Source organism: Protopterus annectens, chromosome 5.part0 (assembly GCF_019279795.1).
Source record: "Protopterus annectens isolate FY-2018-M chromosome 5.part0, PAN1.0, whole genome shotgun sequence".
Taxonomy (NCBI): domain Eukaryota; kingdom Metazoa; phylum Chordata; order Ceratodontiformes; family Protopteridae; genus Protopterus; species Protopterus annectens.
Window position 1 is genome coordinate 1,100,381,935 of NC_056735.1, and position 144,179 is coordinate 1,100,526,113.

Below are 144,179 nucleotides of genomic sequence, written 5' to 3' on the forward strand. Positions count from 1 at the left end.
GGACGGAACCCTGTGGTACTCCACTTGTCACTGCTTTGAGGTCAGATTTGGAGTCTGCAACTTTTACAGAGTGGGTTCTGTCAGTGAGCCAGTTGGCAACCCATCTTGTGACATAGGGATTTATACCTAGTTTAGTGAGTTTAGCTATAATTCCAGAATGGGGGATGGTGTTGAAAGCCTTGGCGAGGTCAAGATAGGCTGTGTGAACCACCTTACCCTCATCTATGGCTTTGGTGACTGCCTCAAAGAAGTTGATTAGGTTCAGGAGGCATGATCTGCCTTTCACAAACCCGAACTGGGTGGGATCCAGAGTTTGGAGGTTACCAATGTCTTTGTTTATGAGTTCCATGATGATACGTTCCATGGTCTTGCAGACCAGGCTCGTCCGGCTAATAGGTCGATAGTTCCCGGGATCAGTGGTGGCTCCCCCTTTGTGAAGTGGGATAACTGTTGCTGTGTGCCATTCAGTGGGCACAAAGCCTGATGTGAGGCTATTATTGAACATGGTGCTTAAGTGGGGAGCCAGTTTGTTCTGAAGTTCATGTAAAACGCAGCCTGGGATGTTGTCCAGTCCCATGGATGCTGTGTTTTTAACTTTAGAGAGTGCAGCTTTAAACTGCGTAGTTGTGATTACAGGGACTCTGCATTCTTCCTGTATAGATATGGGCCTTTTAGGGGTGAGAGGGTGGTAAAGTTAGCACTGAACCTATCTGCCAGGATGTTGGCAATATCAGTTGGTTCTGTAATTTTCGTGCCTTTGTGCTGTAACTCAGAGCAGATCTGGGTGTTGCCATTGAAATTCTTGACATAGCTATAGAATGCTTTGTGGTTGTTCTTGGAATAAGTGGCGATTTTGTTTTCATAGCTAGCTTTGGAGGATCTTATAAGGGATCTCATTTTCTTATTGAGGCTGACCAGTGAGCTCCTCCACTCATGGGATTTTACTCTATTTTGCAACAATTTCTTCCTTCTGTTGTACAGTTTGTTTATGGCAGGGGACCACCAGATTGGCTTCTTTTTTTTGGAGGATAGCGTCTTGGTTCTGTTTGGGATAGCATGATCCATGCACTCGTGTAAGTGCTTATAGAGTGCATTTGTGTAGGATTCAGCAGTTGTAACTGTATTGTCCATCTGCATGGGCATCATGAAGTTCACCACTTCTGTCTTAAGAAGCATAAAGTTGACTTTGGAGGAATTTTTTACTGTGGATTCCTTAATGGGGGGTGGGGGCGGGATGTCGATATTAAGGACATAGCCGGCCTTAGGCATAGGCCAACTAGGTGGCTGCCTATGGCGCCGTTCTGGTAGAGGTGCTTTTCCAGCAGTTATTTTGTGTAGATAGACCAGGATGGGGGCACCAGGTAGTGTGGTGGGGGGCGCCGTGGAGCCCTTTTGCCTAGGGCACCAGTTGACCTAAGGCCACTCCTGATTAAGGGTGATTAGCTTATTGTCGGATTGGACCAACGAGGAGTTGACTTCAGGTGTGGAACACTGGTCACTCATGTTGGTAATGACTAGGTCTAGGATATTGTTGTCCCTGGTGGGGGTGTGGATAAGTTGATCCAGGGCATTGGAGTTTATGAATTCCAGAAAGCGTTGAGCTAAGGAGTTGGTACATGAGTAGTTTTCCAAGTTAATGGTGGGGTAGTTGAAGTCACCCATTATTAGGGTGTTTGGTTGAACCCTAATATTTTCCAGTACATCAAGAAAAGAAGAGTGGGAATCCTGGGGCATGGTGGGAGATCTGTAGCAAGCTATAATGTGGATTGCAGTTTTGCCCAGAGTTAGTTGCACTTGGATAACCTCGGATGCATTATGCTGAGCAACTAGCCTGGAGGTGTGGATATCCTTATTGAATATGGATACACCTCCACCTTTGGTGTTTCGGTCCAGGTTACATGGCTGAAAAGTGTGGTATGAGTTATAGCCTGGTAGTGCAGGGGTGCTCTCTGGAGCCTTGAACCAGGTTTCAGTCACTGCACAGATATCGATGTTCTCCATTTTAAGGAGCGCCTGGAGTGAGTGCATTTTGAGATTTAGACTTCTAGCATTGAGTAGCATTACCCTCAGTTTTTGCTTGCCTGTTCCTGTTATGGTGGTGAATTTGTTATTTGAACCTTGCCTAAAAAGGCACTATAGGAGTAGCAAGAGCCAGTATCCGGAATCCCAGGGGTGACAGGTACAGGCCATCTGTGGCAAAGCATCGTGGTCTGTCAACCATGTCATCCCAAGCAGACAGATACTGGATCCCCTTAGAATGACACCAGAAGCTTAGCCAATTGTTGAAGTCAATCATTTTGTCCTTGTACTGCGGTATCATTCTGGGTGATAGCAGAATGCTACTCAGGGCTAGGGTCATACCTGCCTGGACTACAAGATCGGAGAGCTCTTCCATGTCTCTTTTCATGTAGTCCAGGGAGGTACGTCTCAGGTCATTCACACCAACATGGACAATGACAGAGTCATGTTTGTACTTGTTGTGGAGTGACCTGAGTGCGTGGGTTATGTGGTGGACCCTGGCACCTGACAGACAGCTGACAGTAACCTTCTCCTTGTTTAGCCTGGTGAGTGGGACATCAGTGTGCCTGACTATAGAGTCACCTATGACTAGTGTGTTGGGTACGTTGTTTTGCCTTATTGGCTGTGGTTGAGTGGCACACTGAGTCTGTGGGCTATGTGTCATTTGGGTTGTGTTGGGGGATGGAGGTTGCTTGCATTTCTGCTTTGGAGGTCTCTGTTGCTTAGACAGATTATTATTGAGAGCCTCCATGAATGTTTTTGAGTTACTATGTGTGGATTTTGGTGGTGTAGATTTAGTGTGACTATGTGATGAGTGTGGTGTGGTGCAAATGTTTACCTTCTTCTCATGACTGTCAAGTTCAGTCTTGGTTGGAGAGAGCTTTACCTCCAGTTTGGCTAGATAAGTGCATCTCTCACAGGTTGAAGTGTTGGGTGGTAGGAGGAGAGGGTTGTCTGTGTAAGAGGCAATTTCTACATTGCCTCAAGATGCCCAGATTCATCAGATAGACAGGAGAGAACACTGAGAGCTGACCCTTGGACATGCCTGAATAAAAAACTATTTTCCTCTAGATAAGTGAGGAAAGTGAGTACAAGAGCTGTTTTTCTCTAAGCAAGTGTGAAAAGTAAGTACAAAACCTGTTTTCCTCTAGGTAATGAGGAAGACTGAGTGCTATAGTAATTAGTAGCTTATTTAGTGCTTACAAGTTCTGAACAAGTGCTGAGCATGAATAAGCAAATTTAAGTGCTAAAACTAAGAATCTGTATCTGCACTAGACGAGTTACAGGACAGAAACAAGTGCAAATGCAGGCTTTCAAATCAGAAAGTTGGGAGAGATGGAACAGATTGCCCAAACTGCCAATAACTACAATTTCTGGGCCAGAGCCACTCCTTATGTGGTAGACAGGTTACCTAGTGCTTACCACTCCCACTGATAACTAGAAGGCTTCCCTCCAACACAGAAAGGCTTGGGGGGCTCAGAAGCTTACATACAGTCCTGGATACAGCAAATCTGTATCTGGAACACTAGTTACAGGAAAGGTAGGAAACAGACTTATAATTGTTTTTTTTTTACAGAAAAGTAGCAAAAACAGTAGTAAAAACAATTCACATGCAGTGCAAGCTAGCACACTTGAGTATGTAGCAATATTAGACCAAACACAGTTTAAAAAATGCAATTAAAGTAAAAAGGACTAAAAGCAAGTGCAGAAAGAGTTTATTAGGTAGAATGTGGTAAAGAGATGGGACTGGGGGAGTGTCCCAGATCAAATCTACAGTGGGGCGGGCAACTGCAAAAGCCACCAAATTTAAACTACAAACCAAAAATAGGGAGGGTGGGTGGAACAAAAAGTTTCAACAGAGATCTAAGCAACAACTAATGGTACAAACTTTAAAACCCAAAAAAATATACTCAGCTCTGTATATTTGCAGATCAGTCTCTCAGAACAGTGAGACAACAGTTTCCTACAGAGATCTAAGCAAGAATTAACAAACTCTATAACCAAAAAAATATATACTCCACTCTGTATATTTGCAGATAGTCTGGAAGGCAGTCTCTTAGGGTTGCCACCTTTCAACAAGGGCAAAGTGGGGCATGGGGGTGTGGCCAATAGGATAGGGTGTGTGGCCAACATGACACTGGCCACACGACACCACCAGAGTTGTTAAAGGAGATGCAGTATTAGTTATGGATACAACATTGTGACATTACAGCATACTGAAAACTCAAACCATTTAAATGAAGTGAACTATTACTGCAAACACACACATTAATCAGTTGTAAAACACAAAATACAAACTTTGCTACTTATAAAAGCAAACTACCCTGTAACAACGACATGGTTTAGCACAATCTCAAATACATTGCATTAACTTCTGAGCATCCATCCACAAAAAAAAATAAACAGGAAAAAAGTCTGTAAACATTTTAACTTTTAAAAATACTTCTTGCAAGAGAAGTAATATAAACTACAGTGTACAGCAGACTCCATGGGCTCCTTTTACCTCAAAACATAGCAATTAAGAGTAATTTACCAAGCACAGCAATGCAATAAACAGGCCCAAGTAAAAGCAGCACACCCATATTCACATTACAAGCAAAGCAGTACATTTTAACCTTATTAAAAATGCATAATAAATTAAATGCACACATTTACAAGTATAAATGAAAACAATCTTGAAACAGCTTCGGCAAATTGGCAACATGTACCTACTAGAATAATAAATGAATTACATTAACTGTTAACATTCCCCCTCAAAGGGTAGACTTGTACCACATACACATTGACTCGCAGGAACTAACAGGAAAAATTACCCAAACAGTATATCGTAACTTCCTGAAAACAGCATTAAATTGCACACATTTCCATACAAAAAAGTGCAAACTATGCTCGAACATTTTCTATCTGCAAACAGACAATACCCAGAAAAAGCTACGACGATAGAAATACATCACACTAAATTTATATTTCACTGCCCCCCACCAGAAATAAATAACTTCTATACACAGTTCAGCCTTTTAAAAGTAATGCTTCTAAATCATACCCCCTAGAATAATAACAATTACATATACATTCAGGTTTTATATCTTTAAAAACTACTACTCAAAAATATCAAAATAACCACTGCACAGATTTAAATGCTGCATACTGCACTCCCATCTACCTCTAAACATTAAAAAAATTAAACCACAATATATTCCCATTTTAAACTAGTACTCAAAAATCTCAAAATAACCACTGCACAGATTTAAATACTGCATACTACATCCCCATCTACCTCTAAACATTAAAAATTTAAATAAAGCACAATATTCCCATTTTAAATAACTAAAGCCACAAAATGCTATTATGTACTTACCACTATCACAGTTATTGTTGGGCTAGCTTGCTTCCTTCCTGCTGGAATGGCTAGTTGGATGCTCAAGTGGTGGCTGGGCTGGCTGGCAGGCTCCCTTGCTGGCTAGCAGGCTCCCTTGCAGGCTGGCTGTCTGTCTTCTTTGCTGGCTGGCTGGCTGGCTGGCTTCTTTGCTGGCTTCTTGGCTGGTTGGCTGGCTGGCTGGGCTGGCTTCAGAAATAGAAATCTCAGATCTTTTTCGTTCGCAGCTGTAGAGCTTAGTGCTCTACAGCTGCGACCTTTATTGGGCTCTTCTTAGTAAGTCCCCACCCCCTCCAATCCCTGCAGCCAATTACTGTGTTGCATTACCACCCGGACCTAGCAGGGAATCCCTCTAACTGCAGGTCCAGGTGGTGACGTAGCCGCATTGCCGTGGAAAAAACGGAAGTATTTTCGGCTTTTCCATGGCAATTGAATTCGCAATCGCGAAAAGGGGAAAAACGGGACTTTTAAAGTCCCACGCTTGGTGACTGTGGGAAGCGGGATGAGAGGGCTCAACCCGTGAGTGTCCCGCTGACAAGGGGATGGGTGGCAACCGTACAGTCTCCCAGAACACAGGTTCCAGCAATTAACTGCAGGCTGATACTAACAGGTCAAATTAAGTGATCCTTGAGTTAGATAACACACAAGCTGTAAAAAAACAGTTATACCAACTGAAGACATGGCAGAAAATGGGGGTGGGGTGGGGAAACAGTTTCAACAGAGATCTAAGCAACAACTAACAGTACAAACTTTAAAACCAAAAAAATATACTCAGCTTTGTATTGCAGATCAGTCTCAGAACAGTGAGACAACAGTTTCAACAGAGATCTAAGCAACAATTAATAAACTCTATAACCAAAAAAATATACTCAGCTCTGTATATTTGCAGATAGTCTGGAAGGAAGTATCTCAGAACACAGGTTCCAGCAATTAAATGCAGGCTGTTACTAACGTGATTTCTCAGTCCATGGTAGTCCACAGTTATTTCTGACAACAGTTCTCAGTTTACCAGTCAATTGTTTCAGAGATTTGCTAAAGAGTGGGACTTTATCCATGTTACTAACAATCCTGAATATCCACAGTCAAATAGCCTTGCTGAACATGCAGTAGAGATTGCAAAGCAATTACTAGAAAGGTCAAAGCATGACAATACCAATATCTTCTTGAATTTACTTAATCTCAGAAATATATCCCGTGACAACCTACTTGGCTCACCTGCTTAGAGACTTCTATCTAGGCAAACCAGAACAACCTTGTCTATCAGTTCTAGTTTGTTGGTGCATAATGCTAAAAAAAAAAAAAAAAAAAAAAAAAAGAGCAATCAAAGCCCAACTTTTTAAGAAACATTCCTTTCAGAAGTCCAGCTATGATAAAACAAGTAGATTTCTTCATCCGTTAAAAGAAGGAGAGACAGTGAGGATGCAAACGATGAAAGGCTTTTATCAAATTGGTCAAGTGAGAGGTATATGTACCAAGCTGAAATCTACTTAGTGGAATCTGAGGGTATAGAGTATAGGAGAAACAGCAGACATCTTCTTCCTGCATCAGAAACCATATTGCAGTATCATACCTTTGTTACAGACTCTAGATCTCAGAGCAACCTTGACAATGTTCGTACCAAAGAAATGTATCCATTCCCATTCCTGATGATGTCCCAGGTGTCCCCAAAGTTGAACATTCCTTGAAGACAGTCCCTGTTGCTAGATCCAATTCTGACTTTTATGTAACACGACCGCGTCGTATTTCTAGACGTAGTGTAAAATACATAGCAACCTGGACATAATTGTTTTATATGTGTCTAATTTTGTATGATTGCATGTCAGATAATTAGTTCTGTATAATTGCATGTCAAAAGATCATTTCTGTAAATTGCATGTCATTCAATACTGTAATTTCATATATGGACTATTTCTCAAAGAGGGAGGATGTAGATCAGAGTGTGTGCATGTACCTTTAAGAAGCATTTCCAGATGTAAGCATGTGCATATAGATACTGAGCATGTGCAGGCAGCCGTGCCATTTTGAGAGAACAGCCAGAGCATTAACATGTATGAGTGTGGTAGTCAGTCTGTTTATAAGTTTATTTAAGTTTAAGTTACAAAGCCTCATTTCTGATGTGTTTGTGTGTAATAAAGCTGCTTGAACTGAACCCATGAATATTCGTCTGTTTTATCCTGACCAGACGAGCGACATCAGCCTTGCCATTCTTTTAGCCATTATAGACATGCACACTGTTAAATTATGTTTTAGGATTAAAATGGGTCTTTATGAAGATGGCTTTGATAGGTCTTTACCCTCTTTAGGTATTACAGCCACCACCTTTTTCTTCCAGGATCTTGGTGCTTCTCCACCTCTTAAAATACTGCCAAACAAAACATTCCAAATCATTATCTGTTTTTCCCTCCTAGCTTTCAAACTTGCACACGAATACCATCTGTGCCTGGGGACTTTCCTGTGGATTGGTTATCCACCATTTTTATCTCATATCCTCCTATACAAACTGTTAATAATTCAACCTCATCTACCTTTAACCTTAACATATTTAATTCTTCCATAAACATTTTCATTTGTACCTTTTCTTGATCTCCATATTTCTCTGCTTTATACAGACTTTCATAAAATTTCCAAAATATTTCTAGTTCCTCTACAGGATCTCTCTTGTTATCTTCCTTGTTATATGCTCCCTAAGCTTAGCAAAAACCCTTTCTAGTTTCTGTTGCCTGAGTCATTGCACTAAAAGTCTTTGTGCTGCTCTGGTGTTATCAGAAACAGTTGCTTAACAGCAATCTTTCTGAACTTATGCATATTATCAAGGTAATCCTTTATTTTCTGCTTAGCATTCTGCAATTGCTCCTCTTCTTGTTTTGTGAGATTCTCCTTATTCTGCAATATTTTAACATTTATCAGTCCCTCTCAATAATTCTTTTTACTTCTTAACCATATGTCTTTCTTTATTTCCACATTATTTTTAAACTCCACTTTAATTTTATCCTGCTCCTTAGCTACACTTTCAAAACAAATTTCTATCTTGTCTAATAACTCACAAATAATTTCCACTACCCATTCCTTAAATTCCTCTCTTTTCAACAGATAGGTGGGATAGCATCAGTGTCTCATTTTTATTTCATTACCCTGCATTTTTATTTTAGTTATTATTGGCGCGTGATCTGAAATAGTTATTTGAATGTGTATCAAAACTCAATTAAATGCACACATTTCTTTGAAATGTAAGTTCTGTCTAGCCTTGCCCATGTTTTGTATCTTGGGGAGTTGTGTGTAAATTCACTCCAAGCTCCTACTATGGAAATCACATCTTCCATGCCAAATGTTTTCATAAACATATTTAAAAAATCTACCCACCTTTGTTATATTTTCCTTCTGGACCCCTGACCCATCTTTACCGCTGCAAATCAAATTCCAGTCCCCACCTACAAGTAATATTCCCTGTCGAAAAACTGATATTTCTCCCAGAATTTTCTTAAGTTCCATTATAACAGTTTTAGGTGGAATATAAATACATGCCAGTGTAATCCTCTGCCCTTGCCAGTAGCCCCTTAGTACTACCAATCTACCATTATCTTTTTTATCCTGTTCTATCACTATTGGAGATCCTCTTGCAGTTAATATAAATACTCCTCTTTTTCTTTGTCCCAGGTATTCCTCTGAATCACTGTCCTAAAAACCTTTCTTTATCAAATTTGCATGTTCATTTCTTTCCAAATGTGTCACCTGTAGCATAGCTATTTGCACTCTACATTTTTAATATAGTTCACTAATCTTTATTTTTTGTATATATTTGTGAGACCATTAATATTTAAAGATAATGTAGAAAGTGATGTTACATTAAAGAGTTATTCCCAACTTTTATTTGTAACAGATTTTTTAAGTATCTAGTTCCAGCTTCTGTGTTACATTCTAACACTAATGTTTGGCAGGTTGATCTTTTATACAGTTGTTTTTTGTCATATTCATTTGACCCTATGTCACAGCTTACAAAACATTTTGATCTGATCTTAATTTTCAGTCTTCCTCGACGCATGGGTTCGTATCCGATACTTGGATCCAACTCAGCTGTTACTGTAGCTCATGGTCACCAACAAACTGTCAAGCTCCTTTCCTACCCACAATGCATCATGGCTAACTTCCCCCAGATCTCGTTTACCACTTTCATGACTAGATGTGGTTGACTGCAGCTCTCAGGCTAAATCTTTCAGATAATTTGATACTCTTTAAAATATTAATTTTTCTAGTCTTGAACTTTGATAAATCCTCCTCTGCTAGAATTTTGATTCTATCTCTTGACTATTAGAATTCCCTTGTTAACTTTTACACTTCCTTATACACTTGTTAGTGTATTCTAAACTACCATTGTTGGTAGGCCTTTCCTATCCCTTAATTCATGTCCTTTCTGCAGTGTTTTTGCCTTCTAGTTTATTGCTGGTTAATTCATTTCTTTCCTTACAGTTAATCTATTTAAAAAAAATACTCTAATTTTTATTACTCCTTCTTCCACTGACTGTTGCTGTTGTTAGTGTTGTTGGCTGTTGTGAACTTCCTGTACTATGTCTGAAAAGGGATTCAAGAATTGTGAGAGATATGGGCATAACATGCCTTTCTCTGATGCCCACTCTGTGTGTCTCATGCTTAGGTGCAGAACACTTAGATCAGGATTTCAACATTTGTCATGGCTTTAATCCTCGTGCTATAACTGAGAGGAAGAACAAGTTAATATTAAATGGTATGTTGCCAACCCCTTTTCTGTATGCTTTATCTGGAGTTCAACCTCCAAAAGTGAAAGTTAGGGACCCTTCAAAAATGTCCAGATCTGTGGAATCTTCACCTTCTACATCCTTGGAGCCAAAGAAGAAGAGAGAACAATTAGATCCTAAGTCTTCTGTGATCTGACCTTCTTCAGATCCGAGCAAATAACTTTCTAGTCCTACTAACTCAGATCCAGCAAGATGCACTTTGGATCCGAAGTCCCCAGATCTGAAGCTTTTGCCTTGCTTTGTTTATTCACCCTCAGTGGATCTCATACCGTCCAAGGTACCCTCACTTTTCTTGAGCAGCACTCTAAGCCCCCTTCAGTGGTGTCCTCTTGTTCCTCCAGAAGTCTCACAGAGGCCAATGTGGAAAGGATGGTGAGGAGATTGTTCACCAGCAATTTCAGAAGGGAGTCTTCATGGTTCCTACACCCTTGGGTCAGGAACATTGTCCATCACCAGTTGCTACTCCTCCTCTGACCCAATCTGTGGGCTTACAGTCCTTGGATCTGAGCGTTCCAGGCCTTTCTGTGTCAGCTCCAACAGTTACTCTGAGCACACTGGCTCTGACATCTCTGGATCTGGATGACTGTCAGAGCCAAAGCCTCCAGGTCAGATCTGAGGGGATAGGATAAAATCTGAGATTTTCAGAGATGTGTCTTCCTCTCAGAGCTTTGACATTAGATAGCTCAGCTCTGGCTTCTGCCTCAAGCGGATGACTCTTGGAGCAGAGGGATCTGGTGGGACAGAAACTCATTTTCTCAGCTCCACTGACTTCGCTCTCTCTGGAGCGGTTGGCTTTTGAGAGTGTGAAGAGGGATTTCTTTGCTCCGGCAGATCCGCTGGGTCTTTCCCCATTGGATCCACCCTTGATGTCTCAGCTGACTTTGCACCATGATCTTCAGCATTCTATGCCACAGAGACAGCCAGATCAAAGCTTCCAGATCACCCAGCTGGGTATTGTCATCTCTTCCGATATTTGTCCGGATCATTCTCACCAAAGAAGTCCCTAGGAAGACAATGTGCAGAAGAAGGCACTTGGACTCCCCCCAGGAGTCTGTCACCAAAAATACTGACTTTGATGAGGGAGAAGGGTCTCCCAAATCACCACCCAATGAAGTCTCATTTGGAGACATCCTTGAGATCCTTAAACAGAAGTGTGGTTGATTTGCCCAAAACCCAGCTCCTGAAGACTCAGTATTTCTGGAAGCTTTTGGGACTGGTCTGTCTACCTCCTGGGTTATTCTTCCCACTGATGAACTTATTGATTTGGTTTCTAAGCAGGTGTGGAAGGAACATGATATGACTGAGCTGATCTCCAAGAGACCAGATAGGATCCTGGCTCCACCAGTAGGTATGGAACATTGGAGTAAGGGAGTCCTGGTTGATGCAAAGATCATGGTGGCAGCTACAAAGAAGGAACTTGTGGAACAGACTTCCACTATCCATCCCCCTAATAAAGAATCTAGCACACTGGACATATATTTGAGACGAGTTTATGCTTCAGCAACATTTGATCTCCAGTTGCTGAACTACTTGGCACACTCCACGAGATTACAAAGGGACTTGATTAAGGAAATTTCAAACTCCCTTTCAGGGGCCACTACTGCAGAGGCTCAATCTTCTGTGGCTTCACAGTTGGATACCCTTCAATCCTTCACAAATTCATCTGTGAGGCTCATCTTGCATGCTGCAAAAGGTGCCTCTAGGGTTGTAGGTTCAGGCATTTTCATCAGGAGGCATGCCTGGATGCACCTGTGTGATTTTTGCAGAGCCATTCAAGTCATCTTTTGTCAGTGCTCCCTTTGACATTTCTTCTTTGTTTGACCTCACAATAAAAAACACACTCTTCAGGTGTGAGAAGGATGGAAAGACCCTTTCTGCAGTGGCTGTACATTTTTTGACTCCTTAATGCACCTTTTCCAGGAATCAAAAGGGAGGTTGAAAGATGTGGTTCAGGAAGTCTCAGGGTCCTTTCCAGGACATGTATGGAGGTAGTTCCCCCAGAGGCAGAGTGGGGAACGATAACAATAGAAGATATCACTTTGGCAGTGGAGGCCTGCAAAGCTGAGGTTCTAGAGATGCATTTTCTGAGAGGTCCTTTCAGTGCTCCTGAAAGGAGGCCTGATTGTCTTCCTCTTGATACAGTTGGGAGTCACTTATCTCTGCACCATGAAGCCTGGCTAAACATAACAAAGGATACGTGGGTGCAGAGAATTATTTCTATAGGTTATATTATTTTCTGTTTCTCTTCTACCCCAGTTACTAAGGAAAATCTCTGATGTTCCACCCAATAGGAGGGAGACAGCAGCACTGGAAATACAAAAGACACTAGAAAAACAGAGTAATCCAAGAGGTCCCACCAGACTAAATAGAATCCGGAACTCACTCAAGATTCTTTTTAGTGCCAAAGAAAACAGGGGACTGGAGACTGATTTTTAGATCTCAGTGTGTTGAACAAATTGGTTCAGCACACCAAGTTCCAGATGGTCATGGTTCAGTCCATTCTGCCCTTTCTGAACAAGAATGAGTGGATTTGCTCAATAGACTTTCAGGATGCGTACAATCACATAAAAATGAACAAACAATCCAGACAGTACTTACGCTTCCGGTTGTGAGCCAGTCATTACCAGTTCAGAGCACTGCCCTTTGGCCTCACCACAGCCCCCAAGATTTTATGTTTATTAAGTGCATAGCAGTAGTAGCAGCAGCTCACTTGAGACTCCAGGGATTCTGAGTATTTCCATATTTAGAGGACTGGCTCATTACCATCCTAACCAGGCATCAACTGGTACAAGTTGGAGACCAAGTGTTGCAGACTTGTTCAAATCTTGGAATAACCATCAATTGCAAGTCTCATTTATAACGTATTCAGACATTGGAATTCATAGACACAATGTTCGACACAGTGTCTTTGGTAACATCTCTTTCCCCTTTCAAGAGTACAAACAATAAGACATCAGGTCAAGAAAATAATTTGCTGTACCAAAATTTCAGCCTGGCTGATCCTGCAAGCCCTAGGATCAATGTCGGCGGCAATAGGTTTGGTTCCTTTAGCAGCATGCCACATAAGAATTCTGCAATGGGTGCTACAAACACAATGGTCAATTCTATCTCAACCCATGTTGACAAAGATAAGAATATCTCAGGTATGCAAATGGTATCTTTACTGGTGGATGCAGTCAGAACAACTGTTGCAAGGTCATTCTTTCATTCTCCCCCTAGCCCAAGGCCATAGTGACCACTAATGCTTCCCAGACTGGGGGGGGGGTGTACATTTGCTGGGGAAGACAGTCCAAGACTCTTAGTCCTCCAAGGAGGCCAACCTGCATATCAATGTCTTGGAGATGGGAGCAGTGCTTTTGCCATTGCAAGCCATTTCAAGACTCTCTTCCTCTCAAAACAATTGCAATCCACATGAACAACATGTCAATGGTTTGCTACATCAACAAACAAGGGAGAACCAAATCTTAGCCCCTGTGTTGACAAGCCATGAGGGTGTGGCAATGGGTGATTTCCTCCAACTGCTTTTTAATTGCAATGCACATTCCAAGGAAGTACAATGTGATAGCAGAAAAAATGAGCAGGGTTGTCTTGCTTCCTCATGAGCGGTCTTTCAACAACAAAGTGATGGACATAATTTTCCATCAGTTGGGCCAGCCTTGCTGCAACCTTTTTGCTTCTCCCCTAAACTACAAGTGCAACAGCAGCTTTGCCCTAATTCCCCCCATCAGGGGAGTCGCCGAGGTGTTCTACTCCTCGATTGCCCCCCCGGTCTTCTGTATGCTTATCCTCTGACTCTCTTAATTCCAAAATTCCTTCAGAAATAAGCCAGATTGAAGAGCAAATCATCCTCATTGCACCCTACTGGCCTCAACAAATTTGGTTCCCCTTCATTTGACCTCATCTTCTGTACCCACCTTGGATTCTGGATCCAAATCCAGACCTTCTGTCTTACCAACAGGCATGATTCACCCAGATATCTCAAATGTCAAGCTAACTGTGTGGTTTCTTCAATTCCATTAAAAGCCAGGCAACCTTTACTCTCTTCACTTGTCCACTCTATTCTGTTATTGTCCCATAAACCCTCTATAAGAAAACTCTACAGAAGTAAATGGAGAAGATTTGTTTAATATGCAGAGCAGAATCAGATAGAACCTTTCTCAGCCCCAGTATATTCTGTTCTTGAATTTTAGCAAGTTTATTTAATGAGGGTGCTAGCTCATTGGCTATTAAAGTTCAAATCTCAATGGTTTTGAATTTCCTTGTGAGGTTTCAGAATTTTTCACTGGCTTCCTCCAAACTATGCAAAGCATTGTTGAAAGGAACTCTTCTACTTAGACCACCATACCACCGTGAGATTTAAATTAGGTACTGCAAGCCTTGGTACAGTCTCCCTTTGAGCCTGCAGCTAAAGATGATGTAAAATTCTTGACCTGGCAGACTATCTTTTTGGTTGCAATTACATCTGCTAGAATTTCAGAACTTCAAGCATTATTTCCAAGCCCCCATATTTGATTTTTCAGAAGGACAGTCACCTTTCGTACCAGTTCTTCCTTCCAACTTAAGGTGGTGTCATAATCCAATATTATCCAAACCATTAACTTACCAGTATTCTTCCCAAATTTTACAAATAAAAGAGAATATATGCTACACTTACTGGATGTTCATACAGTTGTGTTTCTACCTGCACAGAACAAAACAAATTAGAAAGACAGACCAACTTTTTGATTCCTTTGCACATCACAAGATGGGCAAGTCAGTCACCAAAGCAACTATAGCCAGATGGTTGACGGATTGTATCTCCTTTGTTTACACTACATTGAATCTCCTCCTACCAAAACCATTAAAGGCTCATTCAACTATATCTATGGCTACTTCCACTGTATTCCAGTCTACAGCATCCATGGACAGTATTTGTGTGGCTTCTACTTGGTCAAATCCTACCTTTATCTCTCATTACAAACTAGATCTGGTCTTGAGAGGAATAGCAATGTTTGGCTCAACAGTACCCAGGAATATCTTTCTTTAGATTCCACCCAGGAATTTAGGTAGCTGGGGACTCTCCTATGCATTGAGGAATGAATTAAAATTGACAACATGAGATAAAGAAGTTATGTACTTACCATAACTTTCCATCTGTGTTGTCCATTTTCATTCCTCCTCAACTTTCCACCCTCCATCCCCCTCCATTTCTCTCTGATGACTTCTGGAGGAATGAGCACTTTAAGGATACCAATGTCACCATATGTCCCTTGTGTTAAACTCTAGTTATAACAATTATTTTATAACCCCCCTCTCTCAAGCTGTAAACAGGATCTGAGGGAAGTTAAGCATGGTGCTTTATGGGTAGGGAAGGAGCTTGAAAGTTTATTGGTGACCACGAGCTGGAGTAGTGGCCAAGTCTGATCCAAGTATCGGATCCAAACCATGCATTGAGGAAGAATGAAAATGGACAACACAGATGAAACATTATGGTAAGTACATAACTTCTTTTGTTATGGAAAGTCCTCAAACAAGAAAACAAATACACCCCCAAATACCCCTAAAACCTATTAACTTAATAATAACACACAAAACTGTGTACATCTTCAAATACTGGAGTTTTACCTTCCCAATAGAAGCAATTGTCCCAAACTGACAGCCACACTCACAGACTTGGGTTGTTCTATAAAAATATTACTTTTAAGAACATTTTGTTTTACTTACAGTTAACTATCTCCCTCTTCTTCTCCTCTCCCAAGAGTTCCTCCAAACATTATTGACATGAACTAGGGCATATGCTTTAGAGTATGCTACAATTTTAACAAAGTCAAAAAAGTTCAATATTTCCAGGTTTTATTGTTTTGCCGTGTTTCACAAATATAATTAATGTTTTCTAATTTCACATTTATATGTTAATTTTTGCTGGTTTTATTCCTATTATCTTCATTTCCCAAGTCCAGTCTCTGCTTCATTTTCAGTATAGTCTTTGTTCTTCTAGTCAACTCTTGTTCTTTTTTTCTCTCTCTCAATCATTTTCCATAGAACATTGGAAAAGGTTTCACTGGCACAGTCTCTCTGTGATCTTTTTTACCAGAACAACAAGAAGCAGAATCTACTTCTGTTTCACAGCTCACTTTTATATTTCCTACTTTCTGCATCAAAAATGATTTTGTCTCTCCAGAAAAGAATACTCTGAAGATAGCTGGGTACAGCAGGTTGAATCTTATGCCTGCCTCTCAACATTCCCTGTTTAGTGGAATAAATTTACTCCTGTTCTGTCTGGTGTACAGTGAGTAATCATTCTCCACAGTCTGCTGTATCCCGCTTTTAGTACTTTGTCCTTCTGCCACAGTTTTGTCAGAATCAACTCCCTCTGCTTGGTAGGATTGCATCTTTACTATTAAAGGTCTGGGTTGCTTTCTCATGGCCAGGTTTGGATCATACACACAATGTGCCCTTTCGATTAATGACTCTTGCTGTGGAATACTAGTCCAGTTGCTTATTTGTACTCTCATAAAATTAATGCAGTCTGCTTCTTCTAGCTTCTCTGGTACAGCAGAACATCTCAGGTTTTCTCTACATGCTCTGGCCTCTAATTCTATTATTTTTTGAAACATCTCTTCTTGAGCAGTCTGATATTCAGCCAGACTTTTTTTCATTTCAATCTCTGATTTTTGCACTTTTATGATCTCATCCAAATATCTGTTTAAAGCTTCTTCCATTTCTTCCAGCCTTTTGTTATTTGAGTTGACATACTCCATCAGTGTTTCATCTATTTTAATTATCTCTGAGTACATTTGACTTATTTTTTCCTTTAGTTTACTAGAAGTTATGTATTGCACCAAAGCTGGAGCCTGCAATGTTTTGCTGAACAGCTGCAGAATTCTTCCCAGCCATTGCTTTTTCCTCAGCTTTTGTGATTGATTTTCTTTCAGGTTCTCTAAATTTACTTTTTGCTGGCATCCAAGCAGTGCACTTACTAACCAGTTGCTGAAATTTACCGAAAAATATGAGTTTACTGGCTCTTTCTTTTGAGTTTGTGTTTTCACAGTGGGAGAGCTGAAGTTAAGCTGTTACTCAATGTGCAGCCATCTTGGAAGTCAACAATGAAGGAAATAGTTGGGGTAAACCAGGACTATGGGGCCACTAGTGCTTTAGAAGTCATCAGATCTTAGGTATAATCTAAATTGCATTTTAATTTTTTTAAACATTTTCATCTAGTAATGGTGTGAACAAAATCAGGATCAGAGAAAGATACTTAATCTTATTCTTTTACTTTATCCTGGCAACCTTTCAACATAACCTAACTTGTTAGGACTGCACTGTAACAATTGTGGAGAAACTATAAACCAAGTGGGTTATGCATGTTCCATTGTGTATTTCAGAGCTATTTTTCCCAATCTTTTGTTCCAATGATGGCCTAAACAAAAATCATAAGTAAGGAAAGAAATTGTTTTTTTTAATGAAAGGAATTAAGTTGTTTTCAAGGCTTAAAGATAGTCCCCAGGATTCACTAATCTTCCGTGTAAGACGAAATTAGTCTTACACGGAAGAGCCAGTCTAAGAGTAAGATGGCAGCGCACCATGCATATTAATGAGGGCACAATGCCTCAACTCTAAAACTAACATGGAGCGTGGATGAGTGTAGGGGGTGTGTCGGACTGCCGATCAGTCCAAAAATCCACGCCCCTGCAAGTTTGAAACACGGGAAATGTCTAGTTACATGAACGAATCCACTCACATGTGTACATTCTAACACTAAACTCCCCCATATAGTAAACCCTGTACAAATATAAAAAGTAAAAGAAATATATATATTTTTTTCATTTCCGATATAGCTACCCGTACTTGCGTGTGTTTGTGCAGGTTTGCCCATTGCTTAGCTACAGTTAGCAGTTTCGACACCGAAGAGGATAATAAGAAAAATATATGCAAATTAAGTGAAATAGCGATAGTGTAGGGGTTAGAGGCTTCACACAAAGAGGAGGCATTCCCAGTTCGAGTCCCACCATTACACTTTTCATTTTCTGTTGGAAATCTGTATATAAAAATATTTCCTGACATGTATTATTTAAAGTTTTGTAAAAAGCATTGAAATGTTATATGTAGTAGTGAACGAATGTTTTATATATATATATATATATATATATATATATATATATAGGAAGGTGAAATGGTTATGCATACGGATGCATGACTAAATTATTTTATGCAATGTAAAGCACTGCTAAGCACATTTTACCAGTATTGAGCATATTTATATTTAATTGCTCATAGCTGAGCACTGCGTTAACTAGCGCAATGTCTTTGCGCGGAGCTGCGCATCACGCAAACTAGCGCAAACAGAACATGTTTGCATGTAGCTGCGCACTGCGCTAACCAGCACAACATCGGGCAACGTCAAGCAATGCTGAGCAATGTCGGGCAAAGTTGAGCAAAGTCGGCTAAACATGGCCACACCTTCTTCACTGTACCTTAACCATTGAGGTCTGGCCAGTAGGAAAATAAAAAAACAGTGACAGGGCTCAAACTCGGGATACTGTGCACTATAGTCACAGTACATAACCACTAAGCCATGACAGCATTTCATAACCATGCACTTTCAACAGACACATATCTATCAAAGGAATATCAAACATTACTGACATCAGCTAAGCAGGAGTGCCTACAGCTGAGTTTTTTCCAAACTGGCCAATCACAAATAAGTGCGGGAAATGAGGCATATTTAAGCTCCACAGGCGGGAATACTTGCTATAACTGGTTGTAGCTCCCTTCTGCAGTCAGCATGGCCGGGGTTGGAGAAGGCACTAGTGCATCGTTGGTGGATTGAGGAGACCAAAGTAATGGTTTGGCTCCTTGTTCACAGTCACGAGGAAAGACTCCTGCGGGGCCAGTACCAGGGCACCCAATACAAAATGTAGGCCTGGAACTGTCTAGCTCATGATCTCACCAGTGCCACTAGTGTTCCTCGGACTGGTGAGCAGGTCAGGCACCATTACTCTGACCTGAAGCGATGCAAGGAGAATCAACTGGACCAGTGGATCCAGGAGGCCAGTGGGATGGCAAATGCCCCAGTACTGAGTAAGTAGCCATTGTATTAGGTATTTAAGAATTGCTATTCTTGTCTATACTATGGATAGGTATGTCTCATTATCACTGCATTTACTTCACAGCTGCAGGTGTCCGGGCTATGAATCAGCAAGCCCATGAAGATAGGCTGCAAAGGCTGCATCACCAGGCAGGTTAGTAATTATTCTGCATGTACTGTTATATAAAATAAATGAGAGAGCCTTCAAAAAAGTGTTTTAACCCAATAAATAAAGGTATAATAATTCTTTAATAATTATTCTGCATGTACTGTTATATAAAATAAATGAGAGAGCCTTCAAAAAAGTGTTTTAACCCAATAAATAAAGGTATAATAATTCTTTAATAATTATTCTGCATGTACTGTTATATAAAATAAATGAGAGAGCCTTCAAAAAAGTGTTTTAACCCAATAAATAAAGGTGTAATAATTCTTTAATAAAGGTATAATTCCTGGAGTGCGTCTGTGTGATTTTCTTTGATATGTTGTTGTACTGTTGCATTTTAGAAATAGTACTGTTGTATTAAGCAGTGTTAGTGAACCCACACTTGGGTAGGCCCATATAAAGTGGACGAAGGGAGTGCCAGTAGCTTTTATGCATATTTACAGCCCTTAACTGTTGGTTCATGCCCAGCATGTACAGGTTAATCTGGCACATGAGTAGTTTGGTATTGTGTTCCCCAGAAATGTCAGTGTGCTGCCAAAAATGTAGGGAGCTGTTAACATATAACTGATAATTTCACCTGAACATATCTAGATAATTATATGAAAGTAGAGCTGTCAGTGTACCATCACAGCAGTAGTGTGTGTGAGCAGCTCTCAAAATATGTAGCAGTAACATCTGCATCCTGGACAGTTTGTACGTCAGATACAGCTCATTTATATAATGATCTAGCAAAATCCAGTTGCACAATAGAAGGACATTGGGTAGTGTAATAATACATGTAAGGGACATATACCTGCAGTTAATAAGAATGTAGTGTAAACTAGAAGGATATATAAGTTGTTAATTGACCTACCTTTTCCACCCTACTGTATGTGCATAAAAAATGCAATTCCACACCTCAATGGGCATGTCTAATCTCAAAACATTTGTTGGGACATATGTCCTATTGGTTTATAAATATTTGCATTAATTTCTTTGCATGTGCCCTGTTCAAATACCACAATATTGGTGGCCTGTTGCCATCAATTACACCTGCATGCTGTTGTAATGTCCACTATTGTTCTATATATGCATGTGTTATGCTTGCTTTTCAACTGTTGAAACTCTGGTGTGTTGGGTTAATGGGAATACTTCTGTATGGTGTTATAACTAACTGGGAATGCTGTTGACTGTTACTAGCCCATATCTTTATTAAATTCTCCAAAACATAGTTTGTATGGGAAGGCCGGTCCCAGCGGACCCACCTGTCCCACCACAGCTGGCCATGGCACCTGGCACCAGCAGGTCCGGTGCCCAGCCTGGGACCTCCTCCTCTGTTGGCCCTGTGCCACCTTCGGGCGGAAGCTCTGCAGGGGATGGGGCTCAGTCCCCCGTGCAAGCATGGGCAGAGGAGGGCCACCTATCACTCTTCGAATCGTCTGGGATGTGGTGCATAGAGAGCTTGAGCGTTCTGTTGCAGAACCTATACGCCAGCTTGAGGCACGAGTGGCGCAACTCCCGGGTCAGCCTGCCCCTCCTACACAGCTCCCAGCACAGCCAACCTCTGGGCTGTGAAGGTGCAGTGGTGACTGCCCATGGGTGGGGATTTCAGTTCCACTGTTGCCATCTGTTGGCTCATGGGCTTGCAGTTTCCAAACATCCCTCCCCATCAATGGTGTTCACCCACCACATGTCATATTCCGCCCCTGTATGCATCTTGTTTGTCTTGTCTGTTTACCTCCCTGACCTACCTCCCCAAATATACCTACTTCCCCTACCCCACATTCCACTCTCACCTGAAAAAAAAAGGGCTATCTGCTCCCAAAAAAAAATTATGCCCCATACATAGCTACTTATTTTGCACACATGTCCCCTGGACACATAAAATGTAATTTAATTGGCATTACAACATACTTTGTTGTCCTCACCCCTCTCTCAGGGGTTGAAGGTTTCATATTTACCTCCAAATGTATTCCATATGCACAGCTGTTGCTGTTAAAGAAATGGGCAGCTGTGGACCTTCCCTACACCCGCCCTGCACATCCCAAGCTATTTTCCCTACTGTCTTTCCCTCTTTATGCCCCTTTTTCACCACTTTCCTATCTCCCCATTTTCTTTTCTTTCAAAGAAATGAGCACGGGGGTTAGCGGGAGTAAGCACTATTAAGCAGTAGTTAGCGGGTTTGTGCGAGTGTGCACTTGTTTGCACTTAGCTAAGCATTGCTAAGCATCGCACAAACCCGCACAAACCTGCTTACAACTGCTTAAAAGTGCCTTAGTCACTCTGTATATGAGGGCCCTTGTTCTGCTCAGCAGCAAAATAAAACACCTCTGTCAGTATCGAGCCCGGGACCTTGTACACACTACACTGCATGAAGTACCACTAAGCCAAGGTAGATATACAACAAGTTGGTGCTAAAATAAATATATCATGCATCAGAATGAGTGAATGTAAAGGAAAAATAGGAATGCCATACCACACAACTTGTTCTGTGGATCTTTACCAACAGTTGTTGTGGAATTACATTACATGACTGTGATAAGAGAAGCAGCCATTCTAGCAGGAAATAATGTTACACCATCACTTTACAAACCCCACACAATATCACAGCAGGACAAACACTGGCATATCTGTTTAGGACAGAGGCCATACCTCCCAACTGTCCCTAATTTTCAGGGATGTCCCTGATTTTGAAACAAATTTTAGCTCTGTCCCTCTGAATCCCTCTGAAAACTACTGACTTTGGCCAGAAAGGTGGTGAATTACATTTAATGAGTAATGACAATAATTAAGAGTTAGACACTTTTACTTCAGAAAAGGTGTATTAATCCATATGCTCTGGTTTTCTCAAAGTCTCAACTTAATGGCACTAATATTTTAAAGGTGTCCCTGACTTTTTCTCTACTTTTCCCCGAGTCTGTTCAAATATGTACCTGAGTGTTTGAGAGGTCCGGCAGAGGCAGAAACACAGAGGCATAGCAGCCTTTCTGTTGTTACACATTGTGCAAATAGCTTTGGAAGGAGTTCCGGAAGCATACCCTTATGTAGGAATACAACACTGAAATACAAAAGGATGTAGCCATGCACTGGTAGCAACCAACTGTAACAATGCCATTGCTCTAGTGCTGAAAAGACCTGTGTGGTGCACAGACAAAGAATAACAGGCTAATCTCTGGCTACCATGTGGATAGGTCCAGAGTTGGGAGTTATGCAGACAGACTGCTTGCCTTAAACTAACATGTACACAGCAACCCTGTAAGTCCAGCAAGATAAAATTCATGCAATACGTACACTCTCTGTACTTCTGCACCCCTACCCAAATGTAGAATATACCTGTGTGTGCAGGGTCTACCAAGGATGTAGGTAAGCATAGTCACAGTACTGAAATGTGTCCAGTTTTCTTGAGCAACTTGTGCTAATGTTAACACTAAAAAAGCACAAACTGTTTAGAACTGAGTAAATGAATATTCACAGTATAGCAGTTCTCAAACAATTCTTGTGCCAAAGGAATACATCTCAATAACTAGCTTTGTATGGCAGTTAATTGTAAAATTTGAAAATAAAATACATCCTCCCATGTATCTTGTGTTAGCATTTTGAGGGGTGAGTACATTTCTACACTGACAAGTGTGTACTGGAAGCAGCAACATTTAGGTCTGAGTACAAAATGTAAATCACTGGCTACACCCCTGGCTTCTGATATAAGAACTATACCAACCTTCTGTCTTAAACAATGATGTCCACAGCAAACAAAGATGATCTCCAATTTATAGTACTGGGGTGCTATGACAGTGATTACTGCAATTACTACACAGCAGGCTGCATGTAATTAGCAAATGGTGGCCACTAATTGGTGCAGAGGCCATCACATCTTCATGTGCAAATACCTACAATAGCAGGCTGCAGTCGCTGCCAACAAACTCAATCACTCTATTGCAGAGACTGACAGAGAGAGAGAGAGAGAGACACAGAGAAAAAGAAAAAGAAATAATACCAAATCATACAAAGGAAAGGTATGTGACACATGTATTTTCTGGCATGTAGTAGATGTTTTGGAAGAGTAGTCTACATAATGTGAACCATTCATATGTGGCAGCAGTACTTATCTATGCACAGATGTCCTGCTTAACTACTGCTATGGACAATACAGTGTGTACCTGTGGGCAGTGGGACATATCTGTGAAATGTGTAGCTCAGCATTAAATGTCAAAAATCTGAGCCATGTTATCTGTGTTCTGTACAGTAGTGTGGCCAATGGCTGTTGGGGGATTAGTGCTGCCATTATATAAACATGGGTGTGACAGAGCAACACATGCATGATAGTCATATTAAAGTGTAGCTTAGCATTGGCAACTGCTGTAGCAGTCTAGTATGCTTATCTAGCATTTGTAGCTATATATACCTCCTCTAATGTTAGTGTGTGTTCACATGTAACACCAGTTTGTGTTGCAGCAAGGCCCAACAGTTCAGCTGTGAGGTCCAGAGACTTACAACAGTGTGGACCTTGTGTGCGTATGCCACACTTATACGGAGAAATATATGTGTGTCATATATATTCACATCTGTATATGTGCATAGAGCAGGGGACATATTGCAACTGTTTGTGAAGGGTGGAAATATATATGTTGGTGAAGGTTAGTATGCGCATATTTGTATTTAGGTTTAAGTGTGTGATGAACAAGACAGCATACAGTGCTGGTATATGACATGTGGTGGTTAAACAGTGTGGGTGGTTTATTCAGTTTGCAATATTGAAGCCAGTGAGGCCTGCTAACCTGGGCTGTGAACACTTTCAGTGGATTTATCACAAGACTGTGCAATATTATTACATTACTGTACACCTCACATCATTTGTATAATTGATATTCCCACTATGAAAGGTGAAATGTATATGTGCCTACATATATATGTATATGTACACCAGTGGATGTGTGTGTATATATATATATATATATATATATATATATATATATATATATATATATACATGCAAACACATATATATATATATATATATATATATATATATATATATACACATATAGATATATATATATATATATATATATATATATATATATATATATATATATATATATATATATATATATATATATATATATATATATATATGTGTATATATATATATATATATATATACAGAGAGAGAGAGTCATATATACTCATACACACCTACATCTACTTGTTGCAATAGATTCTCTGTACTGTTGACTGACTGTGGTGGTCAATGTGTTTGTGAATACGTCAAAGATATGTATTTGTGGGATAGCTTAGTGGGAAACTGTTTATGTCATGGTATTATGGGTCCTTGGTTTGATCCCAGAAAAAGGTGTGCATTCTGTTGCTAGGCAGAAAAAGTGCTGTGGCATACAGTGTGATTAAGTCCCTTGGTTTTAACTGGAGTGTGTCATTGGAGGCTAAAGCACTACATCTAAGATGTCCTGTTCGATTCTCAGCTAGAGCGTCTTCTGTGTGGAGACATGCGTGAATGGGCGTACCTTCGTTGAAGGTTGTGCGTCAGGGCTGGCAACTCGGCATGTAAAAATCTACTGCCAATCATTAGCAGACCGGAGTTCTGCTGTGGCGACCCCCTAACTAGGAAAAGCCGAAAGACACAAACAAACTGATATTGAATCCAAATCCTGTGTGTACTGTAATACTACTTGAAGCTCTGGGCCTGTACAGCAAAGTATGGTGTATGTCCACATTGCTTGCATCCACTGTTTTGTGTGGTCCCTGTATTCATCACAGATTACATTCCCCAAGATTAATGTTTTGTAGTACTGACACACAGTACTGTATAGTACACACGTAAAGCTTATCTGAGTTGCCATACCTTTATGTCCTGTAATTATGTCTGATGTGTGTGTGGGTATGTCTGTAACATGTCCTCTGTCATATGTGTGGTAAAACATATAACTGCATATCTAGCAACATTTATAGTGGACTACAGCAGTATGCAACCTATATTCCCAATTGTGCACATATTTTGGCCACGAGTTTGCCATTAACAAGTTGTGTGGTATAATAGTAATACACTTACTGGACCTTACACTCATTGTGATGTATGACATATTTCTTTACACATCAGCTTGATGTATATCTGCTGTGGCTAGGTGGTGCATTGTGTTGCATACAGTGTGCCAGGTACTCTTGTATAGTCTTATATAGTGATTTTATGTTGTTGCTGTGCAGAACATGGTTCATTAGATAGAGTGAGCCAGGCACTTTCAAGCAGTTGTGGGGTGAGCAGTGATAAGTGGTATTCAAAGTGTTTCACTCTCAGTTAGCTAATAGGTTGCTATATATGGCAGTTCAGTGATATCTGTACTGTATAATGTTAAATGTGCCATATGACTTGCTCAGACATATTTTTTCTTTATGTCTTCCAGGGATCATGGCACATCACAGAAATCCCAGCTATAGTAGTGCTGAAGATGAGATCATTACTAGCTGTATGATTCAGCACTACAGTCTTATGTTCTCACGAACCAGCCAGAACCAGCAGGAGCACACTGCAATGTGGCAAGATGTCCGGAGGGTCAATGAGGTAGGCCTGCATAACCGGACATATGAGCAGTTATGCCACCACTGCAGTGATCTACTCAGACATGTCTGTCAGCGTGCTTTTGATGTGCGGAGACAACAGCTTGCAACAGGAGGTGGTGTTAATATCCACCCCCCCCTCACCAGAGTGGAGGAGCTGCTCCTGAGCCTTGTGGCACCTGCCCAACAACAACAGCAGCAGACATACACCATGATGGAAGTTGGAGCCACCCAGCAACCACACATGGAGCATGCAGGTAACATGGCATATCTGTAGATTACTGTTATCTGTATTGGTAGATCATGCATATGTCAGATGTGGAGTGTGTAGTTAGAAGATGTGGAGCCTGTTGTTGTGCAGTACTGATCATTTGGAACATAATCTATAGGCCTGTGAATGTAAACTGTTGTTCTACTGTAAGATTGCAAACACACAGTAGCAATGCCACAGTTGTGGCCACTGACAAACTGTCTCATCTCTATGTAGGTCCCCCTGGGGTGGCATTAAGGCAGCGGACAGATGCTGTTGAGTGTGTTCTACATTTATTATTGTAAATAAAAAGTGCATGTCATAGTTAAGGTGTAGGCCATGTACAGATGTAACACCCCTACCCATAATGCATGCTGTGCATGTTTGGTGTAAGACCACGCACATCCCACTAGTGTGATTAGCTGCCTCAAACACGTGCAATACCCAGATCATCTCAAACAAATGTGGCTACACTGTAGTGACCATTGGATAGGCAAAGTTGATACTCAACATGCACATAACATACACAACTATGTCATACACAGACCATTTTAACATGCTACACATAAAGGATTCACAAACCCTCTGTAAAGACACACTCCAGTATCCAAAATCTCATCCACACATTACACATAATATACCTGAGGGGTAGAGGCCTATCATGGGGCATTTAAACACTCTGCAACACACTACACATTCATGTCAGGGAATGCTCCTTATTGACCTCCTTACATACCCATGTACCAACTGGTTGTGAAATGGTGAATGTAGCCAAGATAGTACAATTCCAGTACAGCATGGTTAGTGCTGGTTTGGGAAATATTTGTAGCCTTGAGTGACCACATGATGCTTCATGATGATGGCCTATGGTACAATACCCCATCCAGTTATTGTAACCACAGTACTACACATAGCTTTCATTACTATCACCTCAATGTTGTGTGTGTGCAAACATATGCACCTCTAAACAATATGCATACCAGTCACCATTTGCACAACTGACACATATATGTCTTGTGATGCTATTGAGTGGCTAGGTCATATGACACACATTGGGTATGTGTGATGTTTAAATATGCAGTTGTGTTTTAGCATGCCATGTCATGGATGATACTGGCATGTCCACAATATGATCTACACTCACCATAACTACTGTACATTGGGTATGTGGATGAATGGTATTCCATCAATTATACATGCACCACTGGTGATGTTGTGTGAATACTCATCATACATGTGCTAAAACTGTGTCCACAATTATTTGCTAAAGACACAGAGGGTGTAATCAGCATTGGATACCTATCTGACACACAGATACACATCCAGCCATGGTATGTAGACCTGTGAGTTATGGTGCACAGTACATTGCAGAGTTTTGAATACTTGCACAGCAATGTTTTGTCCATGAATGCATTGTGTTCCAGGGGGAGGCTAATCACCTAATAAAACACATGCATCAAAGCCATGTATAGTGTTAGTAACAAGGACTGTATACACTTGCACTGCATGCTGTTGAGCAACACATGTCCTGCATGCTGACATGTGTGATATGACTGTTTTTCTTGTGATACTGTACCCCACCATCACCTGCTATTGTGTTTGTTCTGAGATTGCTGGTGTTGTGTGTGTGTGTTTGTCTGCTTTAGGGAGGAGTGTATTTGTGTGTGTGCATGTGTGCATGTGGTCTGACATCATGTTCAGGTCTTAAAGTGTGTTTCCTGTTTTCCTCTCACAGGTGCTGAGGTGGGGCTGGTTCAGTACAACAGGGAACCTGATGTCACTGAGACCGACAGTGATCATAAGGATAGGTGTGTTGAGGCACAGGCAGGTTTGTTAGGGTCTGTTGTTGGGCCACCAATTGGCAGCACACAAGTCTCCACCCCATCCATGCACACAGTCATACTGCCTGTACATTCATCATCACCATTGCCCTTAGCTGAAGGAAAGTGTACGGTTGGCACTGGCCAGGACAGTGCGGTATCTATGGCACATATATCAGGACACAGCAGCCATAGCCAGATGTCTGGAATGGTACCACATAGGCAGATGCCCAGGGGTTCTCGTCAGAGCACTGCTGGTCATCATGCCCCTGGCAGACGTGCCACAACTCTTTCAACCACACGCATGTTCCAGGCTGTCATGGAGGCACAGGCACGAATGGAGTGGTACACCAGACAGGGACAAAAGGCACAGAGGGCTCATAACACCACTGTAAATGACAGTATCCGTGACCTAGAAGGTGCCATATGTAATTACATTGAGGTCATTGATAGACATTGGGGTGAGACATTGGATGCCTTACACAATATCATGTCCATGTGTCAGGACAGTGCGGGATGGTTGAGACGTGGATGTATGCCAGCAACATCAGCAGCTGGAGGTTGCCGTGGATGTTCAGCAAGTCACAGCTGCTCCCGAGGTGCCAGTACCAGCCCCAGCAATGTTGGGGGGCTGTCCATAGACCATCCTAGAAGACCACGTGCACGTGGCTCTGGCCAGTCCCAGCAGGGACCTGGATCCAGTGGACATATGTCAACCTCTGAGGATAGCACCCAGTCTGGATTAGTACCTGATACTGTCTGTAGCACCCCTGCCAGGCACAGGTCCCATATCCGTGGCCAGAGATGGTGATCTGTAAAGCCTGCCAGGTACAGTCTGTAGCTGTCCCACAAATCCCCGTATATGGCAGCCACATGGCGGAACTGTGTGCATGCAGACACACACACATAAACCAGAAACCTCGGGCAAACACATACCTGCACACATTACATCAACATTGGCCCATAACAGTACTCATGGCCCTCACACACACACTCACACACACACACATGTCGATTGTATGGCTCAGTGTAGGCCTCTGGCAAACCAACAACTCACCCTGTGCATATGATGAAACCTGTGCCACCTCCTTTCATCTGTAACATTGATGCAGGAACAGGCTAACATGGTGCTGATGCACAGGGTGACTTTGATAAAGTATAGCAATTGTTGAATGTGTAGCATGTTGTCAGCAGCAAAGTGTAATGATATCCTTGAAGGTGTAACTGAGCAAGCATGATGCATTAAAGCTGTAATTAGCAATGTTGTATTGTTTCCACCAATGTTTATTCCAATTGTGTTTTGTTTGCCCATGTGCCACTTGGCTGATGTGTGTAGTTGTGTCAGCATGTGTTATAGAGTGGACAGTAAGTGTGGGGTGTGTGCAGCACAGGTTTGCAGGTGTACATTTGTGAACATGGTGGAGGTGCACTGTCTGCATGTACGTGCATATTGGACACATGGACAGGGTGACATGCCCTGTATTGGCCAGTGTTAACACTCCATAGTTTCTATTGGTGGTCAGTATGCATTGTACTACACACGGTTCGGAATTTGAGTACGCATGTGTGTGTATGACACGGGTTGACACTGTGCTGTGGGTGATGCTGTTGTTCCTATCTGTCATTGGTTTGCATTACTAAGGTTAGCAGTGTCCCAGCTGCATAATCCTGTATTAATGCACACTGTTCACCTACAGGGTTGCATGGACTGTGCTATCACAAACACAAGAAATTCTCACTTATACAGTAAAAGTGCATTAGTCTCATGGACCCCTGCCAGAAACTAAATATATAATAGAAGGTGTGATGTTATACCAATAAAGAGTTACATACCAACAAGGGATAACCTCTCTGGTCAGTATCATTTGGAAAATTCAATCCCTCAGTAAACATACAAGGCAAGCTTCAAAATACAAAATGCAACGATTCCAAAGACAACACTAAAGCTGTCTTTACTGTTGTTCATAATCTACAGGGGAAATCTCAGATTGGGTCACAATTAATATAAATGGTCACAAAGTACACTTATCTGACTGACATTACCAATTCCTTGTCAGACAGTTTGAATGCAGATTTCACCACCCTGTCAATATACAAGGACCACATTTCCAGACCTGCAGAACGTAATACCTGATGATTCACAGATGCTCTAGTTAAAACATCTCTTTAACAAGGTCCACACCACAGTGGCAATGGTACTGGACAGTGTCCCTGGCTGTATCATACACAAGCTGACATATGAAGTCACCACTCACCTAAATGCTCTGTCCAGATAGAGCCTCTGTACAGGTTACATACATGTGGAATGACATACGGTAATGGTGTTCACAGTCCACAAGTGTTGAGCTACAATGTCTTCTTCTCCTTTCGGATGCTCCCATTAGGGGTCGACACAGTACATCATCTGTTTCCATGTCTTCCTGCCCTCTGCATCTTGCACTGTCACACCATCCACCTGCATGTCCTCTCTCACCACAGCCATAAACCTCATCTTAGGCATTCCTCTTTCCTGTTACCTGGCGGCTTCATCCTTAGCGTCTATTTCACAATATACTCTGCATCCCTCCTCAGCACATGTACAAATCAACTTAATCCTGCCTATCTGGCATGGTCTACTAACCTTCAAACCTGGCCGGACCCTCTAATGTACTTATTCTTAAACCTGTCCACCCTCGTCACACCCAGTGCAAATGTTAACTTAAATTGATTAAGGGTAGAACTATAACAGGTCCTGGAAAGTCTCACCCTATAAGCCAGACCACTGTTATCTGGAAGGCTATGAAGCGCAGCATTATGGAACTCATTAACAGAGACATTATGAACCTGAAAACACTGCACCATATCCACTTAGGTTCTCTGATGTCCAGAACATGTCTCCTACACCTAGTAGACTTCAAGCCAGTCAACAAGGCTATAGGTGAGGGAAGGGAGGTCAACACAGCCAAGCTATAGCTCACCAGCAAATCATACCCATCCCACATACTGGTATTACACATAACCTCAACAGACTGACCATAAACGATTGTTAGATGATGGCTTGACAACTGACGCACAGATGTAGGACACACAGTAACATTTGCAGCCTCCATGTACTATTCTATGCCAGTAACAAGTGGTATTCACCTGCACTCAGTCCTGGGACCACTCCTGTTTGACATATAGCTTTCTTAGGTACAAGCAAACACAGTAGGGATATGTCTGCCCACGTTCAATGAAAATGCATACTGTGGGCTATACTTTATTCTCCAGATGACACACACATCCTCCAAAAGGGTATCCTACAGATAGATACCTGGTGTCAAACTCATGCTGTAAAGCTATAAGCCTAAGAAAGCATAGTTATCCACTTTTAGAAAACAAAGTATCCCCAGAGTACCACATAGGTAGTAGCCCCCAAAATGAGAAACAGGTACTAATGTATACATAGAGCCATGTGTTAAGTCATCTCATCTTTGATAATCACATTATGAAAGGGTTTTGGAAATCCCTCTGTGGAGCACATAAATAATAAAGGGTTTGCATGCAGATCCACACAGGTTGTTGCACACCTATAATGATTAGTCATCTTTGCCAGACTTTGCTTGCTTTGGAACAGGTTTCAAATATACCTCAAGCATAAACCCTCACTCACACTCTTCAATAGAAACCGTGATGAGTGGATGTGAAATGGAAGCCATAGCCCAGGGATTACTGCAGTGGCTAAGCTTGTCACAAGCACACAGAAGTGACCTAAGGTCTGGAAAGCGCCAGCACACTTTGGCAAAGATAACACATGCATTCATGGAGAAAGCAGAGTACCCACCTATGAAATACTTGAGGTCACATGTATGTATATGGATTTGCCCCACATCTACCTTACATGTGTAATGCACATACAGTTGTCATTGTGAGATGTCATACACTATAAAAATCAAAACCCACTCCATATTGGCCAACGGTGTCACACACCTGGAGCACAGACACACACACACATTCAGCAAGTGCAAGATTCAAACTCTTTCCTAACTACATTATGATACTACAGCAGTACGCATTTACACGACACGCTATACACATTACTGGGATTTCACCTTTCCACAGGTATATTTGTAGGATGGGACATCATCAAACTTGACAAAGATGAGTATACCACTTTTAAGGTGTTTGAGTAGTCTCCAAAAAGGTTGCTCCTCCCCAGGGAGACACACATACACACAAAGTTGGCAGGTGCAGGATTCAAACCCCTACCTAACTAAATTATGATAATACAGCAGTACGCATTTACATGACGCGCTATACACATTACTGGGATTTCACCTTTCCACAGGTCTATTTGTAGGATGGTGACATCATCGGATTTGACAAAGATGAGTATACCACTTTTAAGGTGTTTGAGTAGTCTCCAAAAAGGTTGCTCCTCCCCAGGGAGACACACATACACACACGCACACAATTGGCAAGTGCACGATTTAAACCCCTACCTAACTACATTATGATACTACAGCAGTACACATTTACACAACGCGCTATACACATTACTGGGATTTCACCTTTCCACAGGTATATTTGTAGGACGGTGACATCATCCGGCTTGACAAAGATGAGTATACCACTTTTAAGGTGTATGAGTAGTCTCCAAAAAGGTTGCTCCTCCCCAGGGACACACACACACACACACACACTCTGTCTCTCTCTCTCTCCAGGATTCAAACCCCTACTTAACTACATTATGATACTACAGCAGTACGCATTTACACGACGCGCTATACACATTACTGGGATTTCACCTTTCCACGGGTATATTTGTAGGATGGTGACATCATCGGACTTGACAAAGATGAGTATACCACTTTTAAGGTGTTCGAGTAGTCTCCAAAAAAGTTGCTTCTCCCCAGGGAGACACACAGTTGGCAAGTGCGGTGTTCTTAATCCAAACTAAGTATGTCTTTACTTTAACAATACGTTAGGCATAGATCACATCTGAGCAGGCAGTAAGCAACCGAGTAGAGCTGGAGTTTCTTTAGTCAAGCTGCATAGGGCATCTCTTTGTGGCCCATGATCCTCTTGGTGAAGTACTTATGTGCTCTTACCAGCTGTTGCATGTGCCAATTAAGGTGCATACCAAATGGGGCATTGTACTCTATTATGGGCCTAATGAGTGATGAGTAGAGGGGCACAATGACCTCTCTTGATCTAGAGGTGAACCCTTTTGTGATTAGGTGGGCTACATAGAAGGAATAACTAACCACTTTGCCAATGTGATTATCAAAAGAGAGGTTACTATCTACCTGGGTCCCCAGGTCCCTAATTACATTTTCCGTACCTAGTGGATTACCACCTATGTGGTAATTTGTAGGCACTTTGTTTTTTCCAAAGGGGATGACTATGCATTTTTTGCCATTCAGCTTGAAGCCATGGTTTTGACGCCAGGTATCTGTCTCTTTAAGACTTTTCTGGAGGATGTCTGTGTCAGCCAGAGAGTCGATTATGGCCCCCAGTTTACAGTCATCTGGGAACTTGGTCAGCCATAGCCCTCCCGTGCTTGCCTGTACCTCAGAGTTGTATATACTGAACAGGAGGTGTCCCAGGACTGAGACCTGTGGGATGCCACTTGTGACTGGTTTAGAGTCAGACATGGCACCTGCAACTCTGACCATGTGTGTTCTATCCGTGAGCCAGTTGGCCACCTATCTCGTGACATAGGGGTTAATTTTCAAGCTGGTAAGCTTGTCTATGATGCCAGAGTGGGGAATGGTATCAAAGGCCTTAGTGAGGTCCAGGTAGGCTGTGTGGACTACCTTCCCTTCATCTATGGCCTTGGTTACTGTTTCAAAGAAGTCAACCAGGTTTAGGAGGCAGGATCTACCTTTAACAAAGCCAAATTGGGTAGGGTCCAGTATCTGGAGGTTCCCAATGTCTCTGTTTATGAGTTCCATGATAATTCGCTCCATGGCTTTGCAGACCAGGCTGGTCAGGCTTATAGGGCGATAGTTCCCAGGTTCTGTTGTGGCACCACCTTTGTGGAGTGGGATGACTGTTGCTGTACACCATTCTTTGGGTACATAGCCTGTGGTAAGGTTGAGTCTGAACAGTGAATGTAGGTGAGGGTTTAGTTCCTTTTGGAGCTCATGTAAGACGCAGCCTGGGACACCATCCAATCCCATTGATGCTGTGTTCTTAGCTTTGGAGAGGGCTGTTTTTACCTGCATGTCCATGAAGTCTGGGGCTCTGCATTCTTCTGGGATGGAAATGGGCCCTTTTGGGGGTGAGGGGGGGGTGAAGTTTGCACTGAACTTGTCCACCAGGATGTTGGCAATGTCAGTTGGTTCAGTGTATTTTTTGCCATTTTGCATTAGCTGAAAGCATATCTGAGAGTTGCCACCCAAATGTTTGATATAGCTAAAGAAGTCTTTGTGGTTATCTTTAGATTCCTTGGCAATTTTCCTTTAGAAACTGGACTTGGATTATTTTATGAGCGATCGTAGTTTCTTGCTAATAATGATCAGTGATAACTTTCCTTTTTGGAATTTTGCTCTATCATGTGTTAGTTTCCCCCTTCTGTTGTATAGCTTATTTATGGGCAAGGACCACCAGATTGGTTTCTTCTTTTTGGAGGAGTGAGTCTTGGTTTTAATTGGGATGGCTTGATCCATGCATCCCTGTAGATGCTCATAGAATGCACTTGTAAAGGATTCTGCAGATTGGATAGCATTATCCTGTAGCAAGGGGGCTTTGAAACTTTCCACTTCGGTCTTGAGAAGTGTGAAGTTTGCTTTTGAAAAGTTTTTCACTGTGGTTTTGGATGTCCAGTGTGATTACTTCATGATCTGATATTACCAGCGAGGGGTTTACCTCTGGTGTGGAACACTGATCCCCATGTTGGTGATGATCAGGTCCAGTATGTTGTCACCTCTAGTGGGTATGGTGACCAGCTGTTCCAGGCCATTTGAGTTTATAAACTCTAGGAAGCATTGGGCAAAGGACTTTGTACTCGAGTAGTTCTCCCAGTCAATGTTTGTGTAGTTGAAATCTCCTCATATCATGGTGTTTGGTAGGACCTTTATATTTCCCAATGTTCTCAGGAATACTGAATGAGGGTCCTGAGACAAGGTATGTGATCTATAGCAGGCTGCGATCTGATAAGCAGCTTTGTCCAATGTTAGTTGCACTTGCATGGTCTCTAAGGCCTTGTGCTGTGCCACTAACCTGGAGGAGTGGGTATCCTTTATGAAAATGGATACACCCCCCTCCTTTATTATTTCAGTCTGGGTTTTGGGGACAACGCTTGGAGGGACTGGGATTTCTTTAAGTGGAGCATGTCCAACAGCTCTGTGTTTGACATAGTTTTGTATGTTAGGCAGAGATCACCTCTGAGTAGGCGGTAATCGACAGAGTAAAGCTGTAGTGTTTTGAGACGGTCTGTGTATGGCATGCATTTGAGGCTGCTAATCATCTTTGTGAGGTATTTCTGCAGGCTTTCCAGTTGTAGATGTCTTGTGAGGTACATAGCAAAAGGGGCATTGTACTCTATAATGGATCTAATGGGTTATGAGTAGAGGGGAAAAATGACTTATTTTATTCTGCATGAGACACCTTTTGTGATGAGGTGTGCCCCGTAGAAGGATTTCTTGACTACTGTGGTGATGTGATTATTAAAGGAGAGTCTACTGTCCACCTGTGTCCCAAGGTATCTTATCACACTTTCGGTGTTAAGTATACTACCACCTATGTTGTAGTTCATGGGTACAGTGTTTTTACCAAAGTGGATGACAATGCACTTTTTGGCATTGAGCTTGAGGCCATGGCTTTGACACCAGGCATCTGTCTCAGTGAGGCCCTTTTGTAGGATGTCCACATCATTAATAGTCTCGATTATGCCTCCTAGTTTGCAGTCATCTGGGAACTTCATTAGCCAGAGACCTTCCATGTTAACCTGTACTTCAGGGAAGTAGATACCAAACAGGACAGGACCCAGGACTGAACCCTGTGGTACGCCACTTGTCACTGGTCCAAAGTCGGACTTGGAGTCTGCTACTTTCACAGTGTGGGTTGTGTCAGTGAGCCAGTTGGCAACCTATCTTGTGACATAGGGATTTATACCTAGTTTAGTGGGTTTATCCATAATTCCAGAGTGGGGGATGGTGTTGAAAGCCGTGGCAAGATCTAGATAGGCTGTGTGAACCACCTTACCCTTGTCTACGGCTTTGGTGACTGCTTCAAAGAAGTCTATCAGGTTTAGGAGACATGATCTGCCTTTTACAAACCCAAAATGGTTGTGGTCCAGAGTTTGGAGATTACCAATGTCTTTGTTTATAAGTTCCATGATGATACGTTCCATGGCCTTGCAGACCAGGCTCATCAGGCTAATGGGGCACTAGTTCCCGGGGTCCGTGGTGGCTCCCCCCTTGTGTAGTGGGATAACCATCGCTGTGCATCATTCAGCAGGTACAAAGCCTGAGGTGATGCTATGATTGAACATGGTATGTAGGTGTGGTGCCAGTTTGTTCTGTGGTTCGTGAAGAACGCAGCCTGGGATGTAATCTGGTCCCATGGATGCTGTGTTCCTGGCTTTGGAGAGTGTTTTTTACCTGTGCAGCCATGATGACAACAACTGTGCATTCTTCTGGTATAGAGATGTGCTCTTTCATGGGTGAGAGGGGGGTAAAGTTAGCACTGATCCTATCTGCCAGGCTGTTGGCAATATCAGTTGGGTCTGTATATTTAGTGCCATTGTGCTGTAACTCAGAGCAGATCTGAGTTTTGCCATTGAGATTCTTGACATAGCTATAGAATGCTTTGTGGTTGTTTTTACAATCAGTGTCGACTTTGTTTTCGTAACTAGCTTTGGAGGACTTTATCAGGGATCGCATCTTCTTCTGAGGCTGACCAGGGAGCTCCTCCACTCATGGGATTTTACCCTCTTTTGCAACAGTTTCTTCCTTCTGTTGTGCAGTTTGTTTATGGCAGGGACCACCAGATTAGTTTCCTTTTCTTGGAGGATAGCATCTTGGTTCTGTTTGGGATAGCACGATGCATACACTCATGTAAGTGCTTATAAAGTGCAATTGTGAAGGATTCATTAGTCTTGTCCATCTGCATGGGTGTCCTGAGGTTCAGCACTTCTGTTTTAAGAAGCATGAAGTTGGCTTTGGACACATTTTTTAACATGGTTTCCTTGATGGGGGGGGGGGGGGGGTGGATCCAGAATGTGGATATGTAGGGTAATTAGCTTATGGTCAGATGGAACCAATGAGCCATTGCCTTCAAGTGTGGAACACCGGTCACTCAGGACAAACCAAACCCCATAACCACCACAAATAACCACAAAGTTAGCTAAATGCTACTTATTGCCAGAAGTCTCAGCCTCCAGATGCACACACTCAAGGCACATCTCAGTATGGAGAATATTGATATCTGTGCAGTAACAGAAACCTAGTTCAAGGCCTCAGAGAGCACACCAGCACTACCAGAATACTACTCATTCCATACCTTCCAGCATCAGGACCTGGATCATAGCACATAGGGTGGGGATGTATCCATATTCATCAAGGATACCTACACCTCTCTCTACATGCTCTGCACAGGATATGTACCCATAGAATGTTGCACAGCAACATTCTTCACACTCCACAGGGGTGGGACCACAAAAACACCTTGGCATTCATGCTCTATGAGCCTGACGAGTCTGCTCTTTAAGGCAATGGAGCCAATCATAATGGAAATCAACAATAAAGAGATTGTGAACCTTCACGCAGTTGAGCACACCCAGTTTGGCTTCATCATATGCAGATCACTCCTCATGAACTGGGTGGATTTTCTTGAGACCATTACTCAGGCTACAGATGATTGAAATGAGCTCAACACTGCCTACCTATACCTCATTACAGCCTTTGACACCATTCCCCAGTCAGGTATCATAGATGAACTCACCAACCTGGGCATGAATCCATATATCACAAGATGGATTGCAAACTGGCTCACAGATAGATTCCACAAACTAAGAGTTGCTGGCTACATGTCAGACTCTACACTGGTAACAACTGGTGGCTCCCAGGGTTCAGTCCTGGGGTCCCTCCTGTTTGGTATAGACTTCTCAAATGTACATGCCAACACAGGAGGGTTGTGGTTGACTAAGGTTGCTGGGAACTGTAAAGTGTTTGCCATAATAGATTCCCCGGATGACAGAAATATTCTCCAGAAGGCACTCTGTGAGACAGATGTGTGGTGTTAGAATCATGTCCTCAAGCTCAATGTGGAGGAATGCATAGTGATCCCCTTTGGTGAAAACAAAGTACACACAAACTGCCACATAGGTGTTACCCCCTTAAAACTGACAAAGTAATAAGGGATCTGGGGACACAAGTATATAGTCATCTTTCCTTTGACAACCATGTTGCCAAAGTGATTGGGAAATCCTATGTGGCCCACCTAATCAACAAAGGGTTTGCATCAGGATCCGAAGAGGTAGTCGTGGCCCTCTACTCTTAAGTCATCAGACCCATTATTGAGTACAATGTGCCATTTTGGATGTACTCGACTACGTATCCAGCAGCTGTAGAGATCACAGAGGTACCTCACCAAGAGGATTACTGGCCTCAAACAGTTGTGTTATGCAACACAACTGGTAAAACTAAATCTGTTCTTCATTGCGTACCGCCTACTCAGAGGCACACTCTGCCTAACATACAGAGCCATGTCCAACACATAACTGCTGAGCATGCTCCATCTATAGTTAAAAAATTGAGTCGCCCTACACACTCCAGGGATATGAACCTCATCACAACAATGAATACAACATGCTGGTGGGATAGAGTACCATCCCAGACACTTGCCTTACTGTGGAACAGAGTCCCAATGTACATCAGACAGAGCCCCTCGCTGACACTCTTAAATAGGAACCGTGATGAGTGGATGGGAAACAGACAATTCCCCCAGGCATCACATCAGCAGCCCCACTAGAAAGGGGCTTAGGGTACTAACTATTAGAACGAGGGCCTGGGAGACTACCCAATGGGGTGGTGAAAGCCGCACAACTTGCCTAGGTTAACCTATGCCTTATTGAAGATAGGTTCATAGGTATGTAGTAGACTATGTGACAGGTACATGTCTACAGATAGTAGATATGTACTTCATTGTACCGTCATGTTGTACAGCAGGCACATGGACCACATACACTGTAATGCTTACAGATACTGATGGCTATGTGCACTGGGTAAGATGTGCACCTCATGTCATTTGTGCCATTGGGATGTGTGCTGGGTGGGACAGTCCTGGATGGCTCCCTGTCATGGTCACCCTCTTACACACATCTCTGCCCATCCATCTTTGGCTTATTATACTGTGTTCCCCCTACACACACACACACACACACACACACACACATATATATATATATATATATATATATATATGTGTGTGTGTGTGTGTAAGAGGGCGACCATGACAGGGGGCCATCCAGGACTGTCCCACCCAGCACACATCCCATATATAGGTAATGGCCAGAGTGTGCAGCTATCACCACCCATGGAGTTAGTTCCCTAGACCTCTGTCTAGTAGAGTTGATGAAGTGATCCATGGTGTGACAGTTCAGTTTCACATACACTCATCAAGGCTCCTCTGGAAGAGTGTCAGTGAGGGACTCAGCTTAATGTAGGTTGGGAGGGAGCCTGTTCCAAAGAAAGGGAAGTCTGTGAGTTATTAATGTATCCCTCCAACATGTTCTATTTATTGTTGTGATGATGATATCCCTAGAGCATGTAGTACAGTGAGCTTGGGGTTACTTCAGATAGCACATGCACATCCGTTCTGCATTGGACATGGACCTCTCTGTTGGGCAGAGATCACCTGAGTAGACAGTATGCAACAGAGTACAAATTGAGTTAAATTCAGTCTTGTTGCATGGGGCAACTGTTTGAGGCCAGTAATGCTCTTGTTGAGGTACATCAGTGGTCTTTCCAGCTGCTGAAGGTGCCTAGTCAGATTCATCGCAAGTGTGTTGTGGTACTCTATGATGGGTTTGATGACTGATGAGTAGAGGGAACCTCCTTTGACCTGCATGCAAGGACCTTGGCAGTTTGCGGGAACATATAGCATAATTTTCTAACCACTTTGTGAATGTGTTTCTGGAAGTAGTGATGACTATCCACATGTGTCCATAGATCCCTTATTATTACCTCCATATTTAGGGTGGTGGCACTTATGTGGTATTTGTATGACTGTAGCTTGAGCCCATAAGTTTGACACCACATCTGTCTGACTGAGACCCTTTTTAAGGATGTCTCTGTTGTCCCAAACATCGATTATGACAACCTTTTTGCAGTCATACACAAACCTTGCTAAACATAGCCCTCATGTTTGACTGTATTTCTGAAAAGTATACACCAGACAGGAGGGGTCCCAGGACTGAGCCATGGGGGACAGAAGTTGTTACCAGCTTGAACAGGAGACCACAATTCTTACCTTGTGGGATCTATCTGTGCCCCAATTGGCAATCCATCAGATGACATACATGTTTATGCACAGGTTGTTGATTTTTAATACATGTGTGTGGGATGTTGGAAAAGGGCTTTTCAAGGTCTATGTAGGCAGTGTGTAGCTCATTTCATTGATGCATGTCCTGAGTGACTGCCTTGAAAACTGTCTAGCAGGTTTAGGAACCATGATCTGCCCCTGACCAAACCAAAATGGGTAGGGTTGGGTGTTTGTAGGCTCCCAATAGCTCAGTTTATGAGTTCCATAATGATAGACTCCATGGCCTTGCACATCAGGCTTATTAGGCTTATAAGACAATAGTACCCATGGTCTGTTGTGCACCAACACTCGTGGAGTGTGCCAAACGTTGCTGTAACCCATTCAACAGTTTCATATCCTGTACAAGACGGTGAGTCTCAACAGACTGTTCAGGTGCAGGATCTGTTTGTTTTGGAGTTCACATATGACACAGCCAGAGAAACCATGTTATCCCATACAGGCCGTGTTTTTAGGTTTGGAAAGAGCTGTTTAACCATTGTATATGTAATTTCTGGGTTTTCACAATCTCCAGGTATGATAATGGGTCCTTTTGTCAGTGAGAAGGGGGTAAATATGTATGAACCTGTCTGACAAGATGCTGGCAATGTCAGTCATGTACATGTATTCATTTACAGTTTGCACTGACTCAGAACATATATGAGTTTACATTGATATTTATGACATAGCGAAAGACAGATTCATGGTTCTCTATGGACTCTTTGACCATGGCTTGGATAATGTTAGGAGTGCTCATTGTTTCTTGATGATACTGATCGGAATATTATTGATCTTCTTTGGTTTTACACTTTCTTTGAACAACTTAAGTACTTGGAGTACATAGTTTGATTATGACAGGTGTCCAATATATTATATGGGTCTGTTTTCATATCAATGTGTGCACAAGAGAGGATTGGTGAATAGTGACAAGTGTCTGGAGTAAAAACTGCAACTGCCAGATATGTGTGGCACACTGCTGTACTCAGACATGGCCCAAGTGTGTGAGCATGCCCAGTATGACCTTTCAGTGTGTTGCTGACTGAAATTTGCTAAATTAGTTTAAGTGTGTGAGCATGCCCAATATGAGCATATATACTATATGTGTGTGAAAATCAAGTTGGTTTTTACTTCAGGGCTCACCTTTGTGTTGTACATCGACAGGAAGCACAGTGTGCCTGCAGGGCTTCCATGAATCATTCTACATACAGTGGGGACAGCTATTATTTGTACATTTCTACCCGGGGGGGGGGGCACTTGATTGTTACTGTGGATGTACATAGGACGAAGGGTTCACCTGACACTTCTACACATTTGATAGGCCTGCATTGCTATGTCAGGTACTCCATTTCAGTCTGTGCTGTTGCATATCGTACTGGCTTGAGGCATACCACTGCACTACAGACCTTAGCTTCCAATTACACGCATATTAGTTTGTGACTTCATAGCCTACCCGACCCACATCACACTGCCTGGCCTGCTATCTGTCTGCATAGACCTGGGGGGAGGTTACTCATATGCCTCTTCAGAGGGCATGATACAACATTTGTTTGTGTTTGCATTTGTCTACATTTGTCCTGCTGGCTGTGACTGTTAGGTATGTGACCCCCCCCCAACTGGTATGTGTGAGGTAGTTAAGTTGTGTCTGTGCCAGTGAAATGCTGTCATGGCTTAGTGGTTCAGTATCCTGAGTTCAAGCCCTGTCACTGCTTTTTATTTTCCTGCTGGGCATACCAGACTGCTTAAGGAACAGTAAAGCAGGTGTGACCGTGTTTACCCGACTTTGCTCAACTTTGCCCAACATTGCTCAACGTTGCCCAATGTTGCACTGGTTAGCAGCTACATGCAATTGTATTTAAATATGCTCAATACTGGTAAAATGTACTTAGCGGTGCTTTATATTGCTTAAAATGGGGCACTCATGCCTCAGGTGGTGCTGCAGGGCTGCCTATGTTGGATGCACATAGTACACTCCCTATACATGTTTGAAAACAGGTAGTGACAAGTTAGGCATCCCTTTTACTGTATGTGCAAGTCAGAGAGAGGTGTCATTTCCAGGGTTCCTACTGAGTCAGTGTATGTGCTATGCTTTGCCTCTTTGCCAAGGCCAGGGCATACTGGGCACACCTCCTTCTGCCTACTGGGGCAGGCTCAGGTTGTTCCTCCTCCGAGTCATGCTGTGCCTGTGCAGGCCTTGGCAATGGTGGGGGGCTGTTTGGCCCTGCCCCATGCTGTTCCTGCTGCAGCTGTTTTCGCAGGATCATATTGTGTAGCATGGCATATACCATGAGAATTTGGGTACATGTAGTTGGTGAGTACTGCAAGGCTCCACCAGATGTGTACAGGCACCGGAACCATGACTTGAGCATCCCAAACACACGCTCAATAATGTTTCTTGTTTGTGCGTGTGCCTCATTATGGAGTTCTTGTTCAGGTGTGTGTGCATTTCTGATGGGTGTCATCAGCCACGGCTCCAGTGCGTAACCAGCATCCCCCACTAGGTGACCGTCAGGGATGTCCCCATTGGCAAATCTCTGGTACAGCTGCATCAGATGCCAGATGTGGGAATTGTGATAACTTCCAAGGCAGCCAGCACACACATTCATTATTATGCCCTGGGCATCGCACACGACCTGGCAGTTGATGGAGGGGAAGCCCTTGTGGTTGATGTAGACCCTATCCCGCTCACCAGGTGGTGCTTTGATGTGTATGTGTGTGCAGTCTATTGCACCCACTACCTCAGGGTATTCTGCTATTTGGTGGAAAAGACGCATATTGCTGGCCAATGCCTCACGGGAATTGGGGAAATATACGTGGTCACCGACATGTGCTGACATGGCATCCAGGAAGTGGTGCAGTACCCTGGATGCTGATGCCTGTGAAATCCCCATCATATCACCAGTTTATCTCTGGAAGGTACCTGTAGCTAGTATTCTGAGGCCAACACATATCTTGGTATCTACTGGGATGGGTTCCCCTCTGTTGGTTCTGTGTGTGAGGCGTGGCCGGCACAGCTCAACAATTTGCTGCTGGAGGTCTCTGTCCACCCTATAGCTCTTCACTATCTCCAGCTGATGTAGCCCCTGGTAGGTTACCCTGGGTCTGTACACTCTTCTCTGTCTCCTCACTGTGGGTTGCTCAGCAGCATTCACAACATCACCACCCTCAGCACCTTGCACATGTTGGTTTATGATAGCAAGAGCAGCCCCTAACATTTTGTCTGACTTTAAAGTTTTTAAGCTTTCCCTCTTTGTATACTGCAGTGTTGTAGAGTTCTTGGGAAAAAACAGGGAAGAATGCTGTTTGCAGAGTTTAAAGTGCTGGGCTAGTCTGCTGCCTGTGTAATTGGCTGATTCTGATATATTTCACCTGGCAGCTCTGCTAGTTCTCCTTGGTTAACTTCCTACTACTACTTTTCCTTCCTTTTCCCTTTCTGTTTCCCCCCAGGGTAGTGCAGTGCAAACATGCGCTCACATGCGCGCACACGAGCACACACGAGCGCACACGCTGTGTGCCCGTTTGCAAGAAAGTTCAGATATTTTCACAGCGTACACCTTTGGTTTCTGGTTTTCAAAACGGCCAACTCTAGACACCCCTCTTGCAATCCTGAGCAACTCAGGGCAAACACAGGACACTGTGCTCCAATAAGCATACAGCCTTTCTGACATACCCCCTCATGATGTCACCTATCTTCTACTCTACTACTCACCTACCCCTACACTTACACTCTTGGGACATGGCTCACATGCTGGGGAAAATTGGGATTCACTATCCTTTTCTTCATTTGCATAGGATTGCCTACTAATGCATGGTTACATCTCTCACACTGAGCTTCCCCCCCCTTAGCAACCAGTGCTCAGTGGCCATGTTGTCTTCAATCTGCCATTCACCTGCATGGTAGGATAAGCTTTTTAGTGAAAATGCCTATTTTTGGCTATTTTGAAATTATTTTCTTATTTTTTTAAGAGCCGCATGTTTGCTCGGCACTGCGCTATGCTTAAACATCAGAGATCGGGGGGAAAAAATTAGATTTTAATAATTTTAAACATTTAAAATGTCAATGGCCTTATTTTTGGCCATTGGCATGCTTCCTCAACTGGATGCATCCTTTATTTGGAGCTGTCATAGCTCCATTTAGCAATTTGCAGAACGGTACTCCGTTACCAACGGAGTACATTTCTGCAAATAACACTACTCTTCCACGGACAGGTTAGTGTTTCCTGGATTGCAAATTTACCTCATTTGCATAGCTTTCAGCAGCAAATGAGGTAATTTGCATACCATGACGCTGTCCATGCAAGAGTAGCTTTAGAAGCTCTCATGCACGCCCCTGCTGGCTGTTGCTGGATCGCTCGGCAGACATATTGGCTATCTGACGTCTTACTCTACTCTACAACTCCGTGCAAGCTTTTGTAAATCCAGCCCCATATGTTTAAAGGTGTAAAACATCCTTTTCTTTTCAAACAAAAAGTGTTCACATGTGTCTTTATATTTGTGAGCACTTTTTGTATGAAAAGTGCATTTTGAAGCCTTTAGTAAAATATTAAGTTTTAAATATTGCTTCTTTATGCAGAAGACTAAATGTAGTAAGCAGTGTTTATGACATTAATATTCATGAGAGAACAGGGGGTGGCTATGTCATTCCAGATTACAGCTCTAATAATGCTGGATTAGTGTAAATTTTTGTAAATTAGTGATGTAATTGTCAAACTGTTACAATTAACTGTTTGGCAGAATTTTTTTTTCCAAACTGTTAATAACAGTTTGATGATTACATCACTAATTTACAAAACCTCCCTGGACCTCCAATGAATATTAATGTGGTATACATAGCTTACTACGTTTAATCTTCTGCATTCAGAAGCAATATTTAAGAGCTGTTTTTTTTTATTTGTTTTGTTTTTTATGCATGGGTGCGAAACAGCCTTTGTTCTTTTGTATAAAAAATTGTTCACATGCATAATGATGCATGCAAACACTTTTTTCATACAAAAAACAAAATTTGTTTGAAACTTTAGAGATGATTTTTTTAATGTTCAAAGCTATAAAAATAGCAGTTCACCATAAACTAGGAAGACAAGTGCTTGCAAAAATCCAGACACAAGTAGCCACAATTATATATTTTAAAATTGCTGCTACACATGCAGCATGCTTACTTCTCTGCTAGCCCCAAATGAGAATCACTTTCAGAATATGTCTCTAATGCCAGACTAGGACATAAATGAAAGAATAAATAGAATATGATACCTGTTTCAGACAGTTGTTTCCTTACACCTACAACAAAAAAGATAACCACTCAAATTCACCTTTGTGTTCAATTGTGAGGGGAAAAAAAAAAGTTACACTAATGAATATCAGCTTGTTGCTGCTAGACACTATACTTCCCCCTAGACAAGCTATGGTCACTTTCTGTGTACACCTGTTGTGGTTTGTGATGAAAATTAGAGAAATAATAACTGCACCATCTCCAACCCCCAGACAAGCTACAGTGACTTTCTTTACACATATCTGAGGAGGTTGGTTTTCAAATAGGTGGGGTTAATGGCAGAAGCCAATAAGCAGTTTGTGTCAAAATCTGCATATACTGTCTGGGATGGGGCGTGCAAGAGCTCTGACCATCTGGTTGTTTGTGATCTACTTTGTTCCATATTTTTTTAACAGGTAGCAAGAAAATTTTTGCATTTGCCCAGCAACACACACACAAAAATCAATGGTAGTACTTTTTTACACACCCACACCTGTACACCCTGACACTGCATCTTGTGACAGGTATGTCCCCTCAGGAGCAGCATCAGTATGTGTGCAAAAAAAAATCATTGCTCTTGACAAGGCAAATCTGTCATAAGACATGTAAATACAAACACATGCTGCATGTATAGGCAAACTGGAGGAACACTAATTCACCCATGATATTTATTTGAAGTGTTGAAGGAAAACAAAGTACATGGATAAACGGGTTCACTACATAATCTCGAAATTTTGAAATATCGAATTTCAAAATCTCACGACCATATAGCTGAAACCCCTAAATACCGAAAGACCAGAAGCGCGAATTTCGAAATCCCGAAGTTCGGAAATGTTGAAGTAGCGCTTCTGGTGTTGCAGTTTGTGAATGGAGTGGTGGAAGGTCAGGTAAGTATCTATGTTTGGGTGTGTTATTAGGGGTTTTAGTGTGTGTAAGTGTGTATTGTGATGTGATGTGTGTGTGCGAGGGGAATGTAGGTGTATGGTGGTGTTTTCATGTGTTTGTGTAGTGCGACCTTGGAGTTAGAATAAATATTCTGTAGAAAGTAGGGGGGTGTGGGGGGTGCAGGGGGGCTTGCCCCCTTGCTTGTATGTAGTGTAGGTTTATGTGTTTGTGTTTTGGGTGAAAGTGTGTGTATGTGTATGTGTGTGGTGTATGTTTAGTGTAGTGTTCAGGATTTTGAATTTCGCACTTCTGGTCTTGCTGTCTTCTCGTCTTTTGGGTATCTGGTCTCAGGATTATGGGCATCAGTATTATGGATTTTCGGTCTTATGTAGTGAACCCGGATAAACATGCAGCGAGAGAAAGAGAGAAAGTGAGTGTGTGCAGACCCCATGCAGAAAAAGCCATAGCCAATACCTCAGCCAGAGATAAGCAGTGCAGGATGGCAGTGCTACTCACTACACCACTGCACAAATGAGCTGATGCTTTCACATACATTCTGCTCCTGCCAGACCAGCAAAGATAGCCAATCACTCTGTGCAGTAGTGGTGTTTGTTATGTAAAGTAAAATAAATCATTGCCACCTTCTTACTCTTAAATATACTGCAATCACTTACCCCCCCCCCCCCACACACACACACACATAAACACACAAACACAGGCCATATCAATACTAGCTGTACAGCAATTTTAGCCAGTGTAATAAATATTGTGACACTATTGTCTGCTATGGCAGATCAGTGGCTACATATACGCACTGTACACTAACTGGAGCTAGGGTTCCACCTGTTCTTCTTCATGCAGGACAGTCTCTATTTGGGCAGTTGTATCCTATGGGGGAAAAACCTAAAAAAGGACAAATGTCCTCAGATTTTAGGACCAAAATATTTTATAAGATTTTTATTAATAGTTACATAAAACAATTATTTTATCTGAAACAGCTAAATGTTATAAGAAACAACATGAGAGACTCATGCTGCAAGAATAAGTTTTTATTTTGGCAAACATGTGATGTTCTGTTCTTTGCAGTGGCCATGGGTATGGTTTGTCCTGTAGAATCTTATGTTTCTACACAAAATGGCCCACTTTGGACATTTGTAAATGTGGCAACCTAAACTGGAGTTGTAGCTAGGTTCTGTAGAACCTGGTGCACTTACCCAGTCTGGTGTCCCTTAACTATAAATTGAAGACTGAAAAAAAATCTCTCCAAAGTGAGGGACAAAAAAGTCCTCTGCTTGAAACTTTACAAGTGGCTTGCTACAGTTTGTCAGTTTGCAATAAGAATACCACGCACTCACTAATCACTTCAAATCTTCACCCATGAAGCAAATACAATGTCAACATTAATTTCTAAATGCCCGCACACACACACCATTCTTTTTCTGCCTATATATGTATCATACACACACACAAATACAGACACAGACACACACACACACATACACAGGATATAAAAAGTGTACACACCCCTGTTAAAATGCCAGGTTTTTGTGATATAAAAAAAGAGACAAGAATAAATCATTTCAAAACTTTTCCCACCTTTAATGTGACCTATAACCTGTGCAATTCAATTGAAAAACAAATCTGTTAGGGGAAAAATATAAAAAATAAAAAACGTACAATAAGCTGGTTGCATAAGTGTGCACATCCTTAAACTAATACTTTGTTGAAGCACCTTTTGATTTAATTACAGCATTCAGTCTTCTTGGGTAGGAGTCTATCAGCATGACACATCTTGACTTGACAATTTTTGCCCACTCTTCCTTGTAAAAGCGCTCCAAATCTGTCAGATTGCAAGGGCCTCTCTTGTGCACAGCCCTCTTCAGGTCACCCCACAGTATGTATGTATGTATGTATGATACATATATAGGCAGAAAGAGAATCTCACACACACACACACACACACACACACACACACATATATATATATATATATATATAGATGCATATATCATACACATACACACATATATGCGTGTGTGTGTGTATATATATATATATATCATCAAACCTTTTTTCTACATGGTATCAGGGCGTTATATGAACCATCATCCCCTCTCTCTGTTCATTGGCATTCTCCTACCATCTTTCACAGTTATATGCTCTTATTTCCTAGACATGTGCTCGAACCACTGTAATCTGTTGTCTTTGACTTTTTCTGCAGTTGGAGCTACTCTGGCTTCTGCTATGATATTTCTTCATCTTTGCTACAGTGTACATTCAGCCACTCATCTCAGGCGCAACATTTCCATCTCCTTTTGATTCCTCAGTTGTTCTCAAGTACATGTCACACCATTGTTTTGCACACTTTGGTTTTCCTGTTCTATTTTAAGTATATATATATATATATATATATATATATATATATATATATATATATATACATACATACACACACACACACGCCACACACACACTACATGTATTAGTGTACACAAATATATTATACACACACCCCATATACAGAGCAAAAATGTTTCCCAGGTTGATTCACTTTCTCATAGGTTCATAGGTAGGTACTAGGCTATTGGCCCTAGGGCCTATATAAGCCTAGCCAAATGGTACCCTGGCTTTTGCCACCCAAGAAAATTATTTTCCTGTGCCCCTGTCAAGCAAAGCCACAGAAGTGATCCCCGGGGTGAATTTCATATTTCCCATCCAATCATCAAGATTTTTCTTGAATAGTGCTAATGAGGAGTTTTGTTTGATATAGATAGGTAGTTTGTTCCAGAGTATGGGAAGTCTCCGGGACAGGAATCTATCCCTCCAGCATGTTCTGTTTATTGTGGTGACACAAGGTTTAGGTCCCTAGAGCGTGTAGCTCGGAGGGATTGAGATTTCTTTAAGTGGAGCAGGTCCAACAGCTCTGGGTTTGACACAGCTTTGTATGTTAGGCAGAGATCACCTCTGAGTAGGCGATATGCGATAGTAAAGCTGGAGTTTTTTGAGACGGTCTGCGTAGGGCATCTGTTTGAGGCTGGTAATCCTCACACCAATACTTCTCACAAAAACACCTTTGTGCTGTGCATTTACAGATATTTAATTCTAAGACTTTTCTATGCCATTATTACCATTAGGTTAATAGCATAAAACATTTTCAAAACTGTAGCTAGCTCATCTGATGGCCTGCCTTCAACTTATAGTTAAAATATATGTATTAAAAACAGAAGCAGAAATAAATGAAAAAAAGGCAGAAGCATTAGCTTGTTCAGCATACCATTCCTCATTTTATTTTCATAATAATCTTACAATTGTCTCCTTTGACTTTGCTGGCAAATGTTATGACAAAGGTATGCAAGAATGGAGCTGCTGTGGGCAGAGCTAATAATTTCTTTGGCTTTATAATAAGTTTGCCTAACTTTAAATATGTATAAGCATTCAATTTTAATCTTATCTTTATACTTAAAAATGGAAACTGTACCAAAAAAAATGTTACCACTATGCCGCATTATTAGCAAAATATTCTAACAAATACAAATGGCATAGCTGATGATCTGTATAAAATCATACAATTACAGATATCTGAGGATTTGGACTGTTTTATACAGTTTTACCTGGAAAGAGTTTTAGGAAGATGTAATGTTTTTCACAAGTATCCCAAGCCCAAACACAGAAAGAAAATTACTGAACATTTCTGGGTCAGCGTGTACTACACACAGATACAGTATACACAGTGTTCTAGTAGTAATAGTAAAAAATGTTTGCAGGGTACAGGAGGGAACCTTTGTCACTGTTTCAATTTTGGGTCTGCACTGAGATCTCTAGGCAATATAACTCGAGCATTTCTTTCTGCTGCTGCCCTTAACAGGACCTGCTGCTGCAGCTGTTCATAATCATATGCAATCCCATAACTGTAATAATGAATTTGTAAAAAATGGGAGAGTTTGCTCCAGTAACAGCTGGTCTTAAGCATTTAGTTGGGCTGCTGCAGATAGCCCATCACAACAGCACAATACCTAGTACATGCAATTGATATTATTTAAAAAAAAATGGGATGAAAAAGAACAATTAGTTATGTACTTACCATAACGCTAGATGTATGTAGTCCATCTCGCCATATATTCTTCACCTGTGGGTTTGGAGCCGACAGTCGGCTCCGACTCGGCCTATATACTAGCTCGAAAGTCTTTGATTGGCTGGCTAAGATGGTATCCCACAATACCATGCTCCACATCCCCAGATCTAGTTTGCTGCTAATAAAAGCCATTTGTGCAATGCACACACACACAGATCCACAGCCAAGAAGATAAGGTCCAACAAGTTGTCTAAAGGGACTAATACCAGGGTTATCAAAAGAGATCCTCCAAATTCTCCAGGCAGGGGGACGGTGGGTGGGTAATGAAGAATATATGGCGAGATGGACTACATACATCTAGTGTTATGGTAAGTACATAACTAATTGATGTTATGTAGTCCTATCTCGCCATTATTCTTCACCTGTGGGACAGTGTCGCTAGCACCTATATCCCGGGTGGCTCAATGAAAGATACTCCTGAGCACAGTGGAGCCAAAGGAAGACCTGCCCCTGGATACCACATCCAATTTGTAATGGGACACAAACGTATGGGGAGAAGCCCATGTTGCAGCTGCGCATATATCATCCAAGGATAGTCTGGCTTGAAATGCTGTAGACGTTGACACTGCTCTTGTAGAATGTGCTCTGACTGGAAAGGGTATGTTTCTGCCTCTTGTCTGGTAAATAAAGGAGATGCAACCTGATAGCCATCTAGAAATGGTTACTTTGGACACCGCTGACCCTAAGCGGTTGTCTGAGAATGAAATGAAAAGTTGATCTGATTTCCTCCATTCTTTAGTCCTGTGTAAATAAAAGCGGAGTTGCCTATGAACGTCCAACGTATGAAACTGATACTCTGCCTTGTCAGAGAAATTGGGAAAGAATACTGGCAGTTCGATGGATTGATTAACATTAGACAGAGACACTACTTTGGGAAGAAAGGTAGGGTTTGGCTTGAGGGAGACCCTGTCTTTATGAAAAAACAGGTAAGGGGGCTTAGCTGACAAGGCCTGAAGCTCTGAAACCCTCCTGGCAGAAGTATTGGCTGTTAGAAAGGCCAATTTTCATGTCAGAAATTTCAAATCGCAGGAAGCAGCAGGCTCAAAGGGTGCAAGAGTGAGAGCCTGCAGAACAAAATTATGGTCCCAAGGCATAACCGGTTGAGCTACAGGGGGATGAAGGAGTAGTGTGCCTTTCATGAAGGCTTTACACAGTCTGTGCGCCATTAAGCTGGGTTCATGAGCCACATGATAATTAGAGATGGCCGCTAGTTGAACTTTTATGGTGGCTGGGGCTGACCCTTGGTAGAATAGTTGAGACAGGAATTCTAGCACAGTGTTGATGGGAGCCGTGTAGGGGTCAATATTTTTAGACTGTGCCCATATCGAGAACCTTTTCCACTTACTGGAATAGATCTTCCTAGTGGCTGGTTTGTGAGAGGATGAAAGGATATGTACTACATTTGGAGAAAAATCGTGATACCTGACTATGGTCGGAAGTAGAGTAGCCAGGCGGTCAGCCGGAGTGTCTCCAGGGAGGGGTGGAGCTGTCCCGACATACGTGTCAGTAAGTCCGGACGAGCGTCCAGAGTCCAAGGAGGCTCCATTGCAAACTGTTGGAGAAAGGGGAACCATACCTGTCGAGGCCAGTATGGAGCGATCAGAATTAATCTGCTTCCCAGAGATAGTGCTTTCTGAATCACCATCGAGATGAGGGGAAACTGAGGGAAAGTATATAGCAGACCCGAGGGCCAAATGTGTGCAAGAGCGTCCCTTGGATATCCCCCCAATGGAGATATCAGTGAGAAGAATGCGTGGCATTTTGCATTGAGAGGGCTGGCAAATAGGTCGCAGCAATGCTGACCCCATTTGTTGAATATGCCGTCCGCCACCTGGCGGTTCAGGGACCACTCATAGGGCAGATGGATAGCCCTGCTTAACTTGTCGTCTGTAATAGACATTTTATATGCACATTTCGAACACTTTTTAAAGCCGGAAGGCTTATGTTCTTTTTGCTCTTTAGACATGATAGAAACTAAGCACAAAACTCCAACTTTCTCATAACCGAGAAGAAAAAGGCGGGAAGTGAGTGCCTACTATAACAGACAGTCACTGACTAGACACAACACTAAGAGACCTCTAATTAAAAATGGTCTCCACACAAGAGAACACAACAAAGTCCAACGAACAATCACAAGGGAGGACTAGGTCCTCAAAATCAAATGGGCCTAGCCCGAGGAAAGGGATACCACAAAAAATGCACAAGCACACACAAGAGAACCAGAAATGCCAACAATCGCTCTCACACAAAATCTAATCAAACATTAACAATATCAGATGATGTCTCAAGAAATTTTCCAAAAAAAAAAGTTTTCAAAAGGTACTTAGCCAAGCCAAGTCAAGACCACATCCGAGCTCAACAAGTGGCAAGTGAGATCTGAGGATGTGGAGCACGGTATTGTGGGATACCATCTTAGCCAGCCAATCAAAGACTTTCGAGCTAGTATATAGGCCGAGTCGGAGCCGACTGTCAGCTCCGAACCCACAGGTGAAGAATAATGGCGAGATAGGACTACATAACATCTGCGTATTCTTACTAAAAATCAGTAGCAACATTTGAGTTTACATGGGGATCCAAAACAGGAATTAGACAGGATGGTAAAGCAAGATACGGGCAGGACCTGTCAGTGATGTTTCATAGTGGAAGAGAGTTATCAAACTGGGTGGCAACTTTTACATTTCTGACCAAAGAAAAACTCCATAAGAATTCTACAGTCTCCTCATCTTTGCTGATATCAGGATGTGGATGGCACCATACATGTTTAGGAGCTCTGATGTCAGTATGGGGGCAGGAAAAAAATAGCTACTTTTCCTTAACAGTATCCTTGACATGACCAAAAGGGCAACAACTGCTGTTCTTTTATGTCTTTTATGAATGTGAAATACATCCTGTATTTTATAGCAGTTACTTGATGCTGCTAAGATGGTAATTGTGCAAAACAGTTGGAAATAAAACTTTTCTGTGTACTTATTTTTTAAGATGGGGATCACAAGCTAAGGATGAAGAAAATGATCAGGATAAGGATATCTAAAGCGCAGGGCATTTGTTCTCCTTAAGCCTCATGAAGTCAACTATGGACTGCCTATGTCACTTATTCCTTCAACACCAAAAACATTTGATTGAGTGTATAAGTAAGGAAGAGGAGTCCTAATTCATTCACCCATTGAAACCCATTATTAAGTATCCCATTATATGAATGGAAACAACTGGATTTAGCTCCCATACAGTCTAGTGTTATCTGTAATCAACCCCAGCGGAATAGGCTAAGGTGAGTCTGGTAAACCCAGCAAATGAGGAAAAGAGAAGAGCTGGTGGCAGTTGAGAATCCACTGCAGGGAGGGAGAGCAAAAAAAAAAAAAGAGTTGAGGTTCCAGTTTTCCTTTATGGATCTAGCACCAGAGAAGCTTTTCAGTACTTCCGCAGTTCAGGCCTCATGGAGGAGAAATCAAGACCCAGTTTCCATCTTCTAACATAATTTATCAAGTGGCTTATTGTAGTTATGACTGTTCTGATTCTCTGGTTAGTGCAGTATACACAGGAATGTGCCTGTGCAATCATTGTGTTGCTTAAACTTTCTTTGCTTAAGGAGCAACTCAGACAGTCCATGGTAGATGTCATGTTCTAGATGTGGTTTTCTTTTGCCATTCTTCACAGGATCTGATGGATGATATAAACAAAAAACAGGTCCTCACTGTGGTAGGATGGCTGTTTTATGATCTGTATTTCTAGGCCACTGCCTTCTTCTAGGCCTATCCAGTCATTCAGATGTAGAAGCCACATCTTAATACTGATACATTCTTTACCAAAAAGAGTTCATTAGAGACCAAGTAATCTCAACAGAGCTCTTGGGACAGACCCCAGATCTACTTCTTAGATCGGCCATAGCGACTACTGCATGTTGGGATGAGACCAATGTTTTTTCTGCTGCTTCTTAGATCTGAGTCTTTAGGGCGAATAATGTTTCCTTTCCATCCTGCATCTCATGAAATTCAACCAGTTAATCAAAAATGTATTGGTTTAGTACCATTTACAGAATTCTCACATTATGGTATAAAACCATATGTGAAGAGGTTTAAACTTGTGAACTTATGTAGAGTAAGTCAGGTGTCATCATATGCTTGAGAAAACAAGTGTCTTCAGCTGACCCCTGGAGGACATCTTGGTGGGGCTATTGTTAAGCCACCAACATAGAAATGTCCACCACGTTAGGCCTGCATTAAGAAAGCATGAAAGCTGACTGAGGTCAAATAAGCTCTGAGTACCTTCTATGGTGTAGTACTGGGTCATTGCTTGATGGTAAGACTAGGGTATTTAAATGAGCAAGGTCTACAGTGTGTATGGCACAGTAAGCAAGTACCAAAACCTTGCAGCTGATCAGATTCTTGAGTGGTAACCAGTGCAAAGCTTCCATTACAGAGGTAACATGAGGTGATCTTTCTTCCTTTTTAGAAACCTGGCAGGTGTGATCTTCATTAGCTGGAGTCAGTTAAGAGCAGCAGTAGGCATTTCCAAGGTACAAAGTATTGCAGCAGTTGAGGTATCAAGAGAACAGTGTATATATTGTGTTTTAAAGGAGAACCATACCCATAACTAAAAAAAAATGTTCATTTCATCACATCTTGATGTTTCCTTCATTTTAACACCACTCTAGGACTCTATACCTTTTTAAATATTTTTAATGTTATATCACAGTCTGCCCACATGGGGTCCAGCATATTGATGTGATTTTGATTTTTAAGTCTACCTTTTGGTATCCCACAGTGCAGTGCATGACTTTAACAGACTGCATCACTCATGGCTTATCTGCAAAGCTCTTGGCTATGCATTCATTTTCAATGGAATTTCATACACTTCTTGCTTTTTCACTCATTTAAGTTTAAATACTATTTCTTGCATTTCAATTGCTACCACTGTTTGCTTTTTAGGTCATCTCCAAAAAGGGGTTTCTAAGTGCATTTCACTGTTCTTCCTTTCTAAATTGTCAAATTTAACTGCTTTTGTTATGCCTGAGTTGTAATAGGTTCATAGGTTCATACTAGCCTATCTGCCCTGGGGCAATTATAAGCCTAGCCCGATTTTGTATGACTTACGCCACCCCTTGATTTGAGTATACTGTGCCCTTTTTAAGGTTTAGTTTACTGTGTCTCTGTCTAATAGTGACACGGGAGTAATTCCTGGGACAAACCTACGATCCCCCATCCACCTATCGAGATTCTTCTTGAAGAGATTCAGTGAGGTGCTCTGCCTCACATGAACTGGAATTCTATTCCAGAGTGAAGGGAGCCTCTGGGTTATGAACCTGTCCCTCCAGCAAGTTCTATTTATTTCTGTGCTGAGGTTCAAGTCCCTCAGTGTGGCTCTAAGGGATTTAGATTTACTGAGGTGGAGCATGTCCATTAATTCTGGATTTGACATAGCTTTGTATGTCAGGCATAGATCGCCTCGAAGTAGGCGGTATGCAACTGAGTAGAGCTGGAGTTTTTAACTGAGCAGCATATGGCATCTGTTTGAGACCCTTGATCCTCTTGGTGAGATACTTTTGGGGTCTTTCTAATTGCTGCAGGTGTCGGGTAAGGTACATCCCAAAGGGGCATTGTATTCTATGATGGGCCTGATGAGGGATGAATAAAGGGGCATGATTACCTCTCTTGATCTAGATGTGAAACCCTTTGTGATGAGGTGGGCTATGTAGAAGGTCTTTCTAACCACTTTGGCAATGTGGTTTTCAAAGGAGAGATTGCTATCAACTTGGGTCCCCAGGTCCCTAATAACTTTCTCTGTACTTAATGGGTTTCTGCCTATGTGGTAATTTGTGGGCACATTGTTTTTGCCAAAGGGTATGACTATACATTTTTTGGCATTTAGCTTTAAACCATGGTGCTGGCACCAGTTATCTGTCTCTGTGAGACCTTTTTGAAGGATGTTTGTGTCAGCTGGAGAGTCGATTATGGCGCCCAGTTTGCAGTCATCTGCGAACTTAGTGAGCCATAGTCCTCCCACATTTGCCTGTACCTCGGAAAAGTATATACTGAACAAGAGTGGTCCCAGGACAACCCTGTGGGATGCCACTTGTGACCGGTTTCGTGTCTGACATGGCTCCAGCAACTCTCACTCTGTGGGTTCTGTCTTTGAGCCAGTTTGCAACCCATCTTGTGACATAGGGGTTTATATTTAAGCTGGATAGCTTATCTATGATGCCCGAGTAGGGTATTGTGTCAAATGCCTTTGCAAGGTCCAGATAGGCTGTGTGGACTACCTTCCCTTCATCTATGGCTTTGGTGACTGTTTTGAAGAAGTCAACTAGGTTCAAAAGGCAGGATCTGCCCTTGACAAAGCCGAACTGGGTAGGATCTAGTGTCTGTAGGTCCCCAATGTCTTTGTTTATGAGCTCCATGATGATCCTCTCCATAGCCTTGCAGACTAAGCTAGTCAGGCTTATGGGGCGATAGTTTCCAGGGTCCGTAGAGGCTCCACCTTTGTGAAGTGGGACTACTGTTGCTGTACGCCATTCTGTGGGCACATATCCTGTAGTGAGGCTGAGATTGTATTGCTGTTTTATTTGAGGGATTAGTTTCTCTTGGAGTTCATGTAGGACGCAACCTGGGACGCCATCTGGTCCCATGGAAGCAGTGTTTTTTTGCTTTGGAGAGGGCAGCCATCACCTGAACATCAGAGATGTTTGGGAGGCAGTCCTCTGCCGGGATAGATACTTGCTCTTTTGGGGGGGAGGGGGTGGAGAAGTTTGCACTGAACCTGTCTGCCAGGATATTGGCGATGTCTGTGGGTTCAGTGTATTTTTTGTCATTTAGAATCAACTCAGAACAAGTCTGGGAGTTGCATCCCAGATTCCTAACATAACTGAAAAAAGCCTTATGATTGTCTTTGGTGTCCTGTGCAATTTTTCTCTCGAAGCTGGCCTTGGAGGATTTTATGAGGGAGCGTAATTTTTTGCTAGTACTGATCAGAGATGCCTTCCCTATTAGGGATTTTGCTCTATCATGTAGTAGCTTCCTCCTTCTGTTGTACAGTTTATTTATGGCAGGGGTCCACCAGACTGGACGCCTGCCTTTGGATGACTGGGTCTTGGTTTTGTTTGGAATTAGCATGATCCATGCATTCCTGGAGATGTCCGTAGAATGTGTTTATGTAGGATTCTGCAGTTTGGGCCATAGTTTCCACTGGCCCTGGGGCCTTGAAGGATTCCACTTCGGTTTTGAGAAGTGAGAAGTTTGCTTTTGAGAAGTTTTTCACTGTGGTTTTCTGGGCTGGGGGTGGGGTCGGGATGTGGACATCCAGTGAAATTAATTTATGGTCTGATCTTACCAATGAGGGATATACTTCTGGTGTGGAGCATAGAGTCCCCATGTTGGCAATGATCAGGTCTAGTATATTGTCCCCTCTTGTGGGAGTGGTGACTAGTTGTTCCATAGCATTTGAGTTTATAATTTCCAGGAATCTTTGGGCTAAGGTGCTGGGGCTTGAGTAGTGCTCCCAGTCAATGTTTGGGTAGTTGAAGTCGCCCATTATAATGGGGTTCGGAGAGATCTTCATGTTCTCCAATGTTTTCAGGAAAGCCAAGTGGGATTCCTGACTTTGAGAGGGTGGTCCGTAGGATGCTATAAACTGAAAAGCAGTCTTGCCCACTGTTAGTTGCACATGGATGGTCTCCGATACTTCGTGCAATGCCACTAACCTGGAGGTGTGGATATCCTTGATAAATATGGAAACTCCCCCTCCTTTTGTGGTTCGGTCCGGGTTTTGGGGTCGAAAAGCATGATATGAGGTATAGCCTGGTAGTGCTGGGGTGCTCTCTGGAGCCTTGAACCAGGTTTCTGTCACTGCACAGATATCGATGTTCTCCATACTGAGGAGAGCTTCGAGTGCGTGCATCTTGAGGTTAAGACTTCTGGCGTTAAGCAGCATTACCCTTAGTTTCTTGTTCCTTGTGCTATCTATGGGGGTGGGTTTGACTTTTGAGCCTTGCCTAAAAAGGCACTATGGGGTGGCAAGAGCCTTTGCCAATATCCGAAAGCCCAGTGGTGACAGGTGCAAGCCGTCCCTAGTGAAGCAACGTGGCTTGTCGAGCATGTCATCCCAGGCTGACAGACACTGGATCCCCTTTGAATGACACCAAAATTTTAGCCAATTGTTAAAATCGATCATTTTGTCTTTGTACTGTGGCATCATTCTAGGTGAGGGTAAGATGCTGCTCAAGGTCAGGGTCATACCAGCCTGGGCTACATGATCAGAGAGCTCCTCTGTGTCTCTTTTCATGTAGTCCAGGGAGGTTCGTCTCAGGTCATTCACACCAGCATGTACAATGACTGAGTCCTATTTGTATTTGCTTTGGAGTGACCTGAGTGCTTGTGTTATGTGGCGGATCCTAGCACCTGACAGGCATCTCACCGTGACCTTCTCTTTATTCAGCCTGGTGAGCGGGACGTCAGTGTGTCTGACAATAGAGTCACCTATTACAAGAGTATCAGGTGTGTTATTCAGCCTTAAGGGCTGTGGCTGCTTGGCACACTGACTTTGTGGGCTATGTGTTGTGCGTGCTTTGTTTTGAGGTAGCGTTTGCTTGGATGTCTGCTTTGGAGGTCTCTGTTGCTTAGGTAGATTTTTATTTAGAGCCTCCGAGTATGTTTTTGTGTATTTATGTGTTTGGTTCGCTGATGTGGTGGGACTATGTGATACTGGAATTGTGTTGTGTGAGGTTACCTTCTCCTCTTGACTGGTTACACCAGTTTTGAGATGAGAGCACAGCCTCCAGTTTGGCTAAATAGTTGCATCTCTCACATATATTTGAACCTGTTTGGAGGAGGAGAGGGTTGTCCGTGTACATGAGACAGTTGTAACATTGCCTCAAAATTCCCAGATTCACCAGCTGGACTGGAGAGGAAACCATTGACTGACCTTTGGACATGCTAGAGTAATATAGGGAAACTGAATTTAAGATGGACCAATAGAGGACAGGGTAATCGTAGAGAGTATAAGAGTAAGTAGTGCTTATGGTTTAACAGTGCTAACTTGTAGGATTACTTAACTGGACCAGTGAAGGGCCTTAGAATGAGAATATGGTGTTTAAATTGAGAGATAGAGCAGTTCTAAGGGAAAAAGTGAAGAGCAGACTTTGTGGAGCCAGGAATAGTTTAAACCCAATTAGGCGGCGCTGCCCGCTGTTGCGCTGCGCACAAAAGAGGGTTTTAAGAGAGGAAGATGAAGGAGTTTGGAATTGACCCAAAATGGCCAATAAAACTACAGTTTCAAGTCAGTAACCACTCCCACAGGGGCAGGCAGGCAGCTCAATGTTTTTCACTGCCACTGATCAACAGAGGGACTTCCCTCTAGCCCAAGCAAAAAATGGCCTCCAAGAAACTTACAAACATTTCAAGAACAGCAAGCCTGTAACTGAACTTTTTTAAATCTCAGAAAAGTGGGAAAAAAAGCAAGATTTTTTTTGTTTTTTTGTTTTTTTCAGAGATAGCAGAGGTTCACAAGTATCAACAAGTTATAACAGTGCAGTAAATGACCCCACACAATAGTGCTAGGCCAAAGACAGATAAAATGAATGTTTTGAGAAAAAAACGATTTTAAAAATAAGTGCAAACAGGAAATTCAGTAAACAGCTCTAGGTTGTGCTCTAAATACAGTTACTAATGCAGAAATCAAGTTTAACAAGCCAGAAAATGCTCAAAATAGGCGGCTATGCAGAAAAACTTAGCAAATAAACAGAGGAAAATACTTAAAATCTCAAAAGTGGCTCCTTTCTTCTCTCAGTGTTTTCGCCTCTTGGTGGGTGCTTCATCAACAGCCAACAAGCCTGAAAAGACGCCAAAACCATGAGACAACCAGGTTTTAAGAGAGGAAGATGAAGGAGTTGGGAATTGACCCAAAATGGCCAGTAAAATTACAGTTTAAAATCAGTAACCACTCCCACAGGGGCAGGCAGGCTGCTCAATGTTTTTTGCTGCCACTGATCAACAGAGAGACTTCCCTTTAGCCCAAGCAAAAAATGGCCTCCAAGAAACTTACAAACAGTTCAAGAACAGCAAGCCTGTAACTGAACTTTTTTAAATCTCAGAAAAGTGGGAAAAAAGCAAGATTTTTTTTGTTTTTTTTTTTTCAGAGATAGCAGAGGTTCACAAGTATCAACAAGTTATAACAGTGCAGTAAATGACCCCACACAAGAGTGCTAGGCCAAAGACAGATAAAATGCAAGTTTTGAGAAAAAAACTATTTTAAAAATAAGTGCAAACAGGAAATTCAGTAAACAGCTCTAGGTTGTGCTCTAAATACAGTTACTAATGCAGAAATCAAGTTTAACAAGCCAGAAAATGCTCAAAATAGGTGACTATGCAGAAAAAACTTGGCAAATAAACAGAGGAAAAATACTTAAAATCTCAAAAATGTCTCCTTTCTTCTCTCAGCGTTTTCTCCTCTTGGTGGGTGCTTCACCAACAGCCAACAAGCCTGAAAAGACCACTGGTTTTGCATCAATATGTTTTTCTGTACCACTGAAGAGGAGATTGTACCCAGTCAAACTTTCCCCTAAACAAATGCAAAGAAAATAAAATAAATGACGGGTAACTGGCCCAAGCCTCTGCTTCTCAAATGTCCCTGACTCGGCATCCTTCAGTTCATCTCCCCTCCTCCTACACCTAGCTGTTAAAGTGCTAAAAGTAATTTGAACTTTTTACTGCTGTGATTGCTAGCTCTCATGTATTGCTGTCTAACAGTACTACTGTAAGGACAATCATTTTTATTGCACCACACAGATGTCTATAGACACTCACCTCTATCTTTTTGTACTCAAGTTTTATCCATACTTTACAGTTTGTAACACATGCTTTGACATACCTCTCAACTTCTGTGTTCAGGAATTCTTGACAAAGCACAAATCAAAATAATAGTATGGCAAAGGCCCACAATCAGTAATAAATTTTAAATATTACTACTTTTTAAGACTGTAATTCACTTCAGAAAATTCACAGGTTTTGCATCAATATGTTTTTCTGTACTATAACAAAGTAATTTCTGACATCATTGACTAAATGTAATTCTTAGCAATTTTCCAGAAAAAAAACATAAGGGCCAGGACAAAAGTATGATTACGACATCATGCACATTCTGCCGAGTCAGGGACATTTGAGAAGCAGAGGCTTGGGCCAGTTACCCGTCATTTGTTTTATTTGCTTTGCATTTGTTTAGGGGAAAGTTTGACTGGGTACAATCTCCTCTTCAGTGGTTTCCTGGGGAGAAAATCTCCAAAATGTAGGTACATACACAATTATAACATAAGTACACACAAAACATATACAATTAACAGAAAGATCAATAAACAACAATGATGGAAAACAATGAAATCAAAGCAATGACAAACCTTGTCATCACAATAAACAAAACATGCTGGAGGGATAGGTTCCTGACCCAGAGACTCTCCAGACTCTGGAATAGATTGCCCATACATGTCAAATAGAGTGCCTCTTTGGCCCTCTTCAAAAGGAACCTTGACGATTGGATGGGAGAAAGGAAATTCACCCCGGGGATCACGCCAGTCGCCCTGCTAGACAGGGGTCCAGGGAAGTAAATATTGTGGGAAGAAATAGCCAGGGAATTGTTATGGCTAGGCTTGTATAGGCCCTAGGGCTGATAGCCTAGTACCAACCTATGAACCTATAAATAATAGGAATCAGCAGCAACATAGAGAATCAGTGCAGTGAGAATCAGCAGGTGACACAAAGATATATCAGTATAGTTATAGTACTTAGTGTAAGGGGTTCCTGTCAGTTCGTCGAAACGTCAGCAGTTCAAACACCATATGTTTGAACTGTGAAGTTCAAAAACTGATTATCGCGAAGCCAAGGAACACCGAATTATTTCCCGGGGAAAGAATTTGGTGGGCAGACTCTGTGGCTTCTCTATTTTCAGCACTGTGGTGTAAAGTTACGGGTCGGGTTCAGGTAAGTGTGCGATTGTGCGGACGTTAGGGTTAGGGCGCGGGTTAGGTGAGTTAGGTTTAGGGCGCGGGTGAGGTTGGTGTGCGATAGTGACAGACTTTAGGGTTAGGGCGGGATAGGTGAGTTAGGGTTAGGGCACAGGTCAGGTGAGTGTGCGATAGTGACGGACCTTATTGTTAGGGTTTGGGTTAAGGTAAGTGGATAGATAGTAGTGTATGTACAGTTTAGTGTAGGGTTAGATGTAGGATTTTAAGTGTATGTGTGTGGACTGCTGTTTTTTTGGTGTGCTTGTGTTTTCTGTGTATTTCTTGGAACAGCGATTTTTTTCCCCTGGGAAAAAAATCGCTGCTCTAAGCCTTTGATGATTTTGCACTTCGAGGTTAGAAGTTCGAACATATGGTGTTCGAACTTCACTGGGCATTTATGCTATACCAGTTAGTAATTATGAATGCATCAGCTCTGATTTATGTTCTCCACACTGCCTGACTCACTTCTTACTCAGTATGCAAATCCAATTCACTGTTTTGTTTCTGCTTCCATTCCGTTCAGTTTTCAACCAGTTGCTATGCACACAATGTGCCTTTCTTACAAATCCACCCCCAAATTAGTATTTATTGCATTTATCTAAATTGGATTGTTCGGTTCCCTTCCCTTATAACACCTCAGCTGACAGGGCTTTCTAAATGCATTTTATTGGTGACTACTGTTTTGTGTTGATTTTTCAGACAGTAAACCACTTGCTTATGAAATTCAGAAGGTACAATAATGAGGCCCATTAGGGTTTAATTAAAGAGCAGTTTGTTTTTCTCAACTCAAGTAAATTTCTTTGCAGTATATCTGCCACGTTCTTCTTGTTGGGGGAGGGGGCTAGATTCAACTGTGATTGTCCGTGTAGAATAACATCTGACTTTGGATCAAAAGATTGTAGGTTCAAGTCTTCTTGTGCCCATCAGCATAACTGTGGTTGCCCTTATGGCCTAACGGATAAGGCATCTTACTCTGGATCAGACTTTAGTCCAGGTCACACTGTATAGCACTAGTATTTTTTTTAACTAAGTACTCCGCAGACTACAATTCATCCCAGTTATGGCCTATGTACATCAAAAACTAAACAATCAAGTATAATTAATTCACTGCAGTCAAAAGAGGAAGAGAATATTCACCTTCAGCTTTATCTGTTCACTACAAGGTCTTCAGTATGGTTATAATCCCCATACTTTTTAGTCCATCCAAGTTTCCATTTCCAGTTACTTTGACCTTTTATTTAGTCCAGAACTTTATGTTATAACATGAATCAGTGTTCTGTGGTATTGTGGTTCCGTGCTTCAGATAAAAACATGAAACTTAGGTTGCATCGGCCTGATTTTGCTGCAGCTTGGGTGGTTATTCAATATTCCATGTCAGTTATTCAAGAAAAAAGAAAAGCTTGTGAAATAAACACAATGATATCCAAGCTGATAACCCCACATCATACCAAAGATCAAAGTACAGGTGCTGACTAGGTAAATACTGCACTGCTTGGCTAGAATACTTACTTATCAATCAAGAGTGCTCCTAGTATGGAAACAGACCCTACCTACAGTAAATGTCACTGCTCAATACAGACTGCAGAAATAGGTATCCTGACTAAATGTACAGTGCCCATGACAGAATAACACAGTTATGACATGCCTTTGCACCTGTATCCAGCACTACAGCCATAGTTGGCATTAAAGTGTTGGCAGCAACTTCAAGAGGATTCTACAAAATCACTACCCAGTATGACACATATGGCCACATCACATGGTGTCTCAGCTTCCAAGACCATAAGGCACACCACCACACAACCCAATATTTTGCTTATAGAAGCCTACATTGTGAGAAATAGATGTCCCAGTCACCAAGCTAAGTAAGGAGACAGTCATGGTCAGCTGTCTGTCAGAAGACACACATACTTAGTTCATTGAATCACAAGTACTGGGTGACTTCAACTACCCTTCCATCAACTGGGAAAACTATTCAAGTACCAATGTACAGGCCCAACGCTTTCTGGAATTTATCAATTCCAATGCACTGGACCAGCTCATTCTGACCCCCACTAGAGGAAGCAGCATCTTTGACCTGGTTATCACCAACATGGGAGACCATTGCTCCACATCTATAGTCAATTCCTCCCTGGGTAAATCTGACCACAAACTGATCACCATGGAAATCTCCATCTCACCTACACCCCCCCCCCCGCTAAGGTGACCACCCTGAAAAACTTCTCTAAAACCAACTTTGGGCTCCTAAAAACAGAGGTGGCTAACTTCTCGGCACCCATGCCAATGGAAAATAGCTGCATGACTGCCGAATCATGCACCAATGCACTGTATGAACTTGTACACAAATGCATGGACCTTGCCATACCAAATAGAACTAAGACACTCTCCTCCAAAAAAAAAAAGGAATTCAATCTGGTGGTCTCCAGCCATCAGTAAACTCTACAACAGAAGGAAGAAACTGCTGCAGAAAAAAATGAATTCACAAGACTGGAAACCTCCCTTATCAGTCTCAACAAAAAGCTGAGATCCCTTATCAAATCTTCTAAAGCCAGCTATGAAGGCAGAATTGTGGCTGACACCAAAAACAACCACAAAGCCTTCTATAGCTATATCAAAAACCTCCAAGGCAATACCCAGACCCCCACTTGGGCATCATAGACAAGCTCTCCAGCTTAAACATAAACCCCTATGTCATAAGATGGGTTGCAAACTGGCTCAAGGACAGAACCCACAAGGTCAGAACTGCTGGAGCCATGTCAGACTCTAAACCAGTCACAAGTGGCGTCCCACAGGGCTCGGTCCTGGGACCTCTCTTGTTCAGTATTTATTTTTCTGAGGTACAGGCTAACATGGGAGGATTGTGGCTGACCAAGTTCACAGATGACTGCAAACTGGGCGCCATCATTGATTCTCCAGCAGACACAAGCGTCCTTCAAAAGGGTCTCATAGAAACGGAAAACTGGTGCCAGAGCCATGGCCTTAAACTAAATGCCAAAAAGTGTAGAGTCATACCCTTTGGGAAAACAAAGTGCCCACAAATTACCACCTAGGTGGTAATCCATTAAGTACGGAAGAAGTAATTAGGGACCTAGGGACCCAAGTTGACAGTAACCTCTCGTTTGACACTCACATTGCCAAAGTGGTTAGAAAGACCTTCTATATTGCTCACCTTATCATGAAGGGATTCACATCTAGATCGGGGGAGGTCATTGTGCCCCTTTACTCTTCCCTCGTCAGACCATAATTGAGTACAATGCCCCATTTGGGATGTACCTTACCCGACACCTGCAGCAATTGGAAAGACCCCAAAAGTATCTCACCAAGAGGATCAAGGGACTCAAACATATGCCATATGCTGCCCGGCTAAAGAAACTCCAGCTGAACTCAGTAGCATACCGCCTACTCAGAGGCGATCTCTGCCTGACGTACAAGGCCATGTCCAACCCGGAATTAATGGACATGCTCCACCTCAGAAAATCCAAATCCACCAGAGCTACGCGAGTGAGAGATTTGAACCTCAGCACAGAAATAAATAGGACATGCTGGAGGGACAGATTCATAACCCAGAGGCTCCCTTCACTCTGGAATAAAATCCCAGTCCATGTTAGGCAGAGCCCCTCACTGACTCTCTTCAAGAGAAATCTTGACGAGTGGATGGAAGATCGTAGGTTTACCCCAGGGGTCACTTCTGTGTCACTGCTAGACAGAGGTACAGTAAACTAAACCTTAAAATGGGCACAGTATACTCATTCCAAGGGGTGGCGAAAGCCAAACACACTCTGGCTAGGCTTATAAATGCCCTAGGGCAGATAGCCTAGTATGAACCTAAGAACCTATGAGTTATTGCACAATGGCAGTTCCTATAGTGAGCCAACAGATATAGCCAACATACTGGCTAACAGATTCAGTTCCAACTTTACCCCTCCCCCCAAGGGTCCTATCACAATACCAGAAGCAAGCCAGTTACCCACCATTTCTGTGGCACAGGTAAAAGCTGCATTGTCCAAAGCCAAGAATACAATGTCCATAGGACCTGATAATATCCCTGGCTGCATCCTACATGAGCTACAAAATGAACTGGCACCACATCTATGTGCCCTGTTTAATCACAGCCTTACCTCAAGCTATGTCCCGAACAAATGGCACACTGCTACAGTCATCCCGCTCCATAAAAGGGGAGCAACTACAGACCCTGGGAACTATTTGCCTGGGATGACATGATTGACAAACCACGATGCTTTGCCAGAGATGGCCTGCACCTGTCACCCTTGGGATTCCGGATACTGGCTAAGGCTCTTGCCACCCCTATAGTGCCTTTTTTAGGCAAGAATCAAATGACAAATTCACCACCATAACAGGTACAAGCAAGCAAAATCTGAGGGTAATGCTACTTAATGCTAGAAGTCTAAACCTCAAAATGCACTCACTCGAGGCACTCCTTAAAATGGAGAACATCAACATCTGTGCAGTGACAGAGACCTGGTTCAAGGGTCCAGAGAGCACCCCTGCATTACCAGGCTATAATTCATACTACACCTTTCGGCCACCTAACCTGGACAGAAGCACTAAAGGCGGAGGCGTGTCCATACTCATTAAGGATATCCACACCTCCAGGCTAGATGCTCAGCATAATGCATCCGAGATTATCCAAGTACAACTAACTCTGGGCAAGACCGCAACCCAAATTGTAGCTTGCTACAGATCCCCCACCATGCCCCAGGATTCCCACTCCTCATTTCTTGATACATTGGAAGATATTATGGTACAACCTAACCCCCTAATAATGGGCGATTTCGACTACTCCACCATTAACTGGGAAAACTACTCATGTACCAACTCTTGTGCTCAACGTTTTATGGAATTCATAAATTCCAACACCTTGGTTCAACTTATCCACACCCCCACCAGGGGCAGCAATATCCTAGACCTGGTCATTACCAACATGGGCAACCGGTGTTCCACACCAGAGGTCAGTTCCTCGTTGGTCAGATCCGACCACAAGCAAATCACCCTAGACATCCACATCCCACCCCACCCCCCATTAGGGGAACCACCGTAAAAAATTTCTCCAAAGCCAACTTCACTATTCTTAAGACAGAAGTGGCAAACTTCACGACACCCATGCTGATGGACAATAGAGGTACGACTGCTGAATCCTATACAATTGCACTTTATAAGCACTTACACGAGTGCATGGATCATGCAATCCCTAACAGAACCAAGATGCTATCCTCAAAAAAAAAAAGGAAACCAATCTGGTGGTCCCCTGCCATAAACAAACTCCACAACAGAAGAAAGAAACTTTTGCAAAAAAGAGTAAAATCCCATGATTAGAGGAACTCCATGGTCAGCTTCAGTAAGAAGGTGAGATCCCACATAAAATCCTCCAAAGCTAGTTACGAAAACAAAATTGCCACTGATTCTAAAGACAACCACAAAACATTCTATAGCTATGTCAAGAATCTCAATGGCAACACTCAGATCTGCTCTGAGTTACAGCACAATGGCAGTAAATATACAGCACCAACTGATATTGCCAACATCCTGGCAGATAGGTTCAGTGCTAACTTTACCCCTCTTTCATCTCCTAAAGGGCCCATCTCTATACCAGAAGAATGCAAAGTTCCTGTAATCATGGCTGCACTGGTAAAAAACACACTCTCCAAAGCCAAGAACACAGCATCCATGGGACCTGACAACATCCCAGGCTGCGTTCTACATGAACTACAGAACGAACTGGCACCCCACCTAAGTACCATGTTCAATCATAGCCTCACCTCAGGATTTGTGCCCACTGAATGGCGCACAGCAACGGTTATCCCACTCCACAAAGGGGGAGCCACCATGGACCCCGGGAATTACCGCCCCATTAGCATGACGAGCCTGGTCTGCAAGGCTATGGAAAGTATCATCATGGAGCTTATAAACAATGACATTGGTAATCTCCAAACTCTGGACCCTACCCAGTTTGGGTTTGTAAAAGGCAGGTCATGTCTCCTAAACCTGATAGACTTCTTTGAAGCGGACACCAAAGCCATAGATGAGGGTAAGGTAGTTCACACAGCCTAGCTAGATCTCGCCAAGGCTTTCGACACCATCCCCCACTCTGGAATTATAGATAAACCTCACTAAACTAGGTATAAATCCCTATGTCACAAGATGGGTTGCCAACTTGCTCACTGACAGAACCCACACTGTGAAAGTAGCAGACTCTAAATCCAACTTCAGACCAGTGACAAGTGGAGTACCACAGGGTTCAGTCCTAGGTCCTCTCCTGTTTGGTATCTACTTCTCTGAAGTACAGACTAACACAGAAGGTCTTTGGCTAACAAAATTTGCAGATGACTGCAAACTAGGAGCCATAATCAAAACTCCTAACGATGTAGACATCCTACAAAAGGGCCTTACTGAGAGAGATGCCTGGTGTCAAAGCCATGGCCTCAAGCTCAATGCCAAAAAGTGCACTGTCATCCCTTTTGGTAAAAACTCTGTACCCATGAACTACCACATAGGCGGTAGTCTACTTAACACCGAAAGTGTGATAAGAGACCTTGGGACACAGGTGGACAGTAGTCTCTCCTTTGATAATCACATCGCCACAGTAGTCAGGAAATCCTTCTACGTGGCACACCTCATCACAAAAGGTTTCTCATCCAGGAAAAAAGAGGTAATTGTTCCCCTCTACTCATCACTCATTAGACCCATTATAGAGTACAATGCCCCTTTTAGTATGTACCTCACAAGACATCTACAACAACTGGAAAGGCCACAGAATTACCTCACAAAGAGGATTACCGGCCTCAAACAGATGCCCTATGCAGACCGTCTCAAAAAACTTCAGCTTTACTCTGTCGCATATTGCCTACTCAGAGGTGATCTCTGCCTAACATACAAAGCTATGTCAAACCCAGAGCTGTTGGACATGCTCCACTTAAAGAAATCCCAATCCCTCAGAGCTACATGCTCTAGGGACCTAAACCTTGTCACCACAATAAACAGAACATGCTGGAGGGATAGATTCTTGTCCAAGTAACTTCTCATACTCTGGAACAAACTACCTATTTATATCAAACAAAGCTGCTCATTAGCACTCTTCAAGAAAAATCTTGATGATTGGATGGGGGATAGGAAATTCACCCCGGGGATCACTTCTGTGGCTCTGCTTGACAAGGGCACAGGAAAATAATTTTCTTGGGTGGCAAAAGCCAGGGTACCATTTGGCTAGGCTAAATATAGGCCCTAGGGCTAATAGCCTAGTGCCTACCTATGAACCTATTAGCCTGTTGAGTCTGTTATGCAGAGCTATGGGGTGCATCATCATGGACCTGCTTAACAAAGATATAGGCAATCTCCATCCTCTTGACCCCACACAGTTTGGCTTTTTCAAGGGGAGATCCTGCCTGCTGAACCTGATTGACTTCTTTGAGGCAGTCACCAAGGCTGTGGATGAGGGTAAGGGAATGCATACAGCCTACCTCGAACTGGCCAAGGCCTTTGATACCATTCCCCACTCGGGTATCATTGATAAACTCAGCAAACTAGGCATCATTCCTTACATCACTAGGTAGGTTGCAAATTGGCTCACAGACAGGATCCATAGAGTGAAAGTTGCAGATTCCAAGTCAGACTGTTGACCAGTCATGAGTGGAGTTCCACAGGGCTTGTTCTTGGGCCCTCTCCTGTTTGGCAGCTACTTCTTGGAAGTCCAGGCCAACACAGAAGGACTCTGGCTAACCAAGTTCGCTGATGATTGCAGGCTAGGAGTCATTATCAACTCCCCAAGTGATGCAGACATCCTACAAAAGGGCCTCTCTGAGACCAATGACTGGTGTCGGAACCATGGCCTGAAGCTTAATGCCAAAAAATGTGTTATCATCCCCTTTGGAAAAAACTCAGTTCCCATGAATTACCATGGTGATGGGAGCCCACTGAACACTGAAGGAGCCATTAGAGATCTGGGCACCCAGGTCGACAGCCACCTCACCTTCGACCACCACATTGCCACTGTGGTCAGAAAGTCCTTCTACGTGGCACATCTTATAACCAAAGGTTTCGCATCTAGGAAGAAAGAGGTCTTCATCCCTCTCTACTCATCCATCATTAGACCAATCATCGAATATAATGCCCTGTTTGGCATGTACCTGACCAGACACCTACAACAGCTGGAGAGGCCACACAAGTACCTCACAAAAAGGATCTTAGGCCTTAAACACATGTCCTACATGGACAGACTCAAGAAACTTCAGCTGTTCTCAGTCTCTTATAGTCTACTTAGACGTGATCTCTGCTTGACTTACAAAGCCATGTCTGACTCAGCCCTACTTGAAATGCTACACCTAAAGAAATCCCAATCCCCCTGCATCATACGCTCCAGAGATCACAACCTCATTATCACAATTAACAGAACATACTGGTGGGACAGGTTCATCTCCCAAAGACTGCCCATACTCTGGAACAAGTTTCCCATTCATGTCAAGCAGAGCACCTCACCGACCCTCTTCAAGAGAAATCTTGACGAGTGGATGGGTAACAGAAAATTCACCTCAGGGATCACTCCAGTTGCTCTACTGGATAGAGGCACTGTGAACTAACATCAGGTGGCATGGTGCTTGGGCAATTTTTTGGGCTAGGCTTGTAAAGACTCCAGGACCATTATCCCAGTACACACCTATGAACCTGTGAAATACCAGTATGACTCAGTCTTAATCCATGTGGGTGTAAGCAACCTGAATTGTACTTCCCTGAACAACATGAAAAGACATGTCAGAACTCTTGGACTGTGTGTTCCGGGCCGGTATGAGCCAAGCATTCTACCTTCTCCAAGGATGATGCTACAATATGAGAAGAAAATAATTGACTTTAGACAATGGGCAAACTGTACATCAATACTCTGGAGAATGAGCTTTCTCTAGCAGAGTATTAATGTACAAGTGATGCCCACTGAGAAGAATGAGTCCACCGCCGTGGAGCTCGGACTGAGGAAACAGAATGGCTGCCATTATTTTACACTTCGCTAAGCAGCATTTTTGCTGTTTAGCGAGTGTAAAATATACAAAAATAGAAGACAAAAAGGTACGTGTGTGTGTTTGTTTATGTGTGAGTGTATGTGTGCATGTCAGTGAGAGTGAGCGAGCTGTTATTTTATACTCACTAAGCAGCACTTTTGCTGTTTAGTGAGTGTAGAATAAAAAGAGAGAAAAAAAAAAGAAAATGCAGCGTGCATGTGAGAGTGTATGTATGAAAGTAAGAGAGCAAGAGAGCTATCGTGTGTGTGCGTGTTCCTGTCTGTATGTGTGTATGTGAATGGGTGGACGAAAGCAGAGAAACTGTGTGTGTGTGTGTGTGTGTGTGTGTGTGTGTGTGTGTGTGTGTGTGTGTGTGTGTGTGTGTGTGAGAGAGAGAGAGAGAGAGAGAAAGCGAGAGTGATGTGTGAGTGAATGCATGTATGTAAGCAGAGGAGACTGCCTGTTAGAGAGATCAAGAGACAGTGAGACTGAATGTGTGTATGAAAGCAGCTGAAGACTGAGAGATTGAGAAAGAGGGTGAGACAAATCTTGTGTGAGTGAATGTGTGTATGAAAGCAGAGGAGACTGTGTGTATATGCATGTGTGTGAAAGCAGAAAAGACTGTGTGTGTATGGGAGAGAGAATGGGCTGTATGTAAAATTGTTGTGTTTCACTTGCTTATTTTAAGCACTATATTATTTTTTATATATATTTAATCTAAAATGCTTCTTCCAACACCATTAACATATACTACAGCAAATTTGAAACAGTAGGCAGATGAACTATTTTACATTAAAAATATATAAAAAAATACTATAGTACTTAAAAAAATAAGAAAGTAAAGCACAACAATTTTACAGTGAGCCCATTGTCTAAGCACAATAATGCCCTCCAGGGTGTGTATTAATGGGTAATTAACACCCTTGGAGGGGTGTAGAGGCATGTGGTCTCATAACACCCCTGGACGGGCATTGATTACACACCCTGTAAGGCATTATTGCTTGCTTAACAATTGGCTTAGAGTATGGTGTCATTCAAAGGAGATACAATACAACCGACCTAGAGTATGGTGTCATTCAAAGGAGATACAATATTTGTCAGCATGGATGGATATGGTCAATGGATAATGCTACTTTTCCAGGGATGATCTGCACTTGTCCCTTCTGGGATTTCAGATATTAGCTAATACCTTGTCCACCCCCATACTGCCATTTTTAGGCATTGCCACCCTGATTAATCTACCAACATAGCTAAACCAACTCATCTGAAGATGTTACTGCTCAGTGCCAGGAGTCTAAACAATGAACTCCACTTCCTGCAAGCTCTCCTTACCCCACACAATGTAGACATCTGTGCAGTTACTGAGACATAGTTTAAAGCTGTGGAGAGCAAAAGACTAGTGCAGGGCTACAAAGCCTTCCACACATTTAGACCAACTACTGCACCAGAAGGAACAAAAGATGGAAGTATCTATTTACATTAAAACCAAACACACCTCATGGCTGGTCCATCAGTATGAGCCTCTTGAGCTTTTCCACATCCAAATTAGCTTAGAATAAGTTCCATGGTTAACCAGTGAGGACATCTTATGGTCTGACTGACTAGCAAGGACATTACACTAGGGGGACAATGCAATGTTCCACCATGTTTGTGAGGACCAGGTCAAGGATGTTTTTGCCCCTAGTAGGCATAAAGACTAACTGGTCCATGGTGTTTGCTTTTGCATAGTCCAGGAATCTGTGGGCCTGCATGTTAGGGACATGTATGATTCCCAGTTTATATTAAGGTAGTGAAAAGCACCCATGAGTATGGTGTTGGAATGAATGGTGAGTGTCTCCAGTACATTTAAGTATGTATTATGGTTTTCCTGGTTCATAGAGAGGGGAGACCTATAGCTTGCAAGGAAATGGTATGGGATTTTATCTAGGGCAAACTTCCTACCACTAAGTGACCTGGCAAAATTTCAAGCCTCCTCCCCACCAAAACCATGAGAACACTGCTACCTATGCAGAATCGTTCGCAGAAACACTGTATAATTGTGTTAATAGCTGTACCACCCAGATTAAGGGCAGGATCAACTCAAAAAGCAAGCCAACCTGGTGGAAAACCAATATCAATCGGTTGTATAAAAAAGAAAGAAATTCATGGCAAAAAGTATGACATGCAATACCCAGCAAGGCAAAAAAAAGTCCTTCATTAACCTAAAGAAGCAATTCAGGGGGCTAATCAAGTCTAGCAAAGGCAGGTTTGAGGTAAAATTAGCCTCCCATGCCAAGGGTAATCACAAAGCTTTCTTTGGCTATGTCTGTAACCTCAAAGGCAATGCACAGCATTGTAGTAAATTAATTGTAAATGGTGCCAGCTATACGGAGTCAGAAGATATAGCAGACTTACAAATTTAGCTCCAGTTTTACCTCCTCTCCCCACCAAATGCCCCTCAAGAAATACCCACATCCATAAGTATCCCAACTATCACTAGAGATCAGGTACTCAATGTGTTCTCAGAGTACCCTTGGCACAAAGGGAATAAAACGGTGTGCTAAGCATACTCATACTACTGCATAAATGTTCATCACATTGATGACTTCTCCAGTAGCCTTCACTGTATAGATAATATCTTGCCAACAATTTAACAGACTGGCAGGTTCCAAAGCTTCAGGGCACCTCCTCTGCACATAAACTGTTAGGCAGCTCAAGCTAAGCTGACTAAAATAAAAGACAAGTTTGGGAGCCACATCCTTCAGAGCTTTCCTGCCAACAGAGAGAGGGAGGCTGTGCCCTGAAAGAGCAATACTAGGAAAAGCAAAAATGTAAATAACCACACCCTAGCATAAACAAACACCAAAAAATAAGGGGAGATGGAGGGAGGAACATTTACTGCTATGGTAAGTGTGCTTACACAGCTGTACTATATTCATCATGTTGATCACTGCTACAGTAGCCTATGCTATATGGGCAGAAAAGGGTCTATATTAGATAGACAAACGCTTAAATGCTTGAATCTCTAAAGGTCAACCTTTAGAGATTGAACAGTTAAGTGTTCGAATATTTTTAAAAATTAAAAAAAAAAACAACAGTAAAAAAAAAAAGTAGAGGGGCAAGCCCCCCTGCACCCCCACACATCCCCTACTTAAATATACCAACTCCAAGATCGCGCTACAGTGTAGGGAATGGGAAATTTCCCGTTTCTGCACTGTAGTGCAGTGAAGTGCGATCTCTGAGTTGGTATATTTAAGTAGTGGGGGTGCAGGGGGGCTTGCCCCCTGCTAAAACTCTTTCATTTTACTTTTTTTTTTTTTATTATTTTGTTTTGTTACATTTTCGAACACTTAACTGTTCGATCTCTAAAGGTCGACCTTTAGAGATTTGAACATTTAAGCATTTGTTTATGTAATATAGACCCGTAGAAGATTACCCTAGCTTGCTACATTTGGAAGGTGGAAGAAGTAGAGCCCAGGAGCCCCTGAAGAATAGCCATTGCAAATTCTGATCTGGATTTAGACGAGGAATCAAGCTTTTAGTGATTTAGAACATCTACTGTTATGGTAAGTTTACTTACACAACTATACTTTCCGAGTTTATTTCAGCTAGTGTAAGGAAGAGAATACAAGTAAAGGTGGGCTCTCTGTAACAGGTATCTGTAAGTCAAGAAAAAAATAAAACGGAAGACAAAATGTGTTCTAGAATATAATTTGTTGTGAAATGGCATCATAGGAAAACAAAGTTAAGAGCTGGCTAATAGTTGTAGATTAGAAGGTCAACTGGGGTTGGACAAAATCAAGGAAAGAGTATTAGGCAGACTTTACTGAATACAGCAATGGGTATTGCTACATGCTCGTCACTATGGACTATGGTACCATATTTCAGAAGCACTGCCATTATGCAAACTAATGGTTACCGACAGTTATTCTCCAACATAGGTATTCCTAAAGAGATACTTACTAAGGCAGCCACTTTATTTCTTGTTTTTTAAACAAGAAACATTTTTATTAAATTATCATGTATGACATAGGCAATCATACATTTATATAAATGAAAACAAACCATATTGACATAATTGTAGTTGCAAATATTATATATCACAACCACATTGACATATATGTTTCAGTTGCAAACATCACTTATAATCTATCCAGTCATTGCCAGTCAACCATTAGATAGCTCATTCAAATCATGCCTTCTTTTAAACCTCATTCATCCTCTGCATGTATTGTTCCCATGATTTCCATTTGTTCTATGGAATTTGCTCCTTTCTAAAGATCCCAGTTCTAGTTGTTTTATCTCTATTACTATATTTACTACTTCTAGTAAAGGTAGGCTTAGATTTCCATTTTCTAGTAATTGTTTTTGGCAGCCACCATAGTTAGTCTCAGCAAGGCCTTACTATGTTTAGGCAATTCTGATTCTGTAACATAGATCAAAACACTGATTTCCTTAGTTACACCAATTTGCTCACCCAGTATTTCTGACATAGCACTCTGCAGGGAATCTTTAAAGACTGCCTTCTTATTACACTCCCAGAAAAATATGTTCCCAGTTACCTCTTCCTTCCCAATCACACCTCCAACATTTGCTGTCTACCTGAGGAAAACGTCTTTACCAATGTAAATACTTCCAAGCAAAGATTCTAAATCTTCTAGACTTAGTTGCATATTTGGTAAATATATATATATATATATATATATATATATATATATATATATATATATATATCCCCATTGTTTTTTGAGAATTTCTTATCCAGTTTTTCTTCCCAGTCCTTTCTAACCTCCTCTGATTGATTTTTATGGTTATCATGAAATATTTTCTATGCTCAACTAATTATTCCTTTTTTAACAGCAGCTTCTATTCTAGATTCTACTAAAAACTCTCCTAGTGCTGGTCTTTCACATCGGATTCCCCTATTTCTTTATCTTTGCCTATACTCTGATATCAATCCTTGATAGGAAAGGCAATCTCTAGTCTGCAGTCCAAATACATTCTTGGCCTGTTCTCATTCTATTACCTTATCCTCTTTAATTATTTGCTTCCAATACCTTGCTTGCTTTGCCAGTTTTCTCTAATAACTTCCAGCTCCCTCTTGCCTATTGTCTGTATCCCTAATTGCAGTTATCCCTGTCGGCAGAATCTTCTTTCTCCATTCCCGTGTTGGTTTAGTTTTTATAATAGTTTCTGCTATTTTATGAATATAATATTCTGTATGGCTATTGTTATTCTCCTTAAGGATCTGCATCCAAAATCCCAGTTTCCCCTTGTTTCTTCATCATCCCTTTCTACTTTGAACTATAGGTTTCTGCTTGCACTATGTATTGGAGCCTTAACTGTGTAGCTCTGAAATGCATATATATATATATATATATATATATATATATATATATATATATATATATATATATATATATATAAACAAAAACTACTTGAGCCACGCTGAAATCGTGGTTCAAGTGTTTTTGTTTATATATATGTTTTTGTTTAGAGAGAGGAACCCACCCATTTTAATGTTTGCCTTTGATCCCGCATATATCCTCCTAATCAACCTTATAATTTTATCAGGAATGCAAATGCTTCTATTGCCCTGTTCATAAACTCCCAGCTTACAGTGTCAAAAGCTTTTTCTGCATCAAGACCCACAAACAACAGTGATATTTTCTTACATTCAGCTTCCCTCTGAATCATCAATGTTCTGTTAATGTTGTCATATCTTTGCCTCCCCTCCACAAAACCACATTGATCCATATCTGTAAATTTTGGCATCACTTTTGCCATTCTTTTAACCATTATCAACAAAAATGCTTTATAATCATGGTTTATGATTGACATGGGCCTGTATGAATCTGGATCTGATGGGTATTTACCCTATTTAGGTATTACAGCCACCACCACTTTCTTCCAAGATGTTTTTGCTTCTCCTCCTCTTAAAATACTGTTAAAAACCTTCCAGATCTTTATCCATTTTTTCCCCTCCTAGCTTCAAACTTTCCACAGGAAAATCATGTATTCCTTGGGACATTCCTGTAGATTGGTTATACATCATCATTTTTATCTTAGCTCTTCCTGTCCTGTTAGTAACAGAGCCTCAACTACCTCTAATCTTGGCATATTTAATTCTTCCATAAAAATTTCCATTTGTATCATTTTTGATCTCTATACTTCTCTACTTTATACAGACTTTCAGAAAATTTCTGAAGTATTTCTAGTACCTCTATAGGATCTCTCTTGTTATCTTCCTTGTTATAGGCTCCCCAAGCTTGGCAACAACCCTTTCTACTTTCTGTTGCCTGAGTCATTGCACTAAAAGTTTTTGTGGTCTGGTGGTATTACCAAAAAAATGTTGCTTAACAGAAATCTTTCTAAAGTCATGCATATTACTGAGGTAATCCTTTATTTTCTGCTTATCATTCTGCAATCGCTCCTTTTCCTTTTCTGTGAGATTCCCCCTACTCTGCAATACAAATAACAAAGAAAAAAAAAAATAAAAATAACTAACATTTGTTAGTCCTTCTAAATAATTCTTGTTACTTCTCAACCATATCTGTCTTTTATTTCCATCCTATTTTTCACTTTAATTTTAACCCACCACACTCCTTTTTTTTTCAAGGGTGTTTCAGTAATGTCAGTGTTTTAAAGTAAAAGAGTTGATGACCATCTGCAGGCTAACAGTTTACCAAAAAAAGCTTAATAAAACACTGAAATCCATGATAGTGGAAGTTATTGTTACAGGTGGAAAATGGGGCAGTCATTACTCTACTTAACTGTTTGCAAAGAAAGGGGTACAGCAAGCTTCAATTGAGTTTACCTGTTTGAATTTCTGCATGGCAGACATCCAAGAAGGCTGCTTGAAATTACTAAGTAACATTGTAAGAAGAAAATATACCATTTAGAAGGGTGATAGAACACAATGTCAGTTTGCAGGATAGACTGCCCATACACAAGGGAGTACATGCAAAGAGCACAGGAAAGGAAGCAAATTTATAATAGGAGTGCCTGATATAGATAATTTAACCCAGGAGATCAAGTACTGTTGCCAGTGTGTTCTACAGATAACCCAGGAGATCAAGTACAGGTGCTAGTGACATCTACAGAAAAGATTTCTGGCTATATGGAAGAGGCTCTGTAAGGTGATAGAAAAATGTGGTAAAATATAAGTCTGGATAAAAAAAATAAATAAAAGAGAACTATAGAACAACATTACCACATTAATGTGAAAAAGCCATGAAAGGAAACCAAGAAATATGCAAGCAGCCTGCAGGCTGAAATTGTAATCCTAGTTTGTCTATTCTGTCAAAGGGCCAGTCCTCCCTATAGACCACACCTCCCTTCAGGCCTTCCTTGCCTAGATGAATGCTCCCCATCCACAGGATGGGGACGCTCACCCATCCCTGCCTAAGCTGCTTATTGAACCCAGGTTACTTGAGCCATAGTTAGGGCTTTATCCATGACAGACTACTGGGTTGTAAACAATGGCACATATAATGGTGTTAATTTATGTTGCTACAACATGCAGTTATTAGGTATAGGTTCACTCAACCAAGGTTCCTTATAAGCTTTTGCTTGAGACTAAAATGTAAAAAAGTGACATTTCCTCTCAGAACCACCTTACTACCTATAACTAATATCTGCATATTTAAGGACTTCAGAAAAGTGAACATCCCATGACATTACAACTGTTAAGCCAAACATATCAGTCAACTTCACTACAGAACTTTGTGTTGGTTTAAATCAATGCATAGATCTAGCAATCCCAACTAGAGATAAACCAATGGGGGAAATTTAAAAACAACCCTCAGATGGTGGATAAACATAACAAGGGGGAAAAGTCCTTTAACCGTACAGTGCAGCAAGAGCTCCTCTGAATGAGGGTAGCATAAAAAAGTCTGTGAAGAAACTGAAAAATGCTATAATGATCAGTAAAGTAAGTCATGAATAGAGATTAATTACTGAAGTGAATGATAACTACAAGTCCTTATTTACCTATGTTAGAAAACTAAGAAATAACACTCTATGTTGATTTGAACTTTTCCTTAATGGAACACCCCCACCCTGACACCAGTGACACTGCAAATGTATTAGCAAATAAGTTCTCCACAGGCTTCACCCTGAAACCCCTATTCAAAAGCCACTCATCCCCAAATCCCATATACCCCCTATTATCACTTAGGAAAGTGCTCCTAAGGTGTTATCAAGGACAAGAAGTACAACAACCAAGGATCCTAGCACCTTATCCAAGTGCTTAGTAAACAGTGTCAAACATGCTATTGCCAACCTTTCTGTAAATAGTTTAACCTAAGCTTAGATGCAAGTTATGTACACAGATCTTAGTGCATTTCTGCGGGGACCATGAACCCTGGAAATTATAGATCAGTTATCCTTACAAGTCTGACATATAAAGCTATGTAATAGTTCATAAATTATAAATAAAAAAATCTTATTAGGCTTGATGTACAACAATTGTTAAAACTTGTTACCTGTTTGAGAAGGTCAGACAAGCTGTTGACAGTGGTCATGCTCTTCATATACCTTGTCTTGATCTGACCAAAACATTCAGTACAATACTTCATACTGGAATTATGTGAAGTCTTTTCCTGTTTGTCTTCTGCTTCTATAATCATAAAAACTGATAGCTAATAACTGGGACCTTTAATTCAACAAATCTGCAGACAAATGAAAAATGGGTATAGTTGTCAAAATCCACTCGGATAACTTTACCTTCCACCACCTTCATAATGCATGCTAACCCTAATCCTGTTCCTACACTTTAACTTAAAATAAAAGCTTTCTATAACAAAACAGCTGCACAGACACACACACACACACACACACACACACACACACACACACACACACACACACACACACACACACACACTTACTACATTTATCCCCTTCCCCAACCCTTACTCTAACTCTACCCAACAAACATTCATGTACACACACACATATCCCTGATATATAACCATGTTGCATATTATGATAAAGCACATATCTGATAAGACATCCATTCCTAAACCATAATTTAGAACACACAACCATGTGCTTCTGGCTGATGACCAAAGGAACACAATGCACTCTTATGTTACATATCTATATCTATCTATCTAACAGATGACTAACAATTGTGCAAGATCACTACATTAGTGGACAGTACCGACACTACATGGTGTCCTATAAGGGGAAGAGTTATACAGACCAATCGCTTTGGACATCTACTGTGTGCCCAGTCTCCTCAAGATAGGAGAACATGGATCACAGATTGTGGGCTGTGACAGGGCTAGTCTCTCAATGGTGTAAAAATATGTCTCCGGGTGATTTGGTCATTTTGACTAATGTCGCCAAAATGGACATGGGTAGTTATTGGTGATCACTGGGTTGAGGACCCGGTCTACTGTGACCTATGCCAGGGACTCATGTTAACAATGGGAGTGGTGTATGTAACCCTATTGGCTAGTGTGTGTCAGCCATAAAACCCAGCAGTCCTGGATCAATAAGCTACTGGCCGGACGGTGTCTACTTGCTCAGACTGGGTTACCTGGGATAGCTCTGGAAAGGCTCACCCAGATTCTGCTACAGTTTGCTGTGAGGGAAAGGTTAGTTTGCTTTTTATTTGTTGTGTTTTGTAGTACTTTATTGCCTCTTTCTATTTTGTATATTGTGATTTGTTTTCTTTACGCTGTGTTTTACTTGTATTCTGCTTTTAACTGCATACTAAAACTTGAAAACAGACCACAGCTCTGTCTCTTGTGAGTCAGACAGAAATTTTACCCACCTGGTTACTGTTGCGTTCTTAAACACCACTGTCTTTCTAGTTGCATGCTCCTTATGTTAATTTGACCATATATCTCATTTCCTCTCTGCTTTTACTGGCTGGTGTGAGTAAGCACAAAATTATCATTTTGTGAAATCATTCCCCTTCAAGTATTTAAATTTATTGGCCATCCTACTGTATTCCATAATACCAGAATACAAAAGTGACCACCCCATTTCAATCAATCTTGATGTTTTAAAAATAGTGACTCTCCACTAAAACTTTTAGACAGACAAAACTTAAGTTACCTACTTTCACATCTAACTCCTCTAGTGCACACTGCAGTGTTTAGGATAAACCATTTTTTTTTCATCTTATTTTTAAGCATTTATTGTCAACCCTGAGATTCCGGATACTGGCTAAGGCTCTTGCCACCCCTATAGTGCCTTTTTTAGGCAAGGTTCAAATGTCAAATTCACCACCATAACAGGTACAAGCAAGCAAACTCTGAGGGTAATGCTATTCAATGCTAGAAGTCTAAACATCAAAATGCACTCACTTGAGGCACTCCTTAAAATGGAGAACATTGACATCTGCGCAGTGACAGAGACCTGGTTCAAGGGTCCAGAGAGCACCCCTGCATTACCAGGCTATAATTCATACCACACCTTTCGGCCACCTATCCTGGACTGAAACACTAAAGGCGGAGGCGTGTCCATATTCATTAAGAGTATCCACACCTCCAGGCTAGTTGGTCAAAACAATGCATCCAAAATTATACAAGTGCAACTAACACTGGGCAAGACTGCAATCCAGGTTTTAGCTTGTTACAGATTCCCCACCATGCCCCAGGATTCCCACTCTTCATTTCTTAAGATACTGGAAAATATTACGGTACAACCCAATACCTGTGATTTCAACTACCCTCACCATCAACTGGGAAAACTACTCATATACCAACTAATTCTCTCAACATTTTCTGGAATTCATAAATTTCAGCACCTTGGATCAGCTTGTCCACACCCCCACCAGAGGCAGCAATATCCTGGACCTGGTCGTTACCAATATGGGTAATCGGTGTTCCACGCCAGAGGTCAACTCCTCGCTGGTCAGATCTGACTACAAGCTAATCACCTTAGACATCCATATCCCACCCCTACCCCCCATTAAGGAAACCACCATCAAAAACTACTCCAAAGCCAACTTCATGCTTCTTAAGACAGAAGTGGCAAACTTCATGACACCCATGCAGATGGAAAATAGATTTACGACTGCTGAATCTTACACAAATGCACTGTATAAGCACATAGACGAGTGCATGGATCATGCCATCCCCAACAGAACCAAGACACTAGCCTCCAAAAAAAGGAAGCCAGTCTGGTGGTCCCCTGCCATAAACAAACTCTACAACAGAAGGAAGAAGCTGTTGCAAAAAAGATTAAAATCCCAAGATTGGAGGAACTCCCTGGTCAGCCTCAGCAAGAAGCTGAGATCCCTCATAAAATCCTCCAAAGCCAGTTATGAAAATAAAATTGCCACTGATTCCAAAGACAACCACAAAGCATTCTACAGTTGTTAAGAATCTCAATGGCAGCACTCAGATCTGCTCTGAGCTCAGCACAATGGCACTAAATATACAGAACCACCCAATATTGCCAACATCCTGGCAGATAGGTTTATTGCTAACTTTACCCCCCCCCACCCTCCAAAGGGCCCATCTTAATACTGGAAGAATGCAAAGCCCCTGTAATCACGGATGAACAAGTAAAGACCGCACTCTCCAAAGCCAAGAAGACAGCATTAAATGGGTCTATATTATATTATCGAAAGTTTAATTCATCGAATGCTTACATGAGCAAAAAACGCTGGAAATCAAACTTCTTATTGTGGGGGGCTGTGCCCCCCCACACCCCTCTAACTATATATTCCAACTCCGAGATCCCACTACAGTGAGGAAAGGGCGAGTATCCTACGCCTCACTGTACCACAACCCCACAAACACCCTTTTTCTATTTCCAGCGTTTTCACTCATGTAAATGTTCGCTGAATTAAACTTTCAATAATATAATATAGACCCCTTCCATGAGACCAGACAACATCCCAGGCTGTGTAGTGCACGAACTACAGAATGAACTGGCACCCCACCTAAGTACCATGTTCAATTATAGCCTCACCTCAGGCTATGTGCCTACTGAATTGCACACAGTGATGGTTAACCCTCTCTACAAAGGGGGTGCCAACATGGACCCTGGAAATTACTGCCCCATTAGCCTGATGAGCCTGGTCTGCAAGGCCATGGAACGTATCTTCTTGGAGCTTATAAACAAAGACATAAGTAACCTCCAAACCCTGGACCCCACTCAGTTTGGGTTTGTAAAAGGGAGATCATGTCTACTAAACCACCAAAAAGGGGGCTGATGATGACTACATTAGTGGGGTTGGGGAATACACCCCAAAAAAACATATTTTTTCTGTTATGTGACCTAAGGTTATGTTTTGTGGGATGCACAGTTATGGATCAATGTATTTTATAGTTTATTTTTTGTTGCTGACATTAGTGACATTGACATTTGTGTTTTTTAACTATTGTTAAGTAAACCCATGTGTGTGTGTGTGTGTGTGTGTGTGTGTGTGTGTGTGTGTGTTTCTAGGTTTAGGTTACTCTCACTCTCCCTATATATACAGACATATTAATGTGTATTGTCATCATCATCAACTCCCCATTTTCTTCTGCACAGGGTTATCCTTTTGTTTTAACTGTTGCCACTTCTGATACCTTAATGGGCTTCTGGATTCCACCATCAACTTTCCTTATGTCCCTTATTTCCATGCTTCTCTTGGCCTCTTATCTTTTCTATAGTCTTCACACATGCTATTTGGAGATGCTGCAATTCTTCTTCAACTCCATCTATTTTCTCTTCTTCGTGAGATGTTGCAGCCCAGAATATTTCCTTGAACTCAAGCTTTCATTCCAGCCAACTTCCAGGTTTCACCCTTGTCTCTGTTGTCCTTAGAGCCTTCTCTGACAAATACTTGCGGCTAATTGTGGCCACCAGTGGTTTATGCTGTGAGCTGACTATTTCATTGTGGATGATTTTGCAGTCTCTGATTCCATTCCAGTGCCCTTTCCTAACTATGAAGAAGTCTACTCAAGTTGCATAGTGACCAGTTTTGTAAATGATCTTGTGACTGTTTCTCAGTAAACCATGTGCTGGCTACCATCAAGGCATTTACCAGACAGAAGCCTAGAATGGCTTCTCCTTTATTCCTGTCGACCCACTTATGTACACCCAGGCAGTTCTCATATCCTGTTCTTTCTTAGGTCCCCCATTATCCACACCAATTCATGTTGACCTGCTTTATCTTCTAGGTCATTCAGTTGCTGCCTAAATGCATGCTTTTCCTCACTATTGTGACCCTGCTGTGGGACATAAGGATGATACTATGAATGCTGTCATATGTTTACACTAGTGTCTCATTACTTTTAGTCTATTGCTAATTCTGATGACATTCCTTACCGTCTTCAGGAAAAACTCCTTCACCACAGTTTCCACACAATATCTAACCTGCACCCCCTCCAAGTAGATTCTGGATCTCAAGCCAAGTGGCTTTGATGCATTGATTTTTAACCTTGTCTCATGAATATACAATATGTCCAATCTCCTCCTTACCATCATGTCATCCATTTCCCAGCTCTGTCTTGTTATTGGACCTATATTAAATTTAGCAACACTTAATTCATTTTTGGCAGGTTGATTTTTTTACTTCCAGCTTTTGCTTAGCAAAACAATTTCATGTAACCCATACTGGGCAGCTGTACATTTATAGATCCAGGATTGCTAGGCTTTATGGTGGGCATATACTGACCAGCAGAGGTACACAGAGCCTTTTCACTATTAACATGGGACCCTGGCATAGGTCGGAATACACTGGATACTTCAACCAACTTATTGGCAAATACCCATGCCAACTTTTGGCAGCATTCATCAAAATCCTTCCCTACACTACCTTAGTAGTGGATGGTAACCTTAACCCCAATGTTGCTCCTTATATTACCTTAATAAAAAACTGCCACTACAAAAGGCAAACACATACACACACTAAAAAATGCTACATCTATTATCTAACTTAACCCTAACCCTAAAATATACACACACACAAACATACATCTATCCCTGACCCTACCCCTAACTCACAAACAGAAACAAATGCTCTCATCCCCTCCAACTCCACTCACCTATCTTGAAAGAAATGCCTTCAACATTTTCTCCAGTTGGCTATCTGTACCTTTAACATTACAAAGACCTCCTGTGCTTGTCAACAAAATGTATTTTCAACAAAATGCTGGAGAACCATTTTATTTATATATTTATACATACTGTATGTATATATATATATATATATATATATATGTGTGTGTGTGTGTGTGTGTGTGCATATATATATATATATATATATATATATATATATATATATATATATATATGGATTCACTTTATAAGCTCGAAATTCTGAAATCTCGAATTACAGAATCTTGAGCCCATAAAGTAGAAAATCCGAATACCCGAAACTACACAATCACAAAACCATAAATCCCAAAACCACAAAACCGCGAAATTAAAACTCCCAACACTTTCAAACACCATTACAACACACACGCACACAACTAAATAAGCACACACACCTACCCTTATCATATGCAGGGGGGCTACTACTTAAATATTCTAATTCCAAGGTCGCACTACATACACACAGACACAAAACACCACCACACAAACTACATTCCTCTTGCACACACACATCACAGTAACAACACACACTACAGCCCCTACCCAACAACCTTAAACATAAACATTTACCTGAATCCACGAACACAGCGCAACACCAGAACCGTTAATTCAAAGTCTCTCGCATTCGAGATTTTGAATTTCGTGCTTCTGGGGTTGTGCTCTTCCGATCCTTCCACTTTATGAACTTGAGATACTGAAATTAGAGATTTCAGTATTTCGAGCTTATGAAGTGCCCCCCCTGCATATCATAAGAGTAGGTGTGTGTTGTGATCTTGTTTGAAAGTGTTGGGAGTTTGACTTTCATGGTTTTGCGGTTTTGGGATTTAGGGCTTCGTGATTATGTAATTTTGTGTATTTGGATTTTCTACTTTATGGGCTTGAGATTCTGTAATTCGAGATTTCAGAATTTCGAGCTTATAAAGTGAATCCATATATATATATATATATATGTGTGTGTGTGTGTGTGTGTGTGTGTGTGTGTGTGTGTGTGTGTGTGTGTATATGATATATATATATTCATAGACGTACACATTTGAAAGAGTTGGGGTGGCAGCTGTGGTGAAATGGTTAGCATTGCTGCCTCACAGCAAGAGGGTCTCCTGTTTGATTCTCGGCTGGGGTGCCTTCTGTGCAGAGTCTGCATGTCCTTCCTGTGGTCATGTGAGTTTACTCCCACATTCCAAAGACATGCTGCAGGTGACTTGGACAAACTAAATTGCCCTAGGTGTGAGTGCGTGCATGTGTGTGCCTTTGTGGAAGGTTGGGCACCAGGCTGGCAACTCAACACTGTAAACCTCCACTGCGAATCATTATGTGGACTGTTTCACTGTGGCGACCCTAACAGGAAAAGACAAAAGGAGAAGAAGAAGAAGATGACACATTTGAAAGAGTGGTGCCGTAAATAAAATCCAGGATCTAGCTTCTTGTCTTTCAGAATTAAATTGTTTAAATACTCTCAACATCCTGTTAATTTCTTCATGAATTTTCCTTTTCTTAATCCACAAGTATGCCTTCCCCTTTTAACCCATTTGAAATAATTTCTTTTATTAATTGTCTCTTAATTGGGTAGGTGGTCCAGTTTAAAGATACTTTTCAAGCATGTCCCCAGACCTCCAGCAAAGAAAACAAAAAAAAAATGAAAACTACAAATCTGTGAAAACAATTCCTGGATACGCAAAAGTATATTTGGTACTGCATATTAAAGACAATAATGCCAAGAGAGAATGAAGTGCTATTACAGTATGTTAAAGAATGCAAGTAGAGTTTTTATGGTGACAAGCTTGCCAGCCCAGCGCCCAGCCTTCACTGAAGGCACACGCACCTACCTGCATTTCTTTAAAAATCATTCTATCTCAGGGAGGACATGCAGACTCTGCACAGAAGGTGCTCCATCATCGAACAACGGAACCCCTTGCTGTGAGGTGACAACGCTAACTGCTGCACCACCCCAGTAATAATAATAATAATAATAATAATAATAATAATAATAGTAGTAATAGTAATAATGTAGGAGATACACTGGAACACTTATGCACACTGATAGTGTGCATATCATAATATAACGAATACTTATAAAAATAGTATTTAACATACCAGAACATTCAGACTGCAATAGCTATCACTTCACTACAAATCTTAAACCAGTTCTATTTATGAAAATGTAATTTGCAGAACAGAAAGTTATTCTGCAAGAGCTTTCAGTCTGCAATTAAAAATACCTCTTAGTACATCTTTTAACATGACAATGTAAAAGAACCTTTTATAATAAAAATTGATGTGTTTACATTACTTTGTGGGAAGAATAATGCAGCATCCAAGCACTTATGAATCATTGAAATATTTATCAGCAGAGTTACATTTACTTAACAGCATATCACAAATGCCGCAGTTTTGTCATTCCCATTATCGCTAATGCAAAACCACAACTTTACCGTTAATACAAAACTAAAATCATGACCACGACATTACTGCTAGTACAAAACCACCACTTAATGTCAAACAAGGGTGAGTGGGCATCAATCAAATTCTGCAGCTGAAATGAAAAAGCAAGCCTAGAAAGCTGTCAAGGTACAAAAGTGCACACCATGTTTGGATAACGTCTGGTTTCTGTTTCTGTGCCTTAAATAGCCAGTGTTTTAAATTAGATATACCAGTTGCACAAGCTGTTGCGGAGAGACTGCATTACTGTACAACTGTTTTTTGCTCTCCTTTTTGTTGTGTGAAAGAGCTGAATATCTGTTGGTATTGACCTCAGCTTGTAGTGAAATCCTTTGTCTAGAGACCTGTTTTCTTAGTGAGAGAAAGTGAACAGAACTGATTTAATCTACCCATGGCATTCCTGCAACAGTTATTGTTTGGATAATTGGTCTGTTTTTTGTTTCTGTGCCTTAAATAGCCAGTGTTTTAAATCAGATATACCTGTTGCTCAAGCTGTTGCAGAGAGACTGACTTACTGCCTACTGTGATATTTAGAAAAGATGAGTTTATTCTCAATCATTGTCTGCATTTTTTATTTAATATCTCTGAAATCTGTGCAACTGTTTTTTACTCTCCTTTTTGTTGTGTGATAGAGCTGAATATCTCTTAGTGTTGACCACAGTTTGTAGTGAAATCCTTTGTCTAGAGGCCTATCTGTTTTCTTAGTGAGAGAAAGTGAACAGAACTGGTTTAATCCAGTCAGTGCATTCCGGCAACTGCTATTGTTTGGATAATTGGTCTGGCTTTTGCTTCTGTGTCTTAAATAGCCAGTGTTTTAAATCAGATATACATGTTGTTCAAGCTGTTGCAGAGAGACTGACTTACTGCCTGCTGTGATATTTAGAAAAGATAAGAGTTTATTCTGAGTTATCGTCTGCACTTTTGATTTAATATCTCTGAAATCTGTACAATTGTTTTTTACTCTATTTTTGTTGTGTGATAGAGCTGAATATCTCTTAGTGTTGCCCTCAGTTTGTAGTGAAATACTTTGCCTATAGGCCTATCTGTTTTGTTAGTGAGAGAAAGTGAACAGAATTGATTTAATCTGGACAAGGCATTCCGGCAACTCTTATTGTTTGTATAATTGGTATGGTTTCTGTTTCTCTGCCTTAAATAGCCAGTGTTTTAAATCAGATACACCTGTTGCTCAAGCTGTTGTAGAGATACTGACTTACTGACTGCTGTGATATGAAAAGATAAGAGTTTATTCTCAAATATCGTCTGCACTTTTGATTTAATATCTCTGTAATCAGTACAACTGTTTTTTACTCACCTTTTTGTTGTGTGATAAAGCTGAATATCGGTTATTAGTGTTGACCTCAGTTTGTAGTGAAATCCTTTGTCTAAAGGCCTATCTGTTTTCTTAGTGAGAGATAGTGAACAGAACTGGCTTAATCTAGCCAGGGCATTCCTGCCACTGTTATTGTTTGGATAATTCATCTGATTTCCATTTCTGTGCCTTAAATAGTCAGTGTTTTAAATCAGATAAACCTGTTGCTCAAGCTGTTGTAGAGATACTGACTGCTGTGATATGAAAAGATGAGTTTATTCTCAAATATCGTCTGCACTTTTGATTTAATATCTCTGTAATCTGTACAACTGTTTTTTACTCTCCTTTTTGTTGTGTGATCGAGCTGAATATCTGTTAGTGTTGACCTCAGTTTGTAGTGAAATATTTTGTCTAGAGGTCAAGCTGTTTTCTTAGTGAGAGAAGGTGAACAGAACTGGTTTAATCTTGTCAGGGCATTCTTACAACTGGTATTGTTTGGATAATTGGTCTGATTTTGTTTCTGTGCCTTAAATAGCCAGTGCTTCAAATCAGATATACCTGTTTCTCAAGCTTTTACAAAGAGACTGACTTACTGCCTGCTGTGATATTTAGAAAAGCTAAGAGTTTTAATGTTAAGTTGTCAATCTCGCCTTCATTCTTGCTGGATGGGTTTGGAGCCGACCCTCGGCTCCGACTCGGCCTAATACTAAAGCTCGAGAGCTATTTTTACCGGCTCGAGGCTAACCTATGTTCCATAATGCTAGGCGTCATATACCCAGATCTCGTTTGCTGCTTCAGCTACGAGGTTGCGTTTTTCACCGGCTCCAGGTCGTATATTATTATTAATAGCTTTATAGATAGTTTTTCTGTCAGATTTTTTTCCTATTTTACCTTTTTAGTGTTAGTGAAGTTAGAGACTAGTTTTCCCCCACCTTTTAGTTGCTAAACCCCACCCTTTTCTCCACCCTTAAGGTGGTTGGGCCTCTGACCCTCCCCCTTAGTAGTACAGTTTTCCCTTAGTTGTTTCTGTGTGTGTGTGGATTTCTGTCCCTCTGTTTAGTGGTAGTTTCCCTTTTTCTACTTATTGTAATTTTTTATTATATATTAGTGTAATTTTTACATTAGTATGTCTAAGGATACTAACGTATCGGGTTTCAAGAAGTGTGACTCGTGCTGTCAGAAGATGTCTCTGACAGACGGTCACACTTCTTGTGTGTATTGTTTGGGTCCTCTGCACCTGCAGGACTCTTGTTCCATCTGCCATGCTTTTAGCCCTTGAGTCCTGCAGGAGCGCAGAAATAAACTCATTCTTAGAGGCTTTTTAAAGCCTGAAGGTTCTCCAGCTAAGACTATGACGGGAAAACCTCCAAAGCCCGCCAAATCGGCGGCTCCATGTTCGGAGCCAGCTCCGAGCAGTTCTCTTGCTGCCTCATCGGTTCCGGCCGGAACCGAGGCACCTAGACCTCAGGCGGCTCCGACTTTAGTGTCGGAGCTGTCCCCGAGCAGAAAGCGCTCCAGGTCTCCATCTCTCCGTCTCTCGAGTCGGTTAGATCGGCTCCGAAGTCTCCTCTGTTGTTGGAGTGGAGCCATAGATCTCATTCCTCTAGGTCTTCCAGGCTTTCGGACCATGACCTCGAGAGGGTAGTCAGCCGGCTTTTGAAGTCGCAGGCACTGGCCCAGTTGCTACATAGCCTGTCTCAACAGACAGGGGCTACCCCTACACCCGCTCAAGTTCCTCCTCCGACTACTCTGCTGAGTTCGGAGCCGGAGGTCATCGAGGTGAGTACTGTGGGGGCGTCTGAACTGATCCCTCTTTTGTCGGTTCCTTCGTCGGCTCCGATCCCTTCCTTGGCTCCGTCCTTGGAGGGATCCAGGCATCGAGACTCCCTGGTCAGCTCCGAGGGTGCGAGTGGCATTGGACCCTTGTCCAACCCCACTCTCCCTCTCGGAGCCTCGGCACAGGTGAGTTCGGCCCTGACATCGGCCTTGGAGCCATCCCTCTCGGTGCCGGGGGGAGCTCTCATCTCCTCAGAGTTGGGTCCTTCTTCCCTGCCTGACGGGGGCACCTTTGAGGTCATGAGGAGCGTACTGGCTCCAATACCGGCACCACGGTCGGCCTCCTCGGCCCCTCCCTCTACGGTGCCTACCATCCCGACCCCAAGCAAGGAGAACCAACACTCCAGGCTGCCCCATTGGGCCTTTCTTCCTCTTCCAAGGCCTCCCCTGATCCTTCGGGGGAGCCCCCTCGGAAGAGGACATGTAAGAGGAAACATGTTGACTCTCCTGAGTCAGTGACATCTGACACCGATCTGGATGATTCGGAAGGGTCCCCAAGGTCCCCCTCTGAGGATGTCTCCTTTTTTGACATCTTAGAGATCCTCAAACAGAGGGGGAACTGGTCTGCCCTTAACCCATCCGAGGACGAGTCGGTGTACCTGGATGTGTTCGGTTCTCACCCTTCCACCTCCTGGGTGTCCCCGCCTTTTGACCCACTTATGGAGGTGGTGGCTCGGAAGGCATGGATGGCTCCGGATACTATGGAACCAACTCCCCAGAGGCCCACTAAATTTATTACTGCCCCGACAGACAAATAGTTTCTCTCTAAGGGTGTCCCCGTAGATGCCATGGTGGTGGTGACAGCCACTAAGAAGGAGTTGGCTGACACTTCAGTACCTGTATATCCTCCTAATAAGGAATCTAGGACCATGGTTAGGTACAGCAAGCGGATGTTTTCTTCAGCGACCTTTGCCATGCGGTCGCTGAACTATTTATGCCATTTCACCCGACTTCAGAGAGACCTTCTCAAGGAACTGGGTGAAACATTGCAGGACCCAGTAGCTGTGGGTCTCAGGAAAAGATCAACTCCCAGCTGGGGTCCCTGAACTCTATCGTTAACTCTTCCATGCGGCTCATCTCTTATGCAGCCGATGGAGTGAGTAGAGCTGCAGGTACGGGTGTTGCTCTAAGGAGACATGCCTGCAATTTTGCTGACCCCTTCAAGGCGTCCTTCACGAACACCCCCTTTGATGGTTCTGCTCTTTTTGGACCTCAAGTGAAGGATACCTTAACCAGGTGCGAACAAGAAGGCAAGACTCTCTCTGCCATGGGAGTCCATTTTTCTGCCCCTTCTAGACCATATCCTAAGGGTCAAAAGGGCGGGAAAATGTGGTTCCACAAACCTCAAGGAGTTCTGCTGGATGCACGTGGTGAGCTTCCCTCCAGAGGCAGAGGAGGGAACAACAACAGATGCCGCCCTAGGGGCAGGGGGGGTCCGCAGAATCAGGGTGGCAGAGAATCGTTCTCTGACAAACCCTTTCAGCATTCCTGAGGAGCTGCCTGACTGTCCACCTTCGGAGGCAGTCGGGGGAAGACTTTCGCTGTACCCAAAAGCCTGGCACTCTCTTACGCAAGACAGATGGGTACGGTCGATCATATCTGAGGGTTACAAAATCCCCTTTATCCACACCCCACATCAACCAAAAGGGCCTCTTCCAGATGTTCCACCCAGTCTGAGAGACTAAGCAGCACTAGAAATTTCAAAGCTGCTTCTAAAAAGAGCCATCCAGCCAGTCCCAGCAGACCAACAAGGGTCTGGAATCTACTCCAAATTCTTTTTGGTACCAAAAAAGACAGGGGAATGGAGACCTATTTTGGATCTCAGCAGACTGAACAAATCGGTTCAAAGAACAAAATTCCGGATGGTCACGCTACAGTCCATTCTTCCCTTTTTGGGTCAGGACAATTGGATGTGCTCTATAGACCTTCAGGATGAGTACTACCATATCAAAATGAACAGGCGCTACAGGAGGTTTCTCCGCTTCCAGCTGGGAGCCAGTCATTATCAATTCAGAGCCCTGCCCTTTGGCCTCACCACAGCCCCCAGGGTGTTTACCAAATGCATGGCAGTGGTTGCGGCTCACCTGAGACGTCGAGGATTCCAGGTGTTTCCATATTTGGACGACTGGCTCCTTACTGCCACCACCAGGCACCAGTTACTTCAAGCCAGGGATTACACTGTACAAACATGCAAAGCGCTAGGCATCTCCATAAATTTCGAAAAGTCTGCCTAGTCGCCTTGTCAGCATATTACCTTCATAGGCGCCATGTTAAACACGGTGGAGTTGTCAGCAAAACTACCTACACAAAGAGTGTTAGACATTCACAGTCACATTCAAATCCTACTACAGGAGGACAGAATCCAAGCCAGGCTTGTACTGAAAATGCTGGGTCTAATGGCTAGAACAATCACCTTACTCCCCCAGCTCACTTTCATATGCGGATACTACAGTGGATGCTTTTTTCCCAATGGTCCTTTCAGCAGCGTCCCATGTCGCACAATATTCTCATCACTCGATCATGTAAATGACACCTAGCTTGGTGGATGGTCTCACCTCAGGTGCTTCAAGGCAGACTGGTTGTTCTTCCCCCTCCAGTTGCCACCGTGACAACTGATGCCTCCCTGATCGGGTGGGGGGGTGCATTTTCAGGGCAGGACAGTCCAGGGCACATGGCAACCGTTCGAGTGCCACTTGCACATCAATGTCTTGGAGATAAGAGTGGTGCTGTTGGCATTGCAGGCCCTCCAGAACTCTCTTCCCACCGGAACGATTGTGATTCAGACAGACAATATGTCTGTAGTATGGTTCATCAACAAACAGGGCGGAATCAGGGCCTATCCTCTTTGTCAGGAAGCGCTCAGACTCTGGCAATGGGCGATCTCTTCTCACCATTTTCTGGTAGCAAAACACATTCCTGGGAAGTCCAATGTCATAGCAGACAGGCTGAGCAGGGACATTCTCATGCCCTACGAGTGGTCTCTCAACCAACTAGTAGTGGATCAAATATTCAGAAGATGGGGTCAGCCTTGCTGCGACCTTTTCACAACCCCACAAAACAGCAAGTGTCAGGACTTCTTCACCCTCTTTCCACTTCCGGGCCTCTCTCCCAGAGATGCTCTAGTCCATGATTGGCCCTGGGGTCTCCTTTATGCTTCCCCCCCTTTTCGCTTAATCACTCAGTTAGTCCAGAAAGCAACTGCCTTGAGGTCCAGGATGATCCTCATTGCCCCTTACTGGCCCCGACAAGTCTGGTTTCCATTCCTACAATGTCACCTACTGGAGCAGCCCTGGCATCTGGACCCAGTGCCAGACCTTCTGACCCATCAATCGGACAGGCTGCACCAATCCCTTTTGTCTCTTAACCTCACAGCTTGGTTGCTCCACTTCCAACCCTAGCCAGGCTTCCCTTAATTTCTCAGTCAGTACGTGAGATTATCCTTGCCTCTCACAAGTCTAACACCAGAAGGACGTACACTAGTAAATGGAAACATTTCTCTATTTGGGCAAGGAAAAATCAAGTCGACCCCTTCACTGCTCCTGTCCAAACAGTTCTAGATTTTTTAGCGGAACTTTTCCAAAAAGGCTCCTCTTCAGCCACTATCAGAGTCCAGCTGGCGGCTATTGCAAATTTCCATGTTGGCTTGTCAGAATCCAGCATTATGTCCCACAAGCTCTGCAAAGCTTTTCTGAAGGGTACCCTATTACTTAGGCCCCCAGTCAAAGACCCTCCTCCACCGTGGGATCTAAATTTGGTACTGTCATCATTAATTCTGCCTCCTTTTGAGCCTGCTGCCTACTGCTCATTAAAACTGCTCTCCTGGAAAACACTTTTCCTGGTAGCTATTACCTCAGAAAGAAGGGTTTCGGAACTACAAGCACTATCTGTGCACCCCCCTTATCTTGTTTTTCACAAAGATAGAGTGGCTCTTAGGACTAATCCATCCTTTTTACCTAAGGTTCTATCTGAAAAAAATCTCAATCAGACCATTGATCTCCCAGTTTTCTTTCCAAATTACACTGACAGAGCTGAGAGAAGATTACATTGCTTGGACATTCACCGACAGCTACGCTTCTATCTGGATAGAACTAAACTAACGAGAAAATCAGAGCAACTCTTCTTATCTTACGCGGAAGGGAAGCAAGGCCTTCCAGTTTCTAAAGTGACCTTGTCCAGATGGTTGACCTCTCTTATCACTTTAATATATCAATTGAGGCATAAGGAGCTCCCTACCAAACCTAGAGCTCATTCAACTAGAGCATTAGCTTCCTCAGTTGCTTTTCAAGTGAGGTTACCTATGGATTCTATTTGTGCAGCGGCCACATGGGTCTTCCCTCATACCTTATTTCTCATTACAAACTGGATATTGCCTCCAGAAATTGTGCTGATTTTGGTTCCACTGTACTCAAGAGTCTGTTCCATTGAGCCACCCAGGACTAAGGTAATAGGGACGCTGTCCCATCCAGCAAGAATGAAGGCGAGATTGACAACTTAACATTAAGAAGTTATGTACTCACCATAACGTTCCATGTTAGTTGTCTTCTTCTTGCCTTCTTTCTTGTGTCCCACCCTCCACCCCCCCTAGCCTGGAAAGACCTAGAGTATTGGGTGAGACATTCTTTGTCACCAGGATTACCCCTTCACCTAGAGCTCTTGTCCCCTTTTTGGTAGCCCTGGTGAAAGTCAGGCTGTGGGTCTTATAGTTGTATAGAGTTCATAGATTTATCCTTTCCTGTGGTGGGATATGTTTTTGTCCATAGTGTTAGCTATCAAACGAGATCTGGGTATATGACGCCTAGCATTATGGGACATAGGTTAGCCTCGAGCCGGTAAAAATAGCTCTCGAGCTTTAGTATTAGGCCGAGTCGGAGCAAAGTTTCGACTCCGAACCCATCCAGCAAGAAAGAAGGCGAGAAGAAGACAACTAACATGGAACATTATGGTGAGTACATAACTTCTTATTATCAGTTATCGTCTGTGCTTTTGATTTAAAATCTCTATAATCTGTACAACTGTTTTGTACCCTCTTTTTTGTTGTGTGATAGAGCTGAATATCTGTGAGTCTTGACCTCAGTTTGTGGTGAAATCCTTTGTCTGTAGGCCTATCTGTTTTCTTAGTGAGAGAAAGTGAACAGAACTGGTTTTATCCAGCCAGGGAATTCCTGCAACTGTTATTGTTTGGATAATTGGTCTGGTTTGTGTTTCTGTGCCTTAAATAGCTAATGTTTTAAATCAGATATACCTGTTGCTTAAGCTTTTGTAGAGAGACTGACTTACTCCCTCCTGTGATATTTAGAAAAGATGAGTTTATTCTCAATTATCATCTGCACTTTGGATTTAATATTCCTGAAATCTGTACAACTGCTTTTTACTATTTTTTTGTTGCATGTTAGAGCTGAATATCTGTTAGTTTTGGCCTCAGTTTGTAGTGAAATCATTTGTCTAGTGGCCTATGTGTTTTCTTAGTGAGAGAAAGTGAACAGAACTGGTTTAATCCAGCCAGGGCATTCCTGCAACTGTTGTTATTTGGATAATTGGTCTGGCTTCTGTTTCTGTGTCTTAAATAGCCAGTGTTTTAAATCAGATATACCTGTTGCTCAAGCTGTTGCAGAGAGACTGACTTACTACCTGCTGTGATATTTAGAAAAGATAAGAGCTTATTCTCAATTATCATCTGCATATCTGATTTAATATATCTGAAATCTGTACAGCTGTTTTTTTACTCTCTTTTTTGTTGTGTGATAGAGCTATCTCTTAGTGTTGCCCTCAGTTTGTAGTGAAATCCTTTGTTTGTAGGCCTATCTGTTTCCTTAGTGAGAGAAAGTGAACAGAACTGGTTTAATCTAGCTAGGGCATTCCTGCAACTCTTATTGTTTGTATAATTTGTCTGGTTTCCATTTCTCTGCTTAAATAGCCAGTGTTTTAAATCATCTATAACTGTTGCTCAAGATTTTGCAGAGAGACTGACTTACTACCTGCTGTGATATTTAGAAACGGTAAGAGTTTATTCTCAATTATCGTCTGCACTTTTGATTTAATATGTCTGTAATCTGCACAACTCTTTTTTTACTATCCTTTTTGTTGTGTAATAGAGCTTAATATCTGTTAGTGTTGACCTCAGTTTGTAGTGAAATCCTTTGTCTAGAGGCCTATCTGTTTTCTTAGTGAGAGAAAGTGAACATAACTGGTTTAATCAAGCCAGGGCATTCCTGCAACTCTTATTGTTTGAATAATTGGTCTGGTTTCTGTTTCTGTGTTTTAAATAGTCAGTGTTTTAAATCAGCTAAACCTGTTGCTCAAGCTGTTGCAGAGAGACTGACTTACTGCCTGCTGTAATATTTAGAAAAGATGAGTTTATTCTCAGTTATCATCTGCACTTTTGATTTAATATCTCTGTAATGTGTACAACTGCTTTTTACTCTCCTTTTTGTTGTGCGATAGAGCTGAACATCTGTTAGTGTTGACCTCAGTTTGTAGTGAAATCCTTGGTCTAGAGGCCTATCTATTTTCCTAGTGAGAAAAAGTGAACAGAACTGGTTTAATCAAGCCAGGGCATTCCTGCAACTCTTATTGTTTGGATAATTGGTCTGGTTTCTGTTTCTCTGCCTTAAATAGCCAGTGTTTTAAATCAGATATAACTGTTGCTCAAGCTGTTGCAGAGAGACCGACTTACTGCCTGCTGTGATATTTAGAAAATATGAATGTATTCTCAGTTATCTGCACTTTCGTTTTAATATCTCTGTAATCTGTACAGCTGTTTCTTACTCTTGTTTTTGTTGTGTGATAGAGGTAAGTATATGTTAGCACTGACCTCTGCTTGTAGTGAATTCCTTTGTCTAGAGGCCTATCTGTTTTCTTAGTGAGAGAAAGGGAACAGAACTGGTTTAGCCAGGGCATTCCTGCGACTGTTATTATTAGGATAATTGGTTTGGTTTATTTTTCTGTGCCTTATATAGCCAGTGTTTTAAATCAGATATAGCTGTTCTTCAAGCTGTTACAAAGGAACTGACTTACCATCTGCTGTGATATTTAGAAAAAAATAAGAGTTTATTCTCAATTATCATCTGCACTTTTCATTTAATATCTCTGTAATCTATACAAGTGTTTTTACTGTAGTTTTTGTTGTGTTATAGAGCTGAATATTTGTTAGTGTTGACCTCAGTTTGTAGTGAAATCTTTTGTCTAGAGACCTATTTGTTCTCTTAGTGAGAGAAAGTGGACAGAACTGGTTTAATTTAACCAGGACATTCTTACAACTGTTATTGTTTGGATAATTTATCTGTTTTTTGTTTCTGTGCCTTAAAAAGCCAGTGTTTTAAATCAGATATACCTGTTGCTCAAGATTTTGCAGACACTGACTTACTCCCTCCTGTGATATTTAGAAAAGATGAGTTTATTCTCAATCATTGTCTGCACTTTAGATTTAATATCTCTGACATCTGTGCAACTGTTTCTTACTCTCCTTTTTGTTGTGTGATAGAGCTGAATATCTTTTAGTGTTGACCTCAGTGTGTAGTGAAATCCTTTGTCTAGAGGACTATCTGTTTTTTTAGTGAGAGAAAGGGAACATGACTGGTTTAATCTAGCCAGGGCATTCCTGCAACTGTTATTGTTAGGATAACTTATCTGATTTCTTTTTCTGTGCTGTAAATAGCCAGTGTTTTAAATCAAATATACCTGATGCTCAAGCTGTTGCAGAGAGACTGACTTCCTACTCTGATATTTAGAAAAGATAAGAGTTTGTTCTGAATTGTTGTCTGCAGTTTTGATTTACTATCTCTTTAACCTGTGTAACTTTTTTTACTTTCCTTTTTGTTGTGTAATAGAACTGAATATCTGTTAGTGTTGACCTCATTTTGAGTGAAATCTGTTTTCTTAGAGAACATGAAGAGAACTGGTTTAATCTAGCCAGGGCATTCTTACAACTGTTATTGTTTGGTCTGGTTTCTGTTTCTGCACCTTAAATAGCCAGTGTTTGAAATCAGATATACCTGTTGCTCATGCTTTTGCAGAGAGGCTGACAATTACTCCCTCCTGTTATATTTAGAAAAGATGAGTTCATTCTCAGTCATCATCTGCACATTTGATTTAATATCTTTGAAATCTGTACAATTGTTTTTTTACTCTCCTTTCTGTTGTGTGATAGAGTTGAATATCTCTTAGTGTTGACCTTAGTTTGTAGTGAAATCCTTTGTCTAGAGGGCTATCTGTTTTCTTAGTGAGAGAAAGTGAACAAAACTGGTTTAATCCAGCCAGGGCATTCCTGCAACTGTCACTGTTGGGATAATTGGTATGGCTTCTATTTCTCTGTCTTAAATAGCCAGTGTTTTAAATCAGGTATACCTGTTGCTCAAGCTGTTGCAGAGAGACTGACTTACTGCCTGCTGTGACATTTAGAAAAGATAAGAGTTTATTCTCAATTATCGTCTTCACTTCTGATTTAATATCTGCATAATTTGTAGAACTGTATTTTACTCTCCTTTTTGTTGTGTGATATAAATCTGAATATCTGTTAGAGTTGACCTCAGTTTGTAGTGAAATCCTTTGTCTAGAGGCCTGTCTGTTTTCTTAGTGAGAGAATGTGAACATAACTGGTTTAATCCAGCCAGGGCATTCTGGCAACTGTTATTATTTGAATAATTGGTCTGGCTTCTGCTTCTGTGTCTTAAGTAGCCAGTGTTTTAAATCAGATATACCTGTTGCAGAGAGACTGACTTACTGCCTGCTGTGTTATTTAGAAAACATAAGAGTTTATTCTGAATTATCGTCTGCACTTCTGATTAAATATCTCTATAATCTATACAACTGTATTTTACTCTCCTTTTTGTTGTGTGATATAAAGCTGAATATCTGTTAGTGTTGACCTCAGTTTGTAGTGAAATCCTTTGTCTAGAGGTCTATCTGTTTTCTTAGGGAGAGAAAGTGAACAGAACTGGTTTAATCTAGCCAGGCATTCCTGCAACTCTTATTGTTTGGATAATTGGTCTGGTTTCTGTTTCTGTGCCTTAAATAGCCAGTGTTTTAAATCAGATATCATATCTCTCAAAAAACTACAATCCACTCTGCTACAGGCCCCATGAGGAGCTCAGTGTCTTTCCAACCTAACACCACTCTTAAGTATTCAACTGCGGTACCACCTTTATCATTCTTATAAGAAAAGTGCAGTCCGGGTCTGAACTGTCTGCAAACAGCTAAAGTTAACTTTGAACTTATCACCACTCTTAAGTATTCAACTGCGGTATCACATTTATCATTCTTATAAGAAAAGTGCAGTCCGGGTCTGAACTGTCTGCAAACAGCTAAAGTTAACTTTGAGTATGTGTCTACCTGTTTGAGCCAATATTCATTTTCCCCTGGAGAGCACTCTGCTTTGGCTTGTAAGCAGCCCCCCCCCCCCACACACACACTCATCTTCCATTTTCTCTCTTATTCCCTTCTCTTAGCAAATAGTATCCATAACTGATAAATACTGTGTGTTTGTTAATTTAAACTGAGACCACAGTAGCCTACTGATACAAGGTTATCCTGTTTTTCGACCTGAGAAATGGTTAAGAAATGACTTACAGTTTCAGAACAGTACTTGGTCAATTCTGATTGTTTCTTAAACACAAACTTGTCTTTGCTTTTGCTCATTTTACAGCAGTACAAAAGAACTGCCTGCTCACACCCTTGTTCTCCCCCTCCCCCTTCCCTGTTTATTACCTTAAGCCAATCCCAAAGTTAATAAACATTACCTGTGGCAGACACCATTTTCATAACTACAACCACCCTTTGAGCACCTCATGCTCGGCTCTGCCATAGAAATTATTAAAACTGCCTGAACTGGAGCACAGCTAACTGATAGTTTGTGGAAATACAGGGTACCTACCTGAGTCTCCACATTTACTATCATATGTTCATTTATCAGTTACTCTGTTACCTGATTGTTTCCAGCCCCCTCATAAGAGCAACTAACAGGGTCTCTACCCACTTCGCTCCCCACCCTGCCCCCTATTTCCTCCCACCCCCAGTGGTCCTACCTTTATTACACTCACAAACCTCTCCCATCTTTCCAGTAACCAACCACGGCACTAAAGCCAACACTACATCTTCCATCTTCCCACTACTGTCACTCCTCCTCAGCTAACATGTACAAGCATACCTTACCTATGCTCACTGCATGCACTCTCCTTGCATATCCTTCATCCTACCAAAACTCCATCATTCCTCCAATCAACCGCTACCACTGTACTACTACTCACACCACCACTCATGTCTCACCCTCACTCTGTTCCCCTCCCAGCAACTCAAGAACCATCCCTATGCACCCCCCGCATATTCTACCAACTATATTTCTCAAACATAAAGCATCCCTACAACTTAACATAGTAACTCTCCCACCATACGTATTACCCACAGAGCACAATCATAAAGTTTCCCTAATAAACAAACACATTCAAAAACTGAGAAAACTAATAACCTCATGCATATCAAAACTATCCCTAAGTGGAGACATCCACCCCAACCCTGGCCCTACCATCTCCCACCCAATCCTCATAACCAGACTAAAAACCACAACTTCTATCATATCACAGCCAATAGAAAGCCGAGTGACTTCCTTCTACTAAGCCTAAATATTAGAAGTATATCCAACAAAGTCCATGAACTCCATGCCACCATAGACTTGTACTCCCCAGATATAGTCATCCTGATAGAAACCTGGCTAAAACCTCACATTACCAGTGAGCAAATCCTCCCTACCAGTTACGGCATAGTAAGAGTAGACTGGCTAAACAAGAAAGGAGGAGGTGTAGCTATAATATTTAAACAACATCTAAACATCCAGATCTTAAAATCATCAGCTCCACAAATAGGCAATGAAGAAACAACATATACCAACCAACCTCAAAATAAACCAAAACAAAACCATCAACATAATTGGATGCTACTTCCCACCTGGCCAAAACATCCCTCCACTAGAAAACCTCCTCAGCTGGTCTACCCACCATCTCCTCCAAGAAACTATAATTTAGGTGATTTCAATATTGACTGGCAATCCTGTTCTGGCACCCATCCAACCCATCATGTAAACCTTCATGGCTTCACCCAACTAGTCCAGTCGCCAACCAGGATATATAAAAACTCCAGCAAGCACACTACCCTGGACTGGATACTAGTCAGTAAGAGGCCCAATCATATTTAACAGGTTGCTTATCAGATAGCCTCAGTAATCACTCCCCAACATTCCTACTCAAAATATACCTATACCAAGCTAAACCTGTCATTTACCGTCAAATATGTAAAAAACTAAACTTTAACCCACTCACTTTCATCTCATCCCTCAAAGAATGTAACTGGCATCCTGTAAAGTACCTCAGTCTTAATGACGCAGTTGAATTCTTTAATACTACCTTCCTGAGCATCCTTAATTACCATGCCCCCATAAGACTTTCCAGAACCAAATCACACCCCTCCCCATGGCTACAGAAAACCACTAAGTCAGAAATGAAAAACAGGGATAAAGCCTGGGAGCACTGGCGCAAAACCAAAACCCCCTCAAATAGACAAAAATTCCTAGAACTACGCAATAGAGTAAAAAAACTAATAAAACAGGACAAATTCCAATACTACCAGTCTGCCCTAGACTCCTCCCAACACAGCCCCAAACAATTCTGGTCCTCCATAAACTCCATCCTCCACCCAGGTAAAGTCAGTACCCCTCCTCCAAACAACACTCACTCCTCCGGAAATATTGCTACCTCAGTCAACACACACTTCACACAAACCATACTATCACTAGCTAAACAACACAACCCCCCTCCCCTCCAACCCACACCTTCAACTAGTAATCTCCCCACTGCCTTCTCTTTTTCTCCTGTACCTACCTCCAACATAAAAAAACTCATAACTAAACTTAAGCCCACCAAATTAGCAGTAGACAACCTCCCAAGTGAATACCTACAAATCACAGCTGATGCTCTGGCCTACCCAGTATCCATAACCGATCTCTGTCAGAAAGTTACGTTCCCACACTATAGTAAGTATCACATATAATTCCCCTCCACAAAGGCGGCCCCTCCACAGAACTAACCAATTACCGCCCCATAGCTATTCTCTCTCCACTCTCCAAAATACTAGAGAGATGCATTCACTCTCAGGTCTCAGACTACCTCCTTACTAACAACTTCCTTTCCAGTACTCAGCATGGTTTCCGACCAAACCATAACACCACCACTGCCTTACTCTCCTTTACTAATACTATCCTTCAGCATAAAAACAATGGCTATCTCTCCTCTGCTGCTTTCCTAGACCTATCTAAAGCATTTGACATGGTCCCACACAAACAACTCATCTCTGTCCTCAATAACCTATCCTTCTCTCAATCAGTCACCAACTGTTTTCAGAGTTACCTGTCTAACCGCCAACAATCCGTTGTATGGCAGAATGACATATCTCCCTAACTACCTGTCTCTATAGGGGTTCCCCAAGGATCCATCCTTGGACCCCTACTCTTCTCTATTTTCACCAATAATCTAGCCTCTGCCACCAAACATGGCACACTCATACAATACGCAAATGACTCAACAATCATCTGCTCAGCCCAGTCCCTACCCAAACTGCAAAAAGTCACACAGGAAGCCTTTTCCTCTGTTGAAACTTGGTTATCCGATGCCCAATTAATACTCAACCCAAACAAAACTAAACTACTCATCTTCCAACCCACCAAACATACTCAAAACAACTCTCACTTTAACATCACAGCAAAAGACAACGCCACTATACACCCAACAGAACACACCAAATTGCTAGGAGTGGAAATAGATAATAAACATAAATTTGACATTCACATATCCATGACCATAAAAAAAGTCCACAAAAAACTAGGAGCGTTATACAGAAATAAACAACTTCTCACCAAAGCAGCAAAGATTTCAGTAGCAAATTCCCACTTTATCTCCACCCTACTTTATGCCTCTCCAATATATACCAACCTAAGGCAATGCGATCTAAACAAGCTAGAGACCTGCTACAACAAAATCGCCAAATTCACCACAGGGGCATCCTACCATAGTTACCACTCTCTCTCACTTTCTGAACTGGGCTGGCTTGAACTCCCTCACATCCTTCAATGGTATCAACTCTCACTCACCCACAGACTAGTAAACCATCCACTAAATGTCCCATCCCTCCAGAATCTACTCCAACTCTATCGCACCACCAGACCACTAAGATCCAGCAACAAAAATCACTTGTAGATCACTAAAGCCAATAACTCTGCTGGTGAAGCACTATTCTCTTGCACCATAGCCAAATTATGGAACTCCCTCCCACCCACAATTATCTCCATACCATCATGCACCCACTTCAAAACTTTAATAAAAGCGCACCTAAAAACATGCTGGCTATGCCCTTGCAATTCCCACTCTAACATCACCCACCTCATCCAACCACTACCTTTCTTTCCACTCCACTAACTACCTTGATTAAGCTCGGATGCTCATGAGCCTACTACTTGTTATACAGTAGAAACTTCTTATTGTAACAATTGTTAATGTCTGTTATGTACTTCGCAGATAAAGATTCTAGTTGTCTGCTGTTGTACTATGTTCTTCATCTGTAACTATGTTTGTAATTAATTGCTATGTTAATCAAATTGTTAATCGCTATGTAAATCCAATGTAACTACTGTGTGTATATTTTAACAGTGGAGCTTTTCTCCCCGGGCCTCAGCTGAAAATGGACCTACGTCTAGTCGCACACTCCCGGTCAACAAATGTAAATAAATAAATAAATAAGATATACCTGTTGCTTAAGCTGTTGCAGAAAGACTTACCTACTGCCTGCTGTGATATTTAGAAAAGATGAGTTTATTCTCAGTTATCATCTGCACTTTTGATTTAATTTATTGATCTATTTTATTTTTATTTTACATTTGTTGACCGGGCTAGTCTAGCTGGATACATGTCCATTTTCAGTAGAGGCCCGGGGAGAAAAGCTCCACAAACACAATAATATAGAACAAAACTAGTTATACAAAAAATAAATATTTTACAAATGGAAAGTAGTACATAAACAATGCCAGAAGCATAGCCAACAAAAATACATCAGGTGATAAAATTGCTAATGTAAGAAGGGATAGAAATCTTATGTACCACATGACAGAACATGTTGATTGACCTGCATAGAGGAATCACATTGCGTTTTTTTTTTTTTTTTTTTTTTTTTTTTTATAGTTCAGTGGAAATGGTAAAGTGAAAGTAGAAAAATAGTATTGTAGAAACCTAGTAAAGTATTTGAAGTGACCAAGAACAGGTAGAGACAATAAAAGGTTCAGTCAGGGTTAATACAAGGACAGAGCCATTGGAAATTAAGCAAAGTTTTTAGATGCTTCTTAAAAGTGGGTAAAGAAGTAAGTGCAGTAAGTTCACTTGGAAGCTTGTTCCAGATAGGTCCAGTAGAGTTGGAGAACAAACAGTCCGCAGCTTTGTTGTGGGATTTATGGAAGACTGCTAGGAGCTTAGTGGCAGAGCGCAAGGAAGAGAGGTTTTTATAAGGAGTAATTAGAGTACAAAGTATTGTAGTATTTGAAAGATGATAGAAGATTTTGTGGGTGATAGTAAGTTGCTGTAGTAGTATTTGATTTTATAATTCCAGCCAGCCCAGTTGTTAAGATTTGAACAATGATGGGTACGAAAAGGGGCTCCTGTCGCAAATCTGGCAATATTGTTATATGAAGTTGCTACTTTATTGAAATTAGATTTAGATAAGTTTGTAAAAATCGGTGAGGCATAGAGAAGGTTAGAGAGCAGGTGCATTTGTGCGATGGTACTTCCGGCTGAAGCAGTAAGGAAGGGTTTCAGCCTATATAGAGATCCAAGTTTTCTATTGACTGACTTGATGGTTAAGTTAATATGCAAATCAAAGTTGAGATTATGGTCTATTGTGACACCTAGAAGTTTGGTAGTAGGGTCAGGGGTTATTATTGTGCCATTGTTAGATGTTATATTGAAGGTTAAAGTAGATGACTTCTGTGTAGGTGTGAAAAGTAATAATTTAGTTTTTTTGGGATTCAGTAAGAGACAATATTGATAGAACCAGTTTTCAGCTGCTGTGAAAACTTTTTGTGTAGTAATCTGAAGCTCAACTGGGGAGGATGCTGAACATATCAGTGTTGAGTCATCGGCATATTGAATACAGGTGGATTGTAGATGGGACTTATTTAGATCATTAATAAAAATAGAAAAGAGGAGAGGTCCCAGTATGGAGCCTTGTGGCACTCCTATTTTGATGGGAAGCAGAGATGTTATGTGATTGTCCCAAAGAACTGCTTGCTGTCTATTTTCTAAGTAGGAATTAAACCACTGGATAGCCTGGGTGTCCAAAGCAAGAGATTTAAGGTTGTTTAGTAAGAGAGTATGGTTGACCATATCAAAGGCCTTAGAGAGGTCTAAGAAGAGAGCTGAGGACAGCAAGTTGTTATTCCTATTTTTATTAATATGGTCTGTGAATGACAAGAGAGCAGTAGTAGTGCTGTGATAAGGTCTGAAACCGTTTTGGCAGTCTGCTAGAAGATTGTTTTGGAGAAGATGGTTGAGTAATTGCTGATGTACACATCTTATAAATTAAATAGTGAAGCATATTCTAAGTTATCTTTAAATAAAGTCAACATTGTGTATGGTCGAATTAAGAGTTACTTTAGTGACTTGTTTATTGAGTCATTGATCTACATTGACACTTACAATTACATTACACTATCCTGTCCTAAAATTCCAGTTCTTTTTGGTATCCCCAAAGTACATAAAAGCCTAACTGACCCACCAATGAGGCCACTCATTGATGGGAGAGGGTCCATTACGTACCCTTGTTCCAAAGTAGTTGACTCTATCTTGAAGAAATATATATCACTAGAACCACAGGTTTGCAAAGATTCTTGGGCGTTCTTAGACAACATTAATAATTTGAGGTTTGATAAAAAGAATAACTTTTTAACCATAGATGTTAAAGACTTATATACATCATTTCCACATTTGGATGGAATTGAATGGGTAAGTCTCATGATGAAGTCTAGGGACGCTCCACCACAAGAAATCCAATTAGTGGAACTCTTATTGGATATAATTTTAACTAACAATTTTTTTGTATTCAACGGTGAGTTCTACTTGCAAAATTGTGGAGTGGCTATGGGTTCACCCTGTGGAGGTAGTTTTGCCAATTTAGTGATGGCATTTTGGGAAAATAACTTTATTTTTAAACATCCACTACACAGGGTGAGCATAGCATTTTATACCAGATTTTTTCAAGGGTGACGAACAACAGGCAGAAGAATTCATTAGGTATTTAAACTCAACTACTGAATTCTTAAGGTTTACATTTAGTTTTAGTACAAATTCCATTGACTACTCAGACTGTAAACTCGTCAAAGATACTATAAATGAGAGATACGTATCTAGAATACATAGGAAAGAAATATATTCTAACTCATTTTTGCATTATACTAGTAACCATCCTTATTACCAGAAGCGTTCAATAGTGAAAGGACAACTTATTAGAGTGGCCAGGATGACTATTTTAGACTCAGATTTTAATGACGAGTGTCTACTGTTAAGCAAAATGTTTACACAACGAGGTTTCCCTTTACAGCTGATACAATCTTTGGTAACAGAAGTGAGACTTAAGAGACAGTTAGGTGTAGTTAAACCTTTACACAACAGTAACCTTATAAACACAATAAATGTCGAGGTAACGAACTTGACAGAGGGTAGCACTATTAGTAACTCCCCATTGACAGCAACTGGGGAGACAACTAAAGAATTTCAAATTAGTTTCATAACTACTTTCAGTAATGATAGTCAGATGTTCAGATTTATCTTGAACAAAAATTGGGAATTAATTTTACTTGATAGATCTTTGACCATTAAACTTGGACAAGTGCCAAACCTTGTCTTTAGGAAAGGAGCAAATCTGAAAACTTTGCTCGAAAGAAAGAGCATGGGACCCCTGTTAAAGCGAGTAGGAATGACCACATGTGGTAACTGCAGAATGTGTAGACATATAGAGATAGGGGAGAGTTGTGTTGTTAATGGTAGGACTTTCAATTTGAGGTCTAAATACAACTGTAACTCTAAGCTTGTGGTTTATGTGGCCAGGTGCCAAGTATGCCCAGCCTTTTATATTGGTAAAACCGAACGTAAGCTAAAAGATAGAGTGTACGAGCATACATATGCTATAGAAAAGAAAAAAGATGAAATTCCTTTAGCAAGACATCTTATTGAACATAGTAACCACAAATTTCTTTTTAAAATTATAGATCATGTGAGCTTTGATGTGAGGGGTGGACCATTTAACTTGATGCTCGAAGAGCGCGAGCTGTTATGGCAGGTGAGACTAAATGCATTTCTAAGTCCTGGCTTGAATGATGCCTGCAATATTGCTTGCCTCTTAAAGTTAAAAAGTTTAAATAGATGAAGTAGGTACTTTTTGTTTTAAAACAATGTATTTTAAAATAATGTGTTTTTTATTATGTTTATTCAGCAGTTTGGTTATTTGTAACTAGAAGTTATTTTTGTGGGTAAGCCTCTAATAGTTTTCTACAAACTTTAAACCTTTAATAAACCTTTAACATCTGTACTTTTTTGGAAAAATGGAGTTGACCAACGGCAATTTCTGACTTCTTGAGATAGTTGCTCAGTTAACATTTTTTGGGTACAAATTGTACAAATGTACTGGTCATTAACACATCTTTAATATTTTTATTTGCATTGCAAAATGGTGTTAGCTGACAGTATAGAATCAATTCGGTTTGTGTTGTTGGTTGACAATTTTTGACTTCTTAGGATTGTTACTTAACCAGGATTGTCATAAGTTTAACTTGTTTAACTGTAATATTAATTGATTTATTTTTTATTATTAAGCAGTCGACATTGGCTGCTAAATGTAATTAATTTGATGTACACATCTTTCCATGATTTTAGCTAAAGGTGAAAGTAAGGCTATGGGACAGAAGTTGGAGAGTTCATTAGAGTTACCACCCTTATGAAGAGGAATGATATGAGAGACTTTCCAAAGGGATGGGATAAAGCCTTCAGTTATGGTTCAATTTATTAAAATGGAGACAGGAAAGGCAAGTACTTTGGCTGCAATTTGAAGGTACTCAGCTGGGAGGAGGTCAGCTGAGGGAGTACAAGGTTTAAGTTTCATAAGTAGGGTGTGGATGAGATCTGTCGAGACTGGTTGCAGTTTGAAAGTGGGGGATTATTGTTAAGGGAGTAAGGTGCCTGTAATATCTCTGTAATCTGTACAATTGTTTTTAACTCTTCTTTTTGTTGTGTGATAGAGCAGGATATCTGTTAGCGTTAACCTCAATTTGTCGTGAAATCTTTTGTCTAGAGGCCTATCTATTTTCTTTGTGAGAGAAAGTGAACAGAACTGGTTTAATAAAGCCAGATCATTCCTGCAAATGCTATTGTTTGGATAATTGGTCTGGTTTCTGTGCCTTAAATAGCCAGAGTTTTAAATCAAATACATGTTGCTCAAGCTGTTGCAGAAACACTGACTTACTGCCTGTTGTGACATTTAGGAGGTTATTCTCAATTATCATCTGCACTTTTGATTTAATATCTCTGAAATCTGTACAACTGTTTTTTACTTTCCTTTTTGTTGTGTGATAGAGGTGAATATCTCTTAGTGTTGCCCTCAGTTTGTAGTGAAATCCTTTGTCTATAGGCCCATCTATTTTGTTAGTATGAGAAAGTGAACAGAACTGGTTTAATCTAGACAGGGCATTCCTGCAACTCTTATTGTTTGTATAATTGGTCTGGTTTCTGTTTCTCTGCCTTAAATGGCCAGTGTTTTTAATCAGATATACCTGTTGCTCAAGCTGTTGCAGAGAGACTGACTTACTGCCTGCTGTGATATTTAGAAAAGATGAGTTTATTCTCAGTTATCATCTGCACTTTTGTTTTAATATCTCTGTAATCTGTACAGCTGTTTCTTACTCTTGTTTTTGTTGTGTGACAGAGGTAAATATCTGTTAGAACTGACCTCTGCTTGTAGTAAATTCCTTTGTCTAGAGGCCTATCTGTTTTCTTAGTGAGAGAAAGGGAACAGAACTGGTTTAATCTAGCCAGGGCATTCCTGCGACTGTTATTGTTAGGATAATTGGTCTGGTTTCTTTTTCTGTGCCTTATATAGCCACTGTTTTAAATCAGATATAGCTGTTCTTCAAGCCATTGCAGACAAACTGACTTACTGTCTGCTGTGATATTTAGAAAAGATAAGAGTTTATTCTCAATTATCATCTGCACTTTTCATTTAATATCTCTATAATCTATACAAGTGTTTTTTTTTTACTGTAGTTTTTATTGTGTTATAGAGCTGAATATCTGTTAGTGTTGACCTCAGTTTGTATTGAAATATTTTTTCTAGAGCCCTATGTGTTCTCTTAGTGAGAGAAAGTGAACAGAACTGGTTTAATTTAACCAGGACATTCTTACAACTGTTATTGTTTGGAAAATTGATCTTTTTTTTGTTTCTGTGCCTTAAAAAGTCAGTGTTTTAAATCAGATATACCTGTTGCTCAAGCTTTTGTAGAGAGACTGACTTACTCCCTCCTGTGATATTTAGAAAAGATGAGTTTATTCTCAATTATCTTCTGCACTTTTGACTTAATATCCCTAAAATCTGTACAACTGCTTTTTACTCTTTTTTTGTTGCATGACAGAGCTGAATATCTCTTAGTGTTGACCTCAGTTTGTAGTGAAATTATTTGTCTAGAGGCCTATGTGTTTTCTTAGTGAGAGAAAGTGAACATAACTGGTTTAATCCAGCCAGAGCATTTCTGCAACTGTTGTTATTTGGATAATTGGTCTGGCTTCTGTTTCTATGTCTTAAATAGCCAATGTTTTAAATCAGATATACCTGTTGCTCAAGCTGTTGCAGAGAGACTGACTTACTACCTGCTGTAATATTTAGAAAAGATAAGAGCTTATTCTCAATTATCATCTGCATATCTGATTTAATATCTCTGAAATCTGTACAGCTGTGTTTTACTCTCTTTTTTGTTGTGTGATAGAAATATCTCTTAGTGTTGCCCTCAGTTTGTAGTGAAATCCTTTGTCTGTAGGCCTATCTGTTTTGTTAGTGAGAGAAAGTGAACAGAACTGGTTTAATCTAGCTAGGGCATTCCTGCAACTCTTATTGTTTGTATAATTGGTCTTGTTTCCATTTCTCTGCTTAAATAGCCAGTGTTTGAAATCAGCTATACCTGTTGCTCAAGATTTTGCAGAGACTGACTTACTACCTGCTGTGATATTTAGAAACAGTGAGAGTTTATTCTCAATTATCAGCTGCACTTTTGATTTAATATCTCTGTAATCAGTACAACTGTTTGTTACTCACATTTTTGTTGTGTGATAAAGCTAAATATCTGTTATTAGTGTTGACCTCAGTTTGTAGTGAAATCCTTTGTCTAGAGGTCTATCTGTTTTCTTAGTGAGAGAAAGTGAAGAAAACTGGTTTAATCTAGCCAGGTAATTCCTGCAACAGTTTTTGTTAGGATAATTGTTCTGGTTTCTGTTTCTATGCCTTAAATAGCCAGTTTTTTTAAATCAGATATACCCGTTGCTCATGCTGTTGCAGAGAGACTGACTTAGTGCCTGCTGTGATTTTTAGAAAATAAAAGAGTTTATTCTCAATTATCTTCTGTACTTTTGATTTAATATCTCTGTAATCTGCACAACTCTTTTTTTTACTAACCTTTTTGATGTGTAATAGAGCTTAATATCTGTTAGTGTCGACCTCAGTTTGTAGTGAAATCCTTTGTCTAGAGGCCTACCTGTTTTCTTAGTGAGAGAAAGTGAACATAACTGGTTTAATCAAGCCAGGGAATTTCCTGCAACTCTTATTGTTTGGATAACTGGTCTGGTTTCTGTTTCTCTGTCTTAAATAGCCAGTGTTTTAAATCAGATATACCTGTTGCTCAAGCTGTTGCAGGGAGACTGACTTACTGCCTGCTGTGATATTTAGAAAAGATGAATTTATTCTCAGTTATCATCTGCACTTTCATTTTAATATCTCTGTAATCTGTACAGCTGTTTCTTACTCTTGTTTTTGTTGTGTGATAGAGGTAAATATCTGTTAGTACTGACCTCTGCTTGTAGTGAATTCCTTTGTCTAGAGGCCTATCTGTTTTCTTAGTGAGAGAAAGGGAACAGAATTGGTTTAATCTAGCCAGGGCATTCCTGCGACTGTTATTATTAGGATAATTGGTTTGATTTCTTTTTCTGTGCCTTATATAGCCAGTGTTTTAAATCAGATATAGCTGTTCTTCAGGCTGTTACAGAGAAACTGACTTATTGTCTGCTGTGATATTTAGAAAAAATAAGAGTTTATTCTCAATTATTGTCTGCACTTTTCATTTAATATCTCTGTAATCTATACAAGTGTTTTTACTGTAGTTTTTGTTGTGCTATAGAGCTGAATATCTGTTAGTGTTGACCTCAGTTTGTAGTGAAATCTTTTGTCTAGAGGCCTATTTGTTCTGTTAGTGAGAGAAAGTGAACAGAACTGGTTTAATTTAACCAGAACATTCTTACAACTGTTATTGTTTGGATAATTTATCTGTTTTTTGTTTCTGTGCCTTAAAAAGCCAGTGTTTTAAATCAGATATACCTGTTGCTCAAGCTTTTGCAGAGAGACTGACTTACTCCCTCCTGTGATATTTAGAAAAGATGAGTTTATTCTCGATCATTGTCTGCACTTTTGATTTAATATCTCTGACATCTGTACAACTGTTTTTACTCCTTTTTGTTGTGTGATAGAGCTGAATATCTTTTAGTGTTGACCTCAGTGTGTAGTGAAATCCTTTGTCTAGAGGACTATCTGTTTTCTTAGTGAGAGAAAGGGAACATAACTGGTTTAATCCAGCCAGGGCATTCCGGCAACTGTTATTATTTGAATAATTGGTCTGGCTTCTGCTTCTGTGTCCTAAGTAGCCAGTGTTTTAAATCAGATATACCTGTTATTCAAGCTGTCACTGAGAGACTGACTTACTGCCTACTGTGATATTTAGAAAAGATACGTTTATTCTCAGTTATCATCTGCACTTTTGATTTAATATCTCTGTAATATGTGCAACTGTTTTTTACTCTCTTTTTTGTTGTGTGATAGAGCTGAATATATGTTAGTGTTGACCTCTGTAGTAAAATCTTTTGCCTAGAGGGCTATCTTTTTTCTTAGTGAGAGAAAGTGAACAGAACTGGTCGGCTGGGGTGCCTTCTGTGTGGAGTTTGCATGTTCTCCCTGTGTTCGCGTGGGTTTCCTCCGGGTGCTCCGGTTTCCTCCCACATTCCAAAGACATGCATCTGGAGCATTTCTCCCCGGGCCTCCACTGAAAACAGGCTCTGTGGAACCTAGTCGGACTTTCCCGGTCAACAAATGATAAATAAAAAATAAATAAAATAAACTGGTTTAATTTAACCAGGGCATTCTTACAACTGTTATTGTTTGGATAATTGATCTGGTTTCTGTTTATGTGCCTTAAATAGCCAGTGTTTTAAATCAGATATACCTGTTGCTCAAGCTTTTGCAGAGAGACTGACTTACCGCCTGCTGTGTTATTTAGAAAACATAAGAGTTTATTCTGATTTATCATCTGCACTTCTGATTTAATATCTCTATAATCTATACAACTGTATTTTACTCTCCTTTTTGTTGTGTGATATAAAGCTGAATATCTGTTAGTGTTGACCTCAGTTTGTAGTGAAATCCTTTGTCTAGAGGTCTATCTGTTTTCTTAGTGAGAGAAAGGGAACAGAACTGGTTTAATCTAGCCAGGGCATTCCTGCAACTGTTATTGTTAGGATAACTTATCTGGTTTCTTTTTCCGTGCTGTAAATAGCCAGTGTTTTATAACAAATATACCTGATGCTCAAGTTGTTGCAGAGATACTGACTTCCTACTGTGATATTTAGTTCTCAGTTGTTGTCTGCAGTTTTGATTTACTATCTCTTTAACCTGTGCAACTTTTTTAACTTTCCTTTTTGTTGTGTAATAGAGCTGAATATCTGTTAGTGTTGACCTCATTTTGTGTGAAATCTTTTGTCTAGAAGCCTATCTGTTTTCTTAGTGAGAGAAAGTGAAGAGAACTGGTTTAATCTAGCCAGGGCATTCTTACAACTGTTATTGTTTGGATAATTCATCTGGTTTCTGTTTCTGTGCCTTAAATAGCCAGTGTTTTAAATTAGATATACCTGTTTATCAAGTTGCTGCAGAGAGACCGACTTACTGCTTGCTGTGATATTTAGAAAAGCTAAGAGTTTTAGTCTCAATTATCTTCTGCACTTTTGATTTAATATCTATGTAAGCTGCACAACTGTTTTGTACTCTCCTTTTTGTTGTGTGATAGAGCTGAATATCTGTTAGTGTTGTCAGTTTGTGGTGAAATCCTTTCTCTAGAGGCTTATCTGTTTTCTTAGTGAGAGAATGTGAACAGAACTGGTTTAATCTAGCCTGGGCATTCTTACAACTGTTATTGTTTGGTCTGGTTTCTGTTTATGTGCCTTAAATAGCCACTGTTTGAAATCAGATATACCTGTTGCTCATGCTTTTGCAGAGAGGCTGACAATTACTCCCTCCTGTGATTATTTAGAAAAGATGAGTTCATTCTCAATCATCATCTGCACGTTTGATTTAATATCTCTGAAATCTGTACAATTGTTTTTTACTCTCCTTTCTGTTGTGTAATAGAGTTGAATATCTCTTAGTGTTGACCTCAGTTTGTAGTGAAATCTTTTGTCTAGAGGGCTATCTGTTTTCTTAGTGAGAGAAAGTGAACAAAACTGGTTTAGTCTAGCCAGGGCATTCTTGCAACTGTCACTGTTTGGATAATTGGTCTGGCTTCTATTTCTCTGTTTTAAATAGCCAGTGTTTTAAATCAAATATACCTGTTGCTCAAGCTGTTGCAGAGAGACTGACTTACTGCCTGCTGTGACATTTAAAAAAGATAAGAGTTTATTCTCAATTATCATCTTCACTTCTGATTTAATATCTCTATAATTTGTAGAATTGTATTTTACTCTCCTTTTTGTTGTGTGATATAAAGTTGAATATCTGTTAGTGTTGACCTGTTTGTAGTGAAATCCTTTGTCTAGAGGCCTGTCTGTTTTCTTAGTGAGAGAATGTGAACATAACTGGTTTAATCCAGCCAGGGCATTCCGGCAACTGTTATTATTTGAATAATTGGTCTGGCTTCTGCTTCTGTGTCTTAAGTAGCCAGTGTTTTAAATCAGATATACCTGTTATTCAAGCTGTCACTGAGAGACTGACTTACTGCCTACTGTGATATTTAGAAAAGATACGTTTATTCTCAGTTATCATCTGCACTTTTGATTTAATATCTCTGTAATATGTGCAACTGTTTTTTACTCTCTTTTTTGTTGTGTGATAGAGCTGAATATATGATAGTGTTGACCTCTGTAGTAAAATCTTTTGCCTAGAGGGCTATCTTTTTTCTTAGTGAGAGAAAGTGAACAGAACTGGTCGGCTGGGGTGCCTTCTGTGTGGAGTTTGCATGTTCTCCCTGTGTTCGCGTGGGTTTCCTCCGGGTACTCCGGTTTCCTCCCACATTCCAAAGACATGCATCTGGAGCATTTCTCCCTGGGCCTCCGCTGAAAACAGGATCTGTGGAACCTAGTCGGACTTTCCCGGTCAACAAATGATAAATAAAAAATAAATAAAATAAACTGGTTTAATTTAACCAGGGCATTCTTACAACTGTTATTGTTTGGATAATTGATCTGGTTTCTGTTTATGTGCCTTAAATAGCCAGTGTTTTAAATCAGATATACCTGTTGCTCAAGCTTTTGCAGAGAGACTGACTTACCGCCTGCTGTGTTATTTAGAAAACATAAGAGTTTATTCTGAATTATCATCTGCACTTCTGATTTAATATCTCTATAATCTATACAACTGTATTTTACTCTCCTTTTTGTTGTGTGATATAAAGCTGAATATCTGTTAGTGTTGACCTCAGTTTGTAGTGAAATCCTTTGTCTAGAGGTCTATCTGTTTTCTTAGGGAGAGAAAGTGAACAGAACTGGTTTAATCTAGCCAGGGCATTCCTGCAACTCTTATTGTTTGGATAATTGGTCTGATTTATGTTTCTGTGCCTTAAATAGCCAGTGTTTTAAATCAAATATCATATCTCTCAAAAAACTACAATCCACTCTGCTACAGGCCCCATGAGGAGCTCAGTGTCTTTCCAACCTAACACCACTCTTAAGTATTCAACTGCGGTACCACCTTTATCATTCTTATAAAAAAAAGTGCAGTCCGGGTCTGAACTGTCTGCAAACAGCTAAAGTTAATTTTGAAGCTAACATCACTCTTAAGTATTCAACTGCGGTATCACCTTTATCATTCTTATAAGAAAAGCGCAGTCCGGGTCTGAACTGTCTGTAATCAGCTAAAGTTAACTTTGATTCTGTGTCTACCTGTTTGAGCCAATATTCATTTTTCCCTGGAGAGCACTCTGCTTTGGCTTGTAATCAGCCCCCCCACACACGCACACACTCATCTTCCATTTTCTCTCTTATTCCCTTCTGTTAGCAAATAGTATCCATAACTGATAACTACTGTGTGTTTGTTAATTTAATATACTGAGACCACAGTAGCCTATTGATACAAGGTTATCCTTTTCTTCGACCTGAGAAATGGTTAAGAAATGACTTACAGTTTCAGAACAGTCCTTGGTCAATTATGATTGTTTCTTTAACACAAACTTGTCTTTGCTTTTGCTCATTTGTAGCAGTACAAAAGAACTGCCTGCTCACACACTTGTTCTCCCCCTTCCATGTTTATTACCTTAAGCCAATCCCAAAGTTAATAAATATTACCTGTGGCAGACACCATTTTTATAACTATAACCACCCTTTGAGCACCTCATGCTCGGCTCTGCCATAGAAATTATTAAAACTGCCTGAACTGGGGAACAGCTAACTGATAGTTTGTGGAAATACAGGGTACCTACCTGAGTCTCCACATTTACTATCATATGTTCATTTATCAGTTACTCTGTTACCTGATTGTTTCCAGCTCCCTCATAAGAGCAACTAACAGGGTCTCTACCCACTTCGCTTCCCACCCTGCCCCCTATTTACTACCGCCCCCAGTGGTCCCACCTTTATTACACTCACAAACCCCTCCCATCTTTCCAGTAGCCAACCACGGCACTAAATCCAACACTACATCCTCCATCTTCCCACTACTGTCACTCCTCCTCAGCTAACATGTACAAGCATACCTTACCTATGCTCACTGCATGCACTCTTCTTGCATATCTTTCATCCTACCAAAACTCCATCATTCCCCCAATCAACCACTACCACTGTACTACTACTCACACCACCACTCATGTCTCACCCTCACTCAGCTCCCCTCCCAGCAACTCAAGAACCATCCCTATGCACCCCCAGCATATTCTACCAACTATATTTCTCAAACATAAAGCATCCCTACAACTTAACATAGTAACTCTCCCACCATACGTATTACCCACAGAGCACAATCATAAAGTTTCCCTAATAAACAAACACATTCAAAAACTGAGAAAACTAATAACCTCATGCATATCAAAACTAGCCCTAAGTGGAGACATCCACTCCAACCCTGACCCTAACATCTCCAACCCCAATCCTCATAACCAGACTAAAAAACACAACTTTTCCCATATCACAGCCAATAGAAAGCCAAGTGACTTCCTTCTACTAAGCCTAAATATTAGAAGTATATCCAACAAAGTCCATGAACTCCATGCCACCATAGACTTGTACTCCCCAGATATAGTCATCCTGATAGAAACCTGGCTAAAACCTCACATTACCAGTGAGCAAATCCTCCCTACCAGTTACGGCATAGTAAGAGTAGACTGGCTAAACAAGAAAAGAGGAGGTGTAGCTATAATATTTAAACAACATCTAAACATCCAGATCTTAAAATCATCAGCTCCACAAATAGGCAATGAAGAAACAATATATACCAACCAACCTCAAAATAAACCAAAACAAAACCATCAACATAATTGGATGCTACTTCCCACTGGCCAAAACATCCCTCCACTAGAAAACCTCCTCAGCTGGTCTACCCACCATGTCCCCCAAGAAACTATAATTTTAGGTGATTTCAATATTGACTGGCAATCCTGTTCTGGCAACCATCCAACCCATCATGTAAACCTTCATGGCTTCACCCAACTAGTCCAGTCGCCAACCAGGATAAATAAAAACTCCAGCAAGCACACTACCCTGGACTGGATACTAGTCAGTAAGAGCCCCCAGTCATATATAACAGGTTGCTTATCAGATAGCCTCAGTGATCACTCCCCAACATTCCTACTCAAAAAATACCTATACCAAGCTAAACCTGTCATCTACCGTCAAATATGTAAAAAACTGAACTTTAACCCACTCATATTCATCTCTTCCCTCAAAGAATGTAACTGGCATCCTGTAAAGTACCTCAGTCTTGATGATGCAGTTGAATTCTTTAATTCTACCTTCCTGAGCATCCTTAATTACCATGCCCCCCATAAGACTTTCCAGAACCAAAGCACACCCCTCCCCATGGCTACAGAAAACCACTAAGTCAGAAATGAAAAACAGGGATAAAGCCTGGGAGCACTGGCACAAAACCAAAACCCCCTCAACTAGACAGAAATTCCTAGAACTATGCAATAGAGTCAAAAAGCTAATAAAACAGGACAAATTCTAATACTACCAGTCTGCCCTAGACTCCTCCCAACACAGCCCCAAACAATTCTGGTCTTCCATAAACTCCATCCTCCACCCAGGTAAAGTCAGTACCCCTCCTCCTAACATCCCTCACTTCTCCGAAAATATTGCTACCTCATTCAACACACACTTCACACAAACCACACTATCACTAGCTAAACAACACAACCCCCCTCCCCTCCAACCCACACCTTCAACTAGTAATCTCCCCACTGCCTTCTCTTTTTCTCCTGTACCTACCTCCAACATAAAAAACTCTTAACTAAACTTAAGCCCACCAAATTAGCAGCAGACAACCTCCCAAGTGAATACCTACAAATCGCAGCTGATGCTCTGGCCTACCCAGTATCCATAACTGATCTCTGACAGAAAGTTACGTTCACACACTATGGAAAGTATCACATATAATTCCCCTTCACAAAGGCGGCCCCTTCACAGAACTAACCAATTACCGCCCCATAGCTATTCTCTCTCCACTCTCCAAAATACTAGAGAGATGCATTCACTCTCAGGTCTCAGACTACCTCCTTACTAACAACCTCCTTTCCAGTACTCAGCATGGTTTCCGACCAAACCATAGCACCACCACTGCCTTACTCTCCTTTACTAACACTATCCTTCATCATAAAAACAATGGCTATCACTCCTCTGCTGCTTTCCTAGACCTATTTAAAGCATTTGACATGGTCCCACACAAACAACTCATCTCTGTCCTCAATAACCTATCCTTCTCTCAATCAGTCACCATCTGGTTTCAGAGTTACCTGTCTAACTGCCAACCATCCGTTGTAATGCAGAATTACATATCTCCCCAACTACCTGTCTCTATAGGGGTTCCCCAAGGATCCATCCTTGGACCCCTACTCTTTACTATTTTCACCAATAATCTAGCCTCTGCCACCAAACATGGCACACTCATACAATACGCAGATGACTCAACCATCATCTGCTCAGCCCAGTCCCTACTCAAACTGCAAAAAGTCACACAGGAAGCCTTTTTCTCTGTTGAAACTTGGTTATCCAATGCCCAATTAATACTCAACCCAAACAAAACTAAACTACTCATCTTCCAACCCACCAAACCTACTCAAAACAACTCTCACTTTAACATCACAGCAAAAGACAACGCCACTATACACCCAACAGAACACACCAAATTGCTAGGAGTGGAAATAGGCAATAAACATAAATTTGACATTCACATATCCATGACCATAAAAAAAGTCCACAAAAAACTAGGAGCGTTATACAGAAATAAACAACTTCTCACCAAAGCAGCAAAGATTTCAGTAGCAAATTCCCACTTTATCTCCACCCTACTTTATGCCTCTCCAATATATACCAACCTAAGGCAATGCGATCTAAACAAGCTAGAGACCTGCTACAACAAAATCGCCAAATTCACCACAGGGGCATCCTACCGTAGTTACCACTGTCTCTCACTTGCTGAACTGGGCTGGCTTGAACTCCCTCACATCCTTCAATGGTATCAACTCTCACTCGCCCACAGACTAGTAAACCATCCACTAAATGTCCCATCCCTCCAGAATCTACTCCAACTCTATTGCACCACCAGATCACTAAGATCCAGCAACAAAAATCATGTGTAGATCACTAAAGCCAATAACTCTGCTGGTGAAGCACTATTCTCTTGCGCCATAGCCAAATTATGGAACTCCCTCCCACCCACAATTACCTCCATACCATCATGCACCCACTTCAAAACTTTAATAAAAGCACACCTAAAAACATGCTGGCTATGCCCTTGCAATTCCCACTCTAATATCACCCACCCCATCCAGCCACTACCTTTCTTTCCACCCCACTAACTACCTTGATATAGCAAGCTCGGATGCTCATGAGCCTACTACTTGTTATACAGTAGAAACTTCTTATTGTAACAATTGTTAATGTCTGTTATGTACTTCACAGATAAAGATTCTAGTTGTCTGCTGTTGTACTATGTTCTTCATCTGTAACTATGTTTGTAATTAATTGCTATGTTAATCAAATTGTTAATCACTATGTAAATCCAATGTAACTACTGTGTGTATATTTTAACAGTGGAGCTTTTCTCCCCGGGCCTCCGCTGAAAATGGACCGACGTCCAGTCAGACACTCCCGGTCAACAAATGTAAATAAATAAATAAATAAATAAATAAGATCTACCTGTTGCTTAAGCTGTTGCAGAGATACTGACCTACTGCCTGCTGTGATATTTAGAAAAGATGAGTTTATTCTCAGTTATCATCTGCACTTTTGATTTCATTTATTGATCTATTTTATTTTTATTTTACATTTGTTGACTGGGCTAGTCTAGCTGGATACATGTCCATTTTCAGTAGAGGCCCGGGAGAAACTCTACCACAACAATAATATAGAACAAAACTAGTTATACAAAAAATAAATATTTTACAAATGGAAAGTAGTACATAAACAATGCCAGAAGCATAGCCAACAAAAATACATCAGGTGATAAAATTGCTAATGTAAGAAGGGATAGAAATCTTATGTATCACATGACAGAACATGTTGATTGACCTGCATAGAGGAATCACATTGCGTTTTTTTTTTTTTTTTTTTTATAGTTCAGTGGAAATGGTAAAGTGAAAGTAGAAAAATAGTATTGTAGAAACCTAGTAAAGTATTTGAAGTGACCAAGAACAGGTAGAGACAATAAAAGGTTCAGTCAGGGTTAGTACAAGGACAGAGCCATTGGGAATTAAGCAAAGTTTTTAGATGCTTCTTAAAAGTGGGTAAAGAAGTAAGTGCAGTAAGTTCACTTGGAAGCTTGTTCCAGATAGGTCCAGTAGAGTTGGAGAACAAACAGTCCCCAGTTTTGTTGTGGGATTTATGGGAGGCTGCTAGGAGCTTAGTGGCAGAGCGCAAGGAAGAGAGGTTTTTATAAGGAGTAATTAGAGTACAAAGTATCGTAGTATTTGAAAGATGATAGAAGATTTTGTGGGTGATGGTAAGTTGCTGTAGTAGTATTTGATTTTATAATTCCAGCCAGCCCAGTTGTTTAAGATTTGAACAATGATGGGTACGAAAAGGGACTCCTGTCGCAAATCTGGCAATATTGTTATATGAAGTTGCTAGATTATTGAAATTAGATTTAGATAAGTTTGTAAAAATCGGTGAGGCATAGAGAAGGGTAGAGAGCAGGTGCGTTTCTGCGATGGTACTTCTGGCTGAAGCAGTAAGGAAGGGTTTCAGCCTATATAGAGATCCAAGTTTTCTATTGACTGACTTGATGGTTGAGTTAATATGCGAATCAAAGTTGAGATTATGGTCTATTGTGACACCTAGAAGTTTGGTAGTAGGGTCAGGGGTTATTATTGTGCCATTGTTAGATGTTATATTGAAGGTAAAAGTAGATGACTTCTGTGTAGGTGTGAAAAGTAATAATTTAGTTTTTTTGGGATTCAGTAAGAGACAATATTGATAGAACCAGTTTTCAGCTGCTGTGAAAACTTTTTGTGTAGTAGTCTGAAGCTCAACTGGGGAGGATGCTGAACATATCAGTGTTTAGTCATCGGCATATTGAATACAGATGGATTGTGGAAGGGGCTTATTTAGATCATTAATAAAAATAGAAAAGAGGAGAGGTCCCAGTATGGAGCCTTGTGGCACTCCTATTTTGGTGGGAAGCAGAGATGATATGTGATTGTCCCAAAGAACTGCTTGCTGTCTATTTTCTAAGTAGGAATTAAACCACTGGATAGCCTGGGTGTCCAAAGCAAGAGATTTAAGGATGTTTAGTAAGAGAGTATGGTTGACCATATCAAAGGCCTTAGAGAGGTCTAAGAAGAGAGCTGAGGACAGCAAGTTGTTATTCCTATTTTTATTAATATGGTCTGTGAATGACAATAGAGCAGTAGTAGTGCTGTGATAAAGTCTATAACCATGTTGACAGTCTGCTAGAAGATTGTTTTGGAGAAGATAGTTGAGTAATTGCTGATGTACACATATTTCCATGATTTTAGCTAACGGTGAAAGTAAGGCTATGGGACAGAAGTTGGAGAGTTTGTTAGAGTTACCACCCTTATGAAGAGGAATGATATGAGGGACTTTCCAAAGGGATCTGATAAAGCCTTCAGTTATGGTTCAATTTTTTAAAATGGAGACAGGAAAGGCAAGTACTTTGGCTGCAATTTGAAGGTACTCAGCTGGGAGGAGGAGGTCAGCTGAGGGGGTACAAGTTTTAAGTTTCATAAGTAGGGTGTGGATGAGATCTGTTGAGACTGGTTGCAGTTTGAAAGTGGGGGAATTATTCTTAAGGGAGTAAGGTGCCTGTAATATCTCTGTAATCTGTACAATTGTTTTTAACTCTCCTTTTTGTTGTGTGATAGAGCAGAATATCTGTTAGTGTTAACCTCAGTTTGTTGTGAAATCCTTTGTCTAGAGGCCTATCTATTTTCTTTGTGAGAGAAAGTGAACAGAACTGGTTTAATCAAGCAGAGAGACTGACTTACTGCCTGCTTTGATATTTAAAAAAGGTAATTATCATCTGCACTTTTGTTTTAATATCTCTATCTGTACGTTTTTTTTTACTTTATATTTTGTTGTGTGATAGAGCTGAATATCTGTTAGTGTTGATCTCAGCTTGCAGTGAATCCTTTGTTTAGAGGCCTATCTGTTTTCTTAGTGAGAGAAAGTGAACAGAACTGGTTTAATCTAGCCACAGCATTCTGGCAACTGTTCATGTTTGGATAATTGGTCTGGTTTCTGTTTCTGTCCCTTGAATAGCCAGTGTTTTAAATCAGATATACCTGTTGCTCAAGCTGTTGCAGAGATACTGACTTTCTGCCTGCTGTGATGTTTAGAAAGGATAAGAGTTTATTCTCATATATTGTCTGCACTTTTGATTTAATATCTCTGTAATCTGTACAACTGTTTTTACTCTCCCTTTTGTTGTGTGATAGAGCTGAGTATCTGTTAGTGTTGTCCTCAGTTTGTGGTGAAATCCTTTCTCTAGAGGCTTATCTGTTTTCTAGTGAGAGAAAGTGAACAGAACTGGTTTAATCCAGCCAGGGCATTCCTGCAACTGTTATTGTTTGCATAATTAGTCTGGTTTCTCTTTCTGTGCCTTAAATAGCCAGTGTTTTAAATCAGATATACCTGTTGCTCATGCTTTTGCAGAGACACTGACACTTACTCCCATCTGTGATATTTTGAAAATATGAGTTTATTCTCAATTATCATCTGAACTTTTGATTTAATATCTCTGAAATCTGTACAACTATTTTTTACTCTCCTTTTTGTTGTGTGATAGAGCTGAATATCTCTTAGTGTTGACTATCTGTTTTCTTAGTGAGCAAAAGTGAACAGAACTGGTTTAATCCAGCCAGGGCATTCCTGCAACTTTTGCTGTTTGGTCTGGCTTCTGTTTCTCTGTCTTAAATAGCCTGTATTTTAAATCAGATATATCTGTTGCTCAAGCTTTTGCAGAGAGACTGACTTACTGCCTGCTGTGATATTTAGACAATATAAGAGTTTATTCTCAATTATCATCTTCACTTTTGATTTAATATCTCTATAATCTGTAGAACTGTATTTTACTCTCCTTTTTGTTGTGTGATATAAAGCTGAATATCTGTTAGTGTTGACCTCAGTTTGTAGTGAAATCCATTGTTTAGAGGCCTATCTTTTTTCTTAGTGAAAGAAAGTGTACAGAACTGGTTTAATCCAGCCAGGGCATTCCTGCAACTGTTATTGTTTGGATAATTGGTCTGGCTTCTGTTTCGGTGTCTTAAATACCAAGTGTTTTAATCAGACGTATCTGTTGCTCAAGCTGTTGCAGAGAGACTGAGTTACTGCCTGCTGTGATATTTAGCAAAGATGAGTTTATTTGCAGTTATCATTTGCACTTTTGATTTAATATCTCTGTAATCTTTGCAACTGTTTTTACTGTCCTTTTTGTTGTGTGATAGAGCTGAATATCTGTTAGTGTTGACCTCAGCCTGTAGTGAAATCCTTTGTCTAGAGGCCTATCTGTTTTCTTACTGAGAGAAAGTGAACAGAACTGGTTTGATCTAGCCAGCTCATTCCTGCAACTGTTATTGTTTTGATAATTGGTCTAGTTTCTTTTTCTGTGCCTTAAATAGCCAGTGTTTTAAATCAGATTAACCTGTTGCTCAAGCTGTTGCAGAGAGACTGACTTACTGTCTGCTGTGATATTTAGAAAAGATAAGAGGTTATTCTCAATTAACATTTGCACATTTGTTTTAATATCTCTGTAATGTGTACAACTGTTTTTACTCTCCTTTTTGTTGTGTGATAGAGCTGAATATCAGTTAGTGTTGACCTCAGTTTGTGGTAAAACCTTTGTCTAGAGGTTTATCTGTTTTCTTAGTGAAAGAAATTGAACAAAACTGGTTTAATCCAGCCAGGGCATTCCTGCAATTTTATTGTTTGGATACTTGGTGTGGTTTCTGTTTCTGTGCCTTAAATAGCCAGTGTTTTAAATCAGATATACCTGTTGCTCATGCTTTTGCAGAGAGACTGACACTCTCTCCACTGTTATTTAGAAAAGATGGGTTTATTCTCAATCATCGTCTACACTTTTGATTTAATATATCTGAAATCTGTACATATGTTTTGTACTCTCCTTTTTTGTTGTGTGATAGAGCTGAATATCTGTTAGTGTTGACATCAGTTTGTAGTGGAATCCTTTGTCTAGAGGCCTATCTGTATTCTTAGTGAGAGAAAGTGAACAGAACTGGTTGAATCTAGCCAGGGCACTCCTGCAACTGTTAATGCTTGGATAAATGGTCTGCTTTCTGTTTCTTTGCCTTAAATAGCCAGTGTTTGAAATCAGATATACCTGTTGCTCAAGCTGTTGTAGAGAGACTGACTTACTGCCTGGTATGTGATATTTAGAAAAAGATAAGAGGTTATTCTCAATTATTATCTGCACTTTTGTTTTAATATCTCTGTAATCTGTGCAACTGTGTTTTACACTCGTTTTTGTTGTGTGATAGAGGTAAATATCTGTTAGTTATGACCTCTTCTGTAGAAATAGCCAGTGCTTTAAATCAGATATACCTGTTACTCAAGCTGTTGCAGAGAGACTGACTTACTGCCTGCTGTGATATTTAGAAAATATGAGTTTATTCTCAGTTATCATCTGCACTTTTGATTTAATATCTCAGTAATCTGTACAACTGTTTTTACTCTCCTTTTTGTTGTGTGATAGAGCTGAATATCTGTTAGTGTTGACCTCAGTTTGTAGTTAAATCGTTTGTCTAGAGGCCTATCTGTTTTCTTATTGAGATAAAGTGAACAGAACTGGTGTAATCTAGCCAAAGCATTCATGCAACTGTTCATTTTTGTTTCCTGTTTCTGTGCCTTAAATAGCCAGTGTTTTAAATCAGATATACCTGTTGCTCAAGGTGTTGCAGAGAGACTGACTTACTGCCTGCTTTGATATTTAGAAAAGGTAAGAGGTTATTCTTAATTATCATCTGCACTTTTGTTTTAATATCTCTCTTATTGTACAACTGTTTTTTACTCTACTTTTTGTTGTGTGATAGAGCTGAATATCTGTTATTGTTGATCTCAGCTTGCAGTTAATCCATTGTCTAGAGGCCTATCTGTTTTCTTAGTGAGAGAAAGTGAACAGAACTAATTTAATCTAGCTACGGCATTCTGGCAACTGTTCATGTTTGGATAATTGGTCTGGTTTCTGTTTCTGTCCCTTGAATAGCCAGTGTTTTAAATCAGATATACCTGTTGCTCAAGCTGTTGCAGAGATACTGGGTTGGATTTACGAAAGCTTGCACGGAGTTGTAGAGATGTCAGACAGCCAATATGTCTGCTGAGCGATCCTGCAACAGCTGTCAGGGGCTTGCATGAGAGCTTCTAAAGCTAGTCTTGCACGGACAGTGTCATGGTATGCAAATTACCTCATTTGCTGCTAAAATCTATGCAGATGAGGTAAATTGGCAATCCAGGAAACACTAACCTGTCCGTGGAAGATTAGTGTTATCTGCAGAAATGTACTCCGTTGGTAACAGAGTACCGTTCTGCAAATAGCAAAACGGAGCTATGACAGCTCCAAATAAAGGATGCATCCAGTTGAGGAAGCATGCCAATGGCCAAATATAAGGCCATTGGCATTTCTAAATGTTTAAAATCTAAATTTGCTTCCCCGATCTCTGCTGTTTAAGCGTAGCGCAGCGCCACGCAAATGTGCAGCGCTTAGAAAAGAAGAAAAAAATTTAAAAATAGCCAAAAATAGGCATTTTCACTAAAAAGCTTTTCCTGCTATGCAGGTAAATGCCAGGCTGAAGACAACATGGCCACTGAGTACTGGTTGCTATGGGGGGTGCTCAGTGTGAGAGATGTAACCAAGCATTAGTAGGCAATCCTATGCAAATGAGGATAAGGATAGTGAATCCCAATTTTCCCCAGCATGTGAGCCATGTCCCAAGAGTGTAAGTGTAGGAGTAGGTGAGTAGTAGAGTAGAAGATAGGTGACATCATGAGGGGGTATGTCAGAAAGGCTGTATGGTTATTGGAGCACAGTGTCTTGTGTTTGTCTGGAGTTGCTCAGGATTGCAAGAGGCGTGTCTACAGTTGTCCTTTTTGAAAAACAGAAACCAAAGGTGTATGCCGTGAAAATATTTGAAATTTCTTGCAAACAGGCACACAGCGTGTGCGCACATGTGCACTCGTTTGTGCGGCGCTGCCCCGGGTGGAAACAGAAAGGGAAAAGGAAGGAAAAGAAGTAGTAGGAAGTTAACCAAGGAGAACTAGCAGAGCTGCCAGGTGAAATATATCAAAATCAGCCAATTACACAGGCAGCAGACTAGCCCAGCCCAGCCCAGCAGTTTAAACTCTGCAAACAGCATTCTTCCCTGTTTTTTTTCCCAAGAACTCTGCAACACTGCAGTATACAAAGAGGGAAAGCTTAAAAACTTTAAAATCAGACAAAATGTTAGGGGCTGCTCTTGCTATCACTATTCTGCTCACACACAGAACCAACAGAGGAGAACCCATCCCAGTGGATACCAAGGTATGTGTTGGTCTAAGAATACTAGCTACAGGTACCTTCCAGAGACCAACTGGTGATATGATGGGGTTTTCACAGGCATCAGCATCCAGGGTACTGCACCAGTTCCTGGATGCCATGTCAGCACATGTCGGTGAGCATGTATATTCCCCAATTCCCATGAGGCATTGGCCAGAAATATGCATCTTTTCATCAAATAGCAGAATACCCTGAGGTAGTGGGTGTAATAGACTGCACGCACATACACATCAAAGCACCACACGATGATCGGGGTAGGGTCTACATCAACCGCAAGGGCTTCCCCTCCACCAACTGCCAGGTCGTGTGTGATGCTCAGGGCATAATAATGAATGTGTGTGCTGGCTGCCCTGGAAGCTATCATGATTCCCACATCTGGCATCTGATGCAGCTGTAGCAGAGATTTGCCAATGGGGACATCCCTGACGGTCACCTAGTGGGGGATTCTGGATACGCACTGGAGCCGTGGCTGATGACACCCATCAGAAATGCACACACACCCGAACAAGAACTCCATAATGAGGCACACACACAAAGAAGAAACATTATTGAGCATGTGTTTGGGATGCTCAAGTCACGGTTCCCGTGCCTGGACACATTAGGTGGAGCCTTGCAGTACTCACCAACTACATGTACCCATATTGTCATGGTATGTGTCATGCTACACAATATGATCCTGCAAAAACAGGGCCAGACAGCCCCCCGCCATTGCCAAGGCTTGCAATGGCAAAGCGTGACTCAGAGGAGGAACAACCTGAGCCTGCCCCAGTAGGCAGAAGGAGGCCTGCCCAGTATGTCCTGGCCTTGGCAAAGAGAGAACGCATGGCACATACACTGACTCAGTAGGAACCCTGGAAATGACACCTCTCTCTGACTCGCACATACAGTAAAAGGGATGCCTAACTTGACACTACCTGTTTTCAAACATGTATAGGGAGTGTACTATGTGCATCCAACATAGGCAGCCCTGCAGCACCACCTGAGGCATGAGTGCCCTATTTAAGCAATATAAAGCACTGCTAAGCACATTTTACCAGTATTGAGCATATTTAAATTCAATTGCACGTAGCTGTGCACTGCGCTAACCAGCGCAACATCGGGCAACGTTGAGCAATGTTGGGCGAAGTCGGGTAAACACACTCACACCTACTTTACTGTTCCTTAAGCAGTCTGGTCTGCCCAGCAGGAAAATAAAAAGCAGTGACAGGGCTCAAACTCAGGATACTGTGCACTATAGTCACAGTACTGAACCACTAAGCCATGACAGCATTTAACTGGCACAGACACAACTTAACTCACTCACACATACCAGTTGGGGGGTTCACATACCTAACCGTCACAGCCAGCAAGGCAAATGTAGACAAATGCAAACACAAACAAATGCTGTATCATGCCCTCTGAAGAGGCATATGAGTAACCTCCCCCCAGGCCTATGCAGACAGATAACAGCAGGCCAGGCAGTGTGATGTGGGTTGGGTAGGCTATGAAGTCACAAACTAATACGTGTGTAATTGGAAGCTAAGGTCTGTAGTACAGTGGTATGCCTCAAGCCAGTATGATAGGCAACAGTACAGATTGAAATGGAGTACCTGACATAGCAGTGCAGGCTTAGCAAATGTATATAAGTGTCAGGTGAACCCTTCATCCTATGTACACCCACAGTAACAATCAGGTGTGCTCCCCTGGGTAGAAATGTACAAATAATAGCTGTCCCTGCTGTATGCAGAATGACTCACGGAAGCCCTGTAGGCACACTGTGCTTCCTGTCGATGTACAACACAAAGGTGAGCCCTGAAGTAAAAACCAACTTGATTTTCACACACATATAGTATATATGCTCATACTGGGCATGCTCACACACTTAAACAAATTTAGCAAATTTAGTCAGCAACACACTGAAACGTCATACTGGGCATGCTCACACACTTAGGCCATGTCTGAGTACAGCAGTGGGCCACACATATCTGGCAGTTGCAGTTCTTACTCCAGACACTTGTCACTATTCACCAATCCTGCCTTGTGCACACACTGATATGAAAACAGACTCATATAATATATTGGACATCTGTCATAATCGAACTATGTACTCCAAGTACTTAAGTTGTTCAAAGAAAGTGAAAAACCAAAGAAGATCAATAATTCTCCAATCAGTATCATCAAAAAACAGTGAGCGCTCCTTACATTATACAAGCCATGGTCAAAGAGTCCATAGAGAACCACGAAGCTTTCTTTCGCTATGTCATAAATATCAATGTAAACTCATATATGTTCTGAGTCAGTGCAAACTGTAAATGAATACATGTACATGACTGACATTGCCAACATCTTGTCAGACCAGGTTCATACATATTTACCCCCTTCTCACTGACAAAAGGGCCCATTATCATACCTGGAGATTGCGAAAACCCAGAAATCACATATACAATGGTTAAACAGCTCTTTCCAAACCTAAAAACATGGCGTGTATGGAATAACATGGTTTCCCTGGCTGTGTCATATGTGAACTCCAAAACAAACAGACCCTGCACCTGAACAGTCTGTTGAGACTCACCGTCTGTACAGGATATGAAATTGTTGAATGGGTTACAGCAATGTTTGGCACACTCCACGAGTGTTGGTGCACAACAGACCATGGGAACTATTGTCTTATAAACCTAATAAGCCTGATGTGCAAGGCCATGGAGTCCATCATTATGGAACTCATAAACAGAGCTATTGAAAGCCTACAAACACCCAACCCTACCCATTTTGGTTTGGTCAGGGGCAGATCATGGTTCCTAAACCTGCTAGACAGTTTTCAAGGCAGTCACCCAGGACATGCATCAATGAAATGAGCTACACACGGCCTACATAGACCTTGAAAAGCCCTTTTCCAACATCCCACACACGTCGTATCCACAGAATCAACAACCTGTGCATAAACACGTATGTCATCTGATGGATTGCCAACTGGGGCACAGATAGATCCCACAAGGTAAGAATTGTGGTCTCCTGTTCAAGCTGGTAACAACTGCTGTCCCCTATGGCTCAGTCCTGGGACCCCTCCTGCCTGGTGTATACTTTTCAGAAATACAGTCAAACACGAGGGCTATGTTTAGCAACGTTTGTGGATGACTGCAAAAAGGTTGTCATAATCGATGTTTGGGACAACAGAGACATCCTTAAAAAGGGTCTCAGTCAGACAGATGTGGTGTCAAACTTATGGGCTGGAGCTACAGTCATAGAAATACCACATAGGTGCCAACACCCTAAATATGGAGGTAATAATAAGGGATCTATGGACACGTGGGTAGTCATCACTACTTCCAGAAACACATCCACAAAGTGGTTAGAAAATCATGCTATATGTTCCCACAAACTGCCAAGGTCTTTGCATGTAGGTCAAAGGAGGTTCCCCTCTACTCATCAGTCATCAGACCCATCATAAAGTACCACAACACACTTGCGATAAATCTGACTAGGCAACTTCAGCAGCTCTAAAGACCACTGACATACCTCAACAAGAGCATTACTGGCCTTAAACAGTTGCCCCATGCAACAAGACTGAATTTAACCCAGTCTGTACTCTGTTGCATACTGTCTACTCAGGTGATCTCTGCCCAACAGACAGGTCCATGTCCAATGCAGAACGGATGTACATGTGCTATCTGAATTAACCCCAAGCTCACTGTACTACATGCTCTAGGGATATCATCATCACAACAATAAATAGAACATGTTGGAGGATACATTAATAACTCACAGACTTCCCTTTCTTTGGAACAGGCTCCCTCCCAACCTACATTAAGCTGAGTCCCTCACTGACACTCTTCCAGAGGAGCCTTGATGAGTGTATGTGAAACTGAACTGTCACACCATGGATCACTTCATCAGCTCTACTACACAGAGGCCTAGAGAACTAACTCCATGGGTGGTGATAGCTGCACACTCTGGCCATACTAATGTATGCCTTCAGGCAGATAGCCTATTACCTACCTATGTACCTATATATATATGTTGGGGGAACACAGTATAATAAGCCAAAGATGGATGGGCAGAGATGTGTGTAAGAGGGTGACCATGACAGGCCATCCAGGACTGTCCCACCCAGCACACATCCCAATGCACATCTCACCCAGTGTACATAACAGCCACCAGTATCTGTAAGCCTTACAGTGTACGTGGTTCATGTGCCTGCTGTACAACATGATGGTACAATGAAGTACACATCTACTATCTGTAGACATGTACCTGTCACATAGTCTACTACATACCTATGAAACTATCTTTAATAAGGCATATGTTAGCCTAGGCAAGTTGTGCAGCTTTCACCTATGCATTGGGTAGTCTCCCAAGCCCTCATTCTAATAGTTAGTACCCTAAGCCCCTTTCTAGTGTGGCTGCTGATGTGATGGCTGGCGTGAATTGTCTGTTTCCCATCCACTCATCAAGGTTCCTATTGAAGAGTGTCAGTGAGGGGCTGTCTGATGTACATTGGGACTCTGTTACACAGTAAGGCAAGTGTCTGGGATGCTACTCTATCCCACCAGCATGTTATATTCATTGTTGTGATGAGGTTCATATCCCTGGAGTGTGTAGGCCAACTCAATTTTGTTATCTGTAGATGGAGCATGCTCAGCAGTTATGTGTTGGACATGGCTCTGTATGTTAGGCAGTGTGTGCCTCTGAGTAGGCGGTACGCAACGAATAACAGATTTAGTTTTACCAGTTGTGTTGCATAACACAACTGTTTGAGGCCAGTAGTCCTCTTGGTGAGGTACCCCTGTGGTCTCTACAGCTGCTGGATATGCGTAGTCAAGTACATCCAAAATGGCACATTGTACTCAATAATGGGTCTGATGACTTAAGAGTAGAGGGCCACCACTACCTCTTCGGATCCTGATGCAAACCCTTTGTTGATTAGGTGGGCCACATAGGATTTCCCAATCACTTTGGCAACATGGTTGTCAAAGGAAAGATGACTATCTACTTGTGTCCCCAGATCCCTTATTACCTTGTCAGTTTTAAGGGGGTAACACCTATGTGGTAGTTTGTGTGTACTTTGTTCTCACCAAAGGGGATCACTATGCATTCCTCCACATTGAGCTTGAGGCCATGATTCTGACACCACACATCTGTCTCATTGAGTCCCTTCTGGAGAATATTTGTGTCATCCGGGGAATCTATTATGGCAAACACTTTACAGTTCCCAGCAAACTTAGTCAACCGCATCCCTCGTTGGCATGTACATTTGAGAAGTCTATACCAAACAGGAGGGACCCTAGAACTGAACCCTGGGGGCCACCAGTTGTTACCGGTGTAGAGTCTGACATGTAGCCAGCAACTCTTAGTTTGTGGAATCTATTTGTGAGCTAGTTTGCAATCCATCTTGTGATGTATGGATTCATGCCCAGTTTGGTGAGTTCATCTATGATACCTGACAGGGGAATGGTGTCAAAGTCTGTAGTGAGGTATAGGTAGGCTGTGTTGAGCTCATTTCAATCATCTGTAGCCTGGGTAATGGTCTCAAAGAAATCCACCCAGTTCAGGAGGCATGATCTGCATATGATGAAGCCAAACTGGGTGTGCTCAACTGTATGAAGGTTCACAATCCCTTTATTGTTGACTTCCATTATGATTGGCTCCATTGCCTTAAAGTGCAGATTCGTCAGGCTCACAGAGCATGAATGCCAAGGGTTTTTTGTGGCCCCACCCCTGTGGAGTGTGAAGAATGTTGCTGTGCAACATTCTATGGGTACATATCCTGTACAGAGCATGTAGAGAGAGGTGTAGATATCCTTGATGAATATGGATACATCCCCACCCTATGTGCTATGATCTAGGTCCTGATGCTGGAAGGTATGGAATGAGTAGTATCCTGGTAGTGCTGGTGTGCTCTCCGGAGCCTTGAACTAGGTTTCTGTTACTGCACAGATATCAATATTCTCCATACTGAGATGTGCCTTGAGTGTGTGCATCTGGAGGCTGAGACTTCTGGCAATGAGTAACATTTAGCTAACTTTCTGGTTATTTGTGTTGGTTATGGGGTTTGGTTTGTCCTGAGTGACTGGTGTTCCTCACCTGAAGTCCCATCTGACCATAAGCTAATTACCCTACATATCCACATTATGGACCCACCCTCATTAAGGAAACCATGTTACAAATGTCTCCAAAGCCAACTTCATGCTTCTTAAGACAGAAGTGCTGAACTTCAGGACACCCATGCAGATGGACAATACTGTTACAACTACTGAATCCTTCACAATTGCACTTTATAAGCACTTACATGAGTGTATGCATTGTGCTACCCCAAACAGAACCAAGATGCTATCCTCCAAGAAAAGGAAGCCAATCTGGTGGTCCCCTGCCATAAACAAACTGCACAGCAGAAGGAAGAAACTGTTGCAAAAGAGGGTAAAATCCCATGAGTGGGGGAACTCCCTGGTCAGCCTCAGGAAGAAGCTGCGATCCCTGATAAAATCCTCCAAAGCTAGTTACGAAAATAAAGTCGACACTGATTCTAACGACAACCACAAAGCATTCTATAGCTATGTCAAGAATCTCAATGGCAATACTCAGATCTGCTCTTAGTTATAGCACAATGGCACTAAATATACAGACCCAACTGATATTGCCAACAGCCTGGCAGATAGGATCAGTGCTAACTTTACCCCCCTCTCATCCATGAAAGAGCACATCTCTATACCGGAAGAATGCAAAGTTGCTATCATCATGGCTGCACAGGTAAAAACCACTCTCCAAAGTCAGGAACACAGCATCCATGGGACCAGATTACATCCCAGGCTGTGTTCTACATGAACTACAGAACGAACTGGCACCACACCTACATACCATGTTCAATCATAGCCTCACCTCAGGCTTTGTGCCTGCTGAATGGCACACAGTGACGGTTATCCCACTACACAAGGGGGGAGCCACCACGGACCCCTGGAACTAGTGCCCCATTAGCCTGATGAGCCTGGTTTGCAAGGCCATGGAACGTATCATCATGGAACTTATAAACAAAGACATTGGTAATCTCCAAACTCTGGACCACAACCATTTTGGGTTTGTAAAGGCAGATCATGTCCCCTAAACCTGATAGACTTCTTTGAAGCAGTCACCAAAGCCGTAGGCAACGGTAAGGTGGTTCACACAGCCTATTTAGATCTTGCCACGGCTTTTGACACTATCCCCCACTCTGGAATTATGGATAAACCCACTAAACTAGGTACAAATCCCTATATCACAAGATGGGTTTCCAACTGGCTGACTGACATAACCCACACTGTGAAAGTAGCAGACTCCAAGTCCGACTTCAGACCAGTTACAAGTGGAGTACCACAGGGTTCAGTCCTGGGTCCTGTCCTGTTTGGTATCTACTTCCCTGAAGTACAGGTTAACATAGGAGGTCTCTGGCTAATGAAGTTCCCAGATGACTGCAAACTAGGAGACATAATCGAGACTACTAACAATGTGGACATCCTACAAAACGGCCTCACTGAGACAGATGCCTGGTGTGAAAGCCATGGCCTCAAGCTCAATGCCAAAAAGTTCATTGTCATCCCCTTTGTTAAAAACACTGTATCCATGAACTACAACATAGGTGGTAGTATACGTAACACCGAAAGTGTGATAAGATACCTTGGGACACAGGTGGACAGTAGACTCTCCTTTGATAATCACCTCGCCACAGTAGTCAGGAAATCCTTCTACGTGGCACACCTCATCACAAAAGGTGTCTCATGCAGAATAAAAGAGGTCATTGTTCCCCTCTACTCATCACTCATTAGCTCCATTATAGAGTACAATGCCCCTTTTGCTATGTACATCACAAGACATCTACAACAACTGGAAAGCCTGCAGAAATACCTCACAAAGAGGATTAGTGGCCTCAAATACATGCCATACACAGACCGTCTGAAATCACTACAGCTTTACTCTGTCGCATATCACCTACTCAGAGGTGATCATTGCCTAACATACAAAGCTATGTCAAACACAGAGCTGTTGGACATGCTCCACTTAAAGAAATCCCAATCCCTCTGAGCGTCGGCCCCAAAACCCAGACTGAAATACTAAAGGAGGGGGTGTATCCATTTTCATAAAGGATACCCACACCTCCAGGTTAGTGGCACAGTACGAGGCCTTGGAGACCATGTAAGTGCAACTAACATTGGGCAAAGCTGCTTATCAGATCATAGCCTGCTACAGATCACATACCTTGTCTCAGGACCCTCACTCAGTATCCCTGAGAACACTGGGAAATATAAAGGTCCTACCAAACACCATGATATGAGGAGATTTCAACTACCCAAACATTGACTGGGAGAATTACTCGAGTACAAAGTCCTTTGCCCAATGCTTCCTAGAGTTTATAAACTCAAACGGACTGGAACAGCTGGTCACCACGCCCACTAGAGGTGACAACATACTGGACCTGATCATCACCAACATGGGGGATCAGTGTTCCACACCAGAGGTAAACCCCTCGCTGGTAATATCAGATCATGAAGTAATCACACTGGACATCCACATCCCGACCCCCCCCCCCCAGTCAACAAAACCATTGTGAAAAACTTTTCAAAAGCAAACTTCACACTTCTCAAGACCGAAGTGGAAAGTTTCAAAGCCTCCTTGCTGCAGGATAATGCTATCCAATCTGCAGAATCCTTTACAAGTGCATTCTATGAGCATCTACAGGGATGCATGGATCGAGCCATCCCAATTAAAACCAAGACTCACTCCTCCAAAAAGAAGAAACCAATCTGGTTGTCCTTGCCCATAAATAAGCTATACAACAGAAGGAGGAAACTAACACATGATAGAGCAAAATTCCAAAAAGGAAAGGCATCACTGATCATTATTAGCAAGAAACTACGATCGCTCATAAAATAATCCAAGTCCAGTTTCTAAAGGAAAATTGCCAAGGAATCTAAAGATAACCACAAAGCCTTTTTTAGCTATATCAAACATTTAGGTGGCAACTCTCAGATATGCTATCAGCTACTGCAAAATGGCAAAAAATACACTGAACTAACTGACATTGCCAACAATCTGGTGGACAAGTTCAGTGCAAAATTCATCCCCCCACCCTCAAAAGGGCCCATGTCCATCCCAGAAGAATTCAGAGCCCCAGACTTCATGGACATGCAGGTAAAAACAGCCCTCTCCAAAGCTAAGAACACAGCATCAATGGGACTGGATGGTGTCCCAGGCTGCGTCTTACACGAGCACCAAAAGGAACTAAACCCTCACCTACATTCACTGTTCAGACTCAACCTTACCACAGGCTATGTACCCAAAGAATGGCGTACAGCAACAGTCATCCCGCTCCACAAAGGTGGTGCCACAACAGAACCTGGGAACTATCGCCCTATAAGCCTGACTAGCCTGGTCTGCAAAGCTATGGAGCATATTATCATGGAACTCATAAACAGAGACATTGGGAACCTCCAGATAATGAACCCTATCCAATTTGGCTTTGTTAAAGGCAGATCCTGCCTCCTAAACCTAGTTGACTTCTTTGAAACAGTTACCAAGGCCATAGGTGAAGGGAAGGTAGTCCACACAGGCTACCTGGACCTCACTAAGGCATTTGACACCATTCCCCACTCTGGCATCATAGACAAGCTTACCATCTTGAACATTAACCCCTATGTCATGAGATGGGTGGCCAATTGGCTCGTGGATAGAACACACATGGTCAGGGTCGCAGGTGCCATGTCCGACTATAAACCAGTCACAAGTGGCATCCCACAGGTCTCGGTCCTGGGACCCCTCCTGTTCAGTATATACTTCTCTGAGGTACAGGCAAGCATGGGAGGACTATGGCTGACCAAGTTCCCAGATGACTGTAAACTGGGGGCCATAATCGACTCTCTGGCTGACAATGACATCCTCCAGAAGGGTCTTACAGAGACAGATACCTGGTGTCAAAACCATGGCCTCAAGCTGAATGGCAAAAAATGCATAGTCATCCCCTTTGGAAAAAACAAAGTGCCTACAAATTACCACATAGGTGGTAATCCACTAGGTACGGAAAATGTAATTAGGGACCTGGGGACCCAGGTAGATGGTAACCTCTCCTTTGATAATCACATTGGCAAAGTGGTTAGTTATTCCTTCTATGTAGCCCACCTAATCACGAAAGGGTTCACCTCTAGATCAAGAGAGGTCATTGTGCCCCTCTAGTCATCACGCATTAGGCCCATAATAGAGTACAATGCCCCATTTGGTATGTACCTTAATTGGCACATGCAACAGCTGGTAAGAGCACAGAAGTACTTCACCAAGAGGATCATGGGCCTCAAAGAGATGCAGCTCGACTAAAGAAACTCCAGCTCTACTCGGTTGCTTACTGCCTGCTCAGAGGTGATCTATGCTTGACGTATAAGGCCATGCCCAACCCGGAATTAATGGACATGCTCCACCTCAAAAAAAACAAATCTTTTAGAGCCACATGCTCCAGTGAATTAAACCTCAGCAAAGCAATAAACAGGATGTGCTGGAGGGATAGATTCCTGTCCCAGAGACTTCCCTCACTCTGGAATAGAATCCCAGTTGATGTTAGGCACAGCCCCTTGTAGACTCTCTTCAAGAGGAATCTTGATGAGTGGATGCTCAGACTGCTAGACAGAGACCCAGGAAACTAATTTAAAAGGGAGGCGAAAGCCAACACATTCTGGCTAGGCTTATAAATGCCCTTGGGCAGATAGCCTAGTACCTACCTATGAACCTACATGCTCTAGGGACCTAAACCTTGTTACCACAATAAACAGAACATGCCGGAGGGATAGATTCCTGTCCCACAGACTTCACATACTCCAGAGTAAACTACCTATCTATATCTAACAAAGTTCCTCATTAGCACTCTTCAAGGAAAGTCTTGATTATTGGATGGGAAATAGGAAATTCACCCTGGGGATCACTTCTGTGTCTCTGCACGACAGTGGCACAGGAAAATAAATTTCTTGGGTGGCAAAGGCCAGGGTACCTTTTTGGCTGGCCTTGTATAGGCCCCAGGGCCGATAGACTAGTACCTACCTATGAACCTTTGAACCTTGCCTAAAAAAGGTAATATGGGGACAGCATGAGCCTTGGCCAGTATTCAGAAGTATAGGGATGACAGGTGCAAACCATCTGTAGTGAAGCAACAAGGCTTGTCTATCATGTCATCACAGGCAGACTGAGACTGGATCCCCTTTGAATGACACCAGAAGCTCAGCCAATTGTTGAAGTTTATCATATTTCTGTTATATTGCAGTATCATGTAAGTGAAGATAAGATGCTACTCAAGGTTTGACCCTGTGTGTGCCAGCATGTGGTGCATCAACCCATATATGATATGGTCATGGGCTATGCATACATAAGCCTGCTGAGGTTAGCAAATGTGAAAAAAACCTTTGTGCAAACTGTCAGCAAGTAATGTCTGTATTGCACCCTGTAACTCCATATTGCTTGCTGAAGTGTAAAGGTGTACTTGGTTTGGATTAAGAACACCACACTTGCCAGCTGTGTGTGTCTTCCTGGGGAGGAGCAACCCTTTTGGAGACTACTCAAACATCTTAACAGTGGTATACTCATCTTTGTCCAGTCCGATGATGTCACCATCCTACAAATATACCTGTGGAAAGGTGAAATCTCAGTAATGTGTATAGCGCGTCGTGTAAATGCGTACTGCTGTAGTATCATAATGTAGTTAGGTAGGGGGTTGAATCCTGCACTTGCCAACTGTGTATGTGTGTGTGTGCGTGTTTCCCTGGGGAGGAGCAACCTTTTTGGAGACTACTCAAACACCTTAAAAGTGGTATACTCATCTTTGTCAAGTCCGATGATGTCACCATCCTACAAATATACCTGTAGAAAGGTGAAATCCCAGTAATGTGTATAGCGCGTCATGTAAATGCATACTGCTGTAGTATCATAATGTAATTAAGTAGGGGTTTGAATCCTGCACTTACCAACTGTGTGTGTTTGTCTCCCTGGGGAAGAGCAACCTTTTTGGAGACTACTCAAACACCTTAAAAGTGGTATACTCATCTTTGTCAAGTTCGATGATGTCACCATCCTACAAATATACCTGTGGAAAGGTGAAATCCCAGTAATGTGTATACCGCGTTGTATAAATGTATACTGCTGTAGTATCATAATGTAGTTAGGTAGGGGTTTGAATCCTGCACTTGCCAACTGTGTGTGTGAGTGTCTCCCCCTGGGGAGGAGCAACCTTTTTGGAGACTACTCAAACACCTTAAAAGTGGTATACTCATCTTTGTCAAGTCTGATGATGTCACCATCCTACAAATATACCTGTGGAAAGGTGAAATCCCAGTAATGTGTATAGCGTGTCGTGTAAATGCATACTGCTGTAGTATCATAATGTAGTTAGAAAGAGTTTGAATCTCGCACTTGCTGACTGTGTGTGTGTGTGTCTGTGCTCCAGGTGTGTGACACCATTGGCCAATGTGGAGTGGGTTTTGATTTTTGTAGTGTATGACATATCACAATGACAACTGTATGTGCCTTACACATGTAAGGTAGCTGTAGGGCAAATCCATATACATACATGTGACCTGAAGTATTTCATAGGTGGGTACTCTGCTTTCTCCATGAACGCATGTGTTATCTTTGCCAGAGCATGCTGGCGCTTTCCAGACTTTAGGTCTCTTCTGTATGCTTGTGACAAGCTTAGCCACCTCAGTGATCCCTGGGCTATGGATCCATTTCACATCTACTCATCACGGTTTCTATTGAAGAGTGTGAGTGAGGGTTTATGCTTGAGGTATATTTGAAACCTGTTCCAAAGCAAGCAAAGTCTGGCAAAGATGACTAATCATTATAGATGTGCAACAACCTCTGTGGCTCTGCATGCAAACCCTTTATTGCTTATGTGCTCCACAGAGGGATTTCCAAAACTCTTTGGTAATGTGATTATCAAAGGAGAGATGACTTAACACATGGCTCTATGTATACATTAGTACCTATTCCACATTTTGGGGGCTACTACCTATGTGGTACTCTGGGAATACTTTGTTTTCTAAAAGTGGATAACTATGCTTTCTTAGACTTATAGCTTTACAGCATGAGTTTGACACCATGTATCTATCTGTATGATACCCTTTTGGAGGATGTGTGTGTCATCTGGAGAATAAAGTATAGCCCACAGTATGCATTTTAATCAAACGTGGGCAGACATAGCCCTACTGTGTTTGCTTATACCTAAGAAAGCTATATGCCAAACAGGAGTGTTCCCAGGACTGAGTGAAGGTGAATACCACTTGTTACTGGCATAGAATAGTACATGGAGGCTGCAAATGTTACTGTGTGTCCTACATCTGTGCGTCAGTTGTCAAGCCATCATCTAACAATCGTTTATGGTCAGTCTGTTGAGGTTATGTCTAATACCAGTATGTGGGATGGGTACGATTTGCTGGTGAGCTATAGCTTGGCTGTGTTGACCTCCCCTCTCTCACCTATAGCCTTGTTGACTGGCTTGAAGTCTACTAGGTGTAGGAGTCATGATCTGGCCTTTAGAGAACCTAAGTGGGTATGGTGTAGTGTTTGCAGGTTCATAATGTCTCTGTTAATGAGTTCTATAATGCTGTGCTCCATAGCCTTCCAGATAACATTGGTCTGGCTTATAGGGTGAGAGTTTCCAGGACCTGTTGTAGTTCTACCCTTAATCAATTTATGTTAACATTTACTCTGGGTGTGACGAGGGTGGACAGGTTTAAGAATAAGTATATTAGAGGGTCAGGCCAGGTTTGAAGGTTAGTAGACCATGCCAGATAGGCAGGATTAAGTTGGTTTGTACATGTGCTGAGGAGGGATGCAGAGTATATTGTGAAATAGATGCTAAGGATGAAGCCACCAGGTAACAGGAAAAGAGGAATGCCTAAGATGAGGTTTATGGCTGTGGTGCGAGAGGACATGCAGGTGGATGGTGTGACAGCGCAAGATGCAGAGGGTAGGAAGAGATGGAAACAGATGATGTACTGTGGCGACCCCTAATGGGAGCATCCAAAAGGAGAAGAAGACGTAGCTCAACCCTTGTGGACTGTGAACACCATTACCGTACGTCATTCCACAAGTATGTAACCTGTACAGAGGCTCCATTTGGACAGAGCGTTTAGGTGAGTGGTGACTTCATATGTCAGCTTGTATATGACACAGCCAGGGACACTGTCCAGTACCATTGCCACTGTGGTGTGGACTTTGTTAAAGAGATGTTTTAACTAGAGTGTCTGTGAATCATCAGGTATTACGTTCTGCAGGTCTGGAAATGTGGCAACAGGGTGGTGAAATCTGCATTCAAACTGTCTGACAAGGATTTTGTAATGTCAGTCAGATAAGTGTACTTTGTGACCATTTACATCAACTGTGACCCAATCTGAGATTTCCCCCGTAGATTATGAACAACAGTAAAGAAAGCTTTAGTGTCGTCTTTGGAATCGTTGCCATTTTGTATTTTGAAGCTTGCCTTGCCTTGTATGTTTATTGAGGGATTGAATTTTCCCAATGATACTGACCAGAGAGGTTATCCCTTCTTGGTATGTAACTCTTTTGTGGTATAACATCACACCTTCTATTATATATTTAGTTTCTGGCAGGGGTCCATGAGACTAATGCACTTTACTGTATAAGTGAGAATTTCTTGTGTTTCTGATAGTATAGTCCATGCAACCCTGTAGGTGAACAGTGTGCATTAATACAGGATTATGCAGCTGGGACACTGTTAACCTTAGTAATGCAAACCAATGACAGATAGTAATAACAGCATCACCCACAGCACAGTGTCAACCCATGTCATACACACACATGCGTACTCAAGTTCCAAAACGTGTGTAGTACAATGCATACTGGCCACCAACAGAAACTATGGAGTGTTAACTCTGGCCAATACAGGACATGTCACCCTGCCCATGTGTCCAATATGCATGTACATGCAGACAGTGCACCTCCACCATGTTCACAAATGTACACCTGCAAACCTGTGCTGCACACACCCCACACTTACTGTCCACTGTATAGCACATGCTGACACAACTACACACATCGGCCAAGTGGCACATGGGCAAACAAAACACAATTGGAATAAACACTGGTGGAAACAATGCAACATTGCTAATTACAGCTTTAATGCATCATGCCTGCTCAGCTATACCTTCAAGGATATCATTACACTTTACTGCTGACAACATGCTACACATTCAACCATTGCTATACTTTATCAAAGTCACCCTGTGCACCAGCACCATGTTAGCCTGTTCCTGCATCAATGTTACAGATGACAGGAGGTGGCACAGGTTTCATCATATGCACAGGGTGTGTTGTTGGTTTGCCAGAGGTCTACACTGAGCCATACAATCGACATGTGTGTGTGAGTGTGTGTGTGAGGGCCATGAGTACTGTTATGGGCCAATGTTGATGTAATGTGTGCGGGTATGTGTTTGCCCTAGGTTTCTGGTTTATGTGTGTGTGTGTGTGTGTGTGTGTGTGTGTCTGTGTCTGCATGCACACAGTTCCACCATGTGGCTGCCATATGTGGGGATTTGTGGGACAGCTACAGACTGTACCTGGCAGGCTTCACAGATCACCATCTCTGGCCATGGATATGGAACCTGTGCCTGGTAGGGGTGCTACAGACAGTATCAGGTACTAATCCAGACTGGGTACTATCCTCAGAGGTTGACATATGTCCACTGGATCCAGGTCCCTGCTGGGACTGGCCAGAGCCACGTGGTCTTCTAGGATGGTCTATGGACAGCCCCCTCCAACATTGCTGGGGCTGGTACTGGCACTACAGGAGCGGCTGTGACTTGCGCAACGTCCACGGCAACCTCCAGCTGCTGATGTTGCTGACATATCTCCACGTCGATGTCTCAACCATCCTGCACTGTCCTGACACATGGACATGACATTGTGGAGGACATACAATGTTTCACCCCAATGTCTATCAATGAACTCAGTGTAATTACTTATGTCACCTGGTAGGTCACGGATACTGTCATTTACAGAGGTGTTAGGAGCCCTCTGTGCCCTTAG